At 37.4% G+C, this 137,650-nt stretch overlaps 16 protein-coding genes, 1 non-coding gene and 1 pseudogene across 63 annotated transcripts in view; 7 read left to right on the forward strand and 11 right to left on the reverse strand.

Annotated features, from left to right (window-relative positions):
• Nucleotides 1–455: 455 nt before the first annotated feature.
• On the reverse strand, nt 456–5,746 carry LOC113676234 (RYamide receptor-like). Its single transcript, XM_089209709.1, has 4 exons — nt 5,607–5,746; nt 4,694–4,762; nt 3,468–3,572; nt 456–1,607 (listed from the first exon to the last, which is right to left on the reverse strand). The coding sequence occupies exons 2-4, from the start codon at nt 4,716–4,718 to the stop codon at nt 583–585; spliced, it is 1,155 nt and encodes a 384-aa protein (XP_089065835.1). The 5' UTR covers nt 4,719–4,762; nt 5,607–5,746; the 3' UTR covers nt 456–582.
• A 2,762-nt stretch (nt 5,747–8,508) lies between these two features.
• Nucleotides 8,509–30,692, reverse strand: LOC113676232 (RYamide receptor). Of its 31 annotated transcripts, none has more exons than XM_089209729.1 (7): nt 30,514–30,692; nt 26,450–26,576; nt 26,244–26,316; nt 20,658–20,800; nt 16,941–17,019; nt 11,403–11,471; nt 8,509–10,962 (listed from the first exon to the last, which is right to left on the reverse strand). In XM_089209729.1, exons 6-7 carry the CDS (start codon nt 11,425–11,427, stop codon nt 9,839–9,841), a joined length of 1,149 nt encoding a protein of 382 aa, XP_089065855.1. In that variant the 5' UTR covers nt 11,428–11,471; nt 16,941–17,019; nt 20,658–20,800; nt 26,244–26,316; nt 26,450–26,576; nt 30,514–30,692; the 3' UTR covers nt 8,509–9,838. The 31 variants fall into 31 exon arrangements, with proteins under 31 accessions (XP_089065855.1, XP_089065852.1, XP_089065854.1 ...); XM_089209726.1 differs by having other exon boundaries at nt 11,403–11,476; nt 26,244–26,346; nt 30,514–30,653; XM_089209728.1 differs by lacking the exon at nt 30,514–30,692 and adding an exon at nt 27,836–28,203.
• A 1,358-nt stretch (nt 30,693–32,050) lies between these two features.
• LOC113676304 (prolactin-releasing peptide receptor) lies at nt 32,051–43,587 on the reverse strand. 3 transcript variants are annotated; one of them, XM_089209706.1, is made up of 4 exons: nt 43,269–43,587; nt 35,760–35,892; nt 35,003–35,080; nt 32,051–34,033 (listed from the first exon to the last, which is right to left on the reverse strand). In XM_089209706.1, the coding sequence occupies exons 3-4, from the start codon at nt 35,046–35,048 to the stop codon at nt 32,907–32,909; spliced, it is 1,173 nt and encodes a 390-aa protein (XP_089065832.1). In that variant the 5' UTR covers nt 35,049–35,080; nt 35,760–35,892; nt 43,269–43,587; the 3' UTR covers nt 32,051–32,906. The 3 variants fall into 3 exon arrangements, with proteins under 3 accessions (XP_089065832.1, XP_089065833.1, XP_089065834.1); XM_089209707.1 differs by lacking the exon at nt 43,269–43,587 and adding an exon at nt 37,897–38,042; XM_089209708.1 differs by lacking the exons at nt 35,003–35,080; nt 35,760–35,892 and having other exon boundaries at nt 43,269–43,581.
• Nucleotides 43,588–45,009: 1,422 nt separating this feature from the next.
• On the reverse strand, nt 45,010–54,456 carry LOC113676273 (uncharacterized). 2 transcript variants are annotated; one of them, XM_089209705.1, is made up of 11 exons: nt 54,001–54,112; nt 53,241–53,908; nt 52,204–52,339; nt 51,112–51,223; nt 50,710–50,829; nt 50,251–50,307; nt 49,915–50,004; nt 49,758–49,835; nt 49,153–49,327; nt 46,658–48,597; nt 45,010–46,095 (listed from the first exon to the last, which is right to left on the reverse strand). In XM_089209705.1, exons 2-11 carry the CDS (start codon nt 53,623–53,625, stop codon nt 45,922–45,924), a joined length of 3,267 nt encoding a protein of 1,088 aa, XP_089065831.1. In that variant the 5' UTR covers nt 53,626–53,908; nt 54,001–54,112; the 3' UTR covers nt 45,010–45,921. The 2 variants fall into 2 exon arrangements, with proteins under 2 accessions (XP_089065831.1, XP_027048713.2); XM_027192912.2 differs by having other exon boundaries at nt 53,241–54,456.
• A 363-nt stretch (nt 54,457–54,819) lies between these two features.
• On the reverse strand, nt 54,820–57,672 carry LOC113676357 (uncharacterized). Its single transcript, XM_027193009.2, has 2 exons — nt 56,943–57,672; nt 54,820–56,297 (listed from the first exon to the last, which is right to left on the reverse strand). The coding sequence occupies exons 1-2, from the start codon at nt 57,472–57,474 to the stop codon at nt 55,528–55,530; spliced, it is 1,302 nt and encodes a 433-aa protein (XP_027048810.2). The 5' UTR covers nt 57,475–57,672; the 3' UTR covers nt 54,820–55,527.
• Nucleotide 57,673: 1 nt separating this feature from the next.
• On the forward strand, nt 57,674–59,954 carry LOC113676181 (uncharacterized). The gene is made up of 3 exons (XM_027192800.2): nt 57,674–57,813; nt 57,928–58,002; nt 58,487–59,954. The coding sequence occupies exons 1-3, from the start codon at nt 57,720–57,722 to the stop codon at nt 58,585–58,587; spliced, it is 270 nt and encodes an 89-aa protein (XP_027048601.1). The 5' UTR covers nt 57,674–57,719; the 3' UTR covers nt 58,588–59,954.
• LOC113676182 (guanine nucleotide exchange factor DBS) lies at nt 59,732–75,816 on the reverse strand. Of its 4 annotated transcripts, none has more exons than XM_027192803.2 (20): nt 75,450–75,816; nt 71,192–71,269; nt 70,775–70,889; nt 70,571–70,661; nt 69,784–69,906; nt 68,566–68,682; nt 68,056–68,445; nt 67,693–67,812; nt 67,241–67,432; nt 66,603–66,862; nt 65,966–66,096; nt 65,677–65,807; nt 64,889–65,278; nt 63,601–64,026; nt 63,142–63,234; nt 62,606–62,684; nt 62,181–62,198; nt 61,936–62,062; nt 61,675–61,828; nt 59,732–61,375 (listed from the first exon to the last, which is right to left on the reverse strand). In XM_027192803.2, exons 1-20 carry the CDS (start codon nt 75,502–75,504, stop codon nt 61,154–61,156), a joined length of 3,312 nt encoding a protein of 1,103 aa, XP_027048604.2. In that variant the 5' UTR covers nt 75,505–75,816; the 3' UTR covers nt 59,732–61,153. The 4 variants fall into 4 exon arrangements, with proteins under 4 accessions (XP_027048604.2, XP_089065827.1, XP_089065829.1 ...); XM_089209701.1 differs by having other exon boundaries at nt 67,241–67,435; XM_089209703.1 differs by lacking the exon at nt 75,450–75,816 and adding an exon at nt 71,636–72,052 and having other exon boundaries at nt 67,241–67,435.
• Nucleotides 75,817–76,800: 984 nt separating this feature from the next.
• LOC113676307 (DNA-directed RNA polymerase II subunit RPB1) lies at nt 76,801–90,974 on the reverse strand. Its single transcript, XM_027192957.2, has 24 exons — nt 90,602–90,974; nt 90,131–90,403; nt 89,511–89,675; nt 88,919–89,200; nt 88,534–88,695; nt 88,150–88,370; nt 87,769–87,901; nt 87,410–87,534; nt 86,866–87,076; nt 85,818–86,027; nt 85,136–85,384; nt 84,716–84,934; nt 84,183–84,405; nt 83,886–84,096; nt 83,412–83,556; nt 83,196–83,301; nt 82,829–83,034; nt 82,312–82,536; nt 81,831–82,178; nt 81,125–81,346; nt 80,936–81,001; nt 80,455–80,658; nt 79,959–80,157; nt 76,801–79,364 (listed from the first exon to the last, which is right to left on the reverse strand). The coding sequence occupies exons 1-24, from the start codon at nt 90,680–90,682 to the stop codon at nt 78,181–78,183; spliced, it is 5,670 nt and encodes a 1,889-aa protein (XP_027048758.2). The 5' UTR covers nt 90,683–90,974; the 3' UTR covers nt 76,801–78,180.
• On the reverse strand, nt 86,493–86,755 carry LOC113676362 (small nucleolar RNA SNORA53). The gene has a single exon (XR_003446693.2). It is a non-coding gene; the product is annotated as a small nucleolar RNA SNORA53 (small nucleolar RNA).
• Nucleotides 90,975–91,354: 380 nt separating the features above from the next.
• LOC113676308 (cytochrome b-c1 complex subunit 6, mitochondrial) lies at nt 91,355–94,215 on the reverse strand. The gene is made up of 3 exons (XM_027192958.2): nt 94,039–94,215; nt 92,672–92,935; nt 91,355–91,603 (listed from the first exon to the last, which is right to left on the reverse strand). The coding sequence occupies exons 1-3, from the start codon at nt 94,090–94,092 to the stop codon at nt 91,571–91,573; spliced, it is 351 nt and encodes a 116-aa protein (XP_027048759.2). The 5' UTR covers nt 94,093–94,215; the 3' UTR covers nt 91,355–91,570.
• Nucleotides 94,216–95,432: 1,217 nt separating this feature from the next.
• Nucleotides 95,433–98,910, forward strand: LOC113676252 (lactadherin). 3 transcript variants are annotated; one of them, XM_089209743.1, is made up of 5 exons: nt 95,443–95,507; nt 96,285–96,393; nt 96,639–97,073; nt 97,399–97,715; nt 97,936–98,910. In XM_089209743.1, the coding sequence occupies exons 3-5, from the start codon at nt 96,641–96,643 to the stop codon at nt 98,083–98,085; spliced, it is 900 nt and encodes a 299-aa protein (XP_089065869.1). In that variant the 5' UTR covers nt 95,443–95,507; nt 96,285–96,393; nt 96,639–96,640; the 3' UTR covers nt 98,086–98,910. The 3 variants fall into 3 exon arrangements, with proteins under 3 accessions (XP_027048686.2, XP_089065869.1, XP_089065870.1); XM_027192885.2 differs by lacking the exon at nt 96,285–96,393 and having other exon boundaries at nt 95,433–95,507; nt 97,936–98,208; XM_089209744.1 differs by lacking the exon at nt 95,443–95,507 and having other exon boundaries at nt 96,291–96,393; nt 96,675–97,073; nt 97,936–98,208.
• LOC113676251 (coiled-coil domain-containing protein 39) lies at nt 98,507–109,408 on the reverse strand. Its single transcript, XM_089209741.1, has 25 exons — nt 109,306–109,408; nt 109,118–109,220; nt 108,233–108,352; nt 108,069–108,126; nt 106,893–106,981; nt 106,639–106,797; nt 105,896–105,988; nt 105,469–105,597; nt 105,117–105,176; nt 104,726–104,857; nt 104,284–104,387; nt 103,850–104,021; nt 103,315–103,380; nt 103,109–103,198; nt 102,843–102,935; nt 102,622–102,693; nt 102,428–102,500; nt 102,254–102,318; nt 101,477–101,593; nt 101,204–101,295; nt 101,067–101,114; nt 100,656–100,811; nt 99,933–100,535; nt 99,323–99,429; nt 98,507–98,769 (listed from the first exon to the last, which is right to left on the reverse strand). The coding sequence occupies exons 2-25, from the start codon at nt 109,202–109,204 to the stop codon at nt 98,645–98,647; spliced, it is 2,910 nt and encodes a 969-aa protein (XP_089065867.1). The 5' UTR covers nt 109,205–109,220; nt 109,306–109,408; the 3' UTR covers nt 98,507–98,644.
• A 58-nt stretch (nt 109,409–109,466) lies between these two features.
• LOC113676255 (uncharacterized) lies at nt 109,467–111,587 on the forward strand. Its single transcript, XM_027192887.2, has one exon. It carries the CDS (start codon nt 109,570–109,572, stop codon nt 110,374–110,376), a length of 807 nt encoding a protein of 268 aa, XP_027048688.2. The 5' UTR covers nt 109,467–109,569; the 3' UTR covers nt 110,377–111,587.
• A 919-nt stretch (nt 111,588–112,506) lies between these two features.
• On the forward strand, nt 112,507–115,697 carry LOC113676302 (EGF-like repeat and discoidin I-like domain-containing protein 3). Of its 2 annotated transcripts, none has more exons than XM_027192951.2 (4): nt 112,507–112,811; nt 114,063–114,512; nt 114,771–115,078; nt 115,176–115,697. In XM_027192951.2, the coding sequence occupies exons 1-4, from the start codon at nt 112,625–112,627 to the stop codon at nt 115,320–115,322; spliced, it is 1,092 nt and encodes a 363-aa protein (XP_027048752.2). In that variant the 5' UTR covers nt 112,507–112,624; the 3' UTR covers nt 115,323–115,697. The 2 variants fall into 2 exon arrangements, with proteins under 2 accessions (XP_027048752.2, XP_089065871.1); XM_089209745.1 differs by having other exon boundaries at nt 112,508–112,811; nt 114,057–114,512.
• Nucleotides 115,698–117,925: 2,228 nt separating this feature from the next.
• LOC113676324 (lactadherin) lies at nt 117,926–121,300 on the forward strand. Of its 3 annotated transcripts, none has more exons than XM_089209747.1 (4): nt 117,926–118,076; nt 119,381–119,789; nt 119,894–120,183; nt 120,672–121,300. In XM_089209747.1, exons 2-4 carry the CDS (start codon nt 119,384–119,386, stop codon nt 120,807–120,809), a joined length of 834 nt encoding a protein of 277 aa, XP_089065873.1. In that variant the 5' UTR covers nt 117,926–118,076; nt 119,381–119,383; the 3' UTR covers nt 120,810–121,300. The 3 variants fall into 3 exon arrangements, with proteins under 3 accessions (XP_089065873.1, XP_089065874.1, XP_027048773.2); XM_089209748.1 differs by lacking the exon at nt 117,926–118,076 and adding an exon at nt 118,467–118,628; XM_027192972.2 differs by lacking the exon at nt 117,926–118,076 and adding an exon at nt 118,513–118,628 and having other exon boundaries at nt 119,384–119,789.
• On the forward strand, nt 121,286–122,223 carry LOC149044592 (uncharacterized; annotated as a pseudogene). The gene has a single exon (XR_016187754.1). The product of XR_016187754.1 is annotated as an uncharacterized LOC149044592 (transcript).
• Nucleotides 122,224–122,987: 764 nt separating this feature from the next.
• On the reverse strand, nt 122,988–127,648 carry LOC149044593 (neuropilin-1-like). Its single transcript, XM_089209746.1, has 4 exons — nt 127,571–127,648; nt 125,871–126,309; nt 125,197–125,474; nt 122,988–124,839 (listed from the first exon to the last, which is right to left on the reverse strand). Exons 2-4 carry the CDS (start codon nt 126,295–126,297, stop codon nt 124,699–124,701), a joined length of 846 nt encoding a protein of 281 aa, XP_089065872.1. The 5' UTR covers nt 126,298–126,309; nt 127,571–127,648; the 3' UTR covers nt 122,988–124,698.
• Nucleotides 127,649–131,372: 3,724 nt separating this feature from the next.
• LOC113676241 (retinoblastoma-associated protein) overlaps nt 131,373–137,650 on the forward strand; it is a 17,996-nt gene continuing 11,718 nt past the window's right edge. Inside the window, exons 1-6 of one of the 5 annotated variants that reach the window (XM_089209755.1) lie at nt 134,177–134,295; nt 134,555–134,642; nt 136,445–136,602; nt 136,997–137,052; nt 137,148–137,225; nt 137,409–137,540. In XM_089209755.1, the coding sequence (XP_089065881.1) occupies nt 136,483–136,602; nt 136,997–137,052; nt 137,148–137,225; nt 137,409–137,540 (386 nt within the window). In that variant the 5' untranslated portion in view covers nt 134,177–134,295; nt 134,555–134,642; nt 136,445–136,482. Of the gene's footprint in view, nt 131,548–133,218; nt 133,298–134,146; nt 134,296–134,554; nt 134,643–136,444; nt 136,603–136,996; nt 137,053–137,147; nt 137,226–137,408; nt 137,541–137,650 lie in introns of those variants that run through there. The other 4 variants (XM_089209754.1, XM_089209752.1, XM_089209750.1 and 1 more) reach the window with 4 other exon arrangements.

The following is a 137,650-nucleotide window of genomic DNA, read 5'->3' on the forward strand; positions in this document are numbered from 1 at the left end:
TGGGTGATAACACAGACTCTGACACAAACACACAATCGGTTCTTGCTCAGGGTTGATATTATTAAAGATAGTCGATAATAGTGTTCTTTTTCGTAACCACATGTATATTCTAGTAGGATTTGTCCGCTTGGTTAAACCCGAAATGTGCTTCGAGCCGTGACGTCACCGAGAAAGACTCATCTCATCCCAGACCTAATGCGAACTCCCCTCCAGTATACAAGAGGGAATGCCAATTAAGGTATCAGGCTGTCACTTGCACACTCTTATTTGTAAAATTTATTTACCATACTACTTCATTATTCCCTGTATCAATCTATTAATTAAACAGTCAAAGTTTTATAAATCTCAAACGAGTTTTCGCTGTATGTCATTCAAGAACAACCTCGAACGGCGCCGAGGCCGACGCTCTCTAAAAGACCAGATGTAGTCGTTCAATATTGAAAAAAATGATTTCTTTTAAACGCCATATAACACTGTGCTGAAATGGCTTACTGCTGGATACAAGATGTGAATTTCAGGGACGGCTAATGGTCGCCTAATGGTAAGGTGAAGTTCTCGCATTAAATGGAAGTTGTTTCCTGCCTACAGACGGGTCTCAAGTACATCGGAGGATGTATAGAGTTCCAAGGTATCACGGGAGGTATTGAGTTTCAAGGTATCACAAGGAATGTTGAGTTCCATCACGTCTCCAGCTTTTGGCGCAGTATTTCTCTCGCCAGTGGCTGCCACTCTGGAACGTTCCTTACGGCTCTCTCTTTTGCATAGAATCCGATAAAATTCGCGTCGATAATTCCCCGAGAAGATCACGTAAAGAATTGAATTGATGGCACTATTATAGTAACCAAACCATGGGAGTACAAATATAACTTGTATGGGAATCTCCAGGAAAAATTTAAAATTATAAGTTGCAATCATCTCTAGAACTTGAAATGGAAGCCACGAGAGAGCAAAAACCACTACCACTGTTACTAACATAACAGTCGCCCGCCTGCTCGTTTTCTGAACTTTTTTATGCGCAATCGGATTCTGGTGTCCAGGTAATTTCCTCCTGCAAAGGCGTAATGCGGCCAGGAAGTAGGCTACAGTGATGGCAAACAGTGGAATGGCATAACCTATGACAAATAAAATAAGGGTGTAGATTTCTCTTGACAATGCTGACCAATCCTCTATACAGATCACAGTTTTTGTTTCTTCTTCTCGCTTTGCGGTCGCCACAAACATCACTGGAATCATAAAAGCCAATGCGCCAAGCCAAATTATGACGATCGCGAATCCCACAACCTTTGTTGTCATGATCGTCTCCAAAGGATATAAGATGGCAAAACTGCGATCTAAAGAAACCGCTACTAAACTGAACACTGAGGCGATCAAGGAACCAAATTGAGCTGAGTGGAAGAACTTGTATAACGTAGCGCCCATAAACGTGCCAAACCATCCACTCCAAATGAAAAAGAATTTGAGAATATAAGGCAAATCAATGCTCATGAGAAGATCTGCAACAGCCATGTTGGCGATGAGAATGTTTGTTGAGTTCTTCATGTGGTTTACTGTGTAAACGACGTAAATAACCAACGAGTTACCAATTGTTGCCAGTAAAAAAGCAGTAACCGTATCAAGAAAAGCTGGTCAAATTCAAAGACAATGCCCTTTGTTTAGTATCTCAAATATCCATAAAAGGATATCTTGAAACAATAGCTTTAGAGCCAAACAATGGCTTATTAATTCACGAGGGAAATTCAAACTCGCTGCCATTACAATAGCGAAATTCACGAGGTAAATTCAAACATAGCCGATTACTGCACGAGCGCGAAATTTGAATATTTAGCGAAAGTGCGTGTATGTCAAATCTTACCCTGGGGAGGAGTAGGGAGTTACTTTTTGTTCAAGGTCACTTGCTACTCAGGGAGGGTTGGTCAAGACATAGCATGTCGCAACTGAGAGACTGACAAAGAGTGATGAAACCAAATGAAATTTGTGTGAATGGTCACGAATGAAACTTGTTTGAATTAAACTCATTCCGTGAAACTGAAAAAATCGCATCACCATCGCAAGCAAAAAAATCGCAGGTGTAACCGCGGCTTTAGAACAGGGTCTTGGTTTGCGTTTGTTGCGCACTGACATTGACGAAGTTTTTCATCCTCTGGAAAAAAGAACAAACAAAAAACAAAAACCGAGATGAACTTGAATCCTTTGAGAGATGAGTGACTGAACGCCGCTGAAGATTTTATGTACCGTGAAGATGGCAACCCTTCCATCTCACCCGATACTCTTTACGTCCGTCAATGGAACGCACAGCCAGAATTTTTGCGACTTCGTAGTACTTCGACATTTTTTTCGCAATAACGAGATCTAACTTTGACAAAGCTCACTTAATGATCACTGAAAAATAGCTGTCTTTATGACCACGCACTGAAAGAACATAAAATTATCATACGGCAACAATAGTAACGTTAATTATGCGATGTTCCATTGTCGACAAAAAGGAAGGCAGAGCAGTTTAAAACTATCACCTCTTTGTTAAATGCCGCGCATGCCGCCAGAGTTTTCACTGGAAGACTAAAGTAGAACGACAACCCGCAAATATCACTGATTTTTTTAGTCCAGCGATTTAACTCGGCGTTATTCTTAATTCCTAAGAAGTATTTTCCCAAACGCCAATTCTTTCTTCTATTTTGTTTTACGTTACGACTAAAACTAGATAGTTTTAAAACTATCACCTCTTTGTTAAAAGCCGCGCGCGCCGCCAGTGTTTTCACTGCAAGACTAAATTTGAACATTAACCTTTAAAGATCATTTTAAATCCAATCACTTAAGTTGAGCGTATTTTAATTCCTAAGTGGTATTTTCCCCAACACAAAATTTTCTTCTCTTTTCTTTACGTTACGAGAGTGAAAGCGTGATAGTATGAAGACTAGCGCTTAAGTCAGCGCTTCTTTGATAGGAGAAGCAAAACTCTTGACCAAGTGAAACCATCGATAAAAGCTTCATCGTTTTGCGGCGTTGTGCTGCGCGCTATTATCAACTGATCCAAAGTACAGTATAAAGAATTCAGCATTTCCAGGTATCTTGTTTGGGGTTAATAACAATAGTGAATTGTTGCTTTTTTTCCTCTCGTCCTCTTGCCGAGTATAGTTCGTGAATGTTGTTAACAACAAAGCATCCTTATTGTGTTAATAAATCTATAATCAACTGGTTCGCTGATAAAAAAAATATACTGAGAGACCAAGCATAGTGAAGGGCATTTTCTCCCTTGGGTACCCCTGTGTGAACAGCACGCTTATGAGCAACTTTTCCAACCCCTCTCCCCAAGTGCCGCTAATTTGACACGTCGACAATTTTGCGACGATTTGAAATTCATCTTCGTCGAGTCTTGGCACAATTTCCTCAGCGCAACAAACAACAAAAGGCTTTTGTTTGAACTTGTGAAGTCGAATTTAACCCACAACAATGGCTCATTTCTTGATACGCAGCCATTACCGTGACTACGATTTGAATGTCGCGCGGGATCGGTAATCTCCCGGCGGGTGGCGCTTCGGTGGAATTGTACGTCATGTTGGAGGCACCAGCAGGTCCTATAGAACAAGGCAAAGATTTAACTTATGAAATAGGTTTCCGCAGTTGGAACGTCGAGTCAGAGTCTTTAGCCTTGACAAATTTTAGTCATTGAGCACTGATTTTCAGTCATGCAGTAGAAGATAATCTACAAGACCTCTTTAGCGCACGATTGGTGAGTTATAAACAGAACTCTGAGGTAAGGCTAAGTCTGAGAAAGAAATAATCCTTTAAGTGGCCTAATTGAGGTGATCCACTTGAAGTATAATTATCGTTATTTCTGTCGTTGATCATTCCGGTTAACTGACATATTGATGAGGCTCAGTTTCTTGAATATAAAAATACCTTGAAATACTCAGTCATTTCCTCCAAAATTTTCGGGAAAACATTTTGTCGAAAAAGTGATCACCGACCAAGATGGGTCAAATAGCCTTAAAAACGTGGTTTCTTAAAAAAACAGAATTGTTGAATGAGATTGTAGTAGTGAGTCTTGCAGTGTAATGTGAGGAGGAAGGGCTCGTCATAACTCCGTACTCTTTTTCCGCCCCTGGTTATTTATAATGCGTATTTGGAGAATTGTTCGTATCTCTAATTGGTAATGAACCAAATATTAAGGTACGAGTTGAGAGAAGGATATTCTATAAATTCGAGAGTATGAAGTTAACCAATTTGCTCTCTTAAATAGACAATCAATCCTTGTCTACATGTCCAGGGATCACTTAAATAGAAACTACAATACAGGCCCTGGTTGTTTGAAGGTTGGATAACGGCATCCACTGGATAAATCTCTATACGGTGGATAACGCTATATGTTTTGCTATCACTTATCCGCGGGATAGCAACTTCTCCATTGGATGGCGTTATACGCCCTTTATACAACTGGCCCCTTAACTTTTGTTTGTTTCTCATATGCTCTACTGAAACGCCGTCTCAGGATCAGAGCTCAAGGTCCTCTCATTTGGACAGGTTAATTATTCTAGTATCAGAATTATCATTGAGCCAAACACTTGTCGTATGATCGACACACTCTTTTTCACTGAACTAGTTTAAATGTATTCTTGAGAATTTGCATAGTCATCGGGAGTTAATCTTTACTCGCAACTTTAGACAGTTTAAGTTTGACGGAGGGAAAGCACCCTACCTGTATTGTTCATTAGGTCTTTCATTTTCGGCTGACAGATTCAAGCGCTTGTATTTCCTTATTAGGTCTCTTGATAAAGAGTGAATGAAAAACTAATTAGTTCACCTTTTGCGGAGATATATAAATTTTCAAAACCACCCGAAAGGCTTTTTATTACGGCTAAGTTTAATGGCCTACTTGTGGTAGTTCTAATCATACTGAATGGCACCCCACTTTTTACTGTTGCCATCCATGTTGTTCTTCATTTGTCGTTGTCATTTTCATTCTCAGATTCTGCTCTCCTTGAGCTGAATACCTGCTCGCTTAATCAGCAGGTAACGAGAATAATTAGTGAAGCAAAATGCACCTTCTCGGGCATAAAGATGAAGGTTTAGCAATTCAATTTTTTGTAACATTTAAAAAAGGTAAACTTCTTGGAGACTTGTTCACACGAGCACAAATACAGACAATTTGAAAATCATGGTCCACTTACTTCTTCATCCGCTTTGCTCCCCAAACTTAGTTTATGAATGTAGAAAGAAAGGTGCAATTTTTCGTTATTTCCAATTTGCATCGAGGTCTTTTTCCTCAAACCTTTTCCTTGATGACACTCGATTAATGCGTTATAAAAATTATCTTGGGTGGAAATCTTTCCGTGTCTTTAATTTATGCTAATATTTAATCAAACATCTTTCCAAATTTTGCCCTTTGAATAGAAAAGGGAAATGAAACACACTCGCACACACACTTGTAACGTTTTTTTTTCTTTTTCTACGAATTTAGTAACACTCCAAATCTTTTTGTTAGCTGTAAAGCAGAAAATTCACACCCCTAAAAACGAGATTGCTTCTAAGCGCCAACACATGTAAATAGATGTCAAGTAACTTGAATCAAACTCAACTGCATGCATTTTCAGAAGGGGAACAATCTTTACCTGTCAGTCAGTGAAACTCCTTTGATAACCATCAGTTCGATTTCTCATCCTCATACATGGTTGTTGCTCTCAAATTTACCTTTGATTTCCTCTTTCTAAAACCCGCATATAGAAGTTTGTGATACTGTAGGTAACAGAATAGCAACCAGTCTCATTTGCGGGTAAATATATAAAAAAGTCGTTCAATTTGATGTCTTCACCGGCGTAATGAGTTTCGCCGTCGTATATGAATTTGGGCCCGAAATTTACCAAAGGAAGTTGGTTAAAGCAGTTTTTACAGATGTTAAAGAAATAAATTTTTATGCACCTTCAGATTGTTAAAGTATTTCTTGAGGTGTGCTCTTCAGTCCTTGAGAGGAAAGCAATGCCAAAAGCTTCTTTATGTGGCTTCTCTACCACAGTTTCACTTAAAGCGGTGATGATCGGAAAACCGTGGTATAGCATCCTTAAAGTTATGCAGAGCATCAGATGCTTAACTATTTCATTCAAGTTATGATAATCTTTAAAGCTGTCACTGTCATGGAAATCGTCCCAGTATATAGTTAATTGAAAGAAGTTTTAATTAGTCGAAAGTGTTTAATTGCAAAACCGACAATGATGGAACGCCATTACTGCTCTGTACTACTTGATTACATTGTCTTATGAATGTTTTTAAGAATATTTGATAGTTTTATCGTTTTTGGTCATTTTTTTATTACACTCGGTGGTATTCCATTATATTGGGTGCTCGCGGTATTAGATACGGTGTGAGCTTTTACTTTTTACAAGCAGTCTATGCGGTGGGTTTTTCATCATTCTCGTAGCTCATATTTTCATACTTATGTGGTGATGAATTCTTTATGTTACATGACACCCTCATCTACTAAACTCACTCAGGCTCCATGATTCTGGTAATCTTTACTTTTTTTCATGCTTTCAGCTCATATATGGCACTCAAATGTGGGAAATATTGAGCATTCACGTGCCAAAAACTTTTTTTTTTAATAATAGTTATACCTGAAAGTAGGAGCACATCAATCCATGTAAATTGTATGTGAGCTTTCTATGTCTTTCACCTTTGATGAAGAATATTACAAGCCTTTTAAAACCACAGTTTAATGAAGAAGGTTCCAATAGCAGGACCTTCGTAGGTACTGTTTATACAAAGTTTTTTAAATACATGAGAGAAGCTGGAAATAAGTCAGTATAAGCTTTATTGTATAATGATATTACTTAAAGAGTAAGAACATTACGCAAATGGCGCTATTTTCCATATTCTTTATTGCATATACTGTTGCTTAGTAACCTAATACAGCCTGAGGATGAGAATTTATAATTTCGTGAAAACCTCGGAGAAAGTCTGTTTTGATTTGATGTTGTAGGATACTAGCAAGGAATCATTAAGTTTGGACTACGGTTTAGCCAGATGGGCGTCCAGGCGTTTTATGGATGCTCACTTTTTGGAAAAAAAACCACTTCGTTTATCTATTATTTGTAATTATAATTGGCCTTCTTTAAAATTATTGGATGCCCAGTTCGTAAATCCTGGCCAAAAATTTGGTTTGATATTTGTACATCTCTTTAATTTGCTGTTTGTTGCTCTGTGGTAGTGTACGTGTTTAGCTGCAGTATAAACATGCCGATGTCTATGTGATTAATTTAGTAAATCTGCATGAGTAAGTTCAAGTAATATGAAAATGATTAAAAAGAAAAGTATGCAACTTGGAGATTGACAGCTGTCATACATTATGTGCCAAAGCGGTAATATGATACATGTAAGTATAACTTAAGCGCGCTCGATATAGCTTGTATCAAACCTTCCTTCACCTTAGTTAAGCACCATCTTTTGTAACGAGCTGCGAACGATCCGAATAAAACGTTTGTGTCTATATTTCTGTCCATTTCTGGCATCTGGATAGGGTCCTATTCAATTTATAGTTGGTCTCCAAAAAGTCACGGACAGTCGGCCATAGTGAGCATTTCATCATAACGGATCTATTGTGGAGATAATCTGCGGATGTGTTGTTTTAAGCATTATTCTCGAAGCATCCTTTAGAATCGCTCTTTACGCCCGCCGCACAGACCATTAACGATGGCTGACACCAGAGAAAACTCTCTTTTATTGATCAACCTGCTTCGCAATCACAACAGGTACTCGCAAGCAACTGATAAAGGAATCCTGAAATGTTTCGAAACTCGCTTTCATGCAGCACCAGACTTCATGTGATCTTTATCATAACTTCATAACTTCATAACTTAGAGTACCACATTAACTGACTACGAAAACGTGAGACTGTGAATAGATCGTTAGTTTGAATTATTTTATTAAAGTGCCTTTGACAATTCCTGACACGTACTGAGTAGTTTTCAAGGAAAATGGCTCTTGTTTTGAGCCCGCAATTGAAATATAAAAATTGAAGAAATTAAGAAGTTATTGTAGTGTCGTTTTCAGTCATTGTTATCTTAAAGTTTTGCAAGGCTTTGAGAGGTGACCTGCGGTGGCTTCGGTAGACCTCACCCGTATGGCCGTGTACTGTGCCCTGTGTTCTGAACTGACCACAAGGTCTGAATTTGCAGGATTTTCTTTTTTCTAATTATCCATCACTCATTCCCTTTTGATCTAATGAAATCGTTTTATTCCAGCACTCCTTAATTAATATAAAGCGGAGAGGGTCACCTGTCATAACTTTGTGGTCTTCGAAAGATTCATTACTAGAGTTTCGAGAAAATAACCAGATAGGGAAAGAACCTGCGTGGCATAACATGGGCTTGACGATTAAGTTACCAAAAAGCAAATTTTAACCACGTTTGAATAGTCTTAAAAGTTCGCTCCTTTTGACATTCGCAATAATTGAATGGTAAGTGATAAAGGTCACATACAGCAGTAAAGCACATAGACACGTAACTAACGGACAGATGTACGTGAGATTGCAAAGAACTCTTTATTAAGTTCAAAAGAACACACGTTATTTGCCTTATCGTGGAAATATACTAGTGTTGACAATGCAAATTTAGTGTCATGGAATTTTCACTTATTTACAGTTAAAATGAAATGTTTCTAAGATCATAATAAAAGTACAAAGGTGGTATAATCGTTTCCTTGTGCATCAACTACAAGTCTTCCTCGGGCAGATTTTCGTCATCGTTTTCATTTTATTCGCTTTCTTCGTAGTAAACTGTTTCGAAGTCCAAATTGTTTGAAATATTTTTAATCTACAGGAAATTTTTTGTCCTTACTGCTATTGTAATTAAATCATTATATTTCCATTTGATGCTCACATAAGTCTCCTAATTTCTCATAAGAACCAGTGATGGTTGATGATTACAGGTGCAACAAGCACAAGTCCTCGGGAGGGGGCGTTTACTTCCTTGTAAAAAGCTGGAGGGGATGTGGATGTGGTCACATTTTAACGACTGTCTATAACGGGGTTGCATTTTAGTGGGGTCGTACATTTTTGGATTAAGTTAGTATTAAAAATGGGAACATTCGCGGTTAAAAAGTTGTCACCGTGTGACCAAAAATGACGGATACTATAATTTGCCAAACAATCGACTATGGTGGGTTAGGTTTCTGAGAGAACAGAGGTACATATCAGGCAAAATTGACCCAAATACTCCCCACTGCACGAGTCTTACCTACGAAACAATTTAACGTTGAATGGTAGCTCATTACTCGTTGGCAATTGAGGCAGTAACAACAAATGATTTCAGTATACGTCGGCCGACGTCGGCCATACTCGTAGTAGTACCTCTGGTACGATATTATGGTAAGGTAAAGTACTGCAAAACATCTGTCAGATCCAGTTATCACAGTAATATCACAGCGATATATCACTGGTGTTTTCTATAACTAAAACGGGTTATAGTTGAAAGAAACCGTGCCACTCTCAACGCAATAAATTACAGGGTGAAAATATCAGAACGATGGTAAAATTAAAACTAATAAAAAGTTGGCGCAAAACGTGCTCTTTGAATATATCAAGTTGCGCTGATTCAGTCAAAGAAATCTGAAAAGAAGAAGAAAAGGAACGAAACCCAACAGGAAAACGAAAGCAGTCAGAAAGAGGTCAGGGTTTTTTTTTGATTGGAAATTCTTCCTGAAAATTACATGAATCACAAAGCTTGCTAAAAGAAAGGTGAAGCAAAAACGAACACAACGGCTGAGAAATGTTTGAGTAATTTTGGTGCCTTTTCTTCCCCAGTTCAGGAGAACTTTTTGCAAAGGCCTGATTTTTAAGTAGTTTGGACTGGACTCACGGCGTCTCTGGACTCCCTCTTCTATGGTCAGCTTCTTCTCTCAACTTCTGAAGAGGAATACTGACTGCCAATGAGCTAGCTCTTGATAAGCGTGTCGTGCGAGTTGCGCTGCGGCTGTATACAATAGTCTTCCTGTAACGCTCCTTTCGGCTTGGTCCCCTGCAGAGGATTCGATAAAATTCGTGACGGTAATTCTCCGAGAAGATCACATAAATAATTGGATTAACAGCACTGTTACAGTAACCAAACCACGGAATGACAAACCAAACCGCCATTGGGACTGTAAAGTTGGTTAATATTTTCGGATCGATAAATCTTATGATTTCCAAGGCTTGAAATGGAAACCAAGAAAGAGCAAAAACGATAACCACTGTTATCAACATAACTGTGGCGCGTCTGCTGGACGCTTGAGCTTTCTTGTGCGACATTAATGTGCGATGACCTGGGAGTTTCCTGCTCCAAAGGCGCATCCCCGCTAAGAAGTAGACTACCGCAATGATCAAAATTGGAATGATGTAAGAAGTTGTGAATAGAAACCATGCGTAGGTTTTATGTGATATGGGCTGCCAATTCTCGTCGCATATCATATTTCCCGTTCCTTCATCTTTGGTGTTCTTGACCACTAGCATAATCGGAATGGACAAGGCCAGTGCACCGAGCCAAATCGCGGCGATTGCAAAACGCACAACATTCCTGGTCATTATAGTTCTCATTGGAAATAAAATACCAAAACTGCGATCTAAAGAAATCGCCACCAAACTAAACACTGAAGCAGCCAAGGAACCAACTTGAGCTGAGTGAAAGAACTTGCACAAGGCGGTGCCCATAAATGTACCAAACCAACCATTCCACACGTACACCCATTTGAGTATATAAGGAATGTCAATGGTCATGAGAAGATCTGCAACAGCCATATTGGCAATGAGAGTGTTTGTTGAGCTCTTCATCTGGTTGACTGTACATACGATGTAGATCACCAGCGAGTTACCAATTCCTGCCAGGATAAAAGTTGTGACTGCGACCACTGTGACTCCAACCTGAATGTCTCGCGGGACTACGACTCCCTCACCAGGTGGCGAGATGGTGTCATTTTGTGTCATGTTAGAAGCCATGGAAAATTCTGCGAAATAAAAGAAAAAGTGAGAAATATGAAACAAAAACCGTTTCAGTTAAATTGAAAACTTTTTCATCCTTTTCGTAAATAAAGATTACTTTACATAAATTTCCGTAAATAGCATTCCTGTGTATCATATTTCACTCTCGTGAAACTCACCGCTCCAGGCCGGTACATAAATTCCATAAACTAGCACCACAAGTTCCTATTGAGCAAAAGATTTTGAACACCTCTATTGACTACGCTGAAATTTGATGTGACATTTTACACCAAGTGGTCAGATGAACTTAGCTTCACAGAAACTAGAATAGTATTCGGGTTCTACACTGTGTTAGAAAAAACTCTTACCACGCAGTTGAGAAATCAAAATTGTAATGATTTCTTTTTAATTTACAGCAAAAACTTGCGGGGGAAAATGGGCAAGAAGCCTCGAGAAGAAAACATACCTGTTTCGTTTTTCAGTTCCACCATCAATAGCTGATCAATTGAAGCACAAGTTTTCACCAACCAAGCACCTTGCCTTCGAAAGAGCAAAATTAAATTGAGTTTACTTCTTATACCATCCATTTACATAATAATAAGTTTTCTCCACGGGATGGTCTAGACTTCGACATAAGCAATCAACCCTTTGACTGCTCAAAATTCTCTGTTTTAATAACAAAGTTGTTATCTCTATGATTCCATTGAGATGTAAATGGTAATGGTAAAATGAAAAATGAGTTTCACACTTTCAGAGTCAATCAACAGCGCCGGTGAAATATTATTTGGCGCTGGAAAACGAACTCAGTGTAACTAATTTAAATCATGGAAGAAGAATCGCCAACTGATGACATGAACTACGATGATCGTGCTCTGTGGGTCGTAACATTTAATTACAGAGCACTCAATGAGCCGGTCGTTTTTTGTCGGTGAGAAAGCTCTATTTCTGCATGTTTTTCTTTCTCGATATCGGTTTTAATATTGACACTGAATAATTAAACAAAAAAGCTCGAGGAAAGTTTTTTGGCCTTATTTGAACTTGACCATGAATCAAGTTCAACAAGTAATGATACTTCCTGGTTAAAGAAAAACAACATTTAATCTTATTATTTTGCCTTGATGCGCACAAACCAGGTAACTATCTCGGTTATGAAAACAGCTGCAGTTTTGAATAAAATAATGTTAAATTCCTGAATAAAACGCACCAAAAAAAGGAAATTTGTGCTTTTAATTTTACCTTATCAATCCAGTTTTTAATTCCAGGTTGTATTAAGTGCTCTTCATTAATTCGTTTCATACCCCCTGAGAAACTCACAACGTCTAAGCGGCGTAATTTTATTTCTTTCGGATAATAAATGCCGAAGAATAATTCTCATTCCAGAATGTTCTTTGCCATAGATTATAATTCGGTAGCAGAATCGGACTCAAAGTATAATCCAAATGCTTTTCAGAAAAAAAAAGGGAAAAATACTGTGTGGGAATATTTATTTGTATCGATATTTTTTTAAAGACGAACTTCAATTTAAACATGGTTTATCGAAACTTAAGACTCTTAAAAGTTGTATAACAGCAATACAAAAATAACGCAAACAAGCCTCTCCAGAGTAATTTTTTCCTTAGATTGTGTGCCTCAAAAAACGACGAGTTGTTCAATAAAAGTGGAAAACAAGGCTGAGACAACATCTGATAAGGTGAATTTCTTGATTTATTACATCTATTTTGAAAGTACTTGTGATGCATACAATATGATTAGCTCTCAGCAGTGTGATTTATTTATGAATTGTATTTTTTTGCTCTAACTTGCATCTTTTTCCAGCCAATAAGAAAGCAACACTAAAATAAAACCGCCAATCAGATTTCAAGGCTTATTTAAAGTAAGCAATCAAATTGCGAATTTTTCAACTTTTTTCCTCGGCTAAGTGTTAGATCAATAAAACATTTGTTCTGACTAAAATCCTTTATTTGGCATATTAAATTTGCGATTTCAAAATGGATGAGTGCGATTTTCATCTGAAATCCTACTTGCTATTTCAGTGCATATTGCACTCCGCTCATTTCAATTAAATTTATAAATCAACCAGTTTAGAGAATCATCAAAACGTTTTTAAATAAATACCGACGAAAAATATTTCCCAAAATCCTTAATGATGGTAATGTAACATATTAAATGAAAGCGGTCCTTTTTTATGCCGTTTCGTCGGCCTAAAGTAATATTTAATGATTCGAAAGCTATTGATTATGACCGACGCGGTAAACTGAGAACTTCATAATCAACCATTAAATCAGAGATTTCCAGTAGTGAAGTATAAAGGTACGCTAAACTGATTAAAACAAATTAGAGAGGACGGATGAAACATGAGTGGGGGGAGTGGGGAAAATCTTTGGCTTATATGTGGTTGAGACGAAAACGGATCATTTTCATTCACCTCTCGGCTCTCTGCTTAATTGATTCAATCTAACGGATGGCTGATGCGAGAAACGTCGGCTTCAAGAACTCTCTTCGGAGGCCAATTTACAGTATCAGCTTCGTTGATTAAACAAAATAATCTTGCATGATACCGCGACGCAGCGCTCAAGTTTCCTTGGAAACCTACCCCATTTATTTCTTGGTCTTTACCTCACGCTGAGAGTCCAAACCTCCATAGGCTCTAACGGTGGTAAGGTCTTGATTACTTCTAAATTCACATGGGTAACATCACACAAAATATGTGGCGGCATGAAGAGGCAATACGTATTTTGATTAATGGTACGTAATTTACATTATATACTGACATGCCAATAGAGACCTAATGAATCAAAGGTTTTTCTTTTTGTTCGACAAACGTTTTGCGTCAATATAATCTATCGAACATGCCTTTGAATTTTTAAATTTCTCTTTCACCAAGTTTGTTTTTTCCTCGCTAAAGCCGGTCAGAGAGTAGCATTTGTTTTTTCTCTCAAACTTCTTCCACTTGAGGTACTACAATAGTGAAACTAATCATTTTCAGATAGAGTGTTTAGTCAGTAACACTGGTAGACGAATTTAAAAGCCTTTTCTCTCTCTTTGTTTCAAGTTTTCGATGTGTTATCAGCAAATAGAGCAGCAAATCAAGAGATAAAAAGAAAATTGCTCCGTTTCCATGGTAGAAGACGATAATTGGAATCGCATCATTGATAACAAGCTGAGACCTTATAGATTCTTGATTAGAGTAGGCAATTTTTTCGCAGTAATTCGGCTTATATGTATGCAGGAACATTCTGGTAATCTTAGCACACCGTATGAATAAAGATAGAAAGTTCTGGCCTCGATGCTTTGTGAGAATACATGACGAATTAAAATGCTTGAGACAAGACGACATCAATTATTCAAACAACGCAACTAAGTAGACACCAATAGGAGTATCATCCTTTCAGGGAGGAAACTTTTCTCAGATGTAATTACTAATTTGTTTTAATGTTTGATAAAGTATTGAAGCAGAAAAATGATTTATGTTCAAATAAGCGTAACATTTTCTTCAGAAAAAGCTTGTTTGGAAGTACTGAGTGATCAATTTAAGGCAAACAGTTAAAAATTGGTTTCTTTTCATAGCATTGATCGTGAGGTGTGATGTACATGAGGAACTTACACTAACGTAATGTTTTAGCAAAGATTAAAATCGTTGTAATGTAACTTTCCCAAAGAGAGGGATTTAATGAAAAATTGGGCGTCAATCGCCGACGCAATTTATCAGGAACAGCCGCGTGTTTACTCTAAAAGCTTATATCTCATAATATCTTCTGGAATTTGAAAAGAGAAAAGAGCCCCTCTGTGGTCTACTAAAATCCAACAAGTGATGGGCTAATCGTTTACCGCCTGGGCTAAGAGCAAGAATAAAATTTTGAAAAGTTAAAGTCGCCCGTAAGCTTTTTTAAAAAAAGCTTCTTCTGATGAGATGTTATTTTACAATGGAATTGATTTTGATATCGTAATGACAAAATTTACTCATATGATCTAAATTCCCATATCACTCGTGAAATGTGGCAAACCAGGTAAACAGACGCTGTGGACAAACTGCTAATTTAATTCAAACATTCATTCACGAATTTTCTTCACCGAAAAGGATAGAATAAGATACTAAATTAGATACTTACTTAAAATATGAATATCTTGGATTTCCAGAAGTATATCGAACCTTACATTCTTCAGAGAACCCTTTTTGACGTTATTTGAGAGGAGCGAAATCGGCACGCTGCTGTTTAGAAATTAGCGTCCATAAAAGGTGACTTTCAAAGTTTTTGGAACGCATCAACCATTTCTCTCGCTCCTCGTGATCTTTAAATATATTTTCAGGTCCCATTGTTTGATTGGTTACGAAAAAAATATTAAACCATTTTCAAAAAGTTAATTCTCACCTTGAGTAAGCCTTGCCATGTCTATAACGTGGAACATTGCAATAAGTATCTTCAGTGAAGACTTACACTGTTCAAGTTAAGAAAATTACTTTTTCAATTTAGTAGTCCCACAATAATCTTCATTTTTCGTGCGAAAATTGACTTCGGTAAGAAACAGTAATGTTTGATGAAAATGAGGACGCATGCAGGATCACTGTGTCAGTCCAGCCACAACGACAACGATTTTTAGGTAAGTTAAGAATTTGTATGTCTATAAGCTTTTAACAAAGTGTGTTTGGGTTAAAAGCACTAATTTTAGACTGTGCGGTGTTTTAAAAGAATAATAACCGAATTCAGTCGGCCCGAATGTTCCATAATTAATAAAGATATAATTATTGACAAATAAGTTTTAAAACACTGACAAGGATGCGAACCTTATCTTGTCAACCAAATCTTACATCAGAAGTAAGCAGCCAAAAGAGGAATTTTAAAAATATATTTCACCTACTTTTGAAGCTGAGCTAGCTTATCACACTAGACACTCGACACTCCTATACTTTCCCTCCCCCTCCCCCCCATCGTGATTGAACCTTTCAGCACCTGCACGAAAGATCAAGGCTCGAGTCCGTCAACTAAGTAATTTCGCCGATAGGTGCTAGCGACAATAAATGATCTTTGTCTGTAAAACATTCCTTTTCGAAAAGCAGGTGATTGAGAGCAAGAGCTTTTGCCTAAGGATAAACAAAGCTACTCTTGCAGAAAAAATTACCCTCCTGGATGATATTTTACGCTTCTCATAACTTCAAATTTTTTAATCCTTCCGTGGCGTAAAGCTTTTCGTCCTTAACAGCGTTCATCACAGAATTGACAGGTTTCACACTGGGCGTTATTCACTTGTACGTCCGTTTACACTTGTCACCACGTTTGGTTTCTTTTTTGTGTGTGTGCGAGGGTTAAGTCAGTAAGAGAGGAACAATAGCTTAATAAAGAAACCCTTACAAATACTAACTTTTCATTCTTTGCAATGATCAAGTTTTCAAACAATTGAGAGACTTTTATTCAGACACATCGTCTGTCAGCGTAAATGATTTTGAGAAATATAAAATGATTAACATTAACTCGCTCTCACTACTTCACTGTCACTTCAGTAAGTTCCAAGTCTAGATTACGAAACTAGCAAACCCTTTACCTTCATCACAGAATCAGAGATATCAAAATAAAAGAAAAGTAACATCACTATTAATTTAAACGAAATATGTGGGAAGGGCACGCCGCCTTCCTTAAAACACACCTTTCGTATTCCAGAAATATAAACATCACCTGATTAAGACGATTGGGGCTTCAAATGACAAACAGTCAATATCAGTGAGACCTAAATAAATTCGTTTTTCAATTTTAGCGACGACGTAACCCTCGTTCTGTACTTTTTTTTTGTTGAGACTCTTTTCGTCGAAACAAAGAGTCCTCTAAACGCATATTGTTTCTCCTCGCGGTATTTTCCGGCTTATATCTGCACTATTTACATCATTGTACATTGCATAAACCGTAAACGAAACAAATGAAATTGATCCCACACTCTACTTTTTCAGGTTTTAGGTGTTGATTCACCCCCCCACTCAGATCGGTGCCTTTTTCTCAAAGAAGAAATTACTCACGTTCGGTCGTCCAACAGAAGTAAAGCGCTCGATTTCAATCTTCACATAAACCGGCGGAAACTCTTTGACGATAACTGTTCTGTTAATCAATGAGAGACTTCGTATGATTAATTACTTGATTTTCTAATTCAAACACCTATCGATAAAAACGACGTTGCAGTCATTGAAAAATAAATACACCTGCTGGGTGAAGAAAATCCATTGTAAAATCCAATAATTTAAAGTCATGAAAATTAGAAGGCTTCCGAGGGTGTCTCTCTCCACAGTGACCAAAACCAACAAGGGAGGGCACGTTATAGCATAATGCGCCAATAACTGTCTGGAGTTACTGATGCTTTGTTGATTATTTAAAATTGCCAATAGAAGTTCAATGCGATGTTTCAGGGTCAGATGATAAGTCATTATTATTTGATTAATTTGCATACACTTTAAAACTAATTCTTGAATTTTCCACAATTAACCATTCTTACATGGTGAAACGCTTTTTGAGAAAGTTACTGTTGATTTCATTTCTATCCCTCTTTGAAGATCGACAAGAAAATAATAAAGATCTCGACGGGCTTGTTACAGGAAATTAGCGCTAACGAAATATTCCTTATGACTCAAAATTATCATCTGTCAACTGAAAAAAAAAAAAAGGACCCACGCTCTAACTCACACCCTTGAAATCAACACGGTATTGGTGCCCGCGTTTCTTACATGATCACGTTCACGGACAAAATCACGACTCAAAACGACCACAAAATAATTCAGAAAACTTCGTATTCAGAATCGACCGAGACAAACGTCTTAGAAAAATTATATGAAGGTGACTGGGCCCCCATTCCACTACTCCCCCGCGAAGAAAACGACCTTGACTACGAACAAAAATTCAAAAGGATTCAGGGATTCTTTATGAGGCCTAGAAACTTCCGCAGGTGACTAAGACCCCACACAAAAAGAAACGACCTGAGGGCGCTAGGCACCAGAGCAACAAAAAACGAGAAATTCAAAAGATTTGTTGCGCTCTTTCTGTAGCAACCGTTTTTAGCCTCTGCCAAATGACAAGTTATTCAAGTGTAAAATAAAGGTTACAGACCAAGAGATTATAATCTCTTTTTATGGACCTATGAGTAGAAGTCAACCTGTCAGATCCAAATTAAGAGAAATTATGAATTTAATTCACCGCGGTGAGTCTGAAATTTGATGTTTGACTCACGATTGCGACGTTTGTATTCAGAATCGAATTCAAACTACTTATTGAGGCCATCACACAAAAACACTCGTGAAATTAGCTCTCTTTCAGAAATTAAAAATGGCGTCTGCCTCTGCACATTGGATTCTTGCATTAATTTATTTCAAGTGAACTTGGGACGTCCGTCACAGCACTAAATAATCAACCTGGCGAGGTCCTGCCAGTTAGTATCACAGTTTTGCTGTTGGTTTTTTAAGATATATTTGTTACAAGCTGAACGAGGTCAGTTTTATCTACACTGCATTATGCTGATTTCAGAAATTCAATCCTATGAACCTCCAGGGGAAAAATTTAAAAGAAGCAGAATGCAAATGTCTTATGACGGTTACTGAACGAGTTGAGATCTAGTAATGTTCTTTTCAGATCAAAACGATTTCAGAAATGATATTTGCGAAGTCAGTCAAAGTCTTACTTAGTATGAAGATAAAGGTTTGAGAAAAACAAAAAAAATCGTTTGTTTACTTGGACCACCTCCCACGCCTGCAGAAGTGAAGTACACATGAAAAATTTATTGCAAGTGTAAGTTCACAACAGACTCTCCCTAATCATGTCAGGAAAGAATTGAAAACAGTGAGGGGTATATTAATAACAACACAAATTTGCTTATCAGGAAGTGTGTAGTTAATTCCATGGTTTGAGACCCAGTTTCATAAATTTAACAATCAGTTGAAAATCCCTCTTTGAGAAAAGCCTTTGTTTGATTTTGCGAAACAAAAAAAACTTTCTCTGTTCGTAACTTTTGCTAAAAACTTTCCAGTGCAACTAAGCAGTGGAAAAGCCAAGTACACCGATCATAACATGAGCATAACACCGACCATAACATAAATACTACCATAAGCGCTTTTCTCTTCGCACGGAAGTTTGAAGTGTTATGCAATACCTTATCTATAATTTAATTTAAAGATCTTGATCCAGAAGTCTTATAGCAATGAAGGAAACTGAACCAAAAATAAATGTTTGGTAATTTTTTCTTGTTTGTTTATGTAAGAACTTTTCGTTGGGGGTATGCGACGGAATTTTCCATAGTACTTAAAAGGACGCAAACGCAATACTGTCCGGATTTTAAACATTTGTTTATTTTAAGTCTTCCCGTCCGTATAAAGAATTCAAGGCCATCGTAGCGATAAAAATCAACATGAACGCGGAAATATTGAAAAAAGAGACATCAAACAATACCCTTGATTTCCTTTCAGGTCCCATGTAAACACATTAGCACTGCGTTCATATACATGATAATAAATGGCTCAAAGGAAATTAATCACCCTTCGTTATTCTTGACACCAAACAATCTGCAGTCATGAATACCAAAATGATGCAGTCACCCGAAAATTTAACCAATTCAAAGTAAATTAGTACATTATTAAGAATGATTTTAATTGCAAATATAGCTTTCGATTTTTCCCCCCTAATGTCTGAAAGAACCGAATAACATTATGCGTTTCTAAAATTGAAAAACTTCTCGCTTATTTCTTAAGTCGAGTCATGGCGTTCATGGAAAACTGGAGAATATTGGATCGATAGAAGGAACGATCCTCTTTAGAAACAGACATTAAGATTAAAAACACCTTTCAACCAAACGGACTTTATGATATATAATGTCTCCCTAACCATGTACTATAGTGATTATGTTCTCTCTAATGTACTTTGTCAGGTGAAACTTTTATGACCTATGTTTAACGAGCTATATAACGTCAGGAAAAATATAGTTCATATCCTAAAACTGAGAACTGGCATGTTATGAAGAAACGGGTAAAATTCCGCTCATAATCTAAAATTAATGGGATATAGAACTCTCTATGGAACTTCCTAATGGTTTTTGTGCCGATTTGTTAGGATATTTGTTCTCAAAAAGAAAATGATAATTCCTCTCAAACGAGTTTTTCTTCAGCGCAGCGTTTTAACGGCCAATTTTGATGACACTTGACTAAAAAAAGCGCCGGGCATTAGAATATGATAAAACATATTTGATTTCATTTATCATTTATGAAGTCTTTCATAATTCGTCTTCTGTTTTTAAAGAGAGTTTTACCGACACGAAACCGGTTCTTGAATGGATGAGGTAAGATATTCGAAAGAAGGTCGTAAAGTACTTAATGTTTAAAAGCGAAGTCGTAAAATCGAACCGAGATGAATTTATCAGGTGTGAAATGAAAGAATGAGACTATTCTTGTAGTTTTTACAACATATTTTGTTTTTCACAATGCACAAAATATGCCGTTTGAATGATTAATTAAAATTTGTGATAACAACACTAACACAGTTTCGTTTTCTGTACGATTCAATAAGATGATATCACACCTCATCAGTGACTTATTTTTCATCCTGGCAAACAAAAAAAATTAAACCCTTATCGAATACTCTTCAAAACACACCTCTCCATAGAGCATTGACCATCTTGTTGGATTTCTTAAGACGAAGAGGAAGAGCCTTTGTAGCTTTTCAGGAGTAATAATGATTAAAACACACAATTAATGTTCTCCTACCTAACGAAACCTGTTTCCTTTGAATATGATATGAGTTGGTTGGGCTTCTGTCAAACGAGAAGAATGCAGGTAGCGCGCGGCCCTGTTCACCAACAGAGATGACTTGATCGACGCGGCTCGATGTGGAAACTGTCTCACACCTCCTACTAAGATAAAGAACTTAGTGGAACAGCTACTAATTAATATTTACCTGACGAACTTAGTAGTCAAATGAAAACGGAAAAAGAGAACAAAACGCTATATGTGCTGTTTACACGTGATAACCATTATTAAATTTGTCCTCCAATAACATCGACGATTTGTTGGGAACAATAGCTTAAAACGATTTAGTCATTTGTTCCCTCGACGTCATTCATCGAAAATGTTCGCGAAGATGTGATTCTCGTAACCAAAAGGAATTCTTGGCGAGAAAAAACTCTCCATTATCAAGCGGTAACGGCGGGTTAGGCAGTGTAAATTGCCGAATAATGACATCTCTTTCACAGTCAAGTGCACCACTAGTTAGAAGGCTCGTAACATGCCATGAATTAATAAATAAACCGGCTCATTTAAGTGCAGTGAAAGGAAAAAGAACCGTGTAAATAATCATAAAACTACTGTCGTTAGAAATCATCGATTAAAATTAGTTGTGTCAACAGTAAAAATTAAAGCATCACCAAAATGCGTCTTTCGAAATTAACTTTGTAAATGCATTTACGAAGAGAAGAATTTAGGTATTTGGCAAGGTTAAATTAATTTAAGGGACAATTGCAAAACACGTAAATTCACTTCATGTCATTGTTTTCCCCGACCTCACCTCAATGCACAGCTGGTCGAAGATATAAATGCAAACATAGGCATGACACGCATGCAACTGTTATTCTTTTGGATGGGTGAGTCGAGATGAGACACCGATCTTTTTCAATTTTGTAAAAGAAAAGGAGCAATAATTTTCAAAGTTTCCAACAAAAACATCGTTCGATAGAGAGCCAAAAAGACCTTTCCAATTTTTATAAAATATCTAAGACAGCTATTTTGTGGTCTGTTGTCTGAACAATTGTGAGCAGAAATAAACTGCATTGGTACCACGCTTACAAGTAGTCTCCTTCACAGCCCTTGTGTGGCTCTGTCACATTAAGGATCAAAGTTTAAGAAACGCTGACTTTTAGAGTTACTTTCACGGTAATATTCTCGAGATTACTTTTAAGACTACTTCTCTTCTTTTCTCCCATTACCAGCGAGAAAGAACTCGGCTTAATTGGGCTAATTGAGAAGGTTTAGATTCACTTTTCGAAATTGAAAACAAGTGAGATTAAGCAGTTCAAGAAACCCTTTTTTATTATTATTCACAGGATGCTTCAAGCTGGCTTAACTCACGATCGATACTAAACATTAAAATTATTCCTTTTTATGCTGAGTGCTAACTCTATTCTATCTCGGGAACGATAACGTAGTTCAAGCTGTGAATCACCGCCTAAACGATTGACCAACAGAGGGCTTGCTTGTCGAGGACTACAATTAACTCTCACACTGCCATAAATAGACCAACGTATGGCACTCACAATGAAAACAAAACGAGTCAAAACAACAACAACAACAACAACAAACAAAAGCCGGAAACGAGTAGAACAAACACAAGAAAAAGCAATGATGGGTAACGAGAAATTAGCAGGGCAAAGAAGTTTGAACACTAATTGTGCCATAATTTAGTAATTCTTAGTTCAAAGCTATCAGTTCATTACCTTCCGGTCTCAATGAGAACACATTCACCGAACTCACCGGTCTGTTTTCTTTTCTTAATATGACGATCAGTCCATCATACAACTTCTCGACTTCGGATTCCTCGGTTCCTCAGTAATTACAGCTTTAGCAAAACCATACCAAACTTTTCGTCATTTTATGGGTCTCAGAAGAGCGTTGCGAACGTGAAATATTTAGATTAAAACCCATACAAAGGTTTTCACCCGCTAGATTGTGCAATATTTGTCCTCAAACCACCCAAGCCCTAAGCAGACCCGATAAACTAAATATTACGAACTGAAGATCTATCAACTTCATTCTCCAATGAACCAATCACGTCGACGCAGTTTGACAAAAGTGTGTTTACTACAATAGTGCACTCTGTGATTTATGCACTGACAAATCATTCAGTGAAAAAAAACAGTTATAGCTATCACTGTGTGTAAATATGCTCAAGTCAACCTGAAATGTCTGTATTCCACGAGAAAGAAATATTCAAGCTACTTTACACCTTTCTAACCAATGTTACTGAGTGCTTTCTGCGCAGAATTTCTTTAAGCAAGTCGTTGTAAAAGTAATTTATTTATATTCACTCAAGCTCAACAAAGTGTCTGTCGGCAAAGTTGAAATACCTAGCTATCAACACCTCTAGTTACTAAGAAGCAAATGAAGGAGGTTTTGCTGCGTTGGTTATCCACTGCTAGTTGATAAAGGTAAATAAAACTCTGTGGCAAATTTTAAATGCTATCAGCTCTTACGTTTATATGAAGCTGTCGTCAGAGCAAACAACTCTTGCAACGCCGGTTCGCTTTTCAAAATTCGCCACGATGTTTCACCTTCCTTTATCAACTTAATTTTGAAAACCAACCAATTGTTTATTAAGATGCTCTTTAAAATAATGGTAGCTCGTTTTCAAAAGTTCACTTATTTCTAAGTGTACGCAGCTTTCACCTTCTTTTCGTAATATTTGCTTTCAAAATTCCTGTTGCAATCAACAAAATGTCACGTTTGCATTTCGAATGGAGTGGAAAAAATCGACCAATCATAACAGTATATCAGCAGCTGATTACATCTAAACTGATGTCAGAACATTTCATTAACAATTTGGCTAAATCAGCTGTTCACTTGAAGTTTTATAATATTTTGGTGATAAATTCTCTAGCGTTGCAACTTACCGCTGTGGGCCTGATAGATTCATATTTCATAACATCGAATAACAAAAGAGAACCTTTTGCTGGAATTTCATGTTTTCACATTTCACAGTAAGGAACAAGAAAACATTTTTATGAGATGTTCGTTGTATAGCGGCAGCTCTTAATAAAGGAAATTCTTGCCGTCCCTGGACGTGCGAAGCGGTCTCCTCTAAAGAATACGGCCCGCATTTTCCTACCCCTAAGCTAAAATTGACTAATCATGGCGAGCGTGCTTCATCCTAGATTCAAAACTGAAAACCGCGCTCGTTTTGGACCGCACAAAAACTGCATAAAAAGAAGGAAACATAGTAAAAAAAGAACAGTTTGAGACTGGATAAATATAGTCGAGTGGAAAGCTTTCGTTGATTCTTTGATATTCTCATCTAGGTGTGAGGAATCCCAATTACAAAAAATTGACAGCTTTTCAATGTAAACTTAGTGAAAAATAATTCTTAATTCTATTTCAGCGATTTAAAGGACGTGGGACTTGTCAAACATCCTGCCCACGTAAACCTTGGATATTTAATAAGAAATCTTTCTTTTTAAAAATTTAGAATGTCTCGGTATCATTGCGGGAAAAAAGCGAACTGAAGAATTTTCAACTGTCGATTATAATTCATTTCACATGTCATGGTTTTGCGCCAAAGAAAAATGAAGCACACCTTAACATAACTCTTTCTTGGCACAGCTAGCTCTATAATTTCCCACTTTGACATTTTCCTTTCGATTGCTTTAATGATATCGCATTAAATAATGATGCATTTTAAGAAGTCAAATTAACCACAGGGCCGTTTTGAACAATTCAAACGACGCCTTCGGGAATTCTCCGCAGCACGCTAGCAAAAAAACAATGGTTCCAATTAAAATCCGCCCCCAATCACGTACCAAACTTATCATGAAGCTGTATCTCTACTTTCCAGTTATATTAGCGTGTGAAATAACGGCTTTTCATATATTATAATGACAGTCACAGGTAACTGAAAGGATATTAGTCACCCATTTTGAAAACGTGCGAGAACAAAATGCAAATAAACTTGTCGAGTTATTTAAACTTCTCAGTGGTTTGTCTTACGTACGGCGAGAGAAATGTTTGTTATATTTTGACGGATTCATTTTTTGTCGCTCTTACGTGTGTGCCCAGCGTGATCGACAATCGACTCATTTTAACAATCTAGAAAGTTGAACATTTTTGTCTCAGTTTCTGCTCACATGAGATGCAAGCTGCTGAACATAATTAAACTATCTGTGTTACATCGCTGTTTCAGCATGAAGGTGACCACTTTCTTTCTACAAGTGTAAAATGAAAGTGTGCGTATGCAAGGAGTTCGTATGTGCTTCACGCGGCGAAAATGCCTGCCATGAAGCATTATGCTGACTCGGATTCAATTTCAATTTCAAAACTGCGAATTTTGGCTCGTTTCTCTGAAGAATATTTTTGTTGAAATCTTACACCATGTTTTACATCTTCCGTCAATCATTTCTCTAATATGAAGTTGATGGAAATTGTTTTAACTTATAGCTTTGTTATGAGTTATAATTAATTATCCTTCGACCCCTCCGAAAGCTACCTCGACATACAGTTCTTTACATATGTATCTCTTCAGTCTCATGCGACAATAGGTTCGAGCTACTTTCTGAACTGAAACAGGGCCTTGCATGACCTCACAGTAGAGTATCTCTATAACTGTCTACTGCTTCAAATTGTGTTAATTACTTATCTTCTTTCCCAACTGAGGACCAGCGCCCAAATTAGATAAAGTGTTCCAAATGTACCAAACAAACGCTCACTTCAATTTATTTTTCGTTACCATGACTTTAAGAAAAATGAAGAGCACAAAGTTATCGAAGTAAACAGGAAAGTTTATGGCGCCTTCGGCTTCTTTCTCCCACGCTGTGGGACATATGGTGACAACGCAAACGGCGGAAAGCTACCAAGGCTTTCGTGTATGTTTCTCTTTTAGAGTTCTATCCTAATTGAATCAGGCACAAACTAAAAATACAAAACTGAAAGGTTAACATGACAGAAAACTTTGGAGAGAATAATTAGCTGGATAACTAGTATTGTAGCCAAATGTCTCCCCTGTTTATAAAGAGCGGCATATGTGATCGTGAGGTCACTTAACCTTCCAAAAGTCTTTCCTTGAATTAAATTCCACGGGAAAATGCCTGATATCAGTACAAACACACTGCATCCTCGAAGAAAGGTAAATATTTGTAATTCAATTTGGTTGCATATAATTAAAACTACTGAACATGATGAAGCTGTGATTCTGGCCTCAGTGTTATAGTCGTAAATATGTACGCCTCAGCTTCAAATACTTTCTCAGTCCGAATCAAAAGTCAACGTATTTCATCGAACCATATCTAAGGTGATATTCTTTTTAGTCAAATGCCGAACAACCATTAGATTAATTCAGATTCGGCGTGTCAGGGAAGTCAAGCTGAAAGTGCGAATTTGGTTAAATTGCAAGCTTTACGTTTCGCTGTAAAGCTGGACAAATTTCATTTCTCCTTCCAGTTGTTTTTCGGTCTTGAAGCTTTGGTCGCACAAACACGTAGTTTATAGATTTATCCAAAGACTCTGCTGCACTCACCTCTCAAAGCTAACCTGTAAATTAGTTGTGATGACTGTAACTTCTAATGTTGATAAGAATCTAACTAGTAGTAAATTTACCTCGATTAAATGCAATCTCCGTTCCAGCTCCCTCGGTTTGAATTGTTTTCTAACCTCAGCTTATTCCGTGAAGCTAAGAGGGCCAAAAACTTGTAATTCAGAACTATAAAGCGCAATAAAAGTACCGCACAAATGTTCGTAAGAAGTGTTTCCTGTGACGATTCTCAGAAAAAGGAATTAAACAGAATAAATCTATAGGTACAAACCGGAAAATGCTGTAGCGCTCAGCTCAGCTCTCGGCCGCCTTTCTGGCTTCACGCTGAGTGACTTCAGTGTTAGAACTTGAATGGACGCCTGTTTGAACTGTATTCTTTTATTATTTCATCACTTTTTCTGCAGAACCAACAAAAACAGAGTCAGCGGGGTAAACAATAGATTATTCTAGAAGAACACAATTGGCCACATATTACCGGAAGTCCGCGCAAATCAGTTGTCAAAAAATGACACAGTTGAGTTGCATGTTGTATAGAAATTGTTCCATAATTGGTTCCAATACTACTTAAGATGTACCTTCCTAGACCAATTGCCCAATGCTACTAAGAGTATAATACACAAAGTGAATTCTCAAGTAGAAAATGTTGAAAAATTAGTGGGCTCGGCGCCGAAACGTAATGAAATTGCGGACTCCAAGCAAGTAATGTATTATAACTAATAATGCATTTATCATATCAGTCGGACGTTGAAGCAGCTCTTCGGCGCGCGGTTGAGTTTACGGGCAGGTGATCTCTACATTCGACCCAAGGACTAGACGAAGGCATACAAAAAAATGAACTGAAACAAAAGACGAGGCCATGATACACCGTCTTAACCTAAAAGACTCAAATCTTAAGAGATACTATTAACATAATACAATATGACAGCCAATATACTTCCGTAAAAACTTCGCTCTCTCGGAAACATTAAGTCGCCCGAAGGCCTTTAAGCTAATGAAACGAGCTAAGTGTTCTTTGTGGTTGTTAAACTGTCACCGGATTGTTGTTAAAAGACTAAACTATGTTCAGTTACAATCTAAGTTAGAATTAAAAAGATCCAACATTAACTAAGAGACACGATTAGTTTATTTTGTTGGATCATTGGTTTGATCCACAGCCTGCCGAACGAGGACAACAGCCCACGGTTGCTTCCTTTCGAATTTAGTGAATTACTATCAATAGCAAATTAGCAATCCCAGCGCCTTCTAGAGGCCTTGGAGATAAACATTTGCAGGAATCTGTTCAATCAAGACGATTGCATTCATTTGTCACACGTGTATTTTATTTTAGCGCCAAAAGGACAAGACTTCATCAATAACAATTGTTCAAATTTGCATTTCTCCCCACAATTCGCGCTTTCGTGTAAATCTTTCTTTATCGCTTTCCGGCGAGAGTTAAGAAATATTCTTTACTAATATTAGAACTTTTTACCCGCGTAACGATTTTATATGGTAATGAACCCACCTGCTTACGATTCAGCTTTTAGAATAGAAACTTGTTTACAAACTATTCGAAACCAAGGGTCACTCGGGTGTTACGAGTATGCCAAAACATTCCTTCACGTGCAGCAATCATGGCTGCGAGCCTTTGGATTAAAATTTCAAATAATTTCGGGCTTACCTTGCATGCGTGGAAGAAAATATACTTGGGTAAATGTAATGACGTACTTCTTCTAGCGATTTCTTCCGCGGCTAGCTGATATTTTACTGATATCAAACTGAACAAATTTAGGTCCTGCTCGTTTGCACTTCAGAGTATGCTCACCATCAATCCGGCATAAGACGCCTCATATTTGTGGTAGCAACAGAAGAGTGAAACAAAGGTGTAAGATGCTCTTACCCACAGTTTGAGTTAATAAGCTCTCGAAATCGGCTTTTAAACATCTGGAATGAAAGTTGTAGCGTTGATTTGTTTGTTAAGCGTTCCGAGACCACTAGGGTATAAAAAGCCGGCAAAACAACAACTAGCCAACAGATTAAAGGGTCATTGCCGAAGCTTGGATTATCCGGGTTTATAAGTATTAGAGGCTGGCTTCAGTCACCTATCACACCTCAGTTATCCCTTACAGTCACGTAAACGTAACATCTCAAATCAGTATCATGCCCATATAAGCGTTAACTATCATTGTGCTTCATAGTAACGAGATGAAATTTTGTTTGTTCTCCACTTGCCCTTTATCTTGATAACTCTCTGACAGTATACTCTTCATGGTTTAATCCGAAGGTTAAGCGGTGCGAAAATTGCTGACTAACAGTGTGAGTTTGTCTATCTTTCTTTTCCGTAAACATTCCAAGATTACGATCTTTGAAAAGACAACGCGCCGCACGTTGTAGCCTCCTTCAGTTTGCTCTTATTTCTTCAGCGATAAGTCAGGCGAAGACTAGAAAACAGCACGAAAATATTAATTGCCACATAAAAAAGGGGAGTGTAGATACACTTAGTCATCCCTAGATTACTTACACGAATACTAAACGAACGAACTATCAGAAAAAAGTGCCACTCAGAAGCGGATTAGGTTGAATTTAAAATTCATGTACAACCCTGGAATGTATCAAGGTCTTTTACGGAATGGCTTTGTTTTGATCCGTTGTCTGTGTTGTTTTTTTCTAAAGAGTTTCCTGTCATTCTTATCGGAGCCATCGTTAGTGAGAACTACTTAAAGTTTGACGGGCGAACAAAAATATATAGGAGATACTTAAATAATTGATCAGACATACTGGGCTTTAAAATTATAGTTGTTGAAAAAGTCTGCGTGATATCAAGCGCTTCGGCGTCTGCAGAGTCATTTCTCCAAACTAGAAAACCACACTAACATTTCTGTTCAGCGTCTGCCCATTTGTTGTTTATCTAAAGGAGCTTACATTTTTAAATAAAATCAAGGTGCATCCACGTTCGTTAAAGACCAAGAGCACCCTTTTAGGCCGCGCGAGACACACGCACTATAAACCTTTTACCTGTAATCCGCGATTCGAACCAGTTTTCGGGGACGTTTCTTAAGTCAAGCAAGCTGCTATTTCTACCTAAAATTTTTTTAACACTCTCCACCATTATAACTGTTACTTTCAAAAGCAGTTTATTCCGTATCTGGCGTGCGCTAGCGAGAAATTCTCGCTGCACGCGCATGAAAATCACTCATCCCCCGTAGTGACCTGGTCAATTATAATTCCTGAAATTTTTTCGCGTATAATTCTCTAGAAGGCCCCCCAGTCATTAATTATCGTGTTTTTTAAGAGTTTCCTAATAACATTAAAGATATAGATAGGTCTTTAAAATCAGTATTACACTGTAAGAACTCCTTACCTCTGTTTTCCTCTTTCCTAAGTCAAGAAAACAAGAACGTTTTAACTTATAGTTCGTCAAAATTATAGGCGGTCACGACACGCGAACACAAGCGCTGTATTTATCATGTCATGGTCTCAACCTTTAAAACCTTAAATCCGTTGGATTTTTGAGGGCCACAATAAGTTTACAACGTTTTAAGTAAACATTAGATAATAAGTTTTAAAAGGTCGAAGGGAAACCCTCTTTGAAGACTCAATTGAAGGATTACAAATTATGTGCACGAAATCACGAACTATTACAAATTGATATTTACATATTTAACTTCCACATAAAATACGTTTTATCTTGATATTGATTACGCCAACCTACCTGATTTCAAACCTTTTGTTTACCGGTGTGTTCGTGAGGTTTGTTTTCTTTGTAATAGTGCTGCAAGATTTATATCTAAAGGGCACTTGTCGAACTAACTGTTTCAGTACTATGACCTGGCCATGACGTACTTCCAAGTAAAATAAAGCAGAGACGTCAGAGGATCGAAGTTAGCCCTCGAGTTCCGCGTAAACTTTGCCAAATGCAACAGCAAAAGCTTGAGCTGATTCTCCTAGGCTCGGTCCTGCTTCTGTTGTCTGATGCCGAACTATTTGAAATTCTAGGCGCGAATCTGATCGAGACGAAAATGAAATGTTCTATCTGCACCAAAATATCATGTTTCCAGCAGGAAATTTTCTGCGAGCATCTATCACGATTTCAGTTAGAATATTGACCTTCTTGTGCCGATTTCCGTCTACTGGGCTGAAGTCGTTATATTTATTTGTGTTCGGTATCCGAAAACCACAAATTTTTGAGTACCGATTTACAATTGTTGTCTAAGTCCTCAACTGCACTGGTGAAAGTTCTCAGATATTTTGAAGTTTTCGAAGTCGACAGAAAATTGTGATGAAAAGAAGTAGATAAACAGCCCACCGGGAGAGCGAGGTAATAGTTTCCTCTTGAGGTTTAAAATCATCAAAGCTTACCTCTGACAAAGAAGAAGGAAAAATCGTATCAATCTGCAATCAGTCGCTTTCGGCTACTTGTGATAACTCAGCCGTCTCGGTTCAAACAGTGTGCACCACTAATTTTTTCATGTTGATCTTTCTTTCATTGAACAATATTTGAACAACGTGTCTATCATCTGGGCAAATCACGAAGGTTTGAACGTAGAGAGACCTGCATACCACCTGACGTCAAAATTTCCACTGGGTCGGGTGGCTGGCGCTTCACTTTATCGCGCAAAAGTTTTCATTAGGATACATGGAGAACAACTGACAATAATCTAAAAAGTTCTGTTGTAATAATTTTGTTTTATGTTTTCTGTGATAATTGTAATAATTGTTAGTATTGTGCAAGATAGTATATTCAATGGTAAAAATGCTACTATATCAAAGAAACAGAATTATTAGATCAATTCACATCTTGTGAGTTACATTAAACGAAAATGCTTCTTTCAAAGTCCACTGTCCAACACGAAGTCTGGTTTTATCACTGGTTGCGTGGTATTAAATTTTCATGAGTCACTAAACGATGCCACTGAGCGAATGGTCTACAAATAGCGCGAATGAAGATCGTGTCACGCAAGAAAGAATAAGACTAACAATGGCCCTTAAGAGCACTTAATCATATTGGCCAATACTTAAAACCACGAGGCAGAATTATTCGGTAGCCTTTAACCTTCATCGAAACTACTAATTCAAAAGTTACCTGTTTTAAAGGTAATCATTATTTGTGCAAATTTCCATAAACATGTGACGTGGCTCTTTACAAACTTCTGCTGATTAGTTATTTTTTTATTAAGACTTGTGATCATGGTTTGTTTGAACTTTTCATGCTGAAAGAATGTACATGTAATACGTTTTCACCCTCGAAAGCCTATATGGAATATGTTACCTAAACAGTAAAAAAAAAAAAAAAAAAAAAAAAGAACAAGGTTTCAAATTCATCGAAGAAATCACGTTTATACAGGAAAAAAAAATTTTACTTGGACAGGACTTCCCAGAGTCTAGAGGGTTGATCTTCTTACCATGTTACACCTCTGCCAGTGGCCAACTAATAATATACTGGCAGTAACTGCACTTTACCAGTCCCCCCACAGTCATTGTGAGGTCTCGTCAAGCAAAACATGATGGGGGAAACAACACTCTTCGAGACGAAACCAAACAACGGTTGCTAAGGAGACTAACACCTCGTTTCCATTGCCAGTGTGGAGAAGTAAACATAGAGAAGAGGTTAACACCAGAGTGATGGCATGGAAGGTCCGCTAGAGCGAAAAACAACTGGGCGTAAGTGGAAGTTTGACCCTGCTTTTTTTAGTATTACATATGAACTAACTGCGGGCAAATTGAATCGTAAGCAACCGCAATTAGACTATTGCCCCGTTTGCTTGTGACGACTTCCACTTATGTTTACATGTGAATGAATGTATTTCAAACAACCCTGCGTACATCATTGCAATCTTTCTACAATACAAATGTGCTCGTGAATGAACTCGAGCTTTGCAAACCAAGAACACAGTGATTATAACCTGTCACCATAAATAGACTTTATTTCATGCACCGGAATTTATATAATATAATTAAGTAAAACTAAAAATAACTATGATTTCATTAATTTAATGACCAATTATCACAAAAAATAACGTTCTTTAATTGATTTTGAGATTTAATTCATTCTTGTTTTAATGGATAGAAATATTTAGCTTTGTTTACAGCTAAAACCCGCTGCGAAAACTGCAATTTTTATCTGTTTGCAATTTCCTACAAGTCCGGAAACAAAGGTGGTAAAATCTCCAAGATTGATTTAAACAACAACAACAACAATCGTTGAACAATATTTTAAAAGTATTTCATCTAATTATAATAAAATTTTGGAAGTTTACTTGTTGTACCGACTTTCGTAACTCTTTTCTGCTCGTGCCAGGCCCACGATTAAGAGGGTGAAAGAAAGATAGGGCGAGTCAGGAACTAAAAAACCTTTTGTAGGACGACTTGCGCCACTCTCCGCTTGCTCGCGACTTTTTCTATGGTCTCCACTGACTGAGACTCTGACACAAACTAGAACATACAACTGAGCAGAATTCCGGTTTTACCTCTTAAAATGGAACTTTTAAGCTGTGTGCACAAATATTGATTATGGTCCAAAGTTTTATGCGTACTGGTAGAAAAGAAAATTTACCAAACGTATAGGTAGTTTCAACCTGTTTTAAAATGAAACTTCCCTTATTTAATATTTTCAAAGTTTTCCGATGAAACGTTTTGGTACAACCCCGCACGACTTGAATTCTCATTAATCTAAAGCGAGGGAAGAGAATATACACTCGTTGCATGTACCGGGATCAGAGTTAAGAATAATTTTTTGTTTGTTCAAATTCAGTTCATTTCTGATCGGTTGCTAAATGTCGCAGAGGAAGCGTCTCGTGTATGTGAGCGGCTGACAGAGTGCGCCGTCCCATAATAGGGGTGGTCGTCATGCGCCGAGACATTATAGGCGTGGTCATAGGCGTTGCACGTGTTGCGGGGATTCCCAAATAAGCATCAGAGCGGGTGTTTCCCATACAGCAAAGAACGCGGCCAAACTCGCGACGAAAATTCTCAGAAAATATAACATACAAGCAGGGATTTATTGCACTGTTTAAGACACCAATCCATGGTAGTAATACGTCCACCTCAATTGGAAAGAGGGAGAATGTCTGTGGAAAGTGATGCGATATAAATTCCCGCGCTTGGAGCGGGAGCCAACAGAGTGCAAATACGACCACCACCGTCACAAGCATCGTTATGGCCTTTTTTGTCGTTTCATGGGCTTTCTTTTGATATTCTAATGTTTGAACACCTGGTAATTCTCGATTGTGAAGTTTTACACCAATGAGTATGTAGGCAATGGTAATAATCAGAAGAGGAGTAAGGTATGACAAAACTGTGAACGAAGTAGCGTAGTTGTTTCTGTCTTGCAAGGTAGGCCAGTTATATTCGTTACAGCGATATATTCCATTTGGATCTTTCTTTGCCGTGGTCATTATAATCAGGGGTATAGCAAATGCTGTAGAAAAAACCCAGCTTCCTACCAAACACGCCTTCAGGACTTTATTAGTGAAAATTCGCCTTAATGGAAACCATATCACTATACATCGATCAAGGCTGATGAACACGAGATTTATAACAGAACACGAGATGGAGAGCACCTGAGCAGAATGGAAAAACTTGCATAGAGCTATCCCCATAAACGTACCAAACCATTCGTCTCCGACATAAAGCCATCTGAGCATGTACGGAAATAAACATGCCATTAAGATGTCTGCGACTGCCATATTGGCTATCAGTATGTTAGTGGAGTTTCTCATGTATTCCCTTGCGCTTACAATGTATATCACCAAGGAGTTTCCAACCACCGCAACGATAAAGACTATAACGGCATAAATTGTTACGAATATGACAAAACTTGAACTAAGTTCAGGTTGTCCAGGGATTTGATCAGAAGATGAATTGGACATCTCTTGCAGTTCTGTCAAGTGATAAACAAAAATGTATCAATCCTTTATACCTTTACATCGGTATGCATATTATATATGTAAAATATTTCAAATAAATTAACAACCGTAAAGCTGACACTCCAAGCGTTAGCCCATAGTCCTTCGCTTTGATGAAGGGCTGACGCTTGAAAAGGCAGCTTTGAAGGTCTTTATGGTGGCTAATTTACATTACAAACTCAGTTGATAAAACAAACTATTCTCGTTATACTCCCCCACCTACGTAACACCACAGATTTTTTTAGAAACCTACTTCCTTTATTATTCTTTATCTGTATCTACTGTTCTCTATACATTCTCCATACTGTTCTCTATACATCTCCTAAGCTGCTGACAGGGAGAATTTGGTCAATGATCAAGAGCTTATTTAGTCGTTGATCGTTTCCTTTATTCTCATGACCTAATGGGTGATTCAGGGCTGATGTTGTAAGGAGAAATAAGATGCCTGTCACTCTGAGGGGTCAAAAAACTGTATACAAATATGAAACTATCTGCGCTTTAAAATCCCGAAGAGCAATGAAACTGTTCCAACTTAGGATTCATGCAAAAAGAATTCTTGACTACGATAATAAAAGTCCTTTTTCTCGGCGGTAACCAGAGCAAAAGGTGTTGTGAAAAAAGCCCTTTGGATTTGTATTTGCAACCTGATTACTGATTCGTTTTCACATAGAGACCATTTTGAAGACATTTCTTGGACAATTTCGCCGCAGTACGTATTTTCAGAAATTTCAAACTGTGCTTCGAGATTTTCTCTCCTTTTAATGTGTTATATAAATTTTTACAAAAAAGAAACAAAACAAAACAAAAAAGACTTATGAAATTATTCTTTAATTATTGATAGACGTGCGCTTGAAAATTATTGCCGCGCGAACACTAAAAGCGAGAGTACCGCTCATCTGTCAGTGTTCGTGAAGCTCCACCTATTTTTTTCACGTATAACATACCTGTGGCCATAGCAGTGGTGTTTAAGATTCTTTCCTCACTTTGCATGGTATACTTATTAAAGTCACACCGCAAATTACCTGAAAGTTAAATCAAGGCATGGTCGGAAGGGAAGCTTTCGTTTTTTTGACATCACTCAGGTCCCCTTATCTAATCATGGACATCCATAAACTGGACCGCTGACTGAGTGAACAATTACAGGCGATAACGTGTTGACACTTTTACATTGACGACTAAAGTATAGAAAGTAACAACCAGATAACAATGGTGTACAGTTACAAAATCACTCAGAGGTTCCAGGTATGATCGAGTCTTTGATTTAACGTCAAGACTACTTTATCTCATCCTTCTCATCCTTTGTCAATTTTTTTTGAAAAATACCCTTGACCGTGATCTAGCCAGCAAAATTGAGAGGCCCTGTTTCAGATTAAGGCCTGGAGAAGTAATTATTCAGAATTACTGCTAGCTTGTTCCAAGCCGATATCGGATTAGTAGGTTTCTAAACTGCAGAGGAAACACTGCATAAAATTAGGGATCACTTTTAAGGAACACGCCGGATTCATGCTTAGATCGGCGTTAGTCGATGTACTCGAATAAAATCATTTTTAAACCGGCAGAGGGTCACTGCCCACCATGAACTCGTCATTACACAATTCAATGCTCCACACCTTTGTTCACCACAATTCCATCACTCCTCGTGTTTTAAACTACCACTGCCTTTTATCTATAGGCAAATCAACTTTCTGATGTTTGACTTACTGTTGGTCTGTTGCTCCTATTCCTGTTGCGGCAGAGTCTTTCCCTCGTTCCCTCTTTCTTTTAGAATGTGATCGAGGTGTTGGTGTGGTATTTGTCTAAGCCTGCTTAACCAGCGGTTTTTTGGGCACTTTACCTAGGTACGTCATGTATGGAGAATTATTATCTACTCAATACTTTATATGTCCTATGCTTTAAATACATACAGTAATGTCCATAATAATTCCCCATTTAAAGCGATGAAGTGTAGAGCCGTGAGAGACTTGGAACGGAAGACGGATTTCCGCTGCTCGTTTTCCACTGTTTACCACGGTGGCTCTACCTCGCCATTACCATCGATCGCCCCCGAAAAACCACCCGCGCGAGACACAGGCAAGATTTATCGTCATTAACATAGTTAGATTGAATATTTCGAATGATCTTTGAGCAACGCTGTCAGAAGCCCACATGTAAACTGCCCACCAGTTGCCATCAGTCACGCCTTATTCGTTCGCGTGGGTGCTATCTGGACGGTAAATTTAGTGAAATTTTAACACCCCATTGAAGACACAAAGTCTCAAAATCCATATTTTGTATGGCGGCAAATTCCCGTTTGGATCAAAGAAAGGGTTTCCTTCCTCCCGGGAGCAGGGCCGTTAGAAAAACTAGAACAGCTGAAAGTAAGAGATCTATTCAGATTTTTGCGAATGTAAAATTTAGATATCGTAGTGTGTTTGTTTCCTAAGCACGGTAGAGTGTTTATATCCACCAAATCCACTAAGTTAAAAAAAGAACAACTGAATATTAAAATATAAGGGTAACTTGTACCAGCTCTCGTGACAGCGTCTGCTGTTTAGTGGTAATACAAAGTTTCATTTATTTATAAGTTAAAGGGACATAAAGCGATTTGCAATTAAAAGCCGAAAATAGTCCAGGATTGCCGTCTTAGTTTTGACGTTGTTTTAGGGAAGCGCTTTAAAAAAATTAAAGTCTATTTTGTATAAGCAAACAATCAGACCGACATTTATGAGATAGGAGGAGTTGCTTTCACTTAAAACTTTACATTGCATGATATTTGGATGTCCTTTGTCATTATGCTTATTATTTTTTTCATATGATAATTCGTATATCTCGACCACCATTTTTAAGAATGGGCCTTTGTTGACCATAGAGCACGGAATATAAAGCTTAAACATGAAACGATGTTGAGAGACGATTCATAGACAGTTGAAGGATTACTCATCCCTGTTTCGTTGGCGACACTGGTCTGTGAGGTCGCGCCAATTGTTACGTGTGGCCCCAAGGCACCGTCAAACACACAAATGTTAAATCTCTAGCCGAATGAAAACACTTTTAACGTTTGTTTTCCAATCCAATGTTAACAGGTGTATTTATCTTTGCATTTGAAAGAAGTTTTTAGATCTTCTGTCATCTGCCTATCAAACAACATCCACTTGTCCATCGTTTCTTTTGATGGTTCTTAAACGCGTTAGGGATCATGAAAGTCTCTGGCTTAAATGAATTGATTTAACTGCCCTCTTGAAGAATTGAAAGCGAGGTTTGCTAAGAGCATATAAAGACCCACAACAGCGAACTTCAACGGAATATGATCTTGAGGAAAACTCGACAGGAAAAATACCTGCCTTCTCTCGGCTCTGTTTGTTTTGTTTGTATAATTGTTGACTGCTCTTCTGATTGCTTTTACCTAAAATCAACACAGGTAGGAACCTAAGTGACGAAATACATTTTGGATTTCGAGGTTTCTCTGGCATACAAGCGTTCTTAGAGAGTAGAATTCAACTTCGGTTCAAAAAGAAAACCGAATGGACGATTTGCTGGGGATGAGAAAAGGTAGTCAGTGGATAGTAAATATTGGGGCATGGAAAAAGGCCCAAAATTAACACGAAATTATGAAATGCGCACCCAGACAGAAATCATGCCAATGCGAATTAGGAAGCAACGATGGACACTGAGATTTTATGGAGCTTTGAATCTTAATCTTGATTTAGAATCATGTTTACGCAATGTCCGTAGGATATATGCATACATATTTTTTTCATTTAAGGACGTTACGCGAGAAAGAGCGAAATTAAGATCTAACAACTTAGAATGTCTAACACTTACTATCTGTAGCCTGAATAAAAACAAAATTACAACTTACAGAACCTCACAGCATTCGGCACTTTTAGCCCACTTACGATACACTTCTCTCGATTCGTTGGACCACTGACTCAGTGAGTGCAATTACATTTGCTAAGACATGCAAAACGTGTTATGTTTATTTATTAATACGGTTTCTGCTTGCCAATTAACGTACAAAGCGGTTGAGGATGGCATGTGGTTGACATTTGACCCCACAAAATGCAAATAAAAGAAGAGAAAACGTCAAATCTATTGTTAATCTGTGCTCAGTACTATGTATTGCGAAGACATATATCACGCAATTTTTTCAAATGATTTAGAGAAAAAAAAAGAATAACTCGGCCAATCTGAAATTAATTTCAAGGATATGGTAGATTTTAAACGAGAGATGGATTATAATTTGAACAAAGCGTTATAATGTCAAGGCGACACAAAGGTTTTTTAAGAATTCGTTTTCGTGAATTGAAATCAAATTTCTAGTAAAGTTTTCGTGCCATTTTATCAAATCAAAATTATAATAACCGGCACTTTGTGAAAGCATAATTACAACTGAAAAGGACCTTCGACTACATTTTCGCAACACTTGCTACTCCACGAAGAATGTTGGGGGTGTTTTAATTCATTCAACTTCATGCCTTCATTCATTTATCCATTTGTAATAATTTTGCACGACGCTCTAACATAATTGATTGTATTAGCAACCCACGTTACTTTCTGTCCGGTGAAATTTCGTAAGATTTTGGGGTTTCTACGAACTACGCGTGAATGTTTTTTTTTTTTCTTTGCTATTTGAGATAACTTAATGCAAGAGATTATATACTACACTTTACAATCTTTTGGTTGACCCATAAACTAGAGATGGGAAAAGGCTTATCTTACCACCTCGCCTTTATAAGAGATCGCTGTCGATTCTAGTTACTTTTACGGAGAACCGCGGAGAAAAACGAGCGGAAATACTGTGCATAACATTTCAGCTACCTTATCTGATAACGTATCGGTAAGATTTATTGGCCGCAAAGAAAGATGATGAAAATTGAACGAAAACACAGCATCAGCAAAGAAGAGACCTTACATCGATGAAAATGATAAAAAGAGAATAGTATTTTTAAAGAATCCGCCCTGATTTAGAACTTTTAGCAAAAATCTAACCCCTTTATGTTAGATTTAAAACACCCAACTTAACTTATCTTTAAAGCATTTGGCGAAATGTTGAACTGATATGTCTTTATTCCCCGCTAATAATGGACAACCTATTTGGGGTGTGTTTATTCAAAGGCAAGGGATGATGTGGGTCGGTTGCGAGCTGTCAAATTAAAGACACATTAAGTAAAGCCTGATATCTGTGCTAAAAAACCAAGATCCTAAACAAGAGCTCTTTAAGCTGATTTGTTTTAATATAGCAGAAGTTAAACAGTCTGTGACTAATAACGCCTTGAAAATATGTATTATAAGTTTGGTTAAAAATCGGCCATTCATGATTGAGAAAAGTCACTGCGGAATCCGTTATCTTGTCCTGAACATCTTGTTTAAATTTCACTTTAATTCATTTTTTTTTCAAGTAATTTCAATGAGTCGTTTATGTTTCTTTAATCCGAGATGAAGAAAAGAGACCTCGCCGATGTCAAAGCATTCGTATGATACTTAAAGTAAAAAAGCCTTTGAAAATAACGAAAGATACGGTATCTTTCGTTATTTTCACTGATTCATCCTCCAGATGACGCTTTTCATTGTGTCAAGGTTTGCTTAACATTATTTTTTTTATTCATAACAGCTTCCTCTTTGCAAAAAATGTAAATGTTTTCCAAGGGAGGAGGAAGGGTAAGTTTCAGAGTTTGTGCAGCTTCCAATGGAAACCTGTAGAATCTTTACCTTGGACGGATAATCCGTCCAGTGAAAGCAAATATACCATTATGACGGATCGGGAAAGAATTCGCAAACGGTCGCTTCTGTGGCATTAGCATTCGTAAATGTCACAATGATTCTTGGGTAAAAATATCTAACATGAAAAACGACGGATTAGTCATTAGTCATATTCCACGTCGTTCGTGACAACTCGCATATTTCTCTCTTGATTTACGACTAGTTTCTGGTTCTTTATTTCACAGTGTTTTCCCATCAAGTTTACAGCCATCATTTGACCTTACCCTCTTACTCGACGGTCGGAAAGAAAAAAATTAACCCAATAGTAAAGTGAGACGGCTAAGAATAGAACCGACTTATTTGACATGGCTACCTCGTTCCCAGTAAGATCACCCATTTCCTTGCATTCCGAACGATTCAAGAGTCCAGTCCTTTCTTGATTTGACGGACATATGCTAGTAACTAGTTGTTATAGATATTCAGTTTATACCTCCATTTTCTTCGCACTAACGAGCTTTCACTATGAATTTCAACATAGCCAGGGTTATTCTTATCTCTGCAAGCCATTAGACATCTTGTAAAACATAATTGGAAAGGTTGATGGTTTTAACGAATATGGAAGTGATCCTTGCAGTAATGAACACTACTTAAGAAGAGTGAAATTAAGGCCTGGAAAAATTCAGGCCTGTATGAGATTTGAACCCATGATCTCTACGATACCGCTTTTGGTTTTAATTAAAACTTTTCTCTTAAAGAAAATGGTTGATAATGAGGCCATATTTGAGGTTAAAGTGAAAAAGTAACAACTGTGAATATATGAAAGTCATATATTTGAACTGCGGCTAAAGACGTGAATGTGAAAGCGATCTTCGCAGTAATGAACACTAATTGAACAGCAGTGAAATTAAGGCCTGAAAAAATTTCACGCCTGTACGGGATTTGAACCCATGATCTCTGCGGTACCGGTGCAGCGCTCTACCAACTGAGCAAACAAGCCAACTGGGAGCTGGCCAGTTGGTTCGAAATAAACCCGTGAAGTGGCGAATAAATGACTGTGAATATATGAAAGTAATATATTTGAATTGCTAATAAAGACGTGAATATGAACGTTCCGTTTAATCAGTTTCAAAAAGGCGCACCGCTTTAAGTAACGAGCCTGCCGTCTTTGAGAAGTAAAGGTCTTTCGATCTTGAAATAAGGACTGTTGCTCGTAATTTTAATATTTCAGGGAGAATATTCGCCAAGGATGATATGATGCTAACACATGATGAACTCACAGATACTAAAAAGTTGGACGGCATGTGCTCATTATTTGCTTGCATAATATTGAGTCGTGTTTTACATCAACTTCCAAAAAAAAAAAAAGAGGAGGAAAATTTTTTACAAGATGAAGCGCTTTATAAGTCCTTAGTGTTTTTATGAAACATCTGCTGTCTCGTTAATTTCCAAACGAACAAAGACTGAAATGCCCCTCTTTTTCTTTTGTTCCGTTCGACTGATCAGCTGACTCATCTTAATTAAGGTAGTACGGTTCAAATGTCTTTTTTTTTTTCCAATGTAATTTTTGAAAATAAAAGACAATGTGGTGACCCATCGCAAAGTAACAATTGAGTGTGCCATTACTAGTTCATTGGCAGATTTTAGAACACACTTACAAGGCTTTTAAAAGTGTTAACAAGAATGTCCACTGTACATTGTCCTTGTTAGGACTAATAGTTTATAGTTTGCCGGTCCTTACGAGTTTATTTGACATTTAAAAATGACAAGTTAATCCATTTGAAATAAAGCCGTAAATGCGAGCTCAGCTCGACAACGTCCGCTCGGCTTATTAAAAGGAATTGGAAATCAGTTGTCCTGTCCGACGCTCAAAACAGCATAAACATGTTTCTATACTAAAAGAAAGAGAGTGGTGATTAACGACTCAAAGCTCAATTGTCGCACAGAGGATGTCAGTTCTGTGTCCAAACGTCACTGTAATTTGTTGTTCAAATCGTTCAAACTCTCCATGTATATCAGTATACTTGATAATCTTGTCAATCCCAGAGAGAACACGTCTATCACATATTCATATCGACCTGTACACAAGTCAATAAACCATTTCCTATTACCTATTAGTTTGTCCCCTGTTCCTGCAATAAGTTTTTTTTTTTACCGATTTCCAATAATTCTTTTTAATTAAACAGCTTTGGTTCCCCGATCAGGATATTTCCTTCCAACTGACTTGTGGTTGAAAATTTCGATGAAAAGTTTCGAAAGAGTTCTGTTTTAAAAAAAAAAAAACGAGCATCATTACATATCGATTCCTACTGCGCTTTGATGTTTATTCACCTGCTTAAGGCGATGACCTTCGAATAATTTATTCCATGACACATCTTGAAGAGAGAAGGCTCTTATGGACGACAAAACTTCTGTTTTCATGTGACAAGAAAACGTCATGGGAAAAGAAGGAAGAAGAGAGATGAAACAGCTTTGTGATCAAAGTATTTTAGTACTACACAAAAAAACGTTCAAGACACTCAAAGGCAAGGTCTTGATTAGTTTGATGACGACAGGTAGTAACTATCAAAATATTAAGTAAATACAAGAAAACTTCATGCTTAGAAACATGACTTAAACGGTTTAGCAAATTGTTTGAGATCAAATCTATTCTAAAATGACTTCTAAACGAAACGATGAAAATTTGTTGTTTGGTAGTGTACTCTCTACTTAGAGTAGAACTTAAAATTGAAATTAGATTAATGTCCCTTTTAGAAAGTAAATGCAAACCAATGAATGAAATACATAATATAAAATGCCCCCCAGCGTTTATCATCCTACTCGAGATATCCGCTGTAAGTTTTCCAACTGGTCTACCACCAGAGAAACCAAGAGCATCAGTATTTTGTCAGCTGGAAAGAACAAAAACAATCGAAACCAACAATACCTAAAAGCCAAAGGTAAGTTTAAATTAACACCTAAATGCCATCAAAATACATGCGACCTTCACTCAGTTGGAAAATAAACTTCATATCCTCTGACAACTCTGACAACACTGACATATTTTAAGGCGCTTGCATCATCTAACTCAGAACTGTGGTGCATAAATACACGGCCAGTAATGAATCTTTCCTTCCTTATTTCACTTGAGTTTGATTTCAGAAGATATCGTCTACGTCGAGTTGTAATGACATCGAGTATAGCTTAAATGAAGTCATCTATACGCATATATACGCACTGATAAGGCATTTAAGACTTCTAAGTTTGAAGTTAGAGCTTACCTGCTAAGACAACATGAACACCTCTCTAAAAATGTGCAATGTAATTCTAGAGGTGGTTTCGCTTTTAGTCGTGAGTTATTGATAAATAATTTAAAGTACTAGCTATCCCCGATGCTATGAAAATAAGCATCCATAAGCGTTCAAAGCGGAATCAATTTTACCGACAAAACTCATTCACACGACTCCTTTATCAATCCGATTGTTCCAAAGCCTCAGCATTTATAAGTTCGGCAAACCTTGCTCATTTTGGCTTAAAAACGCCTGTGATTCTCACCTTAAAGTCGTTTTTCAAAGAGACCGTAGATTTCTGACAAGTGATACCTGCCGAACCCAAGGAAAAGTACTTTTCACTGCTGGACTCCTGACACAAGTCGCTGCTTTTATCAATTATCCGCCTCTCCCATACAAACACCTTTAATTGTGAACTCATCAGTATGCATGTAAACTGTGGTAGTGGAACAATTGAATCATATTTATTCGTGCTCAGCAGGTGTTATCCTTAATGGTTCGGTTCTCAGTTCCCATCTTACTTTTACTGATTCTCTCGTCATGAAATTTCATTACTTGCTGCAGTTTGCGGCAAATTATACATCGTAAAAAGCAGCTTTTTTTTTTTTTAAAGTTCACGGTCTACGTGCACACCGCTTTACCGAGTTTGACGTCTAAATCTTATTTCCATGCATCTTTTTTATTCTAATTTCTCACAGCAAAACATTGTGAGAACGAATGAAAACTTCGCTTTGTTTATTATCGATGATCAAAAATTCAATAATTCGCAGTTGAGTTTGCGTGTTGAGCAGCATGTTTTCCTGTTGATACTCTGCTCTTTTCTCTATCACGACTCTTAGCTCATTTTACAGGTTATTATTTTTCACCAAACGAACCGCAAAAGCGCTTCGGTACATTAAGGCATAATTTATCTGAAATAATGAATTTTTCATTTTACCACGTTTAATAACAATTTACAACAGCGACCTCTCGCTAAGTAACAATGGAAGCTATTTATAACACCTCTTCGGCGAGGCAGGAAACACGCTCTAAATCTTAATATAGCAACTTTTCGGGCGACCGCCGCGGCGTGTAATTTTAAGCAAAGAATATGACTCTATTTACAGAAATGAGAACTATAAACAACAAAGCGGCAAAATAAAATGGCCTAACGTAAGAGGATTGGCGTAAAAGTGCAGCAAATATAATTAAAATTGTGCTCATTCCTTGTTCGTCATGAGCTGGGAAACTAACAATGGTCGCTGATTGAAGAGGAAATGAAATAGATTTAAACGCGTCATAAGTACCTTGCGCAGAAGACAGATTCGCCTATGGGGGCGTTTTTTACATAAAACGTCAAAAAGTCCACTGAAGTAAAATAGATTGATACTCCACAAAAAAAAAAAAAAAATTAATCAACATCTCGTGCTCTGTGTCTATTACAACTATACAAAGCGCTATCGTGTTCTGAAATAATGTACCGGTTAACGATACTTGGTTGAAGGATTTCATCCATGATTTCCTTCCATTGTGACAACTGAGAGCGGATCTCATGATTTTTGTGAACATCTATTTTGAATACTGATAAGGGACTCCAAAATAACCCTTAAACGTATGTGCACGCACGCACGCATTCGATGATTATTACATTAATTTGACGTCCGTCATTAATTCTGGTGAGGAATGAGGTTTTCTTTTTAAACGAGCCCTACCTGATGTCCTTAATGACTGACGCGTTTGCATCGAGGGTAATTTTATGTGTTTAGTAGGCATGGAAATGAATAAATATCATGGTTAATCATTCCCTTGTAAATAATGCGGAAAATATTGCGGAAAATATTGCAGAAAATATTGATACCCGATCAAACACAAAGCAAATAAACATTGCTGAAACCGGCTCGACTGAAGGAAAAAAAATGAAACGAGATACTTTCGTCGATCATAATTGTAAGCAAGGGTTTAAGTAAATATACTTGGTTTTCGATTGCGTTTAATCTCTGTATTCAATTATTTATAAAAAGAATGTCTTTGTATAATGAAACTGGAAATTTATTCAGCAAACTATCTACGTCTTAAAAATAAAAAACGTTAACAAGAATTTAAGCCCCTAAGATTCTAATGTATAAACTTCACTTAGTTGTATATACTAATTATGAACAAAAATACAATTCTGTATTGAAACTCTAGATGTACAACTCCTACCTTGTGAAAAAGACATGTGCTCTAAAAACCACACACATCCTGGTTGAATATTACAAGAACAAATAATTTAACTCATAACGTAATGATAATAACAAAAGCTCTATACCCATCCGAAGGCCATGAACTAGCCAAGACTTGAACCCAGGTCACCCAGTAACTTTCCCTCAAAGTTATGTGCATTAAGGTTTTTCTTTAAACAAGGAGCTGAGTGGGGACACCGTGTAGTTTCACACGCTTTTCGTGCGAAGCGTGCGCAGTTGCATTGTGAAATGCAGAAGAAGGTTAATTACATCACCTAAAAAGATAAATGTTCCTTCCAGCCGATGGCCTACTGTTATTATTTTTCATGAGTGTCTCCAAAGGACAGAACAATAATTAGCAGGTCCCCATTATTTTAAGCTAACTGCCAAATCAAAGAATTATTCGTGAAAGGGCACGCAATATTTTCTGTGATTCCATACTCCTGATTAATGGATCCAAACCGCAATCCGGAATATATCTTACCCTACTATACAAAGATATCTTATAATAAATTTAGGCTACTTTGTTGCGATATTTTCTAAATCCCTTCATCCTCTCCATTAAATCGTAAAACTAATGATCCTAACTTTCCGGCGACTTCCATCTCTCTTGATCGCGCTCAGAAACGCAAACTGTTCGGAGAACTTAGATATTTAAAGAGCTAGTGTTAACCGACTGGCCTCCACTTTTGTTATGTAGATGTAAACGTTACGTTTTCATTTCTTGATAGATGGTCGACGCATTTGGCAGAGAAATGACAGCAATGACAAATATTTTCCAGCGGTTTCCTTCCCTCCTTCCATGATAGCTTTGTAGAATCGAAGCACTCCTTGAATGACGTCAGAGACTTTCCAGCCACGTGAATGTAAACAAACGAGTGCCTTGAGGAACTTTGAAAGAAAAATAAAAAAAGAAATGAGTGTCAAACGATAAAAAAGAACTGACAACCGCATTAACCAATTAATCATGGAAAGCAGACATGCACTAAGCTTCCCTACAAACTAAAAGGAAAGAACGGGAATCAACTTGAAAGAGGCGACCAGGAATAGTCCGAGAGAACGTGACCATAATAATGAACAAATAAAATGTTAAATTTTTGGCTCGGTCGTTGGAAAAAGAAACATCATCAAATCTGTCATCCAGTTTTTCACTAGCGTAGAAGAGAGACAAAAGTCCGAGATTCCAAGAGGAATTCGAACGCCAGGTCTTTCGATCAACCACCTGGCGCACAACTACGAGTTACCGATAACATACACAAGACAAGATTTATATGTGACGAGCACCGACACTGAAAAACGGAGGAAAATATATGGTTGTTCGGGAAAATAACATAGTTGTAATGAGGAAACGTTGCGCGGGTAAAGCAGAAAACTTGGTGATAAACACAAAATCCTTCCTATAATCTGAAGTGATTTAAAAAAGAAAAACTAAAATCATTTCAAGTTAACATACCTGTGACATTCTCTGGTCACCGAAAGTATGGTAAACTACCACAGGACACCCAGCTGCTGACGCGGCAGCCCACTGAATAACAGCCTTTAGTTCCGGGTCCCCCTTAAACACCCCACATCCCCAGTTTCCGGTTGCAACGGGGCGTAATCGGGGTTCACCGTCGGACTTCTCGAGAAGTGCCCCAGCAATCTTAACAGCTCCATGTATCGTCATACTGCTCAAATCTTCCACAAATCCATTCAAAGTTTGCTTGTCTGTTCTCTCTTTGTCAAAAGAGGAGAGCGATTCTTCTGTCTTTTTCTCAGGTTCAAGCTCTGTGACTTCCTGGGGAGTTTCCACTTGAACTTCTGTCGTCAGTTCCTTAGATTTTTCTTTCATCACTGCTAATGCTTGCACCACTCCATCGTAACTGATATTCTGGGAAAGTTTCTCGGCTATTTCATACACAGCCTCTGGGATTTCAGAGGCGAGAGCGTTCAAGGAATTTCCTACAGTCAGTTTATCTCCTTCAGGGAAGTCGCTCTGATCCTCTTCAGAAGATTCCGACGAATTCACATCACTTACATCTGATCTACTGACACAAACAGTTCCATTTTCTGTCTCTCCTTGTCCATCTTTGTCTTTCAATGGTTCATGCTCATCACCAACGGGAGAAGAAAACCAATCACAAGCTGTTTTCTCAACACAATATTCTACCGCCTCAGCCAGAGCAGAGTGTATTGTATCTGCCAACAGAGCATCTACGCGACCATTAAGGACGTTAAGAAACTTCTGACTGTCCTTGATATGCACAGTGTCCGATAAGGACTGAGAACCAGTATCGATTTGCCCATTAGATGAATCCGTAGAGTCAGGATCTGTAATGTGCTCGGTGGGAATCTCCAATGCATCTTTCTCAAGTTCGTTCTTTCCAAATTGTGATCCAAATAAAGAAGTGATGGAAATATCAACTATTAAGCTTGATAATTTTGTTGCAAACTGCTCGCACACCTTCGCGTTGGATTCATCCCCAACTTGATTGAATTCCTCCATGAGGTTTTGTCTGGCGCTTAAAGACATCAGGCAGCTATCCGAGTCATCTGCGACCCTAACCCTTTCTAACTTTGACGATTTCACTAATGACGATAAGTCCTCTACAAACGCAGTAAAGTGAAAACCATTAGAGTAAGTATTATTTGGCGAAATTTCCGATGGAGTAACTCTCTGATTCAAAAATGACAAAATACTATCTCCATTCTTTACCGGGGACCTTATTTTCTTGGGGCTTTTGCAGAAAGCTTCTTTGGTATCCGATACCACTTGTCCCGGTGAAGTCGCCACGGTTGCTATGGCAGTTGCGAGGGATGACGTCAACTCCACGCATGACATTAGAGAGTTGGAGAGTGAGTCAGCAAAGCTTTTCACAGAAAAAGAAAGAGATGAATCTTTACTTGAGCTTCTATTCAAGCTGAGGGAAGTTTTCAATCCTAGTTGAGACTCTAAAGATTTCTGTTCGGATATGTTCGGATCATACATTGCTGGAGAGGACGGAGGTGTACCGGGAACTGTTGGAGAATTTGAACCGCTTACGCTAAGCGACAAGCACTTCGGGAGCAGCGATGGGCTCAGGAGGTTTTCCGAGTATCTCCGTACCTTTTCGGGAGTACTTCCAAAGACTTCGCTCAAAGACTTTTTCATAACATTAGTCACAATATCACCGTCAACAAAGTCTTCTAAGAAATAGCCATTGTTCACTTCATTCATAGCTTGTGATAGCGCTACATTGACGAGGTTAGAGCTAAACTCCTGAATTTCCATAACTTTGACGTCTTCTGGAGAGGGATTTTTATTAAGAGTTTCAGTTTCCTCCGATGATGCCGCGAGATCTTCCGAAGAAACCACGAGCTCTTCCGATGAAACAAAATCTTCGCTTTCAGCTAAAGACGCGTCACTTTCTTCATCTAAAAAGAAAGGGAAACAGATTTTTATCTACGATTGGCAAAAGAGGCGCGGGACAAACAGCGAGGAACAAAGAAGTGGAATTATGTAAATAGAAGGGTAGTCGCTTGAATTCGTTTCCTTGGTGAACATCGCGACGAATGAGGATGAATGTCATGAGAGAATTGTAATTTGAGCAGCGCTTAAAACTTATACAGCAGGCTTCATGAGGAGGAAATTCTTGTCACACAAGGAACGCTGCGAGCTGCTACGAATGCCGAGTGTCGGGAACATGTACAAATATTGTGTAAATTTACTTCGACTTCGGCAAAAAATAACCTAGAGAATGATACCCAGAACGCTTAATACCGTTGCTCGTTTCGCTCTTTTCAACCAACTGGATGCAAAACTGAAACCAATCAGTACTTGGTAACGTGGGTCTTTCATGCATTTTCCTTCGTTCTGATTGGCTGATTTGATTATATTGAGTTAAGATTAAAATGAGTCGATCCTAAAGCTCCCTAAGTGAAAATGAAAGTAGAAATGAACAACGTGAGAACGTGCACAAAGATACCAACCTGATTGAGTGCGGAGGATCTGGGTACCGACTTCAGGGTTGTAAAATCCTACCAAAGCCTTGTTTAGTTCTCTTATCAACGCAGATTCTTCAAACTGAGTCTCTCTTGGCATATCCTTGAACCGTTTTGCGTCAATTGCTACCACTGTGGTCTGAAAATCACCGTCTTCATCGCGCTTTAACAGAAAATGGCACTTCTTTCAGAGAAAAATAAACCCACTGATTTTCGGAATATTATAACCAAGAACATTTTTGATAATCAAATTATTTCAAGGTCCTAACTTAAGTACAGACAAGTTTTCAAATCCTCGACAGTGGGTAGTTTTGTAAAGTTACAGATTTCTCTTACGGCAAAATGCCTTGGTCTCTGTTAACTCCCCGGAATAATTCAAGAAAGTCAAACGCTGTTTATGCATTCCATTTTTTCTGATCATAATCTATCAAAATGCTCTTTTTTAACTCAAAGACAAGCGTTCAAGCAAATCTAGTTCACCGTCATAATTGCGGCAAAGAGCCAGTATTCACAGTTTTCAGTAAATGGTCTTTATTCTACCCAATCGTTCGCTTAGCAAATGATATTTGCCAAAAATAAGACTGAAAATTTACCTCTGAATCGTCCTTAAAGTCGCCAGTGAAGTTAAAGGTTCTACCGTATCCCGAATAGGAAGAAAATCTTTCAGCTCCCTGGAACAAATCCATACGCAGAGACAAATTAACGCACACACTCTTACTATGGTTGTGAATAAATTGATTTTAAACTGACCCTGATCACAATTCCTTCATTATCCTGCATGGCCTCCATAGTCATCAAAGCCACCAGTAATTCAGGGTTGATGCAAAACCTGATCTCCTCCTGGAAAAGAAAAGAAACTTTCTTAAAAATCAATACCTTTTAAAGTAGGGAAACTATCTTTAAGAAACTGTACTGTTTGGGGAAAGATATTTACCCTCCTTTTTACAGATATCTTTTTTATTTCAAGTACATCACCCCTCCCAAAATACCACAGTTTCTTTCCACAACTTATTCAATTTGTTACAAAACACATTTGATGAGTACATGACTACTGATTTGATTTAAAATTTAAATAAAGGGTAATACCTGGACATGACCTGCACCCAAAACACCTCCTCCAATGAAACGGTTTGCAAAGTCTACCTGAAATATTTTATAAATCAGATGATACTTTCATTGGTCTTTAAGTCCTAACTAAAACTAATTTTATTCTGTTTCCTTTATATATGAGCACTAGTTAATTTGGAGAGGCCACAGGCTTTCTCAAAGTCATAAATGATCATAAATTTTGCATTAATCAACTACCAACTCTACTCTGCTAAAGAAGGACTAGCAAGTTTCAAATTTTATTGAAGGATTTCAATTCTTCAAGTGAACGTAAGTTGCTGTTTCTGTTAAACTGGCTAAGAAATAGGGTTGATAACCAACTTGTGTTTGGAGAAGAAGCCTGCATTCCTCAGGGAAGAAAAAGGCCAACTAAACTCAACAGAGCATCAGAACCATTGTTAAGGTGGGCACACAACAGTTTCAGATTTCAAAACAAACCTGGAGCATATGTTCTCCAGAATTTTCTATTGATGTCTTGTTATCAACAATAACTGGACACAGAGGAAGGTCACATGACATCCAGTCATCAAGTGAAGGAAGAGAGTTACTTGGTATAACCTGGTAAATCAAATGAACAAACACCCTAAAGAAGCAAGTCACTTTAAAATAAGGAAGTCTTGAATTGTTGGATTTTTTAATTTTAATTAAATTTCCATGCACTTTGGATAATAAATATATCAGAATGTTCAAATGGACTACTGAGGGAACCTTGATACAGTTGATGACATCCAAATATACTTTCTAAAAGTCTGACAGAAGTTCCACTATGTAACACTTTCCTATCATTGAATCTTTTGTAAGCTCAAAATTTCTTTGATTAATTCATTATTTCAAAGTCACCTGTCTGCTGTAGAAAACTCTTCCTGTAACATCTGGCCAGACACTGCTAAGTCTTTCAAAATAGTGAATTAGACATCGCAGCTTTGCTGCCTGAGCATCTTGGATGTCCTCTCTTTACAAAAAAAAACAGCAAAATTAGGTAGAGAACTGGAATATACATTATCACCTGTTGAAAAATCATGTTTAGATATTCATGTTGTATATTCATGACAGGCGGGAAGATTCAGTGACTTTAAGGTAAACATACTAGACTCTGAGTCAAGAGGTCCAAGCCCTGACTAGGTCACTGTGTTGGGTTCTAATACAAGGTTTATATTGTAATGGAGTCTCACTCTACCCAAGAGCAAATTATGAAGTCTTTTCTCCCTCTTTCCAATTATGTTAACTACCAGTGTGTCCATAGCATCTTGCAGACCATATTTCCAGAGGCAAGGGGTGGAGGAAGGGGGATAAATTTCCAAATAAATGTGTCTGGGACTGAAGGTACCAATTAACTTTCAGGGAAATGCAATTAATTTCTGAAGGATTAATTATGGTGGACAAACAAGCTGTCTAGGTGGTGTGGTAAAAGTCTCAGTCACTGCTGGTTACAAAAAATGGGATTAGCTTTGGTGGCAATGTATTCTACTTTGGTAAACTTTAACCACATAACCCTTAATTATAAAAGAGGAAAAAAATGAAGGAGGGATAACATAGACACTTCACACAGGCACTCAGCTGCAGCCATCACCTCTTAAAGAAACTCTAATTCTACAAAGATAGCCTGCAGGGCAGGTGTAATTCTGGCTAGTGAGTGCTCAGTATTTTCTTAGAAAAATTATGGTTGCTATCTTTTATTTTAATGACAGAGGAAGGCTGGAAAGAGAAAGAAATTTGTACCAGGGGGCAGTTGATGGTCAAAAATAAGGAGAGGGGTTGGGGCAAGGAGTGAAGATATTTAACGTTAATTCGCCCTCATAAGACACCTGTACTGGAGGTTATTGCAAAGAGAGAGAGAGAGGGAATTGGCACTAACACACATTTGTAACAGTGATTGTATGTGACTTCAAGTTGCATTACTTAGAAACCCTCCACGTTTAAAAAAAAACCTACCTGTGAAAACATGTAAACAAATGAACAAAGTTAATGGATCTAACTTGGATGTCATCTGCTGGTGGGGGAAATGCGCAGAGAAATGCTGAGGCCAGAAGGCAAGCAATGAATCTTCTGTCAAGGACAATGCCAGACTCTGCAACATAATTATGATTTTACATGTTGAAAAAACCTGAGTAGGCAACTTTGATTTTGAAAGGGAGAAAAAAATGGGAGATCTAGATGAAAAGAATAGCTTGATGGTTGGAAACTATGTATCTAAAGAAAAAAAGACGTTTGCGAAAAAAGAAAAAAAAGGCAACAACATGATACTGATGTCCATCCGTCCATAATCTCTGCAAACTATCGAGAAGTGATAATCAACACATTTTGTCTATTAAATTAATCGTGCTTTTACAGATCGGGGTCAATAACTATAAGATGGTCTTAATCGAACGCGACTTATATACCAAACATCAAAGGAAACAGATGCCAAAGTGTTATTGACAAAAAAACCGGCGGCAAAGATGTCTCACTGCATTTGAAGTTAGTAATCAATACGTCACGTTTGCATAACTGCGCTAAAGACACTCATCACTGCACGATTGCTTTAAAGCCTCATCATTCCGTGATCTTCACAGGAAACTATTACAAATTCCACTTTTCGAACAAGTTTTCGGAAATTATTTTAAACTTTTGCGTAAATAAGTTCTAATAAGAAAAGATGTCCTTAACAATTAAGCCTGTTAGAGATTCTGAAGGACTTTAACAGTAACAAAAGAGATTAGAAGAACTTTTGAATTGTCGTGAGAATTTGTTAACGGTTTTCAACAACAACAGCGGGGCGTACTCGACAAATTATTGTCCACCGCAACAATAATAGAGACGCTCTCGTGAGATCAAGCTCATTTTGAAACATGTTTCAAATGAAGATTGCCCTTCACAGCTCTGCTGATGATTGCGCATCATTTGTCGAGCTAAATCGCTTAAAAATAAAATTGTTAAACTATCAATGGCTCTACCCAATATCGGTAATTATAAACAACACTAATACTCACCTCGCTGTTGTGAACACAGGAGAATGCCTTCACTGGGAGCAAACTCTTCGATGCTTGATGCTAAACTCACGATGAATGGAAGAATTGTCTCGAAAAATGTTGCACTTTCTTGTTCTGTTGCAATCTTATCAAAAAACAGCTGTAGCCCTTGAAAATGCCAGCTTAGCTTCAAGGAATCGGAAGTTTCTTTCGCGCCTGACCGATCGCTAGGAACTCGGAGTTGTTTGATGTCATTACCAGAAACTTCAAAAATCCTTTGTAGAATTTCAACAAGATCTTCTGTATCCTTCACTCCCTGTAGCTTCGCATAGAGATTTTTCAGCTCTGACCACCTTCCCTGATCACTAAATGGCAGATCAACATGCTGAAAACGTGCATAAACCATGATCCCTTAGATCAATCGATCACGCCGAATGAGAGACGAACTACATTGAAATGGTTCTGCATGAAACATGATGATAATCATTCATTCCTGTAGTGAAAGACATGTAATGCCTGTTTCTTCAGACGGCAAATGGATAGCCTTTCTTTGGAAACAGAAAGTATGATATGATAGCATTGTGCTGTAACACTGAACAGGACAATAACAGTGCCAATTTAATCGGGCGGAACGTAATAGACTTGGTGAGATCTTATTTCAGTTTCTCATCACTCAGCTATAATGGACCCTGTAAAAGACGATTAAGAATATCAACATCAATCAACAAAAATTTCCAACATTCTTTAGATAAGCTGTGTTTGTAATCACAATACAAATAACCTTAGCAAAACACACATCTGCTCAAGCATTTTGGGTTTTGTCTTTAACAAATATTTCCACCACCTCTCTTGACACCACTGTAGATCCATACTGTTATAGAGGTGCCAGATTAAAACTGAAAAAATAAAACACGATAGCAGTTTTTCTTCCTCTTTTTTTTCTTTTCCATGGAAAGCAAAGAAATAAGTTTGATGCTTACCTCTTTGTTACCTGTTTGACTTTGTATTAAATAATTGATTCAAGACTTGCTCTGTTCCACCCAAAGGTTTAATTCTCAAATCAAAAACAGGCATTCATCTGTGAGCCAAATTAACTTTCTTTCAGGTTCCCTAACACACATCACAGTCCTATTCGTTAAATTTTGAAATAACTGGACTAAAGGAAATCTTTACGTCTTGAATTTTTTTCCACGAACGGCAAACTTTGCTCCTTCATAGCGGTTTTTAGAGATGTCACGCAGTAGGGTGTGCGTTGCGTGACACCCCTAAGGACAACGACAAAGGAGGATACCTTCTACATACGAGAACACATTTTTGTTTCCCTGGGAAAGAGTGGGCAAGGGGGTTTCATGTGACATATCAGTTCACATCATAACAAGAAAAAATAACCTTTCTCATTACATTGATGATGGCCTTGCTTACCATTTATTTCGCCGTGACTCCGTGATAATGCTGAAAAGTGAAAATCCAAAGATCTGACATTATATTTCTTGGGGAGAGGGGGCCCTCGTATTTTTCTCCATCTCACAAGAGAAATAACATTTTTCTTTATTTGACAACCAAGCACCAAGTAATCCATTTTTTGGTTTCAGCCCACTGAGTGTTTTCATATTTTGGAAAGTTTAATCTGTAACCAAACTTCATCGGTCTGCAGGCAGAGGAATAACACTCATTCCCTAACACTAATAGTGAAGGCCTACTCACGTGCTATGGCAATACTTTTTCAAAACTTTCCTTTCACATAATGAATAATTTTAATGCTATTAGAGTAAAAAAGAAAGCCTTAAAAATCATCTTTGAGCATAAACACACTACAAAAAAATATTTTGCTCTTTTCAAACAAAAGTATTATCAATTTCACAATCAACTAAATACACTCCAAATGAAAACAAACACAAACTAGTCAATATAATGTACATTAGCTGGCTCTAACAAAGGCTAAAAAACCTCTGAAGACATGTTTTAGCTACAATAGTCCACTTTCTGATGATTCAAGCCAAAAACATCATGTCCACTGACAGTAAAACAATAAAATGTTACATGACTTTTGAGGTGAAGAGCAAACTATAGTTTTTTATTTTTTTCAAAACTTTTTGATTGTTGGATTTCACCCAAAAAATGTTCATAACACTTGACCTAAACTCTAAATTTGGGTCAACTAAGTGGAACAAGATCACAAAAACAAATAGACTGTAACACTGTCTATAATTTTAATATATAAATGAAATTTTAATAAATAAATGAACTCAGAAGAACAGACACTTTTAACAAAATTAAAATAAAACAGATGACAACTGTAGTTTGAGAGCTAAAAAATTGTACCAAGGGCCTCAAACCATGCAAGGATTGTATTATCATATGTTGCCCATGCTTCAAATTCTTCAAAATAAATCTTGCCATCTTTGTCTTTATCTGCACAATGGAACACATTGTTCACCATTTCATCTATGGCATCTTGTGACATAGCCTCCATTATTGGTGACCTACCATCAACTCCTTTTGCACTTGTGCTACTCCCTGGGTTGTTCATTAACATCACTGGTTTACCATTTGCTGTGGATGGCCCTGCATCACTAGGAATAGGAGCATTAAATATTGCAGATACTGGCTTGTCACCTGAGTCATCAAAAGATGCCATCATTTCTTCTTCACATGATCTCACAACATCACGAACAAGTTCAAGGCTTATTTCAAAGTATGCTTTGAACATGTTTCTAAGGTTCTCTTTAGAAATGTACTCTTTCTTTTCAATGTCACAGCCTGCAAAAGCATAAGAAATCTTCTCTTTCTCACTTCCTTTCACAAGAATGGACAAACCAATGACAAACTCATCAATGTCAATGATACCATCATCATTTTGATCATAAAATTTAAACATCTGATCCATGACAAGATTCTTGTGTTGTCCCAAGGGTCCTAAACATTTGTCAAACACCTCACGAGTAATTCCCTCTTTCTTAGTGGCCAGAGTTTTGAACTGTTCAACAAGTGCTTCTATCTCTGATTGATCAAAGTAAGTTTGCTCGCGGAGACTTTGAATGTCATCCCAAGACAAGTCACAGGGATGATCCTTGATACCTGAAAAGCAAAACAACATTAATTTCAGAATATTTGTAGTTCAGGAAATATTTTCTGTCTGTGACCTACATATTATTTCTTTTCACTAGCTGCCCCCATTTGGTTTAAAAACAGGTCTACAACAAATCTCTTGCAGATGAAAAATATAAGAAAATACAATAGCACAATTTAATCAAAATAAATTTTTAGGCACAAAGAAACTTTTTATAGACAGATCTGCATGACTCAAGCCATCATCAGTTTTTCCTTATACACTTTTAAGTTACTTGAAGAATATCGTTATCATGAAGTTACAGGTAATTGCACAATCAAATTTATTAAAAATATGTCATTCACTATACGTAACTACTTTGACCCTTGTGAAAACACACTTAGAAATAATTCCCTAGTTATTTGTGTTACTCAATTTAAGGCACATTGCTGTTAATTTGCAGGCCAGTGGGATTTTAAGTAGAGCATGAGCAGTCCTCGTGGCTGGAGATTTCGAAAGATCATTGACAGAAAAATATGTAACTAAAGCTCAAACTGTTCCTTGGATACGTTATCAACAAATAAAAGAAAAATTTTTTTTCATATTTAAAAAAATTTTCCAAGAACATTCAACAAATCATCGATATAAAGGATAGTTATTTTCTTTATTCTTACCTGGGTAGAGAGGTTTAATGCAAGGTGCTCTAGGGTTTGTGAGAGGTGGCATTGGAATTCTGATCTTCAGAAACAGATGAGTTTTGTTATGATCATCTCTCGCTTCACAACGCTCACATACATCATAATCAACACAGCTAGAACATTTATATCGTATTCCACAAATCGGACTTGCTTGGCAAGAGTTACAGGTAATTCCACGGTGAATGTACCCTTCTCTTCTGGCCTGATCTTCCGCAATGTTGAACAAAAGGTTCAATAGATGTTGTCCTTCTAGTTTTATTTCTGGATCATCAATGACAGCATTTCCTTCCGCCTCAGAAGTATCAGATAAATTACGCACCGGGGTCACTGCACTTTGTATCGAATGCATGTGTTCCAAAGATCTTGGCAAAGGATCGTCGGCTAAATTTCTCCTTTCTGTCTGGTTTGTGGTTCTTGGAAGAAAAAAGAACCGTCTAGCTGTGTTCGCTCCCATGAAAAGAGCAACACCGACCGCCGCGCCAAACGCAAACTGTGTGACAGACCCCATGACTGAACGAAATTTGTGAAATCAAATTAAGACAACATTAATAGCATCTGTTATTAGGATCATGTACATCTCACTGCCAAAATTCTCATTTTAACCCTAAATCCCTCCAAATTGGAATAATTTCCGATTCGAAGTGGGCGCTTTTTTTAGATGTACTAGGCCATTACTTGAACCAAAAGTACAGCGGCTAATCGAAGTACACATGCTCAGAGAGCTTTGTTATTCAAACTACTTCAAACTCACCAATGGCGGGTGTAGAAACTAGCCGTGGTCAGTTAAAAGATACAAGGAGGGCTTTATTTCGGACCCCAAATCAAGATGACAATAGTAAGGCACCAGGTGAAGAGATTTCATGTTTCCTCTCAGTGCAAGTTTAAATTCTCCGCATTTTCTCGTTTCAAAATTTTTGCACAACTCTAATCTCTGATTGTAATACTTTGCCACAATTTACAGAAGCGTTGGAGGCCTTACTAAACAGAATTCAAGTAGATATTGAAGTGGACTCTAACCTTCAAGGTCTTAGAAAAGGTAGTCTGGAAATCCTCAATAATTTCATCTCTCAGAATTGTTCATTATAGAGCATGAATCAAAATCAGTCAATCAATCGACCAGGTAGAGAGAATTACATGTTTAATAGGTCAAGATATTTCTAATTGGCTTTTGATGAGTGATGCCGAGCTGTTTTTTCATAATTGTGATGCATGTACCTCTCACTTTTAGGTAATGTCGCTAATTGTGACCTACTCGTTGAGCATAATGTACCACCCCTCCCCACACAACCTCTAACCATAGTGAACAATTAGTACACTGTACCTAATACAGATTCGACAGGGATAACGTGCAAGTTGTGATTGGTTACACTTTGTTCTCAGCTTGCTCTGTAATTGCCAATCATGAGCAACTAATTTTTTCCTGTGATTGTGTACTTCAAAAAGGGATCAGAATCTTGCATTTTCACCCAACCTCGTACAGATTTAAGACCCATTTTTACAACTTTTTCATTTCATTTCAGAGATCCATGAACAGACTCTTACTAAGTTGAGACAGGAACTGACTCAGATTGGTCAAGATGAATGGATGTACAAACCCATTGATCAGATTATTGGATTTTGAGTTGTTTTTTGCATTGCACAATTAGCTGTAACAAGGTCTCCAGAATGGGTCTAAGGCATTGATGATTGATAGACATTTTAAGTCAGAGGTAATTCACAAGACAACGTGGGGCAGGGTACGGCGATGTTGGCCAAACAAGAGACAGTCTCCTTTGGACTGATATGATGATGCTGTGTTGCTTCAGTTATTTTCACCATGACTGAACCTGAGAGAGAATTTATAAATATATGTTCAGTGCAATGAGTTTGAGATGGGTGAATGAGTGAGACACTGAACCCTTTAACTCTCATGAGTGACCAAGACATAATTTCTCCTTACAATATCAATACAATATCAAGCAGAGAAGTGACGAGAATAAAGAAAAATATAAATTAGGGGATAAGTTGATCCAATACCAAATTCTCCAAACAAACATCATGAGAATTGTATGGCAGATAGTAAGGAGAATTACTGATGAGATCTTGGGAGTGAAAGGGTTGAGGCCCTAAACCCACCATCCATATTCTGTACATTCTCATTTGTACTAAGAAGAATTTGCTTGACAACCAAAGCTTTTTAGGTTGGTGATCATTTCCTTTATTCTCATGATCTTAGCAAATTATTCAGCAGTATTACTCTAAGGAGAAATAACATTCTGATCACTCCCAGGGTCAAAAGGGTTAAAATCAAGGCTTGCTTTCATGTGATGAAAATCCCCCACATTTTGAATTTATTTATTGTAACATTTGTTTCTGTTTTTTGGGCTTTCAAAAATCATAAATATTTGGAAACTTTTGAAAATGATAACTTTTGGTCAGACAAGTCTATGGTAGCTAGAAAAGGAAACACCAATTTTTTGGATCATTCTTTTATCATCAAACATGTAAAAGGATAAAAAAAAATTAATATCTGAGTGGAAGCTTCTTATTGCAGCTGTATTATATTCTTCCACTTTTCTCATAGGCTTATCATGTTAAGTTAGTTTTGATCCAATTTTCAAAAGTCAAAATGTGCATAGTTATGGCTTATCAGTCTGATAAATAAAAAAGGAAGGGAAAGTACAAAACCTGAAAAGACAACTGAAATATCCTTGATTTAATTAACTGTATTTCATAAATTAATTTGTTTCAATGATAATTGTGAAGAAAGATGAAGTAACCAGTGATCGTGACTTGCACTGCAATGAATTTAATGAAGTTTTACTCATTAAAGTTCATTAAATTAATGCAATAAATAAACTAAAGAATAATTAAGTTACAACAAACAAAGCTTATAAATATTGATTCTATGATGATTGTTGTTTTAATTAGTTCATTTTTACACAAAGCTACGCAATGTAATTTCCAGAAAATAATCTTAAAAATAAAGTTTCCTTTAGATTCCATTCACATATTTACACCAAATGAGTTTTACCCATCTTAAGCTCCTATAACACCTATGCTCAATAGCTGCAAGGTTGGATAATACTATGCCTTCCCACAGATAAAAATTTTCAGCCCTTGAATATAACAGGCTGTGTATATTAAGTACAGTGCATCTACTAAAACCCACCACCTCCCACAGATCATTCATATCTATTGAAACAATAAATTCCAGCATGGTCTGATCATGTCAATTAAATATCAAATACAAAACAATGAAATCTCTAGTTTGTTAGCAGGTGAGGTTCGTGTGACTACAGTGTTCAATAATTACGTGCAGGGCTTAGATCTCCTTTACATGCAAAAAAAGCCATTCAAATGGTTGGGGTTCAGTAGATGAAAATACAACTTTTGACATAAAAAAGCTTGTATAACTTTGATTTAAAGTAATACTTGTGACGGACATTCATGGATACCTTAACACACAATTTACTACATACATCCCAGCCTATCAACACAAGCACTTTAAACATAACCCCATTGCCAAGTTGACCCTTTCACACCCAAAAGTAGTACACATGCAACTTCTTACAATTCCATTAAGTTATATCGTGAATAGGGTTTGAGAACAGGTAAGCTCATCAGCTGGAGGGTGATATTGAAACGACATTCTGCAGTCCATTTTACAAGGAAAAGTTTGACATTTGGTAGGGAGAATTAGAATTTGGATCTTGGGAGTTAAAGGATCAAGATGTTGCAGGTTATTAAAAACTTTGTATGTTAGTGGATTACCATTGAGATTTTTGGCAGAATAAGTGATCTCTAATAAATATTTACCCTTTAAATTTTTCCCACATTGCATTTATATTCAACTCTACAATTATAATTGAAGATAATAAACAGTTAATGATTTAATTCATAGTACAGACCAGCTATGCCTTGATTAAATTTACACAAGCTATATTTACCTATTTGAAACCTAACTGCGAACCTCTGTAAGGGTCTCGGTCAGGAGACAAAAAGTTAAAAAGCAGATGGTGAAAAAACAGTGATAACATTTTCCCCTTCCTGCCCCTTTTTGCTCCTTCCCACAAACTTGGATCAGTAACACTATTTTCTATATTTACTACTGGCATATTGATTTTATTGATAACAAAAATAATAATTGAAATACAAATAATAGCCTTCCTGAGTGGAACAGCACTTGTAGGTATATCATATGCTCATCAATCAGCCATCATATCCAAGTAACTTGCTGGAACCCATCCTTCCTCAACAGTTCTTTGGTGTCGTGCAAACCACCACCCTTCCTGTCCAACTCTCAACAGTTCCAGAGTGTCTCCTTCTTGGAAAGATATCTCAGTGTTTTCCACAGCATCATAGCCAGCTACAGCTACATACTTAGTCCCACTGGATGGAGGATCTTTATTGTCATTATCTGTCAAATTCTGTAAGGATTTGTTGGAAAAAAAATCATCAGCTACAAAAACCACCAGAAATAAAGCATTGCCAATATAGTGTTCGTTATGCTCCATCTCTCCAACACTTTGCCACATTGTTTTGGACACTAGATTTAATTCAGAGGGCAGGCAGTTTATGTTTAAAAACTCTTGTTTTCAATTACAACAATTTCTAGTTATGGTAAATACAATTCCATATGTTCTTCCCATTAGTCATAATACAGAGTAGTTATAAAAACTTGAGATGGTAATTGGGCAATGAAATGTAATATAATTAGTGTATTTACCACAAACTCAGTGCTAGTATGTGCATCATAGTGACTGTCGTTCTGTTCTGGTTCATTGTGGGGAGACTCATCACTGTTGTCAGAGTCAAATTCATCAGTATCAAAGCCATCATCATCATCACTGGCGTTATTCCTCTCCATAATGTTTGAATACCTAACATTGCAGAAGAACAAGTAAGAATCACTCATTACGTTTTCATTGAAGAATTGTTCACCAAGGATAGGTCACTGTGTGTAAGTAATAATTGTAATTATTTCAACCTGTTGCTGTTGTTGTTGCTAGCTGCAACAGTTGATGCAATTGAAAATGAAGATTGACTTCGTGATCTTAGCTGTGATTCTGTTGAAGTAGGCGCTGACGACAGGGCTGAGGTTGACTTCCAACGATCTAAAAAATACAAAAATCAGAGTCTTTGATGAACAAAAAGATTCAGCTACATGAAACCATCAGACATGATTGATCAGTCATTTAAGATTTATCCACATCTTTGCTATGACACACTCACCATGAATTGTTGATTGTTCTGAAAAGAAAACAAAATGACAGATAAATTATCACTGGTTAACTAGAGTAAATGGTACACTGTAAATGTTTATGACTTTTTTAACCCCAACCCACATTATGTTTGAAAATGTGTGTTTAATGTTTTGATTCCCTCAATATGAATGGTTGATCTGGTGGTTATCATCAATAGCTTTTTGAACCAATCATTAAGTTTCCCCTGAAGCGACACTATAGGAAATCTAATATTCATCCAAGCTTTCACTGAGCTGTAACCACAGGACACTGTAATAATCAAAGAAAAGAAAAAAGAAATACTTCTCCCCTAATTTATAACTGTAAGTGTACTTCCAAAAAAAAAAACCTTGTACAACACAAGGTAAATTTAAGACTAAAATAAGGACAATATTCTTAATTCTTATGGCACACCTTTTACTTGGTCAAACTGAGACTGAAGAAGGTTTCTTATTCCTTTCACCCAACGGGTTTTAATTTCCAGAGACACAGGCTGAAGTATGATCAAAGAGAGGTGGCATTCAACAGTGAGCCAGTAGCAATAGCAGCTGTGATATCAGTGTTTTTCATATGACAAGTTACCATCAATGTTTTATTGGGTTTGGACTTAATAAAAGGAATATGAGCTGTACCCACAAGTTCTATAACACTCGTTCAAAATTTATCAGGACTACACCACTCTTCTTGAAAAAGTGGCCCCTCTCCCCTACCCCCTACCAGGGCAAAATGCAACACCAGCTTGACATTGCTTGAACCTGCAAACCTCTCAATGACACTCAGAGTAACTAATCTTCAGCCTAAATTGAAGCATTTTAGCCAGCTTGCCTCTCCCTTCTCTGACTGCAAGCAAGACCTTCTACTCCTCACAGAAATACTAAAAACAATTTTGTTCTGACCAGCATTATTAGTCAAAGAGTACATCAAGATCAAGTGCAGTGAAAGTTACTCACTTGCAAAAGAAAGACTTCTGATCTTCCATTTCGCCAAAGCTCAAACTTTTCAGGGGCATCTGGCACTGTTTCAGTGAATCCCACATCACATGTCTACAAGTGTGCAAGCAAACAAATAAAAATTCTGTACATTATGACAATGTTGTAACAATGTTTAAGTCCAAACCTATATTTCATTTCACTGTGTTTAATCATTCAATTCAATAATACACCACAAAATAATTTGTTGCATGAGGGAAATAATTCATACTTAGTAGTGACTGCTGGTGTTGGGTAATTATCAAGGACTATAAATAGAATGAAAGCATGTAGCTTTTTTGAAGCAAAATTTCCACCTTGCATGGAACTTTGACAGGTCAGTCAAATATAATTTGAAGATTTCATTAAGAGAGAGACAACTCAAATCTTCATTTAATGGACCCATGTGAACTATTAAGAATTAACCAAATCATAACCTACCTTTATATCTTTCCTGTACTTGTACAGGACTGCTTCTTTACTTGTTTCTTGAACATCCTTTTTGCTAAAGATAATCAACTTTTCATACATAAATACTTGCCGTTGCCTTCCTCCTTTAAGGGGCAACACTTTCAGAGTTTTATTTGTTTCCCAAACCATAAAAGAGTCCTGAAGGAGCAACTTTCCTTGCTCAGCAAGGTTACCAGGAAATCCTCTTATGCAGCATGAGTGCATAACATCATTCACATGCCTTAACACACCTTCCATGGTGTCAAGAGCTTTCTCTAAGTCATCATATGCAGTGCTGTTTCTAAGTGTAAGTTTCATCATTTCCCTCAGCAGCAGTTGGTATTTTGTAATTCTCTGGACTGGTTTGAGGAGGTATGCACTCAATGGCAGTAGATGACCAAGTCTTTCTTGACATTCCTGTGAAAAAAAGTAAGTACTGCATCAGTCAAGAGCCTGAGTGAAGTGCACTTGAAGAGTTGAGTGGTCATAAAAAACTAAGATGGTCTTTCTCCACTTGGAAGATTCCATGGCCAAATGGTAAGTGGTAATTTGGTTTTATCAACTACATGAGCTGACAAATAAATGTGAACTGTCCAACATAGAATACTCTTTAGCTGAAGGTCCAAGGTTTAGTGCTTTGTCAAAAGCTGATTATGTTGATATCTTGGGCAAGTGCCTCTCTCCACTTAGCAGCTTAAAAGGGTTCAAGCCAACATAGACACTTAGCAGCTTAAAAGGGTTCCAGCCAACATAGACACTTGCTGAAATGGCACTGGTGGCTTGATTCATCTTATTCAATGAGAAGAACAGTGCTCCAATAACAGTTTGCACACTGAAATAGCCTTTGACAAGAATGAGCCCACAAAACCTTTCTTTGTTGTGGCATTTACAGTAGCTAATAGAGTGGAAAACAAAAGTAGCTCTTTGAACAAGATAATGCTGTCATATTGGCCACCATTAAGAGCTTTGAAACTCTTAATGGTGGCCAATTTACGTTATCAACTCAGTTGATAATACCAAATTACCTTGCTGTACCCTCCCACTGACAAAACACCACAGTTTCTATAGAAACTAACCCCCTTAATTCAATTAAGCTCTTAGAACCTCAAGCACCTTGATCATGCTATTTTAGGCAACCTAACCATGAAACAGCCAGTCAAAGAAATTTCTTAATGCTTGACAGAATATAGGAACCCAAATAGAGATATTGATGTAAAAACTAGAAAGTTACTCAAGAAATTTTTATTATGGTTTGCATTTCGGTAAACAGAAATCTTACCTTGAAGAAAGGCAGATTAATGTAATCCAGTCGCAATGCCTCAGAACTTGGTTTGTTCTTGCAATATGCTGCATACATTTCAAATTCATTACTCTTCATGATAAATGTAGCACCCACCAAAGATGGCTGATCTTGGCAAGACTCCAATTCAAGCAAAAAGTCATTCTTGTGAAATTCATAAATCTGTTCAATATTTCCAAATATAATATTCTTTTTTCCCCGTAGATCTGCAGGAATCTTTTTTCCAGCACGTGCAAATTCCTTCAGGTATCCTTTGACAATGTGCTCTAAGTCATAGACATAATCTTTTTCTGTTTGGATCAGTTCTTTCATCACTTGTGACCGCTTCTTTGCAGCCTCTGGACTGTCAGTGCCATCTACAATATCTCTCTTTTACCAAAGAAAACAAAGGGAAATTAAAGAAATGAATGACTTGAAGACTGCAAATATTTCAGCAATTACGAACATCATTTCTTCAAGTACAATAAATTATAAGGTAAGGAACAGAAGGAAAGTTGCAAGAGCTTTGAAGAGGACTTGCAAAGGTTTCAACAGACATTAAACCAATGAGTCAAAGGCAATTCTTCCCAAAAGCTCTTTGCCTGTTCTCCAGAGTGCAGAAAAGGGAGGGTTTTCTAATGAATTGGTGTAAAGAACAGTTTATCACTTTTATCAAATAAAAAATTCCAACTTTTTCTGACTACTTTTGGGTAGGTTACTTGCATTTTACAAAAATTCAACAAAGGGAGAAAGAAGGGAATTTTTTTATTTCATGTAAGTAAACATACCTGTATACTTGGCTCAGAGAGGGATGAATGCATGCCATCTTGCACCTGAAGACTGTCTAACACAATGGACACTGGTCGCTTGGGTGATTCAGGTACATTGGACTTCTTAAGCTCAATCTTGCGCACCTGAACTATAGGCAAATAAATCATTTAAATGTTATAAATTGATCATTCAATGTAATAGAACTTCTAGTTCGCAAGTTGGGTAAATGTAAGTCATGCAGTATACAGAATACCAGGCTGAAAGCCTCTTGCATTACACAAATTGTGGAACTTTTTTAACACCAACCTGGACTTTTTAAATTTAGTTGTTGACTAAATCTGCGCTTAGAATCTTTTTGCTCATCAGGAATAGAAGCTTGGCTGGCAGGAAAGGCTGAGACAGGCTGCACTGGTCGCTTCACAACAAGTTTTTTCAAGCTGATAAAAACAAAAGTAACAATCAATGGTATGTATAAGTTTTAAAATAATTACAAAAAAAGAAGAAAAAAGGATGCTAAGATTTTAAACACAGATGAAGTGGTACCACATCTGACATGTTAAGTGATCCATTAATGCCTGAGTCAATGTCTTCTTCATGACCCAAATTACACTGCAACTTTTCCTAACCAGGATGCTAATCCATGGTTGGTAGCCTTCTAGCAATCATTAAGTTTTTTGGACATCTTGCTGATACTAATTTGTACCCCAAAATGGAAAAAGTAATGTATCTCCTCAAAGAACATCAATCAAAATTCTGAATTTCAGAAGATCCCAGAGAAAAGGGACAAATTAATTCAATTATTGACAAGTTTTATAAATCAAGGGTTAAATCATCAGAATTAACAACAAATTTGAGCCACATGTGACCCTCCAGGCCAGGGAATCAAACCCAGGCCAGGTAGTGGAGGCAACCTTACCACTGCACACATGAAATATATAGTTACCTTGTTTCGCGTTTGGCCATCATATCATTGACTTCACTGATTCTCTTCAAGCTATCTTTGACTTTACTTATCAGTGTCTTGTTTCCAAGAGCAGTGCTCATGGGAGTCATCTTTCTGACCTTTACCATGTTCATTCCTTGTGGACTCTTCAAGAAATTATCTATTTCTTCCAAAGCTTTCTCAGCTCCTTCTGAAGACTGAAATCTGTCTATTGGCTGCAACGCCAAAAGGTCTACACCAGTCTTACACCATTTATTGACCTGATATGGGAAAGACATTGTCAAGGCAAAATTACCAAAAGCTCCAAGTCAACGAGTAAAAAGTTGACACCTTATTTCAGGCTGAGATTGAGGGAGTGCCTTGGGCATTAAGAACTAGAGAATTCTCTGGCTTTAACTGAAAATCGTCTATCTAAATTTCAAAGCCCTGAGCTGCTTTTATTCAGGTATGGAGCCATTACCTTGTTTACTCTCCTTTTACCTTACACTTAATTTTCCTAATACTTCTACATGTCCAAGTTTTATATGACAGTCTATATGTTCATCAGATACAATTACAAGGTTTCTATTGGAAACTTTTTGGCTTAAACCAGCTCTTATTGACCTATATAACTAATATTATGAAACAACTGCAGTTACCATTTCAAGACATTCATGTATATCTATAGCTTTCTTCAAGTCATCTTCCCTCTTTAGTAAGGCCTTATCAAACTTGTCACAGAGCTCTTTGATCTCATCACACTTCATCTTGATCGATTCCTTAGATTGTTCATGTGATTCTATCATTTTGAGTCCCTTGGCCACCAGGCCTTTGGCTTTGTCAAGAAGCTCCTGCTAAATGTAACAAGACAAAGAACTTTTTTTTGGCTGCACAAAAAAATCATTTATTTAATAGTCAGTTTGATCTGATAAAAAAAAAAAACCTAGATAAAATGAACTGAATGCCATGTGGTACTGGTAATCAGACAAGTTGTGACTCATTGCTGCTCATTCAGTGTGATTATTGTAATCACTACAATCACAACAAAACTTAAAATCAATACTGAATCAATAAATTAAAAGTTGTAGTTCATTTATTAACAACCACTCACTGTGCTCTTATCTGCAAATTCTGTTAGCTCATTCAGCATTGATTGGGCATCATCTCTTGAATCACCAAGATCAGTCATTGCTGATAGGTTGCCAAGTGATGAGAGGAGTAAGCCTGTTGTCTAAAAATGCAAATTTGAGACAAAACTTATGATTAGGACCTCAATACAACCCATTGTGCTGATAATTTGGTGTTATCAATTGAGTTTATAGATAAATATAAATTGGCCCCTGTTCAGAGTTTCTAAAACTGACAATTTGAGTGGTAGCACTTTTCCTACTAGTGTGACATTTGTGGTCCTCTTATCTCAACATTTGCAAGGAAAGAGGGAGAAGTGAACACAAAATTAACCAAACAAACAAACCTGATTTATTTCTCTCTCAAAAAGACATACTTTCAATCCATACTGAATCATTGCCTTCTGCTCTTTCCAAAGTTTTTCAATATCATTTTCCATTTCCTTAAGTTTCACTAAGAATTCTTTCAATTCAGCTGCATTAGCTTTGATGTCAGGAGTATACCACTCATCAGCTCCATCTCTCTGCTTGGGATGGATACAATCCAAAAGCGTGACTCCTGCTTGATGTGCACTTTCCATGTCTTCCCTGATATCCTGCCACATTTCTTCTTGAGTTTCTATGATCTGTTCCATATCTGGTACGCTTGAGGACAGCTTTGTTTTGGAAAAGACCTGCTTTAAGTCAGCAGTTCTCTCATTGAAGGAAGTCAAGTTTCTTTCGAATCGTTCAATTGCCTGGAAAAAGAAGAATATGTGATATTTAGTTCTTTATTCATACCTTCTATGACAGGTTCATCAAAATACACCTTATATACTATGCAGAGTACAAACAAGTTAGCAAATCAAGGTACTTACTGTTCTGTATTGAACCCATTGTACATGTCTGTATTGTAGGCTACCACCAAGCTCTTCAGTCAGTTGTGATTTGTCAATGTATTCCTCCAACTCAGCAGCACAATTTAGAGAAACAACCTTGTAAGCAACAATGATATAATGGTAAATGCAATAAAATATTGTGATAAGAATACATGAAAGTCATATATTTGTACTGCGGAAAATACATTTTAAGCAAATGAAGATCATCGCAGTATATACTCAACTTAAGCAGTTGAGAAATAAGGCCTGAAAAAAAATTCAGGCCTGAACGGGAATCGAACCCATGACCTCTGCGATACCGGTGCAGCGCTCTAACCAACTGAGCTATCAAGCCAACTGGGAGCTGGTCAATTGTGAGTTCGTTATATACCCGTAGATGGAGAAGGTGTGATAAGAATACATGAAAGTCATATATTTGTACTGCGGAAAATACATTTTAAGCAAATGAAGATCATTGCAGTATATACTCAACTTAAGCAGTTGAGAAATAAGGCCTGAAAAAAATTCAGGCCTGAATTTTTTTCAGGCCTTATTTCTCAACTGCTTAAGTTGAGTATATACTGCGATGATCTTCATTTGCTTAAAATGTATTTTACGCAGTACAAATATATGACTTTCATGTATTCTTATCACACCTTCTCCATCTACGGGTATATAACGAACTCACAATTGACCAGCTCCCAGTTGGCTTGATAGCTCAGTTGGTTAGAGCGCTGCACCGGTATCGCAGAGGTCATGGGTTCGATTCCCGTTCAGGCCTGAATTTTTTTTCAGGCCTTATTTCTCAACTGCTTAAGTTGAGTATATACTGCGATGATCTTCATTTGCTTAAAATGCAATAAAATATTATTAACAGTAATCTTTGATCCCTTTGGTAGTCAGGGTATGTGGGGGAAGTTTTCACTTCCTGATCTCATTTTCCTGCTCCATCTCTCATACACCTACCACAACCTCCCCTCCCCCATTCTCTTGGATCCCACTCATACCCCCCTCCTGTTTCAAACTATTTTGGGATGATGAAAAATCACCTGGGACTTAAGTTAAGTGTGTTTGTTCATTAGGCATCAAAGATTGCAAAAAATATTTTGCAAGCTACACCCAGTTTGTTAATTATTAATAGAAATCAGTCAGTTTTCAGTGATTTCATGAACCATCGACTAATATTTTTTTGGTCTCATTAGCCCTCTTTGATCTCACCTTCGTTTTTGAGTCACGAAGTGAACCATCTGCTACAAAACTGGGTTTGGAATACTTCTGGAAGAATCCTTGTGGTTTTAATACATACACTACATTAATACTGGCTTTAGATGGAAAACATTTCTGAAAACAAAACCAAACAAAAATTAAAAACAAACAGAAAAATAGAATAAACAAATCAGATGTTCATCAGTTTATTTGTCACTGTAGTATACACAACAAATTTACACAAGCTCATGATGACAAGCAAGGTATATCAACAATTAGTATGTGAATAGGATATTCAAATAATAAATCAACATTCCACTCAATATCTATTTAATCTGTTTATTCTGACTCATACTCTGACTTGGGTTTGACTTAAATGAAAACAGTCTAATTTGAATGAAGGAAACTAAACAAAACAAAACAAAACAAAATGAAATACTTCTCACAAGATTTGTAAGCCTGAGGGAAAATGTGATCTGCAAAAGGCAAAACTTTATTCCCTCGTGAGCACACAGTCCAGACCATAACATGCATATCTAACCTAGGGTACTCATACACAGTGAGGATTTACTGGTTAGTTGAATGTTACCTCACTGTAAACACTTGACAAATAACAAGTCCTCATTTGACTCTGACTTTCACTAACTTTCATTCAGGTTGTTGAAATATTGAGACATCAGAATCATCATCAGAGCTACTCTTGCCCAGATACTCAGGGAACCAGATCATTTTGCAATTATACTCAATAATTACCAATTTTCTGCAAACAATCGAGGAAGGAAACATTTTCATTGCTAACCTGCAATTTTTGAAGACAAGATTTAACAGCTCTCCATTTGTCTTTCCTCCTGTCCAGGACCAAAATGAATCCCTTCTGCACCAACTCATCACTGAAATGTTTCAAACATTAAAATACATTTTTATAAATCAAATTTGATCATGTTCAAAAAGTTATGGAGCGAAAATTGATGTTTCCTATTTCGTTAACAACGCAAGTTCGTACCTGGCCAGTTCAACAAGATATTTCAAAATTCTTTCTGTATCTCGATCACTCAGGTTTCCAAACTTGGGATGTTCGGGTATAGTCACAAAAAGACAGCCATTTTTAGCTTGTGCACCTGTAAATAATAGTACGTGCAATCTGAGGCCAAACAAAACAGCTCTGTAAGCCATCAAACTGTCAAAGCAGTAAAAAGCACAACACCCAAGGGATTTAAAGTTTTTAAATTTTCCTCACCTTTATACAATAACACCCAATAGAAACTGATGATAAAACAAAGCTATCAGCTTGCTAGAGAATGTTAAGCAAGTACGGCTGGTACTTAACCTACATATAAGATGAAGTGTGGGGAACAGAAGGAACAACTGCTGATCAAAGATCTTGAGTATCACTACAAAAAATTCGGCGATTTACTCTCACCTGTCAAGAAGGCATACTTTTCTTGCAATAAAGCAGCTATTTCGATGGCTTTAATCTTTGGTTCCTCATAATTTTTAACTGTTATTTGGGAGAACAATGTAAAAATATGTTTAAGATTAAATTAAAATGAACTAACCTCGTAGAGTATAAAAAATTAATCAAACGCTCTTGATTGCATGTTATCAACTCCCGCGCTGAGTTGTGAACGATCAGAAAATGCGGCGAGTGAACTTGATTAAATATTGTTTCACGCACATATAAAATAATAAAAATAAAAAGTTTCACAGCATATGTGTTCAAAACATTGATACTCTATACACATTCAACGACATCGAAGCTGAGCGATTTCAGAGCGGCTCGCCGCAGTTATGGTAAGGTTTCCTACTTTTTTTTATTTCTAAAAAAGAAATAATCACGCCGTCTATATAAAATCTTAACCCTTACCGAACAAAGTAAATCTGTTCGATTTTTTAGACATTCTTGACTACCAGTGGATGTTCAATTCTGACCACAAGCCACACCGCCAACCAAACTCAATAAACATGGCGTAACGCGATTCGATAGCAGAATGATTATTCCTTATAGGTACCGAGCATGATACCCGAGGAAACCTGATAGTTCTAACAAATCAGCTGGTTGAAAATTAGAAAGGCAAACTTTTTCGAGGAAAAGGCAAACCATTCCACGAAACCATAATAGGGATCCAAGACTAACTCAACAGTACTGAGGTGGAATAAATTCCCAAGTCCAGCTGAGTTGAATTCAGAAATCGTGGATCATGTTTCTAGCCCATTCTAAACGTAACCAATCAGCGGGGAATCTTTCCCTTTGTTTACACTAAAAGAGGAAAATTTAACGAGTGACAGTGAACTCGCGGGAAAAATTACCTCTAAAATAGCATATATCAATAAAACTGAAACTGAACGCTGGAAATTCCTGTATGTCGTTATATTAAAATTAAAGAAGTAAAATTTGCTTTGTAAACGCGTTCCTTCTCTGCCGCAAGAACGACAACAAAACAAATCGTTCGTCGACCCGTTTCAGGACGTGCGTGACCACAATTCCACACTTAAACGCAAAGCGTTAAAAAAGACCCGTCTTCTTCTCAAGAACTTATGTCTTAAAAAAACTTTTCCCTGAAGTGTCTTGCAAAATTTGGATGATAATTTGTGGCTTTTTTATTATATTACCATTGTAATACGCATCTCAGAAAAATGCCACTAACACTCAATGCAAGTTTGCTATATTTGCAGTAAATTCGATTCAACCCCCTATCTACCACCAATTATAAACAAGTAATTTCTCCTTCTAATCCCAATTTGTTTCTTGCATATGAAAATAGACAAGCTTGTCAGCAAAAGGGTGTTCTCCAAATAAAACACACAATTCTTGTGTCTAATTAAGGTGAAAATTTATAGCAATCAGTAGGGAGAACTCGTGACTGGATCTTACGAGTTTAAGGGTTAAAATGACAGTAAACGACAATCATATTTTTTTTGACAGTTGGTTCTATATTGATGCTATTGGAAATGTTCCCAAAAATTTATTTCATTCTGATCACCTGTCTTTTTTTCAACACACTTTTGAAATCATTAAAAGAAAAAAGCTACGTGCTGTCGCAGTCACGTTGCTGATAAGACAAAAACAATTAAAATAAAGCCAATGTGAAACACAGAAGACCACAGGGACTCTAGGGAATCACATTGAACCTATAAGCAAAAGTCTGCATGTGCCACAAGTCCAAAAGGACTCCATACATCAAATAAAGATTACTTTGCAGCAACTTTAGAACAATTTTACTGTTTCAATGTCGCATGGTACAAACACTCACAACTCCATGACAGTAATTAAGTTCAACTTCATTTAATTTATATCCTGCTTTCTTAAACCAAATGGTTAGAAGCCTTCCTAATAAACTCATTATAGAAGACATTATTTAAGATAAGTAAAGAGTTTGATCACAAATTCAACGTTTGTTTTTGTTAGTATAAATACATTACCTCAGTATTAAATCCCAAAGCAACTTCAAAAACATCTTATTCAATACAGCTCTTTGTTGTTTGTCAAAAAAGCTGATCAATAACTCAAATTTCTTTTCTTGCCAAAAATTTAATTAAGATTCTGTATTGCAGTTCTTCTCATTTTCCAAGTTCAATATAATTTGTATGCATTTCAAAATCTCTTCTTAATTGACTTCAGCCCACTATCTGATCCTAATTGTGTGCTTAGTATCCAAATTTATCAAGAAAGGGACTCAAAATGTTATCTGTATTATGCTATCTACACCACATTGGTGCCCTAATCAAATATTGATCAAACTTGGCACATTTCTGGTGAAAAATAATCAAGTGATAACAGTAAAGACTCCCAGCCAGATCTGCCCCTAATCCTGCCCAGTCAAATAAAAATGTTTATAAAACATCCAAGGGTCTAGACAAAGATTTAATTAAATTGGATTAACTAAAACAAACTAACACACAGCAGGACAAATGGATACCAACTCTTCAGGTCATTTTAAAAGCAATCAACAGTTTTTAGCAAATAGATCAAGCCTGTAAAAATGTAAAAAATGTGTGAATCCCACAAATGTAATTCGCTACTGCACTTAATACACAATAAAGTCTACTAATAATAAGAGTCTTAAAACACTCCCTTTATACTAGCAGATTATTTATAAAATGAAATTTAACAAGGCATCTCTACCATAGGGCCTGACAAGGACTCTTTTTTAATCACTTTGAGAAATAATTTAGCATGTCCTCACAAAAGCCTGGAAAAAATAGAGTTGGTTTGTCAAAGATGGGTTTGCATGAGACTGTTAGCCAAATTCAGTTTCCACTTTAGCCTGATCACTCCAAATCTTAGAGGCTCCAAAAGTAGAAAATATATAACACTAATAATACTCATTAAATGTTTGCTCCACCAGCTCAAGTAATCTTGGAGGGTCCTGACAACAGGAGAATGTTTCCGTTGCTATTTATTTTGCACAGATACAATGAAGTGTTCTGTATGAAATCACTTGTAAAACATGAAAAAAATATATAATTATTTTGTGTGACTGATTTAAGATTAGGTCTTCATTTAAACATTATTTCATACATTTACATGACAAGCAATAACAAATAATAATTATTTAAGGTTCCCGTGGCTTTTGGCGATATGAAAAATTGTCATTTAGAATTTGCCTCTTTCTTTAAGCCTGTTAAATGTTCACGTCAGAAATGATAAATTGCTTTTACATAATCAGTATGCTTTCTATCTTGGTAAATTCAAGGTATCCAATTCATACAAGCCACAATACATGAACCTAAATTCTATTTTGAGCTATGAAACTACCAAAGTGACAGCTCGGTTATATTTAAAATGCTCTATCTTTGACGAATGGGAAATATTCCAAAAATATGAAAGCGCGTCATAAATTTTTAATTACCCCCCGATACTATACATTTGAATGATCATACCCTATTTTCTAGCCTCTACAAATTCCCGACTGTAAAATTTTTATTTCATATCATTCCGCTTCTTTGAATGAGATTTTAGCCTATATTAGCGAAGTTGAACAAGGAATACGAAAAAAGTGAGTCGAGAATATTTAAATTCTAAATGCCTGTCGATTTACACTTCAAATTGAACGGACGGTCTGCGGAATAAAAAACCACCAAGATCAAAGTTTTTTTGACCGGCGTAATGGTTAAAACACAAAGGATATTGTGACTCTGAATATTCTTTGTCAAGCTCGTTTGAGTCCACTCGAGTGTAATATAAATTATTTAATGTGAATAAATTAAACTCTGTTTATCAAGAGATTATTTAATACTTCAAGGCTTCAACGCGAGTGAAATTGCTGTGTATCACACTATTTCCTTGTTATTTATGAAAATTAAAAAAAGAAAGTAGGCCTCTTAGTCCTTCTGAATTACAACACTTCTACACGGAAATGAACAACGTTACGTTTACCGCTGAAGATAGCCTATAAATAAATTATTCTTGTTTCATGTCGATTCATGAAAAACAAAAATAAACATTTTGGCACTTTCTCGATATACCTCTTTTCCCTCACACCAAATGCTTGTTGTGAAGAATTACAGAACACAACAGTACCTGCCTGAAAGAAACGGCGATTCTACCTTTCTTCTATCAATATTTTATTCTGAAATATATTAAGAATTCACTTAGTCATGACCTAAAATTTGCACTTGGAGGATTTTTCATTTTATTAAACTTTAACACAAAAATGAAGAGAAGCTGTGAGACTTACCGACATCAGGATGAAGTGCTGTTACTGCGGAATAATATTCTGTGTCTTGTGCCATAACGACGTGAACGGGAAATGAATGAAACCTCTCGATGCGTCAAATATTAGAAAGCGAAGTCGCATCGATAAGGATTCGTCGATATCATCCCGACATCTATTAGGTAGCTTAAAATTATTTATAGTCGCCTAGATCGTGGTCTATTCTACAAATCACATGTGGTTTTTCAGAAAAATTCAATGGTCCGTAACAGTTTGACAAATGCGTCACGATTTTAGAATCTATCATTCTTTTGTGAGAGTAAGACGACCACCCAATGACCCGGAACACTGTTGCTGCTCCTTTGAAAAAGCAAACAAGTCACTTTGGCGCGCGCGCGGTTTTAGACTGGGGAGAGTATCAGCAAGGGTTCACAAATAGACACCGGAAATGGACACTCGAAAGGGGTAACTCCTACAAAGGATGTTTGTTCTGTAAACACACAAATAAGCAAGAATATTTCTAGGGATTTTTTTAACTTGCTTTTGAAGGTATAATGTCTATAGGTCGAAAACAAGTTCTGGCGGGATAAACGTGATCTAACAGTAATCCATTCGGCAGATTTGTTATCGCATTCTTTTCAATTTGTCTACAAGTTTGGTAACTAAGAGAGTTTTCATGACCATGACGCAGATAGTTAGTGCACACTCCGCACACTCCTTCCCTGGGTTTAGCTTTTTATGGCTGTTACGAAAGTCGTCACTAAGGACAAGTTTTCTTTGTTACAATACTGTCACGGAACCATCAGTTTCCGGAGTTAATTCGTCAAAATATCGTTAAAGAATCTTGTATTGTTCATCAATATAATCTCGACAACTCTAATGTGAAATTTTGAGAAGGATATGCATCAAAAAAGGGGATAGAGGTGGAAAAAAGAATTATGTTTTCGTTCCTAGAACACTGACGGTACTTGCTTTCGATCTAGGTTGAAATCAGAATTGTCAGTAATACTTATTACCTTCTTTCTTAAGCTTTGATCAGATTCAAGCTCGGAACTCAAAGCATGTCTAAAGAGGTCCAGAATGGTAAAACAGTATTTTACCACAATTGGCAGTAGTGTCGTGTCGCAGTCTAATTGGCCAATTTGCCGTTGTTAATAAGAGTATAGACAGTCCTACTCGCGTCAATGTGTCTCGCAATAGTCACCCACTGAAAGATTTACTTTGTTTCACGTAGATTCTGTGGTAAAAACATCGACGGTGGCTTGGCATGGTCTGTGCACTTATCGACAACAATGTTCGTCATCGAGTACAGGCCACGCTAAACCACTGTTAATTTGTTAAATTTACAAAATATATTTCATCACAAAAGTCATGGTTTTGTGCATTAAAGTTTATTTAACTATAAATCAATAACTATTTCAGATCGGTTACACCATCGTAAAAAATCAGCTTTAATGTGTCAATTTAACATTTCATTGAACAAGAAAATCTTTCATCTAAGAAAGCTATACTTTAAAGTCTAGGATGTCACCTTAAACGATTTAGACTCGTTATGCAAACGTCACGGTTCCTCATGTTGAAAGAGTACCACGGCCCGAGAAAAATTTCACCTCTTGTCGAGGCAGCAAAAAACTTGGACTCCTAATTCGTAACACTGATGGGAATTTTAAATTCGCTAAGGTAAATAAACTACCTCCGTTTTATCTACTGCTTCACGGGATTAAGTCCACCTTACGTCCAGGTAATTATTTACTACACTGTCTTTAGATGTAGGCTAAGCAAAAATTTGACTAGATATAATCTTGTTTCGCGTCGTTACACGCCAGGTAAAGACTCAACAATTCACAAGCACTAACTGTTTCCCAAGTATCTTTTTACCTATCTTTTTGTTGAAAGTTTTATCTACTTTTTTTAATCATATTTTTTCGTTTTTTATAATATCAGCTCTAACTGATTAACTGTACGTTGTCTCCGGAACTTATAAAAAAGGAAATCAAGTAGCAACTGATTCAACCGAGTCTTAAGTGCAAACTTGAAACACTACATCAAATTACTTCAATACGTAATCAATGAACATTTGCTATGGTAACCTATGTGTATTGCTTTTTTTTTTTAGCTGAGAATCTGCGTGACATCATCAAATATCTTACGACTAATATCATTACTTTTTTGGTATTGAATCTTGCTACAAAGGTTCCATTTGATGTTACGAACACTTCTCACAGAAGAAATAACGCATTCTGACACTAACTTTGACGAACCAGCTATTGTAGCTAGCGTGGCTCATTCTACGCAGTGTGATTTGTGTGATGAGCTTATTGAAGGCAACGTCGTTGTGACGTAAAAATCAGCCCTCCTTAGTGTTATCTCTAAATTACACAACCAAAAAAGGAGTTCTTAGTTCACATTGACATCATTACAAACGCGAGTTATTGTGAGTTTAACGCTAAAGCAACACGCCTACAGTGATCCGATAGCGGTGCACTGTAAACGCGCTTCTCTTTAGATCTAAGTTCATACACAGAGGGCTTCTTGTCTCAACATACACTCTGTGTTCTACCATAGAATGACTTGGGGTATATTGTAATCAATAGTAAGGATTTCCTCCCTTCGGAATGTTAATACCCGATGAGATCTTTGTTCTTCTTCCAAAGGTTTCAAAACAAAATTTTCTTGCGCTTTGTTCACGATATTGAACTGAAGGTGTATATTGAAGTGAAGGTGACGGTCTAACCCCCGCCGGGTTGTAATTAGATTAGCTTGGACTGCTTGGATTCGATGCCGGCGTAAACGATGAAGAATTTGGGGAATAGTTTGGGGAGCTTGGGCTGTACTTCGGGGATGATGGTGAGTACTGCGGCGAGGAGGGCGAGTACTGAGGAGAGGTTGGAGAATAGCGAGGAGAGGACGGAGAGTAAGTTGGAGAGGTAGGGGAATAAGTTGGAGAAGATGGGGTGTAAGAGAGGGAAGATGGAGAATACTTTGGGGACGAAGGAGAATAAGAAGGAGAAGAAGGCGAGTAAGTTGGTGATGTTGGGCTGTACTTTGGCGATGTAGGCGAGTAGCTGGGAGACGTTGGAGAATACTTGGGGGAAGATGGAGAATAAGACGGAGAAGATGGAGAGTAGGAGGGCGACTGAGGGGAGTAGCTGGGGGAAGTAGGCGAGTAGGATGGAGATGAGGGTGAATAGGAAGGAGAAGTGGGAGAGTAGGACGGCGAGGTAGGCGAATACGACGGTGAGGTCGGGCTGTAGCTGGGGGATGTCGGGGAGTAAGACGGGGAGGTTGGTGAATAGGATGGTGACGTGGGGGAATACGAAGGTGATGTTGGAGAATATGAAGGAGAAGTGGGAGAATATGAAGGAGAGCTTGGAGAATACGATGGCGAGGTAGGCGAGTAAGATGGCGAAGAAGGGCTGTAAGAAGGAGATGTGGGAGAATAAGATGGAGATGTTGGACTGTAAGATGGAGATGTTGGAGAATACGAAGGAGAAGTTGGAGAATAGGATGGTGAAGTTGGCGAGTAACTGGGACTTGCCGGTGAATATCCGGTTGATGGAGAACTGGGGGAATAACCAGGAGACGTCGGCGAATAAGACGGACTTGCCGGTGACATGGAAGGAGAGCTGGGCATAAATGCCGGACTCGCTGGAGAGTAGTTTGGACTTGCAGCCGCTGGACTAGGAATATACGGGCTACTGGGACCTGGTGACACCGGCGATTGTGGCTGCGGACTCCAAGCGGGGCTGTAACCTCCAGGGCTAAAGCCACTAGCTTCCGAAGCTGCCGGAGAGAATCCAGCAGCCCCTGGTGTCATGCCGCTGCCTAGTCCTGGACTCCACGCCTCGGTATAAGCGGGTGTGGCTCCCATGTTCCAAGGAGTCATCTGCGGTGACTTAGCTGTTGGAGATCCTGCAGCACCAAAGAACATTCCAGTGCCTGAAGCGGAAGACACACACGAGGTAAGCAACATCACAGCATACCAGTATTCTACTCTAAACGTCAGAATGCAGAAATGAGGTTATAGAGGAAGTTGTTAGGCGAGTCAAGAATAGTTGATTTTAACTACGACAAACTCCATAATCTGTGTTGCAGTGGCTACTTCATTTTTTGTATCGTGCAGAAGAGACCTCGCAAACCTAGTTTCAAATTACGTCTGCACAGGGAATTGTCCGAAGTGTGTTTAGAATTTTAGACATATTTAAAGTTTGTATATAGTTGTGTAGCTAGAAATTATTATATTTTAGTCCGTATTTTAATATATAATTGGAATTCTAGATATGTATATATATTGTAACAAGTGATAGCTAATTTTAACTTAACTTAATTTAACTTAATTTATTTGTAATTTTATTGGGAGTTCCCGATTAGAGGCCTCCTCCTCGGGCTGATTAGAAAATTTAGACACTTAAGCAAAGTTTATTGATCGATTGATTGATTAATAATAGACGGTGCAATCTTAAATCGAAGGCGATTTCATTACTGAACTACGTTTTAAAAAGCTAAAAATATAAGACAATTTGTTTTTCTCACCTGTCATAGGTCCGCCCATCATCCCAGGTCCCATAATATTTGTGGGGATCTCCATACCAAACTTACACTTCTCAGCATCTAACATCAGATCAAAGCAGCCTGTTCCAATGCGGGGGAGTTTCCCAAGAATCAAACACTCGCTGACACCCCGTATATTATCGTGCTCTGCATGCTGTGCGGCTTCCATTATTACATCAACCTGATCAAAACAAAGATTATCATAAATGAAAAGGGCTCCTTCAACGACATGACATTGGGGAGTTACACTATTATCGCCAAACGGCTTAGTGACTCAATAGGCAAGTTTTAACACTTGACACCCGATCATCAGTATGTACATTCCCCATACTGTTTCCTATAAATTTCCAAGGATGCTGACAAGGAGAATTTGTTCAACAATCCAGCCATGAGGACTTTGAAGACAATTCTGTTACTTGTTGTAATACAAGTCCAAAGCTTAGAAGATAGAGTATTAAATATTAGCCTGAGTTCTCACCGTTTCCTCAAAAGAACATCTCATAAGCGCTCCGACCTCCTGGCGATTGATACCGTGCCTTGTAATGGCCATGAGATGTCCTCGACACGTCATTATGTCACACAACAGGGCCAAGTGACGGTAGTTTACGTAAGAACCGTCAAAAGAGATAACATGGTTCATTTCACGTTCAACAGCCTTTCGCACAGCCTCGACTCCAAGCACCTGAAGTAGGCATGACATACAAATAAATTATAATCTGTAAGGTATACATGAACCATATCATAACCTTGTGTCGTATACATGGAGAGACGAAGCTAAAAATTTCATCAGGCTTTTGGTTTGTCTTCAAATACGGAAAATACATCAGAAATAATGCAATAAACTTGCTTCAAAATCAAATTTAACCACAAAACATCTTTAAATGGAACATGATCTACGAGTTACGCGGTTGGTACTAGCAAAGTAGACAGTTAACAAATCAAAATTCTTCAGGACTCACAGAAAATATTTCACAGATGTCATTGGATGTCGTACGCACGGGATCCACGTCTTTTTCACTGAGCACCTGAAGGTGATAGAATACATAAAATTATTTCAGAAATCACAAAACAAAAAAAAAAGACAAAACAAAAAAACAGAAGAATAAGGAGTTAGCTTGAAAAGGACAAGGTGAAGTGTTTTTACTTACCCTCATAAGCGCAACACCGTCAGTTTCCAGGATCCATTCAGCGATATGTTTAAACTCTCCTTCCTCTGTGATGGTGACTCGTTTCTTGTTGTCCTCGTGAGGCAGGTTCATGTACACTTTAGAGATGGATTCGATCCCCTGCAGGGTCATATCAGTCAGCATGTTGGCTTCAATGCAGCGTAAGAATACATCGTCATCCATCTTGTCCAGCTGTTCTTCCTCCTGAAAGAACAGGAAAAATTTAACATGTAGAATATGCCAAATACTCCGTTACTCTGTATCACAGCCCGGGTTTTATTTCAGCTCATTTTTTCTACTGCACTAGCTCTATAAGATTCCTTGAAGTTGTTTTTCTTTCTTCAAGCATACTTCTCAGCCGCATCAACCCAACAGCTTTTATTTGACAAGGGCAACTTGCCCGCTACAAACAAGCTCACAAGATGACACCTGCCACAGAAAACTTACAGCAGTATAGTTTTCCTTTCCTCGGTCCTTGTCGAGTCACTATCCTTAAAACTCGTTCTCAAGGCACTCTCTCTTCCTCAGAAGACCCTGGGAACAAGGTTGCGCGGCACTGGCAAAGGGAAGCTCGTCAAGAAAAAAAATTGTCAACGAAAGCTTGGTTTTGTAGATGTGAGTGTATCTTCGAGCATCGCACAAAATTCACTTCAAACATTGTAATGCGAGCTATTTTCAAATAACTTACGTCTTGGAACTTTCCATCGTCGTTGTTCATGATCCTTATACGCAAGACAAGTTTCTCTGCGTTGTCATCGTTAAAAATGCAGTTCAGATCATCACCAAAACCAAGATTTATCTTCTCAGAGATCTGTTCCATGGTGAGCTTCTTGTCCGTCATACGTTTACGATCGAGTTCAATACGCAAAAGCCATGGTGAGATCCGAGTCACGTCAAAGTCAGGCATTTCATAGTAAACATTAACAAAGTCCTGGTCTTCTGTTACTACTGTGTTCTGAGGGTCTGGGTCGTAATAAATTGCTGTGTTGGCTGTGACTTTACGCAACGTTGTGTGCTCCAAACGGCATAACACGTCCTGTGAAATACAAAGGAATACAAGTAAGTCCTGGTTCAAGGGTAGAAGTGTAAATTTTCCAAGTAAATACAAATAACTGTAATCAATTTTTCATGCCGTTAAAACTTGACTGAAAGAAAAGAACTCTTGATACCTTTGCCTTTTCAGCATCTCTGGCAGGTTGTCCCGTGAGGAACACCGTCAGGGATGGAGTTTTAGGTTTCTTGGACACGTTGATGATTTCTTTGAGCCGAGGAACACCAAGGGTTACGTTCTTGGCAGATACACCGGCATAGTGAAACGTGTTGAGGGTCATCTGCGTAGCAGGTTCACCGAGAGACTGAGCGGCCAAAGCACCAACCATTTCACCAGGTTTAACCTAAAAAAAAAAAGCACAAGGCAGCACGCATTTTAGGAGCAATGACGAGTTGCATGACAACTGTGTTATACTAAGATCATAGAAGGCACTCTCAAAACAATACACAGCTATGACTTCTCCCAAAGACACACGTTTACATTTGTTTGTTTTCAAAAATAACTGAAGTGGATATTGTATTAATCGGATATTGCATTAATCAACCGCTGTATTGTTGTACAAGAGCATAAGCCTCGCGGAAAACTATCAACTGGCAGCAAAGTCAAAACGAACGAACAGAACATGATTATCTCACCATGGACAGGTTGAAGCGAGTTTCAATTTCTCCCAGTAGCCACTCAAAAGCCTCTGATGACAAGTGAAACTCCTCAGCCACTCGCTTGGTACACAGAGTGGAACGAAGGAGAATGTTGAATAACAGAGTGGCGTTAAACTGTGCTTGTTTACTGATGTGATCCTCGCCATGAACAATTATTAATTTCTTGGACAACTCACGCACACCTTATGAACCAAAATGAAGAACATCACTAAAAACTACAAGACAACTTCATTACTTGGTTGAGAAAAATGTCAAATGACACTTCTTGAATTTTTACCACCTTAGTACAGTTCCGTCAATAAACAGTAGTTATTTGTTAAAATCATAATAATTATCCCTATACCTTCAACAACTCTGAGAGGGTGCAAATCACTCGGATTTCTATTGGTAAGATGAAAGGTCTTCCGTGCATTCCAGATCAAACGACCGAGATTTACTGGTAAAGCCACCTAAAATAAAATAAAACAAAAAAATCAGCCCTTTCAATTAAAGTTTTATCCTTTCAAAACATAGTTCATAATAAAAGATTACAAGACATCAGTTGGATGCCCTCATGCACCTTGGAGTTTCCTGAGGGAATGATTCTGCGAAGAATTTCTCGATCCTCTTGTAATTGATTGAACTCTGACTCAAGATCCTGAAGAGCTGTGTTACTGCTGCAAAGATCTCGCACTACATCTTCCTGTAGAAGACGGCGCAGACGCCTGATAAAGAAAATGAGAATACAATAAATCATTATATAACTAAAATTCAACTAATTTCGACCCTTCCAAGTCATTTCTTAGGAAAGCCCTTAATAACATCTTCCTCACTCATGCACAGGTGATTCAATGCTACTACAAAATTTGTGTTTGTTTCAGAGCCACTTTAATATGGCTCTTAATCTTATAGCATACATTGTAACCTTCCCAGGACTTAATCATTTCAGCACATGGTCAAAAAATATGCAGGAGTGAGACTTCTCACAACTAAAAAGGTGACTGTGTTTTGTGCTTGGTACGTATTGTTTTAAGGGTGACTCAGTACTACTCACCTTTCATTGGAGCAATCAAAGTGAAACTTTTTCTCAAAAGCTGAATTGGTTGGTTTTATGGTTGGCATATTCTGGAACTCGACTGCTGCACCATCCATTCCATCCTCACCATACCTCAACTGGATCATCTGATTGTTAGAGTTTCTGATTGTTCCGTCATACGCAACCATTAGCCCTTCCATGGCTTTGATCAAACGTCTCTGAATGTAACCTGAAAAAGGAATTCAAATACCATTCAAATCTATGATGAAAATCAACTGCTTAAATCAACAGATATTGTACATAATATATTATTACCAGTTTCACTAGTTTTAACAGCAGTATCAATCAATCCCTCACGGCCTCCCATGGCATGGAAGTAGAATTCTGTTGGAGTAAGGCCAGCAAGGTACGAATTTTCCACAAACCCTCTACTCTCTGGACCATAATCATCTTTAATGAAGTGTGGGAGTGTCCGATGGCGGAATCCAAATGGAATCCGTTTACCTTCAACGTTCTGCTGACCCACCACAGCAATAACCTAGACAAATTGTGAACAGTTAAGTTATGGTTGTGGCTAAGATGTCATGGTGACCTCCTCAGCATTGAGGAAATTGCAGTCATCCTTTGTTACTACACCCTAACATCAGTATGCTTATTCTTCAAACTGTTCTCTACATATTTCCTCAGGTACTTACAAGGTGAATTCATCCAACAAACAAGACTTTCTTAAGTTTGCGAACATTTCTTTTACTCTCAGAACCTTAAAGTGTGATGTGGGGATGATATTGTAAGCGGAAATCAGATGCTAGATACTATTAGTGGTTAAAGGGTTGTTCAAATTTACTGACCTGTGAAATGTTGATCTTGGAGCCTTTGGAACCAGACACCACCATAGCCTTGAAATTGTTGTATTCTGACAAGCTCTTCTGAGCACTTCCTCCAGTTTTGTCACGACAGTCATTGAGGATACGGTTCACTTGATTCTCAAAAGTCTGTCGCAGTGTGTTACCTGGCGTGGGCTCAAGATCATTATTGTGAGCTTTCTCAATCACCTCAATCACCTCCGCCTGAAGAATTCCAACATATGTGAAAACTTTGTTATCCACAAGTCAAGGTAATTCGAAGAATTTGGATTTGAAGTGTCTTTAAACGCACCACATTCAAATGTTCATAGTTCAAACAATTTCATTTAAAATTTACCATAAAGCTCACAAAGAAATTTAACAGTTATTAACCATGGAAGCACATACTGATCCACATTTAGTTACCTTGGCTTTCTTTGTCTGTCGCTGAATTTCATCATAAGTTTCATTATCAGCAATGCAATCACCAATACCAATACTGTGTCCTTCAATCAAAGTCCAGTTGTTCACAACAGTCTGGATGTTCCCATAAAACATGCGCGCCACCTCATGCCCCAATTCTACTGCCACGATGTGGACCAAACTTCCTGACGAAGTTCCGAGGGATTTTTTGCATAAGATGCCAGAGATAAGCTCACCATGCTCAATGAGAACCTACAAAGAGGATATATCAATCAATCTTAACCCTAGTAAATAGTAACCTCTTTTAACTCCCTCTTAACAACACCCAAAGAATCACAGTTCAAGCGAAATTTGCCTCAAACCACCTGGACTACAACAAACTTGATCTGTATACCAAATTCTTTAACTTTGCTACACATGTTTGAGCCCAAACAAAAAAAAAATGGGCTGTACTTAGTTCACTTTTGAGCTCCATGTATTATTGCTAACTGTTGATCTGATGTAAAAATAACTGGAACAGTTGTTATCATACTGAGTAGAAATAAACAAGTGCATGATTTTTATATTTGATTTAAAATTAAGAAAAAGAATCCTTATTTCACCAAATTTATTATAGATTCATATGCAACTGCAGGACACAGGACAGTGTAAATATTCCAAATGTTTGTGAAGACGAGTAACATACCTTAGTGTCTCCAGGTGAAATATGTTTATATGGACCACTATCTTCATCATCTGGGTGGGTACTGTGTGTACGGATCATATTGACATTTCCTGGAATAATCATACTGAAGATCTGTTTCCCTGTCCATAATGGCTGAGGCTTGAGAATGGCAGGCTGTATCAGCTTACCATCCCAATCAGGGATCCACATCATGAGGTTCATCATGGCATCCTGAAAATAAAAAAAATTTAAAAAAAAAGGTTCCTCAATTTCAGAAATGAAACAGGTTACAAATGTGAATTGAAGCTCTCTAAACTAGGTGCAAAGTTACATATTTCAGCTGAATCCCTAGCAACTCAAACTTTCCCAAAGCTGGAAGTGATTTTTTTGTCTTTTACTGAACAATTTACCCTCACTAATTTGACCCTCTGATATTTGAAGCCTTTTCTTCCTCCCATCAAAGATCAGAGTTATAAGTAAGGTATGAAAGAATTATTAATTTTAGTAAATCCATCTCATCCAAATGTATACAATAAGTGAGTTGAAATTGAGGGCAACTTGCCTTTAATTGTTTCAATACTATGCCCTCTTTACTGATAGTAGACGAAAATGCCTAGGTAACATTGAAGAGGTAAGACTTAATTTTCTTCTAAATAAACTTGTGACGATAACAGAAAATCTTGTAGATGTGAGAAAATTGTCCCTTGCAATGCTATCCAACTGACATAGAGATCAAAGACTAGCTGCACTATGGCATCTAGGCTGACAATCAGAAGGCAAAGATGCACCACAGAGAGGTATATTGATCTCACACACTCATGACTCAAGCATTCCCAATCTGCAGCTTAGCGCTGTTGGGCAACTGCCAACACACTTAAGCAGTGTTACAGGGCAAGCCTGTAAACAATGCAGAAGAATGTCATTGTTTTGCCCCAGGAATGGATCTAAGGAAGTGTGTCACCATTTTTCATAAACTTATGAGGAGAACAATCTTCTAACTTACATAATATCTAGAGCCCAACAATGGCTCTACCATGATGCCATGCATCAGTATGTTTAAGAGACAAACCTTTTCCAGAAAAACATCTCTTTTGGTGAATCTTCTGACAGCCATCAAAGAATCCTGCACTATTCCCATGACAGGTTTATTGGACTGTGGTGTAACAATGTTCCTTGGCACCATCATGATCTCAGTGATTTCAGCACGTGCCTCGAGGGACTGAGGTACATGTAAGTTCATCTCATCACCATCAAAGTCAGCATTATATGGTGTGGTAACACTGATATATAAGGGCAGAGATCTTATCAGCAACCACAAGCTATTTATATCATTCTCTTTTGTAACTTATGCTAGCATTTTTAACTGTGTTTAATCAAATACTATTGAGCAAACTCAGCAACAAAGGTTAGGCAAGTCTAAGGATTATGACTAGTAACACCTATCAACTGGCTGCACAAAATTAGGTTCTTTGGGGATGATAGACATTGAAATTACAATACATTTTTGCACAACAATGCAAAAATATTTCTTGACACTTAAAAACAAACACATAAACATTGCCCCATTGAGAGAGACTTATGATCAGCAATATTTCCTGAATACTAGTTATCACCTGAGATTAAGTCTGAATGTTGACCAAGGCAGGATTTTAACTCTGTGTCCCATCATAGACATTTTGTGAAGAGTGGGTTGTCGATTGAAAATGATCACATCATCATCTCTGATGTGTCTTTCCACCTTAAATTTCAAATAAAATAATAAGCTTCTATGTCTGGAGAAATTTAACTTCATTACAACAAGTCTTCGGCTGGCCATGTTGGATGTCAAAGTCTAACAACTGTCAGAGTTACATTTCATTAATTAAAAAAGTACCTGAAATGAAACTCTGTCTAGAGGCAATCATAGAATTGTTGTATTTCACACACAAATATTGAAAGATAATGGTGTATAACAAAGACTGCTCAAACCTACCTTGTAACCAAACTGAAGATGGAGATCACTTGGTTTGGGGTGGAACCTGAGATCAATACGCTCTCCATTGTCTCTGATGATGTACTTAGCACCTGGATATTGGTTGTTTCCTCGGCGCACAAGTTCTTGCATGCTACAGAAAAGACAACAAGTGTGAACTTGAAATACCAAAACATCTCCTTCATGAAAAATTAAATACTTTGAGGATGATACAGTACATGACGATACAGGAAAATACATGTTAGAAAAGGCTTACTGACTTTGGTTTGCATCACTCTTGCCCTAATAGTGCTAAAATTTCATTGCCTGACATTCCCATGTTTATGATGGAATTCAGTCTTATTACACATAGAATGGGCTGAACTTATTTTAAATACTAACCTGTCAATGTTGAATGGTGTGACAATCTCAGGGAAACTAAGATTCTGAGCAATGGTACGTGGAACGCCAACCTGATCAATGGACAAGTTTGGGTCTGGAGTAATGACAGCACGAGCTGAAAAGTCAACTCTTTTTCCCATCAAATTTCCTCTGATACGGCCTTCTTTACTCTTCAGTCTCTGTTTCACTGATTTCAATGGACGTCCAGACTTTTGCATGGCCTTCAATGAGACAGTGTAAAGTTCTGATTAGCACTATAGTTCCAACTATAGTGCTTTGTAATTCAATGTACCACACAAGAGGGAGGGCTTGTTGTGGCAAATACAAGCCAAACTATGATAAAATTGAAAAATTTCCTTATCTACAAAAAATGTGCTATCTTACCCTGGGCAGACCAGGGATTTCATTGTCTATAAGTGTTGCCACATGATACTGGAGCATTTTAGTGTCTTCTGCAATGATGTGCGCTGCAGCACCATTAAGTTCATTTCTCCGAAGATTACCATTTGCCTTCACAACATCTGACAGCTTGTGGGTTAAGTCATCCTGGAAGAAGGTAGACAACCAAAAACTTATCAATTACATTAACAACACAAAATCAAAGAAGCCACAATGTAGGAAGCTAGGGAAAAGCAGCTGGTTATTGCAATAATATCAAAAACCTCAATATTATTAAACAATTTTAACTTTCTCTGCATTTTTTTTTTTATTCTGCACAAAAGATCTTACAGGATCAAACTGAGGTTGACCTAATATCAAAACACATTACCTGACTACGAGCAGAACCACTCATAACAATGGAAGGTCTTACAGCCAAAGGTGGAACTGGAAGAACGGTCACAATCAACCAATCAGGACGTGCAAACTTGGGGTTCATTCCTAGAATCTCACATTCCTCATCAGAAATTCTTTTAAATATTTCATGCACACGCTCTGCTGTGAGTGGAATCTTTTTCTCCTGTGAGTCTTCATTCACCTCTTTCCATTCCGCAGTAAGATCAAGACCACTTCTTCTGATCTGTGGCTGGTTTCTACCACATCCACCATGACTCTATCAAAATGAAATTGGTAAAAGAATGTGACATGTTAACCTCTTACTCACAAGAACTGACTTGCAATTCTCTTTATATATGCAGCTGCTTTATACTTCCTTATTACTCAAGCCAACCAAATCTTACTGATATCGTCCTCTGTATTAAATTTTTGCTGAATATGTATTAACATGTATCATACTCTAACATGAGCTTACCTAATAAAAAAATTACAATCTGATACCTTGAAACATAGTTTAACACAAACTAGGTTAAAATTCCAAAACAATTGAGACAGCATATCAGAGTAAAAATAAAAGATAAGCTTACCATCTTTTTCTCCGCCTCATCCAAGTCTACGGACTGTTGTTTATCATCAACAACATCACCACCTTCACAGATTTTTTTACCTTTGCACAAGTCATAGATGTGTTGTAGACGCTTACTTGGTTGATCACGAGACTTTGATACAATTTCTTTCACTTTAGGATTGTTCTAAGTAACAATAGCATTACCACCATTAGCAGATTTTCATGGATTTTTTTAAAAAATTTCCATTTATTTTCTTTCTACTGTAAAAATTCAGCCATTAATGAGAAATTGTAACAAAAACTTAAATTTTTCCTTTAATGCAACAGTCCTGATCTCAACCCGAAGTGTTTCCTAGATATATGAAAACAGATCTATTTTTCCTTTTCAACAAAAGTTAAATGATTTTAGATAATCAAATGGACACCTTTGAGTAAAAAGAATTAAATAAATCCCAGATTCAAGTAAAAAAAAATTATTCTGAACAAGATAAATTAGAAAAAAGATTTATGAGAAAATCAATATTCCAGATGTCGAGCTATTTCTAGCCACACTACCACGGCTGGGGAGATACCCTCGCCCCATTCCTTCAGCCGAGCGGCCGGCCATGAATGCAGACGAAGCAAGATTGCCTTTCTTACCCCGTCGACAAGGAGTTTTGAGCAATAGAAGCAAACGCATCTCAAACATTTGATTATCATCTTGTAGAAGCCGACGTGAAACACCGGTTTTGCCAGCTCTATGTGTCCGAAGTGACCGGGACATTCGGTCATATTTCCGGCGCAAGTTTGGCAACGAGAGAAACGGTCGATTGTTCCTTGTCGAGGATCCATTAAACCACCTAGCTTCGGCTTTCCTCCCTCCATCGTTTCGGAGTATTTCACGCCGCCTTCGGTAGTAACTGACATTTGTTTCTGTTTAAATATAAAAAATAAGTACTCAGAACTACTACACGTAACAAAGTCGACATGAAACATCACTTTTCGTACGTAAAACACGCGCAAGAACCCTTGCATTTGACCTTTCGTGAGTATCGACGAAGAACGTGTCGGAACAAGAAAACTTTTAAATACGGTTTTAACTTGATTGAAATTTATTGAAAGTTTACTCACTATTTCATCTGGACTCAGTACACCAAACTGCACCAGTTTCACGTCCCGTAAGGGAGCTGGTGACCCAGACGCGAAAGCCATCTCTTTGCTTCAACAAGATGGCCGAAGTGATGAGGTAATTGCTGAAACGTTTTCACTTTCTTGCAAAAGATTCTCTCTCTTAGAACGACCTCAATTCCTCAGCGACGGTAGGAGTCCCGTGAATTCGTTAATTTCGTTTGTTTTTGTTCAGTAATTTGTCACCTTCTCCCACGTTTTTCACGAAGGATTTGAGCGATAGAACCTTAGTTCCTTTGTCCATCGCCGATTGAAGCGCCCCAGAAGCGCTTCTTCTACTTCACCAATAATCTCACCTTGTATTTATAGTCCATCTGAGATATGCGGGGTGCACCCAGATTCTTCAGGGCTAACTGTTGCATTGTGGGAGTGACGTACCCATCACAACCTTGCGCTGGGGGTAGGGGATAGCAATATTTTTGGCTTACTTACGCGTAACTTTACTATTTTTTAAATGAAGTCATTTTGCTTTTCGTTTGTGAGAATTTAAATTGATATAACAGCCATCAAATTTGTCAACTGAATGTTACTATTTCAATTTGATTCAGTAGTGAAGGACGTTTATTCTTCATAATTTCTTCCAGTTTTAAACAAACCATTGACATTGTCAGTAACGAGTTAAAATTTCTCCCAAAGTTTGTTCAGGGTTGGCTGGGTTTCAACACAGATGAGGAGAAACACAAACTTATGAACAACTTTAAAATAAAAGTGCTTTATTAACATTTTTCCTTATGCACAACTGTTAATGCAGCAGAGATTGATCCTTGACATAAAATTGTGTATCAGCAAGAGACAAAAGCAACATCATCGCCTCATCACAAGGAATTGAAGACATTTCAAATCAAGCCCTAAATAGATTAGTATATCCACCAAAAATCCGGACAATTCTGAATACTTTCAAAAATAATGTTGTCACTTCAATTTATGGAACAAATGATGTGCCACCTGTAAAAAATAATATTAAAATCATTATAAATTATGTAAATATGCAACATTGAAACATAGTGAGAAACAAGGAAATGTAAATGTAGTACAGAACAATATAGCCGATGAAGTGAATGTTATTTAGCTTGTAACTACATCTGATGGTCAAAGTTTAGTCTGAGTTTGATCTAGTACAATAGCTTATTTGCTTGAACTTCACTGCTAGAAGATTCAATACACCTATTCGAGGTAACAATTCATGGATACCAGAAGAATAGATTCACTGACACTTTTAAGAGGAATGAAGGAAAGGCAGATCAGCATTTCAACTACTTACAAGTTTCTGCTTTGAAAAAACACATTAAATTGCCTTTTAAATTAAAAAAATGCATGTCTTGTTCTCATTTGGTGCCTGTTTCATTTATATAGAGATCTTCAAAGAAAAAAGGTAAATTTTCATCATCCAACTTCTGACTTAAACATTCCTGTGTTACCAGATTATATGTATGTTCCCTACTAATTGTCTTAAGAAAGCTGGAGCAAGAGAAGTGACATAAGACACCCACAAGGATTAAACTCATAGATCTTTAACTTTGCTTTCTCTCTCATTCCAGACTTCTTAATGCAACTCAAAAGGAATAAAATCTGGCAGTTGTGGAAAGTTGAATTGAGAAATCCCTCTTAACCAAATCATACTTATTCTTAAAATTTCGGCACAAAAATTTGCATGGAAGCCCCCCCCCCAAAAAGTTGAAATTGAGAGAAATGAATAAAATTTCTTCATCACTGAGCACTACTGTCTAGCTGGATATGTTCTGATTCAAATTATCTGTTTTAGTCCAAAGTTTTAAAACTAGTTGAATTTATTTTTTATTTATCACAGATTTCCATAATAAATCTGGGACAAAGAAGAGTTGGTGTGAAAATCTTTGAATAAGAAAATTTGAACCAGAACAAATACAAGTTCATTTTATATTAGAGCTTGCAATCTGTAGGTGAGACAATAAAATTACACAAAATGAGCTACTGGACTTGAAAGCAACCTCAACAAGACTTTCAGAAATATCCAATTTTCCACATCCCACTTACACAGTGATCTGCGCACTCCATAAAATCAAAGAGTTCTTGTACACAGGTTTCCTCCGTACTTGATTTACTGCCAACACGCTGATTACAGGTATCCAGTTCTAGTTTAGCTTTGGCACATTTTGGATTCTCATTACACCCCTCAAGAATTTTTTCCCTGGGATCCTCTAGTTCCTCCTCATCTTCTTCTTCATCATCATCATCTCCACCATCACCGGCAGGCTCTTCAGCCTCTTCGCCTTCATCTTCTGGGTCAGAATCCTCAACCTTCAGGAAAAAAAACAATAACAAACAAGTTATAATGCCATAGTTGCACTAATGAGAGTGGTCTTGAAAAGGACTGCAGCGAGTGCCAGTGAGAGATGTTTCAACTACCAGATTCAGATGCCACATGTCAGAGTCAAGTGCAGAGTTGTTTGTCAATCAAACCTTACAGCCCTAGTTTATGAAAAGTAGTAACAGATGGTCAGTTTTAGTGTTAGCTTTTGGCTGAAAACCCAAGCCACTGAAGCCTGAATATTTCTTATTATCATTCACCTGTCATAAAGTGTGTCAACAACAGAAATTAAATATACTATCAAATGTTTATAACCCCCATTAGAAGGGTTTATTGTAGAGAACTCTTACTATCATCAGCTTGATCTAAGATGCCTACAAAACAACTACCCATGTCATGATTTACAACTGCTGTGTGTGATTTTCCCTCATACTATTTGAACTAAGGGCTAAAGATGAAAGGCTGAAAACCTCACTAAGAGTCTTAAGTCATATTTGACTAAAATAGAATACTAATGCAAATCATGTTTGAGCAATAAATATCTTAAATGATGTTATGTACGACAGATACGACAAAATATAATCACCTCTTGTATGCACTGTAATCCTAGTTATTTTGTAATTAATAATCTGAACATACCCCCGTCTGAAGGAAAATTACATTCAACCATCAAATTACTGATGGCAAGATACACCCCGTTTCTGTATAATTACGAAAGATCGTAATAAAGACCATCGATACCTTTAACATTCCCGCTTTAATGGCAACATCTGATTGTGAGAAATATTGTTCTCAAAGATAAATTTTTCAAGCGAGACGAGTTAACGGATTCGCATTTTCACGAAAGCGTCTCGATTTCACCTATTAAGAGCATAAGTTCATCAAGAGTTTACTGCATTGCCTCATAGCATTTTCTGACCACGTGAGGTAAGTCAAGCAAGTTGTAGCTATCTGTCCATGACCAATCTTTGATCACTTCTCTTCAAGCGACTGTCGTAGTCGGGTAACCACGTTTAAACATGCGCTGTATATCGCGTTTTATGAGATATTTATCATTTTTAATAAAAGGAGAATATTTGGAAACTTTTATTACCTTTTCTAAGACGACTGTGCTTCCAAGAAGCGCTTTTTCTTCGTCTAAACCCATATTTTCACGCAATATTCTTACACCGGTCCGCCGGGAAGCTACAATCGTGGACTCTCAAGCTTAGCAGTCGAGCCTCGTAACTTTGTAGCCACGCTGTGCCTGAAAAGAATCCTGGGAATAATCGTCAAGCGGTTTGCCTCTGAAAGGAAACAAAAACAAACTGCAAGTGGCAGTTCAGACAAAAATTTAAAAGTAAATTGGCCGCTGTAGAGAGCCTCTGCGCCTGACGTTTCCAGCGTTAAACATTCGCAATAATGAATGACGCTCGAAACTTCAGCTTTAGATACTATAAGGTGGCCAATTTAAATTATCAACTCAGTTTATAAACCAAATTATTATTTATAAAAACTGGATCATTGGATCTTGCCATTCAAGAGTTTTTATTGGCTTAGCCATCATGAGTTATGAGCCATTATACCATAGGCGTGCATGAAGACGAGTTAAACCAGAACTGTTTTTGTACATTGTAACATTCCGTTTGTTCTTACAAATTAAAGTTGGGAAGATCTATCAATATATTGGGGCATTTCAATTATTCTACTCGTGCTTGTCGGATATGAAATGATTATAACCAACTCGGCCCTACGGCCCTCTTTATTTATTAGCTGAAGTAGGGCAGTATGTACCCCTAAAACGAAAAAAAGAATGGTTTTTGGATCCGCTCTGGATTGAAAACGGTGAACATAATTTGATCATTATGACCACACTGCAATAAAGACTTAAAAACTATCGTTTAGAGTAGCCTGTTGTTAAAAAAAAATGAGATGTAGAGGTGTAAATTGAGTTGATTGGGAGGGGAAAAATTGTTAATTACTTGCGGCGAAACGATTCAATCTTGAAAACTCGCCTTAGTGCCCTGTCAGATAAAGGAAATCTGATTGTATCCGCTTTTCAAATGAGCTAAAACAACACGACAAAAGATATTGTCCATGATAATACATGTTTGCTTAAAATAGACTATTTAATGTTTGAAATTTGAGAATCGTTGGCTTTAAGGTAAAAAGAAATCACTAACACCAGAAAAAAAATTGAGCCAACTTTTGAAAGTAAAGGATATCTGATTCAGTTTTGTCATACTAGAAAACTAAAGGAGACTCAGTTGCACAAAGAAGCTTTTAGATCTCTATCTGACAACAAAAGAAATGTGATAAAATGTGATCTCACATAATGTGTACTATTCAAACATTCAGCCTTCTCTAGTATGCGATGGTCCAAAGATATCGAGCTTGTTTGATAAATTTCACACTTCTGGCTCTCCAAATTGTCAATTCGTGTGAATTACGAGGGAACTGCACACCTGAACAAACTTCACGCTCGCATTATAGAACGCCTCGGCGCTAGAAAGATTTTGCCATTTTTATGAGACGCTTTGTCTGAATCGGAGAGTACAGAAAATAAGCTGTCACCAAGGGAAGGTAAGATATGAAATTTAAACCACAAGAATTAATATTTGTCTTTTAAAAAATATGTTTAGTGGGCTGATATCTGTCCAAAATGACCACATCGACAATTTTCTGTCCGCAAAGAATAATCTTCACTACCTTGGAACAGAGACGCTGGACTTATATAAAAACTGTTACTTATTGAGCAAGATGACATGTTCTTGGTTAACGGATGAGGTAAATGTTGCAATTGCATCGCATACTAGAGAAGGCCGAATGTTTGAAAAGTTTTATTCGCTTACGCTTACCAAATGGTAGCGCGAAAAACCAAGTGTTTTCTCCTTCATACCTACAGCAGCTGACAGAGTTACAAAGACTCATGTCACAACTGGGCGCTGGAAGAATTATTGTTCCTAAAAGAGGTTGACAGAAATTGTCCATGATCTATTCACCGGCGTAAAATTTATGTAATCATTGCGTTCAAGGTAGAACTTGTCTTCTGCAATAAGGTTCTCTTGCAGGTGCAAAATTTTGAGTTAGAAAGTTTAATATATTCTTTCTTTTACTAAGGGTAAGGGATTCGATAAGGCCGAGAGCTCAATATATACATCACACATAACTTGACTTAACGGAGTCAGTTAATATGAATATCTAAAATTATCTCATTGCATTGCATGGACGAACCTGTCAAACGCACTACGTTACCATTGAGAATGAAGAGAGTTGCCATTATCTGTTTAAACCTGTATTTATTCATGGCTACTTGCACCTACCAGGACACTCGAAAAAGTTGAAGCCATTTAATTTCAGAATATTCAACCGGTAACAACGGGAACTCAAGGTTTAGAGGAGGAGGGGAAGATAGATATACGTGGTCGCTAATATCTGCACATTAATTGAAGTCCATAACACAGAAGAGGTAACACGATAGAATTAACGAAAACTTTCGTTTGTAATTAAACACCCCACTGGTTTATTTATACAGCTTTAGGTGCGTGCACTTAAAACTACGCCAACGAACAAGAGGGTTTCATTGGCTTTCGGATCGAAACCCTTAGAACCATCGGTCGAATCTACCCGACAGGTTATTGAGTCCTTTTTGCTTAAGCTGAAAGAATACAACACTGTCAAACTCTAAGTCATCTTTTCGTTTTATATTTGTAGCTATGCAGATAACAATACTATCCATATTACACACAGCAATCCATGTCTCGCTATGTATTATGGAAACGTCAGCTTCCCTTAAGTGCCGATCAGTCGCTTCATTTTCCGACCACGCCCTTACGGGATACACCTACAAGGCAACATCCGGGATACGCTTTGAATCTTGCGCCGCAACATGTGACGCTGACCCGCACTGTTACAGCTTTAACTACGTCATTCGCGACAAAACTTGCGAGCTCAGTAACTCTTCGCGCTCGGCCGATTCAGAGTACTTTGTGCGCAGGTCTGGGGCGGTTTACATGGACAAACTAACAGAACCCGTGGAGCACTGCAAAACACTTCCATGCAGAAACAATGGAACTTGCCAGAAAATTCAGCGCCATCCTGGGTTTGAGTGTTTTTGTCAAGATGAGTACAGAGGGGAAAAATGCGAAAGTAAGGAACGAGCTTAATTTACTTATAAGGTCTTTGATCCGTAATCGACCGAATCCATCTACTCATGTGAGGGATACGTAGGTTGCTAACAGTAATTTACCATTATAGATCAAAAAAAGCAAAGAGCTTGCTCTCCCATCAATCAGAAGAAATTTCTTGGTTTGTAAGGAAACTTTCGTTCAGCCTTTGCCATTGAAATAAATTTTCACAACATTGAAAACAAGATCGTTCCGTCGATAAGCTGTTTTTCGATGGGTCCAGGATTGCTGTAAAAATACCGCACATATGAGTCTTAGACAAAAATAACAGGTATCCTCATCATTAGTTTGCAGTCCTACCGCATTGGGTCTCGGTGATAATAAACTGCCTGATCAGAATTTCAACGCCTCCTCCAGCTTACATCCATTCAGACCCAGCGACGCTCGCCTGCATGCAGCTGGTTCGTCTTGGGTCAGCGATGGTGTCGAAAAGGACAAATTTCTGCAGATTAGTTTCCAGCCTTACCCCAGACTCATCACAAGCGTGGCCACCGAGGGTAGCCCTGGCCATGATTGGTGGGTTGTGCTTTATAATCTTCAGTACAGCTTGGACGGTGTCACGTGGTTCTACTACGAAAATGAGAACTCCCCTGGGTCACGAAAGGTGATGCAGAAATTCCTTTCCTCGCAACTAAATATTAGACTAACTTGCGCTACTGTTAGAGGTTATCCCATTTTCTGTTCTTTGAAGCGACAAAGAGTATTGCTAATCCCCCTGGATAAGATCAACCAGTTCACCGTGGAAAATTTATAATTCGAGGTGAAATATTCAGTTGTAATGTTGCAGATGACTGTACTTGTAAATAACCTATTTTCTTTCTCAGGTTTTTAATGGTAACCAAGATAGAAATAGTGTCGTGACTAACCAGCTTCATTCCCCTATAAGAGCACTGTACCTTCGTATCTCACCCTTGTTCTGGGCTGGAAAGATCGCGCTACGAGTGGAGATCTACGGATGTAACACCTACAGCTGATTACTTAGAAGCCAGGAGACATTTCAACAGTTGGCAGAGTAATTCAAACTCAGGTTACCACTCATCAACAACTGTTTCTTGGACTTACGCCAGGTGGAATATTTGTTCATCGACGAAAACAAACTCCTGTGATTGTAGAAGCGCAATTAGTTCACAAATAGTCTGGGTTGCGGCCACTCTTGAAACCATGAGCCGCCGAGCTACTTTTGAAGCAATGCGTGGAAATACCGGGCGGACTTATTGTTAGAGATTGGGAAAGAGCAAGCCTCCAACTCTACCTCGTCCAAACCAGTTAACATATAAATCCAATGTCAAAGATAGGATAGGCAATACGTCAAGCAGCCTGCAATATTTTTTGACAAAGGAACGGTCTGGACGGAAGAAGAGTGGACATAAACCGAGGAATCATGAGCCAGAGAAATTCACTCTTTATTACAAACTGTTTATTACAAAAGAGTTGCTCACTATTTACATGCGTATTTACAAAACATTTTAAAGGTGACCTCAGTAATGATGATGAAAAGTATGAACAAAGAATTTTGAACGAAAAATAAATAATTTAACGACGATCCGTGCTACGACGACTGGCCGCGCTGCTCACACGGGAGGAGGCCTTGGAACCAGCCGCTGAGCCAGGCCTTGAGCTCGTTTTCTTTCCTCGCGCACTGCTTGTAGGAGAGACGCCTGGAAACGAGCGAGGAAACATTTAAACAGTTATTGTAATGGAATGACTGGAGTTGGAATAATAGTAGCAGAAGTGAACCTCTCATCCCTTTCTCGGTGCAGTCCTTTGATGTAAATGAATCAGCTCAATAAACTCAAAAATTGAGTCATGTTCTCTCATAATAAAATAGCAAGCAACAATGAAATGGTTTGAATTTTTTAATAAGTGGAAAATGAAAAAAAAAAGAAAAAAACAAACAAACAAATAATAGAGAAGCCTTATCTGTTTTAATTTTACAAGAGATAATTCATGGGTTTGTCCTTCTGGACAAACAGTGCCCCAAGCTGCGACCCTTCAGGTCGACATGGCGACTAAGTTTGCAATCATAGTCGCAAATTCAAAGACACCTATTTGATATTTCTGGCGATCATATCATGATCTGAGACCACCAAACCGCAAATTGAAAAGAGTTTAAGCTTGGAGCTACCTAATTTCTTAATGTTTCATTTTGTACGTAAGCTGTACTCAAGCTGTACTCAAGCAACTTGTCCCACGGCTCATGCTCCGGCTTACCTGGCTTCGGACTCCCTGCGCCAGTGGGGCTTGCAGCACCTGCAAGAGCCAGAGCTCCAACATCAACAGTACCAACACCTCGGCGGCTGCCAGTTGAGATATCAGATCTGTACAAGGGAACATAAAATTCAATTCAAAATTAACGAGTTGCTTCTCTATCCGAGAAAATGAGTGTAGGTCGAATACAGGATCCGAGGTCCCTGCAGAAATATTATGTGACAAAAGCTATTTCCCAACAGCACAGTGTATGTTTTCGCTTAAACTGAACAACAAGGAGAAATGAGGAGGAAAATGATTTTAGAGCAACGGCCATTCACAGCGAATAAAACTATCACATAGAACACAAAAGTTATAAAAGTGAAGGCTAACAGAGTTTTTGAAGCACCAACAAACGCAAATGACGAAGTCAAGAGTAGTTCACAGAGCAATGAAAAGGAAAGAAAGCTACTTCAATTCAGGATTACTTTAGATATTTATTTGAAAACTGCTCGGGAAATCGCAGTGTGATCAATTACTTTTTTACCAAGTGGTGATCATTTTTTTCATTCTGCTATTCTCCAATTTTGTATCGAAGATCCATTTACAAGCACACAAACCCTGCCTTACTCACCGAGCAGACGACAACGTCCCAGAACTCCGCGAGCTACGAGAAGAAGTTGGCCGTGACATACCAGGACCTGGGGAAGGAGGCATTGGTAACCCTGCCTGGCTGAAATAGATCTGGACACTGGGTCCTAGATCCGGATGACTATGTAACACCTCGCCCATTTGTTTCATGGTACGCGTATTAAAGTCCCTCAACTCTCTCAAATCCATATCCTTTTCCTCGTGAAGTTCCCCTGAACTTTTCTTGGCACTCCTTACGGAGCGCGCAATCTTGCTAGCCTCCCGGGAAGCTCGGTCTTTCTTTGTCTTCTGATCATCCAATTCCTTCTGTAAATTTGTCGCCTTGGCCTGCTTCTCAGTGATGACCTCAACCAAGCCTTGCTCGTCCGCGGTCAAGTTTTCCAAGGTGCCCTCCATAGAGCCCAGGTCTTCCTGTAACTCACGGATTTGCCGTCGTTTGTATTTATATTTATCCATCACAGCTCGCATCTGATCCTCCAAACGCTGTTTCTCGTCATACTCTTCACTCATCTCGTCCACTTTGTTAAAACTTTTCCGGTAAGTCTCGTTCCGGCCGTTCATCAGCCGCAATGTGTTTTCCAAAGCTCTATAAATAGCGAAAAAAAAAAAGCATTTTTAGTCTGCCAAGAACCCACAATGTCAAATATATCGATATTATCTTCACTGCTAGATATTTATTGCCTGTCTTATTTCACTTAACCCTTACCGTATCTCTTTCTCAGCCTTTCTGATCTTAGCATCCAGTTCATCTCCCTCTCGCTGTAGCTCCTCCTTCTCCTGAGCTGCCTTGATAACGTAATAGGCTTGAGACCTTTCCTCCTCCCCCTCGGGAGGCGCCATTGAGATCATCAGGATTTCATACCTGGCGCCAACAAATAGGAAATACACTATTAAAAAAGTAATGCACACAAAATTCCCTGTCACGTTTGCAATTCAATTCATTCAATCGTTGGCTCATTTAAGTTCAAGTTTATTCACCACCATAAAGTTCACAAAAAATAGTTCACAAAAATAAAATAAGTTGTAAGGAGACTTCAAGAAACCTACAGGGTTCGTTTGCTTATTCATTCACTAACATACTCACTGAGTTAATCAATCAAATGATAAGCCACTGTACCTTTTCCGCAATTTGTCAATCTTAGATATCCGTTCATGTAACTCGGAGCTGCAAGAAAATGTAAAAGAACCAATTATTTAATCTATCAAAAGAAGAAACGACATCCGTCGCGTATTTCAATTGAAATGCTTCAATACCTGACTGTCTGTCTCTCTTCCTCTGAAGATTTGATCTGTGCTTGGAGCATGTCTTTATGAATGTTTATTTCATGGCGCCGCTGTTTCATCGCCTGCAGTAGCAGTAAGACAAAGTATTGCAGCTTTAGTATGGTTCATTTTGAAAAAAAGGATTCACCTTAAGCTTGGTCACCTTACAGCAAACATTGTACAGGATACAGAACGAATAATTACGTCGTGCTTTCTCTGACAGCATTATGACAGATTTGGAACAATGAAACGTGAAATACGAACCGTTTCCAAATGCAGTTTCCTCTTTTCGAGGTTAAGCACATTGTCTGCTTTGTTGCTTAGAGTTTCTCTCAGGCGTTTGATTTCCAGCTTCAGAATATTCTCATCCACCATAAGATCCTACGAAAAATGGAGACAAAATAAAAGGTTATTGAAAAATGATTGAATCAGTCAGTTCATGGGTCTCTAGGACAGTCAAATTCAAATTTGCAACAGAATCTCTGCATCGCTTAACCTTTAACTCCCAGATCAAAATTGTAATTCTCCTTACTGTCAACCATACAAGTCTCATAATGTTAGTTCAGAGAATTTAGTATTGGATCAACTTATTATCCCCAAATTGATATTTTTCTTTTTTCTTATTACTTATATTGATATTATAAGGAGAAATTCTGTCTTAAGCACTCATGGGAGTTACAGGGTTAATTATATATAAGAGGACATTTAATACACAATTATTCACCGAATGGGAGGTACATATCCCCCACTTTCACTGACACTAAACTGAGTAGTATTAGAGGATATGCCACACAGGAACGAAACTTGGGTTTAATTCTGTCAACCTAAAAATTTTAGACGCAAAACAAACTCTTATCACGCGGTTTTGTCTCTTTGGCTTGCAAGGAGGTGAATAGTTCTGGCTAATCACTAGCGGGCTAGCCAATCAGTGCGCACAAAAAGCGCTTTTCATCTGTGGGGTACATACCGACGTATTTCATGTAAAGAACATTTCCTTGTGCGTAATCAACGGAGAAATAAAGGGAAGGCTGTAGTGCAAACCTGTTTTAATGTAACAACTTTCTTCCTCTCTCTCTCTGAGCTGTCATTATGTAGATTCAGTTCCTCTGCAAAAGAAGGAGGAGTTTGAGACATCTTTCGTTCGTTCGCTTTTGAAAACCAATGTTAAGACGAATGTTTTGTATCATGGAATCATCATGATGGTAAATCACTCACCAATTTTGCTGGTGAGAGTCTTCATTTCTTCTTTTCCTTTATTTAAGTCTCGGTTTGCACGTCTAAGATCATCCTATGGAAAATAAAAGTTTGAAAAAACAAAATAATAACTATGGCTTTTCAGAGTTATCTTAAGTTTACATCTCTACACAATTTTTTTTCAAACGACAGGTCAAGCCATTCATCAAACTTACGTTCAAGTTCTTCATTTGAGCACTGAGAAGTGCGTGAGTGGAGTTGTGTTCCTCCATCTGAGACATTAGATCCTGGAAAAAGTTAAGAAAAAAGGACAATCAATAAGAACTGTCTTCATCTCCTCTAAGTCAAGTGCCATAATCAAAGTGCCATAACGTGAAATTTTCACTTCTGAACACAACGCCCATAAAAGTACAATCAACACTTGTAAACTTTATACCTTTATTCTGGCCTCAAGTTGCAGTTTCTCTTCATTACTTCGCTCTCCCTGCATGCGGCTTATTCTTCGCTCCAACTGTTGCAGTTGAAAATCCTACAAAACCACAAACAAAGCACACAGTACTAATCAGTTAACACAACATAATGTAAGACAATGCTCAAATATCCCATACATGGATTGCGAAGTATTTAGAAGGGGATTCTAGTCGTCACATAGATACTCAGAATGAAAGGTTGACAACAATCGGCTCTCACAGTAATCCTAACCTGCATATAAATAATTTCCTGTTGTTTGAGTGATTCCTGATCAAGTTTGTGTAGTTTACTGCTCAAGTTCCTACTGGCAGCTCTTGCACCCTGGACAAAATAAGAAAATCACATAAAAAAACAATTGAGGATTGAAATTGTTAAGACATATACATCCTCCCATTGTCCCAGTCAAGAGAATTGGGATAACAGCAAACCCTAATTACCTGAATTTCAGCTGCAGTATTGTTTTCCAAAACTTTACATTCATGCCGTTCCTCTGTTTTTCTGAACTAAAAAAGGAAACATTTCATGGCAATTACTTCTCATCGTTTATTTTTATTACATTTCACAGTCTTATGTTAGTCTTGGTGTACAATTGTCCATTCTGTCCCCACCTCCCCCAAAGAAGAATAGGAGAGTCTCCACATGATTTCTTGGTAAAAAGGAATGAGGAGAAACAAGTTACTATAAACAGGTCGCCGGTCTGTGAACATAATAAATATATAAATTCTTAGCTTTGAATTCCAAAAATGGCTCATCAATAATGATTACTGGTAATTAAAAAGAAAATCATGCTGCTGGTTGCTAGAATGACAATTTAATTTGACTAACAGAAAACCAAAAAAATTGCAAGTTACTAACCATAAATATAGCTATGCTGGCATTTAGAAAAGTGCATAGTAGTCAAAAAAACCCACCATGAATTGTTATTTTACTATGCCGACTATAGAAGAACCACCTTCATCCTTAAAATGTTACCTGAGTTTCACGAAGTCTGGCAAGCTGTTTTTCCACATCATAAATACGAGTTTCTTCTTCCTTTAACAGCATGTCCATTCTTTGAGCTTTTTCTTCAGCAGTGAGAGTCTCATCAGTAACAATTTTCAGCTGATGCCGCAGATCATCTCGCTCCTTTTGCACTTTATCAAGCCTAAGTGGTTCACATGACTCAGTCAGCTTAAATTTGCAATCACTGTGCGACAGTAGCACAATGCATATACTGTGGACACACTAATAAAACATACATGTTCATCAATTCACAAAGAACAATCATATCAAGTTATTTTTTTTGTAATAGGTGCATACTTAGATAAAATTAACTGAGTCCTAACAAAGAAGTTTAATCCTGGGTTCAACAAGTGGTGACTGTTTGCATCACTTCAGTCATAGTGATGGGTATGTACAATATATACCTTTCTGTTCTGTTGGTAACTTCTTTCTTGAGCAGGTTATGTTTATGCCTGGCACTTTCAAGATCTCTTGCTGTCCTGTCCACAGTGTATTTCAGCGTGTCAAGCTGACAAATGCAAAGAAACACAAGAAGAATCGTTAACTAAAGAACACTTGAATAGCCAAAAGCAAATTCTAGCCTAGCTTTAGTATTAGGTTTAGAAACTTAATTAACACCGGGAGAACTGAATGCCTCTTACTAAATAAGCCTTACATGCATCTCAGCTTCAGCACCTAAATAAGTTGAACTTCACAGTTCAAAGCTGAGTTACAATTATAAGAAACAAACAATTTTCATCATTTTAGAAGGCCACTCCTTTTAAAATTAAATTTACAAAAAAATGCCTTCTCTATTAAACAATTTATACTCAATAAACATGTGGAGGTAAACAACTGAAGATTTACCTCATCTTGAAACTGTATCCTAATTTGTTCAGCATCCTGGTACTCCAGACGCAATTTGGCCGCCTGTCTTTCAGCCACTCCAACTTTCTTCTCTTTTTCTTGGTTGTTAGCAAGCTCACTCTCCAGAAATTTCTGTTATAATCAGAAACCAAGAGGAGAAAGATTTTACTTAATAAAATCTGTCACTCCCAAGTAATTTGGAGATTGAAAACTAATAAGACATGATAGATAAGTTAAAAAACATAGAAATTACTAGGTCTGCTCAATAACTTTAAAATCCTTAGGCCAAATAACATCAACCATTCAAAGTTTTCGTGGTGTATGTCCATGTCCTGTTAATGACCTTGTAAAATAGACCTGGAATTATTGTCAGTTCAAAGGATGTGTTAACCTGTTTTTCTTGGACATGCTCTTCTCTGTCTCTGACTTCTAGTTTAACTTCAGCAAGTTTCTGAATAAAAAAAACAGTTATCAAAAAGAGCATCTAAACACTACTCCTTACATGAAAAAAGTTTCATTGAATATTTTAAACTACACTTTAAAGCTAAAAGAAAATATACAGTACATTGTATCATCATGTTTGACCTGAATTTCCTTCATTAGTGGAACATTTGTTAAATGACTTGTAAATTTGTGTACACTGTAGAATTCATAAGAAGTTTCAAGTGAATGTTATGGACAAAGGTTACAATGTAGTTAACACAACCTCCTCGATGATCACATGAAGTAAGAAAAATACTCACCACAGCCAGTTGATCCATCTCTCTGTCTCTTTTCTGCATCTGTTCAATAGTGTTCTCCCACTGACGCAGCAATTCTTGTCTCTCACTGTGTGCCTTGCGGAACTCTTCTGCTGTCTTGTCTAATTCAATCTTAACATTTAAGAAATTGCTCAGGTTAACAACAATGAACAGAATTGTGAAACTCCCTAAATCTTATGGTTTTTCATACTACACATTTATAACTGGTGGTTGGAACAATATTTTCAGCAACACAGTTTCATATTGTACACCACTTAACAAAATGTACGTGTATGATCTCAGATGTGACACAAGATTAATTTTTGTCCATGCAAAAACTTTAAGTGGGATTGTTACATATTCTGCATATCTCTGAACCATTTATGACTACACATGTACTCATGGAAAATCATTTCAGCATGTTACTGACCTGGGCTGTCATGGTAAGAGTTAATTCATGCTCCAGTTCCCTTTTCTTCTTAGCTGCATCATCTGTCATTCTTTCCATCCTTAATGTTAATTCCTAATAATCAGAAAGATTAAGGTGAGTTAAAATGCCATCTAAAGTCATTAGATTAATCATTTTGACCCTAACATCAGTATGCATGTTTTTCATACTGTTCATTATACATTTCTTAAGATTCTGAAAAGGAGAATTTATTTGACAATCAGGAGCTTGTTTTAGTTGGTAATCATTTTCTTCAATCTAACGACCTTAACATTTTATTCAGGAGTGATATTGTACAGAGAAATTAGATGCTAGTCACTCTTAGGGGTTAAAAGGTTCAGTAGGCCTGGTTGGTTTCAAGGACCAGACAATTGTAATGTGCAATGCAATGGTAACGTACAACATAAATTGAAAATTGTTTTACACTATGTAACGCCACTCCACAAACTTAAGTAAAATGGCTAGCTTGATCCATTTTTGTGTTAATTTTACCAAAGTCAGTACTGGAAAGGGTATGGATTTTATACACCGGGCCAGAAAAAGAGTGTGGAAAATGGCATGTCTTGGTCCAAAATAGGCTACGGATTGAGAAAATTAGGCAGTGTACCCTACGCTTAGAATTTTGTAGAGTCCCTCCACTTTACACAAATGGAGTTACAGGAATTTAATCATCTGCTCTATATAGCAGTAGTAGTAGATATGCTTAACGTGTAATGGTTCCTAACCTTCACTTTGCCTTCATCTGAACGAGTGTACTTTTGTAGTGTCAATGCATCCTCATCTTTCCTTGCAGATTCTTCCAGCCAAGCTTCCAATGCTTTCTGGTCCCAGTTCATCTGACTTTTAAGATCTTCCAGCCTCTGTGTGTTCTTGAAAATATTGTTCTGGTGTACAGAAGTTCACAAATTGGACATATGATACAGCCACTGACAAGCAAAGCAAAAAAAAAAAAAAAATAGACAATAAACAGTTTCCTTACTTCTATAATATTCCTTTTTTCTGTTAAATCTTTTATTTCATTGTTGATCCTCCTGATCTCATTGTTCAGTCTTCCTTCCTCTCTTTGAGCTAAAATCAATGGGTAACACTCAGCTGTTGTTGTATTGAAGAAATGTAAAATGGTTTCCGTGTTTACACAGCCTGATGTAAACACGTGTGAGGTTGGGAGAACATGAGATAAGCGTAGGAAACCACAACGCGAAGCGGAGTGGTTTCCAGCTTATCAAGTGTTCTCCCAACCTCCCAAGTGTTTACATCAGGCTATGTAAACACGGAAACCATTTTACATTTCTTTTATAAAATACTAATGAAAGAGCCTCCTCTTGCAACAAAGGAAAGCAACATGCTTGTTGTTGTTGTTCATTTGGCTTTTCGGCCATTTCTTGAATACTGGGAAAATTAATCTCCAAAGAAAAATTTGGAAAATCTTCTTCTTCCAAAACAAACTTAAAGAAACTAAGTTACTGCTAAATAAGTAGCAGAGAGAACTCCACAAGAATATTCAGTATGAAAACCATGTTTACATATGCTCATGTAAAATGGTTTTATGGCCAATCAGAGCGCACATACTATTTGAATTATTCTATAAAAAATCATATTAAGTACAAGTGATTACCTTCAGTTATCAAAAGACAATTTTTTACTTTATCATACAGTTTGTAAGAGGAAAACTACAATTATTAAGGTAGAAAATTTTGAAAAGCTTCAGAGAGTACAGTTGGAGCTGAAGCTTGAAATGTCACCTTTTTAAAATTTGCCATTTTGATGATAGTTGCCAATAATTCACATGAGTTTTGTATCAACCTCTCAGTTAATCAACTGAAACTACCCTTCTTCATTAGCAATACCTGATATTTAACCCTTTATACCTTATCATCTACATGCATTTTCTCTATACTATTCTCTATATATCTACTGAGGTGCTGACAAGGAGAATTTGTTTAACAATCAAGAGCTTCTTTGGTTGGTGATCATTTCCTTTATTCTCCTGACCTTAATGTTTGATTAAACAGCAATACTGAGAGAATAAATTAAATGCCAATCACTCTAAAGGGTTAAAGGGTTAGGTGTTTGAGTGGAAGGTATAGATAACATATTGCCCACAGATCAAACAAGCAGAAGAAAGTTATCTTATATGACTACAACTTCCACATACCTATCTGCATCAAGTGATTTTCAGTCCCTATCTCTCTTTTCCTTGCATTAAGCAAATCCTGTTTGTGAAATTAAAAAAAGTTCATTAAGAACGTCAAGGCACTAAAAAAATAAAATATATTGGGTGGAGAATCGAGGGCACAAAACCCCCAGGATTACACTTACCTGTGTGTGTTGTAGTTCCTGCTGTACATTTCTGAGATGTTCACTCATAGCATAGATTCTGTCAGCATGTTCATCGAGCTGCTCTTTGTAAGTTGTGATGTTCTTCTGGGTCTCAGTTACCTAAAGAAAACAAAAGTAATGTACATGCATAAATTAAATATAATGTGGAAATGGTCTGATACTAGATTTCAAAGTAAATTTCCCCTCAATTTTATAGATTTAGTTTCACACTGTTTCCTATTCAAAAGTTCAAGAGAGGAGGTAGCTTTACCACAGTTTGATTAATGAGAAAATTTGGCAAGGTGTACTAGGGATCTAGCTTTGTAATAATTAAAAAATTAATATGCATTACTAGGATAAAATCATAAAAAATCTTCCACTCACTACTACCAAATGGGCAAAAATTTATACAATCAGTACATCAAGATTTCTCTTGGTAAGGTATGAGTTCATTTGATTTTAAACATTTGCAAACTAAACTGAACGATGTTCATGGCGATCAGGACACGGTTGTTCAAAGGCTTGTTAGCACTAACCTACCCTTGTTGTGAAATTTTGATCCAGGTTTCTCTATTTCTCTGTTCAAAGGCCTTTTTGAGATAATTTTCCTTACTCTTTTTACAGCAGCCAATCATCAAATTGTAGACAAAAATGACTGATATGGATTTTCTTTCAAAGCTTTCAGACCTAAAATCAAATTTCACCCTAACCCTGGGTTATCTTAAACCAGCTTTGAACAATCCAGTCTGGGCTATTGAAGAAACTGTCACGTAAAACAAGTTAACAAGATCTTGAGGTCTATCTTATACCTGGCTATTAAGATTAACTAAATACGAAAACTTAACTTTCCCTAAAATTATTCATTTCTTGTATTAAGTATTTTACCTCACTTTCCAGCTGTTTATTCTCCAGATTTGCCACTGGCATCGCAATACCTTCATCAAAGTTTAGTTCACTCACGATGTCCTCCATTTTGAACGAAAATATGCTATCAAAATATCAACAACCAGCGCTAAAATTACTCTATTTCCTTTTTTACATACACCTACACTTGTTTAGGGAACTTCTTATACCGTTTTACTTTCCCACAATCTTCCTCCGAACTGAAAATTCACTGATTCTGCTCGAGGTAAGTTGTTGTGGAAACGGCACAAACAATCTGCGCCAACAATGCCAAGAATCTTTCTCAGCGGCATCCTTTATCTCAAGCTCCCGGATGAAATCACTCATACCCAGTCTTTCCCTGTTATAAATACCCTTATAGCTTTACTTTGCTGATAAACACGTGAGGAAAACTAAGCGAAACCCCTCTTATCAAACCCAAAGTTAAGAGGAAAATGAAAAAGAAAAGCAAAGGAACAAAAGTTCAAGGAAAGGTAAGACAGATCAAGAAAATAGATACCGACCAAGAGGCTGAATCAATCGCAGCTGTTGATGAAAACTCGGAAGAAGTTCAAACGAGGAAGGAAAGCACTCAGATAATTGGAGAAAATGCCACCGAAACCGAGTTTAAGGACGATGACGATCGTCTTATTGCTGTAATAGACAAGAACCCAGTGAAACATTCAAGCTGCGTGAACGATGATCAAGATGATGATGAAGATGCCCCCGTGGATGTATCTTGGAAAGCTGCCAAGGAGAGTGCGCTTCGCGAACGAACATTGGAGAGAGAGATCGTTCTCGATACTAAGCGAAAAGAAAAACAGATGAGAATTGAGAGAGATGAAAAGCTACGCGAACAAAAGGAAAGGAAGCGAGTAAGAGAATATTCAAGATTACCAATGGAAATTCTGCAGAAGGTTGCCCGGCAACAAGAGTCAGAGGAAACCCTTAAATCACAAACAATTGAGAGTAGAAGTCATGTGACCTTTGACAATTCAAGTGAAGATGAGCAGGATGAGAGAGAAGAACAAAAAGAGGAACAAGGAGCAGTACAGGAAGAAACAGCTGGAATCAAAGTACTTGTCTTGCCAAGGGAGACAAAGAAACCAAAAAAAATCCAGCAATCTGCTAATTTATTTTTACAGGAACGTCTGTTCGGTGACAGAGTTCAGCGCATTTCAGCTTCCAGAAGCTCAGATCTGATGAAAAAATCTCGCAACACCTTAGTTCCAGCACGGAATTTTTCAAAGAAATCTTGGTAGCACAGTAAATACATCACCATGTATGTTATCATGAAAAATATATATGTGAAAATTCTGAGCATTTTCATTTTCCTTCACCAGGGCTCCTTATCCTCATAATAAAATTTTTTGTGGGTGTCTGAGTCATATGAACCATTCAGATTGGCTGAAAAAAATAGTTTGTTATAAACTGCAAGGTGGTTAAGGTAGTAAACTTGCTGTGGTGAATTCAGAGATGCTTCTGTTTTAAGCGTTAGCACCCCTGGTACATCTTAGTATTTTTTTTGCTGATGAAGCCCAAAAGTTTCTTCATAGTCCAATTTTGCTAAGTATTTTGTATTTGGTGAAAATAGGGGAAATGGAGAGAAGTTGTTAGGTGCATTAGACCTCACCCCCACTTAGTATATAGAAGCCATTATTGAATGTTTTCTCTGCCACTGTATTTCTATAAAGGAATATTTTTGGATAATCTAGCTCCAAGGGAAACGTACAAAGATGATTGTTTGAAATACACAAGTACATGAATGAAATGTGCCAATTTTTATTTGTGTAACCACTGCTATAAAAATTTTATCCCTTAAATTCAAGTTTCATAGTATGCACTGAAGAACTCATTGCCATCAGTAATGTGGAATATATATTTGTTACAACATGGCCATCTCTGACATGATATAACAATTTTTCCCAAAAGTGATATTGTGCAGTAACATGCAGTGCGGTTTGGCATATGAAGGGTCAAATAGATTTTTCAATGACTGGCTTGCACCGCAACAGAAATTGAATGAGGATGATGACAATAACTATACTTCAGAAGAGGGACAGATTTTTTTAGGAGCAAGCCAACCTCTTTCATGTTTAGAGCACAAGCAGTACCTTCCAGTCCCTTCTGAGCAAAAACTCAGCAGAAAAAAATAATGATTTTTACATACCATGTAGAACTCTTGATGGATTCAAGTCTCATAATTTACTTGCGCAACATTTTTGGTAGCTGTTAGCTACCATATTCTGATGTTTGCCAATAACCTTGGTTGCAGATATCAATAATAATATTAATAATAATGTTTTTCTTATGGTTAAATATGCAGCAGTGACATCAGCTGTGCAAGTTACAAATACTGCAGAGAGGAGTAGAGTATCTTGAAGAAACTAGAAATTAGATTCTACTTACTAAGACTCCTTGGCTGTAATCAACAGACTTGAACTGGAATTTGAACAATAAATTTTGCAGAAATTTAGGTAGTCTATGTAGGGATTTTGTGTAAGAATGGCCAAAAAAAATAAAGATCGAAAGAGCGGTCTAATTGATTTGGAAAGTATCGTAATTCCTTTGAGTTCTTACCAAAGGTCTTGGCGAAGATCAAACTACTGGGCAGAATTCCTCTTCATCGAAAAAAAGAATGAAGAGGATCTAACATCTCATTAAAAATCATGTAAACAGCGATGAAAACATTGCGATCTGATCCTTAACATGATTTACTTCTTACATTATTTCAATGAGTACCATGGAACGTTGCAGTAGCCGATCGTAAATCTTTGACTTCTCTCACTGAAGAATTTCCCATTATCGTTTACTCGAAGAGAAATTTACCTGATCAAGACCACAATCACGCATATGCTAAATTTAATTATTGTTTGTGCCTAATGCATGCGATATGGATAAAAACCGTTGTCAATTGGATATCATAAATACAGGCGAAAATTTTGAGGCCGCCATTAAAGGAAGTGGTTACCTCGGGTATTTAGGAAAGTAGTTTAACTTTTGCCGGGTGTTATACCTGACTGAAACATTTTTACCAATCAGGTGTTTTCATTGAGAATTTAGATTTCGCTTTTGCGGGAGACTAAATTGCTAAATGTATTTTTTTTCTTAGAGAAAAAACTTGTGTGTAGTATCGTGGACGAACTGAGCCAGTTTTATTTTTGCCACGTATAACACATTATACGTTTTGTGACACATATCCTAAGACTCAGATCTTTTCGCTGAGAATTTCGATTTGACATTCGCGGGAGGTCACGGTAGATAATTATTTTTAATTTGAGATGAAACCGATGGATGAGCAGAAAACAGTTTCACTCTTTCCCAATACAACACTTAATTTATTGCGTGCCACCTATCCTATCAATCAGGTGTTTTCGTTGAATCTTTTCAGTTTGGCATACGTACGTGAGAAGCGTAAAGATCAATATTTATTTGAGAGGTAACCTGTGTGTCGTACTGTGAACGCTCTCCACAAATAATAGCTTCACGAAAGAACTTCACCTGGGACGAATGCGGGAAGAGCAGGCAAACATGTCGACACAAGTGACGGACGTTTCAAATGTTAGCGAAGTAGAAGTTGAGGCAGAAATACAAATGTTGAGCGTTGGAGAACGACGAGAAACGTTACGTAGTTTCGTCCCTGGTATTGCTTCAAGTCGAGCTGCGGGTGCAGACTTCATCATGATGAGAAGCACAGGTAACCTGTTATAGTTTTTTAACACCCGAGGATCTGCTTTGTTTCATTTTTATTGTCACGACTAATTCTACACTTTCATGTCGTGTAACTTGAAAAGTATAACATCTCAGTAACACCATCCTTAAAAAAAGGTGGATTTAACATTTTGCCATACCGGGACACTGAGCCACCCAAGAGAATATTAGACTGATCTCAAATAGTTTTAATTTGATAATACAGGTTACTTTCTTAACCTTCCATTGCAGAAGTGGCAATTTCGGAAAACTCAAATTGAACCACTCCTTTCTTAATCGAGATATCAACTAGAGGAAATTAAAAAGAATATTTCATGCTGTGCATTATGTCAAGGATTAAAATTTTAAAAAATAATTTCCGATACTAAAATCGAGGTAGTTGTTAGTAGTATCATTGATGTATATGTCAAACATTGTCATTTTAGAGAGATAAAAACACCACAATGTATTTTGCTTTTAAATGTCGACATCAAATTATATTTAAAGAGGTCAGTTTCATTTCCATGTTTGGCACGATAAGAGATTTCGTTGTCACTCGAAAGGATAAATGTTTAAACTGAATGTGCCTCCAGTCTTTTAAGATAAATATCAAAAGGGAAATACTTCCTTAGAAAAAAATACTACCATGTTGTGCGAGTTGTATTTAACATTAAACATCTATGTGTTGTAATTCAATATCGTTCTGGGCAATTTTTTAATTCAAAAATCTTTTCTTGGCGTAAAAAGACTATCGTGATCGTAATATTCGTTTCAGGCGATTATAGGGCACAAGTTCATGTTGATAAATAATACATTAGAATCATCGAATGGTGCAACTTCCTTCAATAAACAAATTGAACCTGTTGATCAAGAATTAATGCAGTCTCTTAAATGTTCTCAATAATAACTCAAGGCGAGGAGAAGACATTATTAAGGTGTCAGTGTGTTTTGCGGCCTGAAAAAATTAAGGAAGTGTATTTAAAATTAAAAGAAGAAAATAACTTAACATTTATGCGAGAAAGCAGATCAATAAACACTTTAAGTCATGTTTGTTTTGCTCGATTCTGTTTTTTTTTTTTTTATCAATTAAACCCCACCCCTCAGTATACAGGGCAACGTTGGTCAGTTTTAGGAAGTTAGGTCATCAAGAAATGGGCCACAGACCAGTGCGACATACGATTAATGTTTATTTATTCAAAATTGGTATTGACCATGGAAAAAGACTTGAATTTTGTTGGGGTCTTTTTGTCAGTTGCAGATAATCTTGAATCACCATTTATGCCAATCCACAAAACTGTCGTCTTTTTTATTCTGAGTATGTCCTCATTGGGAAAAACCGCTGGGCAACTTCCTTGTCGTACGACCAGGTCAGTACCAGACTATGCCCTAAAAGGTCACGTGATTTCATCACCGGAAGGAAAGCGGCTCGAGAGCTGTGTAGCTGTTTGTGACAGCATTAACAATTGTTTCAGTATTAACTATTACATCTCATCGAAGAAATGTGAGTTGAACAATAAAACGGCAAAGTGGTACGCCAACGATCTGAGAGTAACACCTGGAGCAGTCTACCTAGATATCTTGTCACGTGACTATACTCCTTGCGTCGATCGGAATCCGCCATGTTCTGCAGGAAAATGTGTCCCCATCCCTGGATCCTTAGCGACACGGTGTTTATGTGACGGAAATGCCGCTGCCTGTCATAATAAACGTAAGTCTTCGCCTAAAATGGAAGAAAATTGAGACGCAACCTTACATTAGACCTGATATTTAATGTGGATGATGTTGTTTATGAGTAAAATCCTAGAATTATTTGAAATTTTTGGTGTAAAATTTGGTCTTGAAAGAAAGTACTGGAACTCGTTTTATGTGATTGACATAACTTCTCAGAAATCTTCTCTAGAGATGGAAAAGAAATTTTATCCCCTCCTTGCAATCTCAATCATCTTTTTTTAATGTTTTCGAGCAGCCTGTATTTCCAAGCCATTAGGAATGGAAGATGGTTCAATAGCGGACAACCAACTCACAGCATCATCAACACACCCCACAGTTCAGCTGGGCTGGGGTCGACTGCACGACACGCGAGGAAGCTGGTCTGCAAACACAGATTCTGGTACCCAGTGGTTCCAAGTGAGCTTTTTACCAAACGTGAAACGCATAACAGACATCGCAACTCAAGGAAATGGAAAGAGCTGGTGGTGGGTTAAAACATATTACGTCATGTACAGGAAGGGGGGAGAGCCCCTTAGAAATTATGAGGAAAATAATCAACGCGTGGTGAGTAATGTTTTGAATTATTAACAACAAGCTATATTCCAGGTCCCCTCGTGTCACCGCATTACCGAACCCGTTATTTTCACGCACTTAATTTCAGGTTTTTCAAGGAAATACTGACAAGGATGGTATAGTGAAGAAAAAGATAAACAATCCCTTCGAGGCGGATTCTGTCCGGCTAACATCTCTGGGCTTTTCTGGAAAGGTTGCTCTGCGAATTGAACTGTATGGTTGTGATGTAATTTAGAATTACGTTTAACTCAAACAACTGAGCGAATGCAATGAAGAAAAATGTTTAAATAAATTTTAAGTGGCAACGCACGATCCAAAAGACTTGTATATCGACCATGGTGTCAAAGACATATAACAATTCATTGTTTCAGAGCTAATATATCTAACAGTTCCAGAACTTTAGTGTTTTTGCGATTCCCAGATGGCTTCCACATCTTTAGAGGAGTGTTTTGTAAGTCTGGTCAGTGCAGTGGTAATCACCTTTTAAGATTGGACATATAATAATAGACATGTTTATACTAAACTTAAATGCGTAGTATTCGAAGGAACACTTAGGAAAGTTTTAAGCATGTGCAAAAAAAAAATTAGATTAAACTTGAAATTATATTCCTTTGGGACACCGCATCTCGTCAAATTGTCTTCAACTTCAACGCACTATTTAAGGTAAGGGGCTTTAAACTTCTAAAAAGGAATTATTTCTTCATAAATAAGCTATGTCTAATAGCTCTAACTGAAAAAAGTTCGTCTTGGACAAAACTTTCCATTTTTCTTTACAACCAGTTATGTCCTCATTGCACTCTTCTCACCAAAAGTCTTCCTTTGCACGAGATTGTTTTCCTAAAACTTAAATTAGATCTTCGTGGCGGCAGTTGTATCATCTTTACGATTTCTATTATCAGTTTGGCAGATGCCTTGTTCCTGTTCCATAAAATTTTAATTGCAGTCAATTTAGAAACAGTCAGATCTGTATCTGGGCGGGCCCATTTCAATACACTAGGTCTAACTGTTTTCTTTGGCCTTAACCCTTGAAACCGGCAAATTGACGGATGTGCATGAAAATTGTGAGAGCTCGCAAATAATTTTTAGGTTATCGATATAGTTCATTCTAGCCTTGCAGCGTTTTACAGTGGTTGGATAAATTAAAAAAAAAAAGACTGAACATACGCACAAAAAAACATTGACTAACAGTGTTACTGACACGAAAATGAGAGGGTGGCTAATGATGTATCGCAAGAGATTTATTTCGCGATTTTCTTCACTGAAGCCGGAACTGTGTTACTTCGAGTGAAGCTGCTTGAGGTAAGATGAATGTCATGCACTCTTAAGTCATGTTATATAGGCGCACGCGGCTAAGTGTAACTGTAATGGAAAAAAGCTGGTTGTAATAATACTTCTTTCAAAGAAAGTGAAACGGTAACATAAAATGAGCTATTTATTTGGAGAGAAATCTTTCACTCTCAATGGACTGGGTTAGTAAGGACATGAATATTTTACACGTTATCCTGATAATGCGAAAGCCAGAAAGATTGTAGTGTCCATATGGTGTGAGTATGTCGTTGCAGGGAAGCAGGATCTAAAGTGCGCAGTCGCAGTCATAACGACGTGTATCTATTTACTACACTTAAATCAATTGACGCACCAGTTACAAAATATTGCGATTTAATTATGCCTTTCAAAGAAAGCGCAGACATCGTTGTAAGAGTGTTTAGCAAGCCTCATAAATGTCCCGGCCAAATCATCACCTAAGTCATATTATTATTATTGTTTTTAAATATGATTGTGATCCACATTTAACTGGACCCAAAGCTTTTTAAGAATGGCGATCGAAACTTCTTTATCAATGCTTTTTGCAATGTTTCTCCAAACATAAGACTACATGTTAAATTTGTCACCATTTTCGAAAACAAAGTATAAGTAATTTAAGGACGAAAATATTTTTGAATCTGACGCTACTTCTTTGGTGTTAAGAGACAGCAAAACAAATTTTCTTCATGATAATGAATCTATAGTCAAGAAATAATTAAGCAAATTCACTGTAACCGGTTTGCTCTGAGGAGGTACGAATCGTCAGTCCGTAGGACTCCAGACTTTTAGTGAAATCATTCTACTTTCGAGGCAAACAATAAAAACAAGTATACTCGGGAAAAATTTTAACTGTATGAATGAAACGTTCGCTGGAATATAAGGGCAATTTTTTTGGAAGTAAGCTAGTAAAGCATTCACTTCTAATCAGTCCTTCAAACATTTTCTTGTTTCAGTTCAACATAATAATAATTTTGACCCTCATCTAGAAATGTGTCAAAAAAAACTAATTTCAATCGTAAACAACTCTTGTTTAATTATTTTGCACCAAAGTCGATCATCACAACTGTAGGCAACAGTTTATTTTCAAACTATTAATAGATCTTGAATTATAGTTTGAGATTCTATCCACAAATGACTTAATCTTGCTCATTGGATGCAGACTTTTAATTTTGCCACATTTTTTTCTTTTTTTGCCGGAAGCAATTTAAATATGGAGACCGAGGGATAGCTATGTTTAATTTAAGCTTCATTTTATTAATTTGATTGTTTCAATATTTTTTCCGCGAACTTCTCGTCAATTTGCAAAACAGCATGCAGAGGTACCGGGAATTTAACATTTTGAACTTTTCACCATAAATGTCAGTTTTAATTGTTATTTTCTTATACAATACGAAACTCTCCCGTTGCCTCAATCAAAACCCGTCAATCTTTCATAGTTTGAAGAAGTAACATTTAATAAAACCGCTCCACTTCTGTACACAAACGTATTGACAAGATACGAATTACGAACACTCACGCGGATAAATTTCTCTTGTTGTTGATAAGTAACAAGACTTCAACTCGCACAGCATCAAAACCACAAATGTCCTAAACATTATAAAATGAAGTTCACGAGAGGCTGAATATTGTCAGCTGAATTTTCACATTGCCGAGAAAAAACACGCATACCAAGTCTTCGAAAACGGTGAGAGAGAACAAATATTGATTATTTTTCTGTTACATGACTCTGTTACTAACCCAGAACAAAGCCTGTTTGTAGCAAATTCTCGAATTTTTTTTTATTTGAAGTCGCCAGCTGAAACGGATAATTGCACGATTTCGATTGTAATTACTGACATGCAATGTTCACAGCACCAAGGTTGAATTCATCAAAAGTGTTACAATCAGAAAAATTCAAATTAGTTTTTCGGAAAAGCTTCTCATGCCTGGAAATATCGTTAATGACAGAGGTTCGACATGTGTGCTGAATGGCTTTCATCTGTGGAACTCATGGAGCACAATTTATTCTTTTATAGATGTTATTGTTTGTACCTATGACACATTTCGTCCAAAATTTATTAAAATAATAACGAATGGAATAATTGAAAACAGTCCGGGCTTCAAAAAATCGTGTACCACTGGCAAATCTTTGTATGTTGTTCTCATGAGTACCGCAGAGTTGGATACAAAAAACATTTATGAAGACTAAAAATTTTCAACTTAAAACAGATTAAGATAGCAGAAACTGGTTCTCGAGGTATGATTTCAGTTTTTTTCATTTCTTTGCGCGCATTATCTACTTTGAAGAGCTTTTTATTCCAAAGGCCAACCTGTATGTCACCAGAATGGAAACATCTATGCTAACTGATCGAAATTTGTCCAAGGCATACCTGGATTTCCTTCAAAATTCTCTGGAAGCATCAGCACGTAAAAAAGACTGCTACAGACTGTTACTATGTTCGATGAAAGTCAAAAATTTTTAACTAATTCCTGTCTTCAAATGTCGTCCATAGCTCGCTGCATTAAGGGTAGCTCTTCAAAGCGGTGTCAATGCAATGCTTGCGTCTCCTTCCCGGGTTTTCTGAGCATAAACTTTTAGGATCTTGTGAGTGACTTGCTAACAGCTGTGCTCAGTCTGCTAGAATATGAGTACCTACGCTTAGCCACTTAACAACTTTTATCCAATGTATCAATAATGCTCCTATTCATGTACGGGAATATTTTGCATCTATTCAGAAGCCATTACCTTTGAACAAAAGAATCGTCTAAACACGTTGGTAAAATTTTCCAATCTCCACGACCCGATATGTACATATTTGATCGACCAGTAAATAAAGTGTTAGATTTTTATCTAAAACTCCATTGATCTTCACTAAAAGCACTAAATTTATACATCGTATAAATATACAAAAAATATCGGTGATGATGATAATAAACAATGAATGATGTCATTTATCAATTAATGTCTCAAATAATTATATTCCCTTTAACCAATATAATCTATTACAGAAGATGTCAGCGTTAGTCACTCTCCTGGTCCTCCTTACCATCCATTCCGCTGAGACATGTGACACTTTCAAACCAATCAAAAACTACGTGCTGACTGGTCACGTGATTAAAACCATCCGAGACGCCAACTTCGAGAAATGTACATATCGCTGTGAGCTTGAAACCAAATGTTTCAGTATTAATCTTTACACAAAGACCAGCAAATGTGAATTGAACTATGGCAGTAAGGAAATGTTTCCAAGTGATTTCAAGGAGGAACTGGATGCTCTTTATATTCATAACATCAGAAAGGACACCGGTGATCCGTGTAATGCGCTGTACTGCTTGCACGGCGGCTCTTGCCATCCGTTTCCACAGCCAAACTGCATGTGCCCCGTGGGATTCGTGGGATCGATCTGCCAAAACATTAGTAAGGACTGAATTATTCATTGATTTATAATTTTTAATAACACTTCTATATTAAATTTTAAGCATCGGCAAAACTTGTCAGCTCGCTAATACATTTTCCTGTAGCTTTATCCCTAGAGGCCATTGGAATCCAAGACAATAATATTATCTTTGACGGTAAACTTACGTCCAGTACAGCCGCTGTTGGCCATGAAGCATGGCGGGGCAGGCTACATGGTAAGGGCAGCTGGAAACCAGTTTTAAGTGACTCGGACCCACGCTTCGAAATCGGCACTTTCAATCCAGCTGTGAAGATAAGTTACATTGCAACTCAAGGAGCTCCTGATCAAGACTGCTGGCCGACTTCTTTCACGTTGCGATACGAAACCGCTGGCCAATCAAAAGAATACCCCCAGGTAAGTAAGACAATTTCGAATTAGGAATTTATCGCATGCAGTTATCCAAAAAAGAAAAATTATATTAATTTCTTTTTCAATTGTATAGCAAATCAAAGGTTTTAATATTTCCCTTCCATCTTGGTTGAAAATATCCTAGAACATTGATCTACCTCGATGTAAGCGGTTACAGTGATTGCTGGTGCTATTACGGTAAGCATCCACCAAATTAAGCAATTTTGACGAAAACATCCCAAGTCGCCAATTGAAATAGAAACTTAACCTGGGTTTGAGCGAGTCTGCAAAAAAACCTGCCTTCCGTACTCAAAAGTTGGTTAGATTGTATCATTTTCACAAAACCGAGAAACGCATGCGCAGTGTTATTAAGTGAGAGCGTGAAAACCTGATATTTCTTGAGTTTCAGAAGCAAATTTAAGTCGCACAGACAAAAGTTTTGGGTTCCAAATCGATCTCATATTTATTTTCATTGAAAACCTTTCTACTTTCAGATCTTTGCAGGCAACATTGACAGAAATACAGTGATATATAACCCCTTGAAACCGGCTCTTGGCAACGTGTCGAAATTAGTTATCAGACCAGTTTCCACGAATGGCTGCATAGGTCTTAGATTAGAGCTTTATAAATGATGCTGTGTTGGAGACGTATGATAAAAGAAACAAAGCCATCTAAACAGGAATTGAAAAACGGATGTCTGTCATCTGGAAATGGCGAGTTCAAAACCAAATCTAAAACTTCTGGATCTTTCCTCATTAGGTTATGAAATGCTTGTAAGAGGTCAAGATTTGCGCTGAAATTTTATCTGTCCTTACGGCAAATACATGACACAAAGTTTATAGAAACTTCATCCAAACTATTAACCAGACATTTTTCGTAATTTAAGCTTCAATGAAACATTATATTTAATGGTACTTGATAAAACTGTTTCTGTCGAGCTGCTTTTCTAAAAGTGGTGACTTCACTGAGTTTACTCGGTATCATTTCGAGTAATCGGTAATTTATCTATATAACTTATTAAAGCTGTCAAGAAATTCAAATCATAATGGTATTATTCCACCTCTGGTGCGAATGAAGCTGTTCACTTATCTATCAAGTACTGGAATAAACCAAATTTTATCCACGTCACAGCCCTTTTCACTAACGTGCCTCTAGAAAAAAATTTGAAGATTTTAGCAAAGAAAGCATTAATGGAAACTGGTTTAAAAACGAACACAACCTTAACATCTACAAGGGCGACCCTAATCAAGCTGTTTACAATCGCAACTAAAGATCAACTCTTCCAGTTTAACGGTGATTTGTACAAGCAAGTAGACGGCGTTGCCATGGGCTCACCACTAGGACCACTAACGGCTCACACCTTTACGTGCTCCATTGAGGAGAAACTTGCACGTGAAAACAAGCTTCCTGATTTCTATGAAAGATACGTCGACGACACCTTCGCTCTGGTACCCGACCTTGCCGCTACTACTGATTTCCTTTCAGTTCTGAATGATGCTCACCCAGCAATCCAATTTACAATGGAAACAGCAGTCAACAGCAGCTTACCTTTCGTAGGCTTGGTAATCAACAAGATCGATCACCGTCTCAACACCTGTGTCTACAGAAAAAAAAAGACCAACAAAGGGCTTCTACTCCATTATCAGAGCCATATTGACAATAGATATAAACGATCGCTGAGAAGGACTATACTTGATCGCGCCAACCGCTTGCCATCCTCACCGCATCCGTTTTCTGGAAATAATGTCAGGATCTGAAAACAATGTTTCTGAAACTGAAATATCCTGAGAAACGTATTGATTCTATTTTCAAGAGATTCTACGCTTCCCAAGACCAGACCCAAAACCGAATTGAGCTCGTCGACAGCCCCGTACGAATCATCTTACCTTTCAAAGTTGATTGGCTGGCTGACTGACTGGCTGATTGGCTGACTGGCTGGCTGGCTGACAGATCATTTTTTAGCCTTTTTTCATTAGAACTTGAAGTTTTAGTTAGAAGTATTTGCATTATATGTAAGAACCTGACTATTCAATTTTCCTCTGGCTTTGGCGTTAGAGGCCATAGGAATTCAAGACGATATAATATTATCTTCGACGATGAAGCATGGCAGGGCAGGGTGCATGGTCAAGGGAGCTGGACCCCACTGACTCGAATCCTTTTCACATGGTTATCTGTAATTTAGTTGTTAATATAAGTTACATTGAAACTCAAGGATCTCCTGATCAAGACTGCTGGCCAACTTCCTTCGCGTTGTACTATATGTAACCGCTAGGGAGCCAAAATATTACCCCCAAGTAAGTGAGACGATTAAGACCTAGGAAATTATAGCAGTTATCCAGATAGGTAAAAAAACTTTCATTTTTGTCGAAATAATCTCAAACATCGATTTGCCTTGATCTTAAAGTGGTCAAAGCGGGCGCTGTAGCTATTACAGTTAGCGTCCATGAAATTTAGCAATTCTGGCGCAAACATCCCAAGTGGCCAATTGAAATAAGTATAGGATAAAGCTGAGGTTGAGTGAAAGTGCATTACTGGTGAACCTGCCCTTCGTGCTCAGTGGTTGGTCAAGTTGTAGAATTAACTACCTTTATGATAATCGAGAGACAGTGGTAAACTTGCGGTATTGTCATCAGTTAAGGGGTGTAATAAGCTGGGATTTTTAAGGTTTCAGAAGCAACCTTAAAAGTCAAAGACAAAAGGAAATCAGGAAATCTATTGTCTGGTATAGAATCTAAAAGTTGAACAAAGTAGCTGTGTCTATAAATCTTTGCAGACAAAGTGTCGCGTCACTAGTAAGCCATTCATTAAAGAGAGCGCTGAAAACTTATTTATCTGTTTAATTGTTATCAAAAATTTTAACAATGATGTAGATTTCATGTGCAAGTCATGAAGCTTCGGGGCTGAACTCTTTGTTGTAGTTAAGGCCTCATGGTAAAGGCTTTTAAAATTATTTGCTCTGATTTCATAAAACTATAAAATTATTGGTTTCGCAATAAAAATTCTCAGTCACTCACTTTATCTATGAATCTGTAGAGGTTCAAGTATTTATTATAGCAGTCAATTAGATAGCAAAAAAAAAGGTTTGGAATTTATCAATGCCTTCCACTTCGACTGGCTGGACATGGATTACGAAGGCTTTGGGACCACGGAAGAGCCAATCCTGACGGCACAAAGAAAAGATTTAAATTTGAAAATAATCTGGTGTGATTTGATCTTCCCTCATTGCCTCAGACTTTCTATTGTTTCTCTATCAAGATAAATCAACTTCATGTCTTTACTTATGATTCAATTCTATTACGTCTGCTGGTCTGAGATCACTTCGATGGTTAAATGTCAAACAAAGACTTATGGTTAATGATGCAGTTATGATGCATAAATGTCTTCAAGGACTGTCACCTAGCTACTTGTCGGACAAATTTTCAACTCGAGTTACTGTTCACAACAGGCAGTCAAGATATAGAAACAGCCTCAATGTTCCACAATGTAGAATCACTGCTGGCCAACGCGCCTTTTATTACCGTGGCGTGAAAATATGGAATAACTTAAGCAAAGACCTGAATGCTAAAGCTTTTAAGAGACATTTAATCAAAGAACTGACTTGTGACATGAACTAGGTTAGATGATAATCATTGTATATAGTTATCGTTTAGTTATCCTTGTAAATAGTTTTTAAATATTTTTTTTATCAATTAGAGATGTAATTAATTTATTCATTTAGTTATTCTTGTAGATAGTTTTTACATAGTTTCTTATCAATTAGTGATGTTATTAATTCATTCATTTATCTATTTAATTTTCTTTTTAATATTGATGCTGAAAAGCTCTTTTTAGGGATGCTCAATAAAGTGTATGTATGTATGTAAGTTTATTTAACATTCGGAACTTTCCATAGGAATAAGCCTTGTCTGCTGACGCATTTCGCCATTCCAATTTTACATTTTAATTATTTGTTCCAGTGTCTTTTAAGATTAGAGGGACGCACAATGACCAAACAGAAATCCGCAGGATATTTTAGTTTTTTTTCACATATTTCATAAGTTACACACGGGGAGCGCTAAATTCCATCTGATACTCAGTTTATCATTTCCATTCTGATATTTCGGTGGTTATGGAGTTCTACGTTCTAAACAATCTTGGCTGTAGGATAGCGACAATAATCTGAAAAATAGAACTAATCTCTACTGAGTGTCCTAAAACCAAAACTAAAGCATTAACGGTGTTCCATCTGAGAAAAGACAAAGATCAGATGGGGCCTATAGGTGAAGATAAGTAACAAACAGCCTGTGACGTGGGAAATCGCAAGAGCTGAATCATTCGTAATTGGTTTTAATTTAAATTTTCTTTTTTAACTGGTTAACCACGTCAGAGCGACACAACACATCTCTAATGACACTCAGTTTAATGAAAACTGCACCCTCTCTAAGCGCCGGTAGAGTGGCAAATAACCTGCCATTACTAACTTTCAATGCACTCGGCTAAACTGGCCTTTAATGAGAACCTTCTTTTTCGAAATGTTTATGATCAGTATCCGTACACCTCCAGCCTCAATGCCATATACCAGTGCCAAGTTCGTGGATGAATTCGGATCCACTTGACATTTTGGAGAGCTGGTGAGAACTTGTGTATAAAAATTGAAGTGTTGTTCTTGTTGGCTTGGTATACCTGTGAACATACAATTCATTGACAGTATCACTATTTAAACAAAATTAAAACTTAACTGCAGCGCAACGAATCATTGGCTGAGCTCCGCAAATTAAAGGAGGCCTGAAACATGGCCTGAAAGATTTTGATATCAGATACCTTATCATAGGAAATTTTTGCGACACGTTGATTTCGCAAATTTGACGTCTCCAAAAAAATCGTGAATCACACACACGCATGGAGAAGGTTCGAGAAAGGAGAAGGGACTGGAACTTTAATATTATCATCATTCTAAAATGTTTGTGTTTCATTGTTACCGACAAAAAAAATCTTTTCAGGCCTACCCTGGCCCGTGCAATCGATGTTTGTATATTTTACCTTATTAGGGTCATTTAGAGAAGCATCAGCAAAGTACTGGTAGGTGAAGCTTTGAACCCAAAATTTATCGTCCGGGCTACCTTGTGTTGCTATGGCAATTACAGTTTTTTTGCTCGCGAACATTACTGTAATGTGTTCACCATCTGAGTTTCGTGCAGGTCTCCAGCAAGATTTTCCATTTAAGCGTCCTTTCCATGCTTCATAACCGCTTAAGGACGTAGAGCCAGTTATATTCTCATTAGGTATGTCTCCTTTTTCCATTCCTAGCGCTTGTAGGTCTGTTGAAAAAGAAGACACTTGCTTTCGTCAACGTTGATTTCTAATCATCACACGTCATGGAAAGTAATAACCTATGCTAATCAAACTATTGAAGAAAACACTGAGGAATATGGATCAAAGTTTTGGGCTTCAGTCCTTGCAAGTGTTAAGAAGATGTAGGTATCTAATTTTTTCTAAGAAAATAACGTGTCTCATCGGTCAAAACATAACAGTAGACCTTTTTCTAAGTCAGCTGTGACGCGTAAGAGATATAAAGCAGACGCATAAAAACGCACGCAAATAACGCGTTGTGTCCGTCTATTGCTGACCAACCACGATCGAGAATTTTGTACAATCTTCCTGGTTTTTATGCTATTTCATTCTCTACTGTTGGTGCTAGCTTTCCAATTTCTTACTTTGACAGCGACGCCCAGTGTAACCATCAAGACAATTGCAATTCAAGGTCGGACCCATGACACATGTGCCTCCATTTTCACAGGGCATACTCTCACAAGTATCATGATCATGGTGATACTGGCGGATCACCATGTCCAAATAAACTGCTCCCTTCTGTTTCATAACATCTTTAGGGAAAGAATCCTTGGTTGCTCTGTTGAGTTGACAGGTTCCTCGCGATGGCATGAAGTTGATACTGAAACACTTCGGCTCAATTTCACAAGAAAATGTGCAGCTCTCAAAAGTCTTGTGGTTTAGAGTCCGTATCACGTGACCAGTGAGAACGTGATTGGTATCTGGGAAACTGGAGCGGCAGACGTTAGAGCCAGCGGTGATCTTTGAAAATAGGAGGGTATGGAGTAAAACGAACTCCAAATATGGAGACATCTCTTACATGACCTGTAAAATAAATAAGGTATAAATTCATTTGCGTTTCCAATTTCGGACCGAGGCTAGGGTGTGGTAAATTTGGTTAATTTAAGCAGTAACAAAGGGTACGTCATGAGTACCATGGTTTGATGCAGATAGAAGCACCTATCTTGAAAACCAAGCCGATTCGCATACTATATGTCATTTTCAGCCTTAGCCCCATGGAGGATCTCTTGTATACTCCATTTAAGCAGACTGATTACATAACTTCCTTTTAAAAGGGGCCTTCGCTGTATAAGGTTTCATTAACTTGCAGCATACCAAGTGCAAAATTTGTGGGGGAGATTTTTCAGCCCCCTAGAGTATATTTCATCTTTTTATATTTTTCCTTGAATAAATGACAACGTTTTTAAACACGAGATTTGTTGCAAATGTTATTACTTAAATAAAACTGCTTAAGATATGAAAAAAAACTTCCATCCAATCAACGATACCCCCTCGCGCCGACAGTTAACTTAAATTACTCTAAAATGAAACCGTAAACAAACTTTTACAGCGCTATTTTTCTAACTGAAACAAATCTGATTTGACTGGCTTCTCAGTGACAGCGTGGAACCGGGAAAGTATTTGATCAGTCTGGTAAAATGGTGCGCCTCGTGTCGGAAAAGTGACGTCAGCCGTGTAACCTCGCAACGCAAAACCAAGGGTGGTCTTTAGGATTGTGGTTTTGTAAAAGATATAGGCTAAGATCGACGCGATACGAAGCGTGTGACGACTAGAATAAAGATAGGAAAAGAAAACTACGCGAGTGACTAGTGTTGCTATACTGGGATTTCCAACACTCGCACTAAATTACAATTTTCCTAACAGACCTAACATAGTGTCTTTTTCGATTCTTTTGTACTATGACGAGTTTATCAAAGGTAAGACTCATTTAAACTAATCAACCATCCTGATCATTTCTATTTAACATAAAACGAAAACAGAATCGAGGTTTTACTCGATCAGTCGTTCACCACAAATATCTTCAGCTAATTAGAAATGTGCCTCATTCAGGCTTGACATCCAGAGGTTTGAAGTACAAATATGCCGGGATCGTTTTCATTCTTGATATGGAAGTTAGAGTCAAAATAATCCTTTCTTTAAGTGCTGGCGGCCAATTCGTTATTCTTGTCATTAACTACAATCCCCGATAAAATAAAAAAACATGTTCGAAAAGCGGGTTTATACGAAAAAGAAAATGACAATTTAAAACCTAAAACATAAAAAAGAGAAACACTGGACACTTTACCTGTTCCGGTCCTTTCAAGTTCTTTGCGACATCAAAATCCTTGCCACTATTTTTTTCTGCTTTTTTTAATAAAAAAAATATCCTGAATTTTTCATAATTTGCCAAATTTGACAGAATGAATTCATACTTCAATGCAGAGATTGACTTTTTCAATAGCTGCTAACGTGAAAAGAAAACAAGCTGAATAACTCTCGTTATTAAGTTTTCACCGCGCTTGCGTTGGCAAATGTTACAATTTACTCATGGCGCTCTTTATTTAGCTACTGACAATATCGAGTCGTTCTTCGTAATTCAAATCAGACTGTTCATGCCTGTGTCCATTTCAAAGTTCACATTGGTTGATGGAAAAATTATTGATACACATTTGAGCCTGTCAGTATCATTCAATATTACTTTCGTTACGATTCGATAAATTCTCCAGTAGCTTTTTAAATAATGTAAATTTGGAAAAGCATGGGTTATTGAGAGGAGGTTTCTCAGTTGCCATCTGCATTCGTGGCAAAGATGTACATTGAGGAAGTTCCTTAAATATTGAACTAACTGCACTGCTGTTTGTTTAGATAATTGTGATGAAAGAATCAAAGGGTATACTGCTACTGAAACAATGTTTGTATGACAACGAATTAAGGACTTAATGTTTCTACACTTTGCAGTAATTCTACACTTTGTATCGGATCTCACCAATAAACGAGCATAAAAACTATTTTAAAATGCGGGATTTTTAAAAAGCTGCGGGATTTTTAAAAAGCGACTTGTCTCACCCCCAACCAAGTCCAATGATACAAATCAAGAGAATATCAGCCGTTGTTATTCCTTTGTACAAATCATATATCAAATTGCTACTTCCAGTTATCGCAAAATGTACCGTGGACCAATGGAATAACGCGCGTGATTAGTGCCAGTGTAGGCATAAATGGGCTAAGGTTAACCCATCATGTCTCTTAAACAAGAGCGGTGACCTATCTTTCTTATTGTATTTTTCGAAACAGACATTGGTAGGGAACATATCCATAGCATACTACGGGTTGAGGTTATTTTGAGAGAATACAAGCCCTATGCGTTACAATCCTTGCCAAGCAAATACATTAAATGGAAACCTCACAAAACCATATATATTCATAAACAGTATTAAATTCTTTTTCATATAAGGTGCAGATATTATAGGATATATGAGATCACATGACATCACGGCGTGTATAGTTTGAATAATTATGGAAATTTTCTAAAGACAATGAAAAATTCCTTTCAAATCCGTAATGTTGCAACAATTGATTATTCGCAAGTTATAACTCAAAAGATAACATGCAGCAAAAGTGTCCTCCAACTCAGCAGTTTGCAAATTAGTGCCTAAATAAGCTACCTTTTTACATGTGAAAAAATAAAAATATATAAATCTGACAAGAGAAACAATTTTTACCTTAACTTGGTAAAATGTTTAAGACCTTAATGGAGATCAGTGACCGGCCTGGGCGCGAATAAGGTATGTTTGATATATGATGCTCATACGTCTACAAGTCCCTCGAAGAGGAGAACGAGTTCACCGCTCTTTGCCTATCAACTCCTGAGTTACGACAGTTTGTGCGATGAGATAAAACGTATGAAAAAAGATAGTTACTGCAGTGTCTATGTATTTAGCATCTCTGTTCAAATTGTCGCCTCTGCAAATGTATCAACAAATAGAGTAAACAGATGGAAAATCAGGAAAAGTACCGCCCACTACTCTATTATTTGTTTACAGTCACGCAGGATTTTAGCTACCTCATATCTGAACCTGAACTTGGGAGATCAAGGCTAAGAATTATAGCGCCTCAAGCCACTTGGCCTCAGGCACGTCACCAACGCCTTTGAAAAACGTGAATAAACCTGTTTGGATAAAGTCTTATCCAGATCTGTTTCATGATCGTGTTCACAGCAGCATAACCTGCGAGATTCAGACTGCAAACATTTTAATTGATACATGCATGTTCTAGCCATTGATGATGATGAAGAAGGTTTATTAAAAGTATTCAAAAATAGCACCCAAGTGGTGAAATACATGTGAATTTACAAGCATACTTCAAATATTTAAAAAATACGAAAATCTTACATTTGACTTCAAAATTAAGAGTCTAAAGGGACTGGGAATTACAAGAGTCAGTAGTTATATACCAATGAAAAAACGCTTAGGTTTGCTTGACTACAAGGACTGGGCGTTAGACGCCATTGTTGGAAAGAAAGATTTTTTAAATCTTTCGGTCCGGCATTTAAAGAGTGATACATGGTTTTTGTTGCGCAACTCATAAACGTGGCAATCGGCGCGCTTTGGTGGAATAAGGTGGTACAGCCGTGACCCAGGCACACAGATACCGTCCCAAACTTTCTTGCAGAGTTCGTCTCTTCTCACATTTAAGCGAGTGGAGTTTGCAGCCACAATGGCGTCTTTGTAGCTCAGCGCCGGAAATAATATACGCAGAGCTCTTTTCTGAACTCTTTCGATCATGTCCTTGAGGTAAATTGGTAGGCTAGTAGACCAAGTGACGCAGGCGTATTCGAGGACCGATCGTACCAAGGCATAAAATATGTTAATAAGGTCTTCGGGTGGAATTCCGGACCGCTTGAGCACTCTTAAGATGTAAAGACGTTTTGAGGCTTTGGAGACAATCTCACGCACGTGCTCATTCCACCCAAGAGTGTCGCTGATAGTGACTCCAAGGACCTTGTGTGAGGAGACCCGTTCTAAGGGACGTCCATTGACGCACAAAGGGCCAAGATCTGGCCGTGTTTTAAGCGAACAAATCACAAGTTCCTTGCACTTCTTTGGGTTGAGGTTCATATTATTGCGCGACGACCACTGTGCAATGGCGTCAAGATCTTTCTGAAGGGACGATATACCGCCTGATGGGATGACCTCGGATATTGTTAGGTCATCTACATATTTCCAGTGGCTCGATAGTAATGGAGTTTCAATCGCGAGATCGTTAATCATCAGGAGGAACAGGATGGGGCCAAGCTTAGTGCCCTGCGGGACTCCAGCGTGCACGGGCAACCAAGGAGATACAATGAACTAGGAGAAGTAATTATTACTAGGAGAAGTAATTATAATGGTTCCTGACATGACATATATTCTAATCTAACAGGGCTAAATGCTTACCCTCTCCTACTCTCTTCGACCCTTCATTATTCTCTGAAAAAATCCAGCGGTTGTAAGGTAGATTTAAAAGTTGTAAAGTTATTCAGATGCCGTTTTAGGGTTCGGACGCGTTGGCGAAATATTCGTGCAACAGATCTCTGCAGCATACCTAAACCTGCTTCGAGCGTATTGTTTCAAAAACAAGTCACTATGAAATAGTTTTAGACACGACTTTTGACAATTCTTTTTTCGCAGGATCAAGTATCTGTGCGATAATTTTCCATGTCAAACAACGTGATTTATCCCCGCCACATGTTCCTCAGACTAATCCCGCGGTCCTAGCAACTTACGACCCCTCAACAGGTCATAAATTTCCAATTTCGACATCCAGAATAAATCAATAATGGATGTCATTCATCACATCATGCATGTCATTTTACGAGCGCGGGTAAAACCGTCTCTTCCTGCCATTTAGCTTTAGAAACAACTGATCTTTCGCCTTTATTAAACTAAATACCACTTGTGATTTGACTAAATTATTACAAAGAGCCATTACAGTGCGCGAAAATGCGTCGTTCTAGATTAGCATGATAAAGCGCCATACGTGAATCAAGTATGGCCAAACCGGGACATAATTATCATAAATTAAAATTATTTAATTACTCAAAGCAATCCAAAGAGAATGATTCAAACAAATTTTCAGCATATTTGTCGAGCTAATGTCACACAAAGGCGAGAAATATGTACTGCGAATGCAACAGATTACTATGGTTTGATAATGGTTTAGCACTTTCATGAAGAGTACTTCAAAACAGGGCGCGTTTCCAGTGGAGTTATTCCCTAGAGTGGTGAAAATGACAGATTCATGGTAAGTTACACGACTGCAAGCAAGAGTAAAGTTACATAAGGGGAAACGGGAAGCCAAATTTTGGGACTCGAAAGTATGAATGTTCTAACCAACAATTTTTTTATGATAATACTGAGAAAATGTTTTACGTTCATTGCTGCTTAAAGTTTTCATTAGACTGAATGGTCAGTGCATTTGCATCTATTAGCCAGTTCCCTGTTGCACCGGATATAAATAATAACACAACTTATCAAGTTCAGGCGAATCTACTTCAGAAACTGTTTGATATTAATTCCAAAAGTTATCACGCATTTCCGCCATATCGTCATATACTGACTTTACATTCATCCAAAGAGTCAGCTATGTTTGATAATAGTAGAATACCTCATGGGAAAGACACTTGCCTTCTTTCCACATAGGTTATCCAGGTTCGTGCATTGTAAAGGACTCCCCATATACAGTAAATATGCGAAAAGTTTCTGATAATGTGATGTAGTTTAGCAGCGTAGTGTCAAAAACGTTGACCTAATTGACGATATCTTGAGAGTAACTTTAATATTCACATTCGTCTCTCTTCACTCGAATCTAATTTTGCCCTCCTCCGATCTCTCTCTGATTCAGGAATAACCGTCAGCCCATTAAACCATAATTTGCCAGAAATATAATGAAAAATGCCCGTGGATAAATTTTGGGAAGTATAGGCAGTATTGAGGGAAATATTTATGGCCGAATGAAACGGGACTTTTCTTGTTAAGGAAAAGTGGAACCTCAATCTAGAGATACTCTCGCAACTTTCCCTACGGATATTGCTGGCACCGTCCCCTTAATAAAGGTGTCCTCCTTACAGTCAGAATGAAAAATATTCCATGCATATCTTTTGAGTAGATTTGTTTCGTTAGTATCATAGAGAAAAGTTTTACACCTTTCATCTGGATCGATCTTGGCCCTTACCTAGCTGGACAGAACTACAGCTTCTGGTTATTTACAAAAGACTTTTGAACTTGAATCATATAAACTGCAGCTTACACTGCCACTTCCTCCCTTTCCTTCTCTTGTACTGATCAAGCCATATTTATTCCGAAAAGTTAGCACAGAGTTGGTCAGTTACGACTCTACTCGAATACGATATCTCCACTTCAGACTTCTATCGTCTGTTACCGCTGCATAACAGCATCGTGAACTATTACTTCATAATTGACTTATAGCATATTCTATTTCCAAGTTCAAATTTCTTTTCTCGTTTTGTTTTTGCCAGTGAAGTGTGTAAACATGTCAGTCATACCTCCAACGGTTGTCTCCGGGCCATGCATGTAATTATTCCAACATCAAAATTTTTAGTTCCAGTCGTCTATCTCTCGCGGACGAGCGATCTTTTATGAAACTGAGAACGCTGATCTCATGATAAGAAATATCTATAAACAATATCTGATTGATTTTATGTGCTACGTTTCCACTCCATTACTTCAGACCGCCATTCATCTTTTGCTCAATCACCTCTTAATTATGAAAAGGGATCGAGTGGTAGTCATCACCGACTGCTGCGGCTACCGCCAAAGACCCATTCAGCGGCAGTCAAGCGGCAGAAAAATGAACCAACAATAGTGATTATCCGTAAATTTTATGCCAAAGAGCTGGACATGTACGTAAGACACTAATATATTCTGTGTTTAAGATCCTGTATGAAATAAATGAGCTTGATCGTCAGATCGATGGTACGCGAACAGTGACTCAGATGAAGGCCAACCGTCCAATATGTTTTCACCTTTCTTAGGTAAGAATGCAAGAATATTAGCGCCATTGCTCAATAAACGCTCCTGCTCGATGACTCATGCGCGTTTTCTCATGTGTAGAGTACGCTAGTTCTTTCATGAACTCGTTTTTATAGTCTGGATGTTTGGTTACCGCCTGACATTCTTCTTCATTTGCCTATACAGTTCCGAATCTTGCAAGTCGATCGATGTTTTTAGTCATTTGCTTTTTCTAGGCGCTAGGCGAAACAATCGTCATCATTGACAAAAGAATTCAGTTAAATTCACGCACGTTCTCCATGTTTAAGGATAAGGTCATGTTCGTTATTGTCATCAGTACCGCAATTGCGCTTTTCATATGCGCTTGATTCGCTCTGGGCCTTTGTTAAAAAGGGTCACTATATTATCACCTATTGTACACGCTAAGCAAATTAACCATCCAAAGTTGTTGGATACAGTTAAATACGAAAGACTAGTCATACTTAACATATCTGGAGGAAATTATCGAAAATTAGTGAGTGCGAAGTCGCGCGATTCTCTTATTTTATTATTTTTATTGTTTTTTTGTTGCGAATGTTACAATCGATTCACCATCCATGAGAAAACATAGGTCTTTTTGAGTCTCCGACAAAGTTTGAAACCTTTAAAACTAACTAATTAAGAGCTTTGCTTAAATTTTGGAAACGTTTATCATAAGTGTAAACCTTAATCTGTTCCACAATTACAAACTTCCCGCCAAATTTTCCCGCCACACAAGTTAATATATTACCATAGTGTGCAGCTGCACTTCCGCTATGTACCATATTTGGTAGTCAATTCGTAGTAACTTTCCATATTTGTCACATTTGTCAAAGTCCTTTAAACGGAAGTAAACCTGCCCAGGTGAAGGCGCGAAATGTTTTGCGGTGGCACAGTATGGTAAATTAAATGCAAGAGTATTGGCGCTCGTTTCAGATTTTCCCCTAATTTTTGGCGGTACAATGTGTATACTGCCTAGATACAATATCCTGACAGACAACAGGTGGGTAGAATTATATACTTTGGTCGTTAAACTCGAACGGCATCTGGTGTTTACACTACAAGAGCTCGAGTTGAGAGTTCTGTTAGTTCCGAAAGCAATTTTACTCGTTTGTATCCAAACCCACCACCTTAAAACTCTCTTAGCGAGGATTTTTGACACTTGACTCTATATTATTTTATTTTAATTAAATTTTTCTCTTCGTTTCTAGACAAGGTTTTTATCTGTAAACATTTTCTCTGTGGTAATATATTCGTTGCAGTTCAGCTGGGTTTATTGTGGCCCATTGAACCATGTAACTAGCCAATTTCCCAAAACGTCTTGTACACAAAAGCAAAGTGAATCTAGAGGTAACTCTGTGGTTTTTTGTTCTCCGTTATAGCTGTATACGAGCTCCCTAAGTTGTCCTTCAATTTTATATAGATAAAATCTTTCACGATGAGCTCGAGTCAAATATATTTTAACCAAAATTTCGATAGTTTGAGGTCGTTTGCCAGCCCCGAAAATAATTTAATTAGCGTAGTTGTCGAAATGTGATGTTCACCTAAGCCTAATAAACCACCATAACTGTAACTTCTGGAAGAGAAATGCATTATACAATAAAAATTTATTCAGTTTACAATCAATTCCGTCTGTCTCTAATTCACCAATGTATTATCAATTTTAAGCATTTTTACCATTTTTATGTCGCATGATAGGTTGTTTAATTATGTTACATATTTATTTAGTTAGTTATCATTTATGTTTTGATTTTAATAATTTTTTTTATTTGAGTGTCTCCTGTGTTAAGCTGTGTAAAACTTAATTGAAAAGTGCTTGAGGCCTCGAAGATTCTTTGTCTCTGTTTTTAATTGCCATCTGATGGTTTACATCTTTCTTTCTTTCCCCCCTCTGCTTTTTCTTAAGAATAGTAGAATTTTCTGTATTCAGATTAACAAATATAACAGGAACAAACCAACACCATAAAATTGTGGAAATTTTCATGGTCATGCATCTGCACATTTCTTTCAAGCGGGAAGAAAAAGCAGACTAATCTTTAATCATAACCATTACAATTTCCTCAAATATGATTGGTGCATTAGCTGCTTTATTTTTCACTAATCATTCTGTAGAACTACAACCAGACAGTGGGCTGTAATTAGACAGTTGAAGTAGTCAATCATACTAAGTCTACTCAGCCTAATCCACCAATCACAGAATTAAACACAATAACCATAGCAAAAGCCGCTTATCCTACAAAAAATTTAGGAATTTCCAAAATGGAGAAATTTTTTTTCAATTTAGACATTGTCTCAACCAGAGATATTAGACATAAATGTATTAATTGTTTTCAGAAATTGAAATGGTTATGATTAATTGGTAATAGGACTTCTTGTTGTCCAATTCTGTCTTCAATCATACTTGTGATTAACAAATTGGACTCCCACTTTGTGGTCATCCAATTTTGTTTGTCACTGGTATGATTACAGAGCAAATTGGACTCCACTCAGTCCTATTATGATTACTAATCAGAACTATAGCAAAACTATCAAATGTAATTAATTATCACCAGCCCGATTTTAACACTAATAGGACAGGGTAGGCACCATGCCTCTGTGACTATTAAGTAAGTGTCTATCGTGCACGCTGTAGTTACACATTTCCCTGAGTTAACTGTTTTTTTTTTTTTTTTTTTTTTAAGAAAACATTTAACAGATGTCTAGTTTCTTTTTCAACTTTTGTTTTGGTTTAGATTAATTGGTAACAAGACAGTGTGTTCAATTCTGTCTGTAATCATACGCATAATTAACAAATCAGTCTCCCACTTTATGGTTGTTCTCTTTTGTTAATAACTTGTATGATTGCAGACTGAATTGGGCTCCACTCAGTCCCATTAATGTTATAAATCACGGTGAATGTCAAATAAACAACACTTTTGTTTTTTAATCTGAAAACTGAAACTGGAAAAGAAAAAAGGAAATTAAAAGTAATGAAAAACTGCACATGTAGTCTTGAAAATGATGAAGTAAACACCAAATTTAAAGTTTAATTATTTGTAAATAATGCCTTTTTGAAAATTTATGTATTCACACAAAATTTCTACTCTTAATACATGTATTTTCACTCAATGATATGCAACATCAATGAGTAACTTGACTTTATTTTGTTACAGATGACATTTCACTAAGCCAGAGATTCAAATCCTTGCAAATGGAGGCTAAGGAATGGTTTGATAAGTTTTGCCAACAAGTAGAATTGGAAGAAAAATGCAAAGAGAAGGCTTGGAACATTTGGGAGTCTGTGTCCTCAAAAATAAAAGAAAAATCTGAGGTATATGAAAATTTAAAGGCTCATTTGCTTTTTAGTTTATTCAAAGAAGCAAATTTTAATTTGCATCAAGATTGTGGTATAAATAATGATTTCAGATTCTGTGTTTTCTTGCCTTCTTCAATGTGGATGTTTCAAGCTCTTCCTCCATTATGAGTTTGAAATAGGCATTTCCACACCAAGATAAATAAATGGAAAAATTTTGACTATTTCTATGAAATCAGATTTGTTAATTCTGTTAATATTATAAGACTAGAATTTAAAAACCAGTCCTAGACTTATCAAAGCCTCAAAGTAATCCTTTAACTCTGGAATCAGTTTCAACTAGAATGCTGCAACTTCATGTTGAGCCTTTAATTAAATGTGGCAATTAAATCATACTTTGTTTCCCTTGCAGAATACTTTAATTCCATGGTTTATATGTGCCATATATGCTACGAATTGCAACATGAGGTTAGTATGCCGCTGACATGTATAAGAGTAGCTGTGAAATGAAAACCACCCAAAATGAAAGAGTTACCCATACAACCCTTTTTTCTGATATTTAGATTTAATAGTGTTCAAGATTCAGGTGCTACTAAAACTACCTGTTCATTGAGCAAGCTATTGAAGGAAGCTAAAATAAGGTAAGGCAAAACTGGTATAGACTGAATGAACTTTTTGTGGGCTCTTCTTTCTTTTATAATGATTTATCATTTATGGCTATACTCTTTTGAGGTGATAGCATCATACGGTTATAGACAGAAAGATGTTTTATACTAGTGAGGTTCATACTTAAAGTTGGTGCAATGATATTTTCTTTCTGGCAGCATGGTGGAATTCTTCCAGAAGATGAAAAAGTTCAGTTTAGTTTGGGAAGTTGGTTCCCCCATTACAGATCACCTTACTGAAGTAAAGAAAACATTTTGTATATCTGCTGCTCTGTTCCACAAGTTTCAAAGGTACGTAACTTATTTATAAACTTATTTATAACAATTTATAACAATTTTTCCCTTATCGAGAAGGACAATATTTGATACAAATTTAGCTCTTCTTTTTTTGCATGATGCCT

This window comes from Pocillopora damicornis, chromosome 6, assembly GCF_964200805.1.
Source record: "Pocillopora damicornis chromosome 6, jaPocDami1.2, whole genome shotgun sequence".
Classification (NCBI taxonomy): Eukaryota; Metazoa; Cnidaria; class Anthozoa; order Scleractinia; family Pocilloporidae; genus Pocillopora; species Pocillopora damicornis.

Bases quoted from the DNA above. Each gene is read 5' to 3' on its own strand.
- LOC113676357 (XM_027193009.2), bottom strand. From the start codon at position 57,474: ATGGGGTCTGTCACACAGTTTGCGTTTGGCGCGGCGGTCGGTGTTGCT. The intron at 56,298-56,942 runs GTAAGAATAAAG...TTTGCTTTTCAG, and splicing joins CATTAAACCTCTCTACCCAG to GTATCAAGGATCATCCCTGT.
- LOC113676324 (XM_089209747.1), top strand. From the start codon at position 119,384: ATGTCAGCGTTAGTCACTCTCCTGGTCCTCCTTACCATCCATTCCGCT. The intron at 119,790-119,893 runs GTAAGGACTGAA...ATTTTCCTGTAG, and splicing joins ATCGATCTGCCAAAACATTA to CTTTATCCCTAGAGGCCATT. The intron at 120,184-120,671 runs GTAAGTAAGACA...TTCTACTTTCAG, and splicing joins AATCAAAAGAATACCCCCAG to ATCTTTGCAGGCAACATTGA.
- LOC113676308 (XM_027192958.2), bottom strand. From the start codon at position 94,092: ATGGGTTTAGACGAAGAAAAAGCGCTTCTTGGAAGCACAGTCGTCTTA. The intron at 92,936-94,038 runs GTAATAAAAGTT...TTTTTCCTGAAG, and splicing joins GCACAGTCGTCTTAGAAAAG to GTTGAGGATTCTGACCCAGA. The intron at 91,604-92,671 runs GTAAGTGGGATG...TATTTTTTACAG, and splicing joins TGGAGTGCGCAGATCACTGT to GTGGCACATCATTTGTTCCA.
- LOC113676182 (XM_089209701.1), bottom strand. From the start codon at position 75,504: ATGGCACAAGACACAGAATATTATTCCGCAGTAACAGCACTTCATCCT. The intron at 64,027-64,888 runs GTAAGATTTCTG...TTTTTTTCACAG, and splicing joins TTAATCTGCCTTTCTTCAAG to GAATGTCAAGAAAGACTTGG. The intron at 61,829-61,935 runs GTTGAAATAATT...CTGCAATGTTAG, and splicing joins AGCAACAACAACAGCAACAG to GTATTCAAACATTATGGAGA.
- LOC113676307 (XM_027192957.2), bottom strand. From the start codon at position 90,682: ATGGCTTTCGCGTCTGGGTCACCAGCTCCCTTACGGGACGTGAAACTG. The intron at 84,406-84,715 runs GTCAGTAAATTT...CAATTTGTCTAG, and splicing joins CCAAGATCAACATTTCACAG to GTTATTGCTGTGGTGGGTCA. The intron at 80,158-80,454 runs GTGAGAACTCAG...TGTTTTGATCAG, and splicing joins GATGTTCTTTTGAGGAAACG to GTTGATGTAATAATGGAAGC.
- LOC113676304 (XM_089209706.1), bottom strand. From the start codon at position 35,048: ATGCAAAGTGAGGAAAGAATCTTAAACACCACTGCTATGGCCACAG. The intron at 34,034-35,002 runs GTATGTTATACG...ATCACTTGACAG, and splicing joins CACCACTGCTATGGCCACAG to AACTGCAAGAGATGTCCAAT.
- LOC113676255 (XM_027192887.2), top strand. From the start codon at position 109,570: ATGAAAAAGAAAAGCAAAGGAACAAAAGTTCAAGGAAAGGTAAGACAG.
- LOC113676302 (XM_089209745.1), top strand. From the start codon at position 112,625: ATGCGGGAAGAGCAGGCAAACATGTCGACACAAGTGACGGACGTTTCA. The intron at 114,513-114,770 runs GTAAGTCTTCGC...GTTTTCGAGCAG, and splicing joins CGCTGCCTGTCATAATAAAC to CCTGTATTTCCAAGCCATTA. The intron at 115,079-115,175 runs GTGAGTAATGTT...ACTTAATTTCAG, and splicing joins AGGAAAATAATCAACGCGTG to GTTTTTCAAGGAAATACTGA.
- LOC149044593 (XM_089209746.1), bottom strand. From the start codon at position 126,297: ATGTCTCCATATTTGGAGTTCGTTTTACTCCATACCCTCCTATTTTCA. The intron at 125,475-125,870 runs GTAAGAAATTGG...CTTTTTCAACAG, and splicing joins CACTGGGCGTCGCTGTCAAA to ACCTACAAGCGCTAGGAATG. The intron at 124,840-125,196 runs GTAAAATATACA...GTATGTTCACAG, and splicing joins CTCTAAATGACCCTAATAAG to GTATACCAAGCCAACAAGAA.
- LOC113676181 (XM_027192800.2), top strand. From the start codon at position 57,720: ATGGCGGGTGTAGAAACTAGCCGTGGTCAGTTAAAAGATACAAGGAGG. The intron at 57,814-57,927 runs GTGAAGAGATTT...CACAATTTACAG, and splicing joins TGACAATAGTAAGGCACCAG to AAGCGTTGGAGGCCTTACTA. The intron at 58,003-58,486 runs GTAGTCTGGAAA...ATTTCATTTCAG, and splicing joins CCTTCAAGGTCTTAGAAAAG to AGATCCATGAACAGACTCTT.
- LOC113676251 (XM_089209741.1), bottom strand. From the start codon at position 109,204: ATGGAGGACATCGTGAGTGAACTAAACTTTGATGAAGGTATTGCGATG. The intron at 108,127-108,232 runs GTAAGTGTAATC...TTTCACAAACAG, and splicing joins AGGAACTACAACACACACAG to GATTTGCTTAATGCAAGGAA. The intron at 104,388-104,725 runs GTAAATCTTCAG...TGCATTTGTCAG, and splicing joins GGATACAGTTTCAAGATGAG to CTTGACACGCTGAAATACAC.
- LOC113676252 (XM_027192885.2), top strand. From the start codon at position 96,641: ATGCAGATAACAATACTATCCATATTACACACAGCAATCCATGTCTCG. The intron at 97,074-97,398 runs GTAAGGAACGAG...CCTCATCATTAG, and splicing joins CAGAGGGGAAAAATGCGAAA to TTTGCAGTCCTACCGCATTG. The intron at 97,716-97,935 runs GTGATGCAGAAA...TTTCTTTCTCAG, and splicing joins ACTCCCCTGGGTCACGAAAG to GTTTTTAATGGTAACCAAGA.
- LOC113676273 (XM_027192912.2), bottom strand. From the start codon at position 53,625: ATGGTTTATGCACGTTTTCAGCATGTTGATCTGCCATTTAGTGATCAG. The intron at 50,005-50,250 runs GTATTACCCTTT...TTTCTTTTCCAG, and splicing joins TGGGTGCAGGTCATGTCCAG to GAGGAGATCAGGTTTTGCAT. The intron at 49,328-49,757 runs GTAAATTTTCAG...TTTCTGTTAAAG, and splicing joins ACTTTAAGGACGATTCAGAG to CGCGATGAAGACGGTGATTT.
- LOC113676234 (XM_089209709.1), bottom strand. From the start codon at position 4,718: ATGAAAGACCTAATGAACAATACAG. The intron at 3,573-4,693 runs GTAGGGTGCTTT...CTTGTTCTATAG, and splicing joins AGACCTAATGAACAATACAG to GACCTGCTGGTGCCTCCAAC. The intron at 1,608-3,467 runs CGTATCAAGAAA...TTCTTGATACGG, and splicing joins CGTAGTCACGGTAATGGCTG to TTACTGCTTTTTTACTGGCA.
- LOC113676232 (XM_089209729.1), bottom strand. From the start codon at position 11,427: ATGGTGGAACTGAAAAACGAAACAG. The intron at 10,963-11,402 runs GTATGTTTTCTT...TTTATTTCGCAG, and splicing joins GGAACTGAAAAACGAAACAG to AATTTTCCATGGCTTCTAAC.